This window comes from Phocoena sinus, chromosome 15 (assembly GCF_008692025.1).
Source record: "Phocoena sinus isolate mPhoSin1 chromosome 15, mPhoSin1.pri, whole genome shotgun sequence".
NCBI lineage: Eukaryota > Metazoa > Chordata > Mammalia > Artiodactyla > Phocoenidae > Phocoena > Phocoena sinus.
The window spans coordinates 50,113,227-50,224,430 of NC_045777.1; the positions used below are offsets into that span (position 1 = coordinate 50,113,227).

General features: G+C 59.7%; 14 protein-coding genes and 1 non-coding gene across 32 annotated transcripts; 6 read left to right on the plus strand and 9 right to left on the minus strand.

Annotated features, from left to right (window-relative positions):
- Positions 1-1,166: 1,166 nt before the first annotated feature.
- On the minus strand, positions 1,167-12,987 carry FBXL16 (F-box and leucine rich repeat protein 16). Its single transcript, XM_032605627.1, has 6 exons — positions 12,704-12,987; positions 5,290-5,945; positions 4,048-4,556; positions 3,589-3,673; positions 3,211-3,274; positions 1,167-2,936 (listed from the first exon to the last, which is right to left on the minus strand). The coding sequence occupies exons 2-6, from the start codon at positions 5,929-5,931 to the stop codon at positions 2,788-2,790; spliced, it is 1,449 nt and encodes a 482-aa protein (XP_032461518.1). The 5' UTR covers positions 5,932-5,945; positions 12,704-12,987; the 3' UTR covers positions 1,167-2,787.
- LOC116740446 (translation initiation factor IF-2-like) lies at positions 6,764-19,783 on the minus strand. Its single transcript, XM_032606093.1, has 6 exons — positions 19,345-19,783; positions 13,092-13,288; positions 12,704-12,936; positions 8,804-8,901; positions 7,808-8,074; positions 6,764-6,816 (listed from the first exon to the last, which is right to left on the minus strand). Exons 1-6 carry the CDS (start codon positions 19,781-19,783, stop codon positions 6,764-6,766), a joined length of 1,287 nt encoding a protein of 428 aa, XP_032461984.1.
- Positions 19,695-22,053, plus strand: METRN (meteorin, glial cell differentiation regulator). Its single transcript, XM_032606428.1, has 4 exons — positions 19,695-19,879; positions 20,170-20,570; positions 21,485-21,544; positions 21,621-22,053. The coding sequence occupies exons 1-4, from the start codon at positions 19,782-19,784 to the stop codon at positions 21,935-21,937; spliced, it is 876 nt and encodes a 291-aa protein (XP_032462319.1). The 5' UTR covers positions 19,695-19,781; the 3' UTR covers positions 21,938-22,053.
- Positions 22,054-22,205: 152 nt separating this feature from the next.
- ANTKMT (adenine nucleotide translocase lysine methyltransferase) lies at positions 22,206-26,979 on the plus strand. Of its 2 annotated transcripts, XM_032606430.1 has the most exons (6): positions 22,206-25,448; positions 25,599-25,762; positions 25,984-26,088; positions 26,188-26,328; positions 26,548-26,598; positions 26,728-26,979. In XM_032606430.1, the coding sequence occupies exons 2-6, from the start codon at positions 25,601-25,603 to the stop codon at positions 26,947-26,949; spliced, it is 681 nt and encodes a 226-aa protein (XP_032462321.1). In that variant the 5' UTR covers positions 22,206-25,448; positions 25,599-25,600; the 3' UTR covers positions 26,950-26,979. The 2 variants fall into 2 exon arrangements, with proteins under 2 accessions (XP_032462321.1, XP_032462320.1); XM_032606429.1 differs by having other exon boundaries at positions 22,206-25,762.
- Positions 26,980-27,157: 178 nt separating this feature from the next.
- On the minus strand, positions 27,158-30,289 carry LOC116740447 (coiled-coil domain-containing protein 78-like). The gene is made up of 9 exons (XM_032606094.1): positions 30,100-30,289; positions 29,973-29,999; positions 29,577-29,848; positions 29,364-29,489; positions 28,962-29,149; positions 28,724-28,895; positions 28,559-28,602; positions 27,534-27,776; positions 27,158-27,425 (listed from the first exon to the last, which is right to left on the minus strand). The coding sequence occupies exons 1-9, from the start codon at positions 30,287-30,289 to the stop codon at positions 27,314-27,316; spliced, it is 1,374 nt and encodes a 457-aa protein (XP_032461985.1). The 3' UTR covers positions 27,158-27,313.
- Positions 30,290-30,384: 95 nt separating this feature from the next.
- Positions 30,385-31,070, minus strand: LOC116739955 (coiled-coil domain-containing protein 78-like). The gene is made up of 3 exons (XM_032604924.1): positions 30,986-31,070; positions 30,632-30,751; positions 30,385-30,544 (listed from the first exon to the last, which is right to left on the minus strand). The coding sequence occupies exons 1-3, from the start codon at positions 31,043-31,045 to the stop codon at positions 30,422-30,424; spliced, it is 303 nt and encodes a 100-aa protein (XP_032460815.1). The 5' UTR covers positions 31,046-31,070; the 3' UTR covers positions 30,385-30,421.
- A 248-nt stretch (positions 31,071-31,318) lies between these two features.
- HAGHL (hydroxyacylglutathione hydrolase like) lies at positions 31,319-39,895 on the plus strand. 11 transcript variants are annotated; one of them, XM_032604912.1, is made up of 9 exons: positions 31,319-31,429; positions 32,338-32,521; positions 32,809-32,972; positions 33,061-33,178; positions 33,258-33,366; positions 33,443-33,546; positions 33,753-33,854; positions 34,151-34,230; positions 34,550-34,773. In XM_032604912.1, the coding sequence occupies exons 2-9, from the start codon at positions 32,417-32,419 to the stop codon at positions 34,716-34,718; spliced, it is 951 nt and encodes a 316-aa protein (XP_032460803.1). In that variant the 5' UTR covers positions 31,319-31,429; positions 32,338-32,416; the 3' UTR covers positions 34,719-34,773. The 11 variants fall into 11 exon arrangements, 9 of the variants coding, with proteins under 9 accessions (XP_032460803.1, XP_032460805.1, XP_032460807.1 ...); XM_032604914.1 differs by lacking the exon at positions 31,319-31,429 and adding an exon at positions 31,445-31,905; XR_004345746.1 differs by lacking the exon at positions 31,319-31,429 and adding an exon at positions 37,061-39,895 and having other exon boundaries at positions 32,103-32,521; positions 34,550-35,562.
- Positions 35,556-42,420, minus strand: CIAO3 (cytosolic iron-sulfur assembly component 3). Its single transcript, XM_032604909.1, is given in 12 exon segments — positions 35,556-36,002; positions 36,091-36,248; positions 36,656-36,793; positions 37,279-37,351; positions 37,787-37,916; positions 38,064-38,182; positions 38,452-38,586; positions 39,149-39,281; positions 39,578-39,592; positions 39,594-39,722; positions 41,201-41,296; positions 42,304-42,420. Coding segments are annotated over 12 exon segments (1,431 nt in total). The 5' UTR covers positions 42,370-42,420; the 3' UTR covers positions 35,556-35,763.
- MSLN (mesothelin) lies at positions 42,355-54,872 on the plus strand. Of its 2 annotated transcripts, XM_032604910.1 has the most exons (10): positions 51,618-51,840; positions 52,435-52,478; positions 52,583-52,673; positions 52,940-53,118; positions 53,210-53,365; positions 53,541-53,683; positions 53,762-53,889; positions 54,203-54,297; positions 54,495-54,681; positions 54,757-54,872. In XM_032604910.1, the coding sequence occupies exons 1-10, from the start codon at positions 51,705-51,707 to the stop codon at positions 54,849-54,851; spliced, it is 1,254 nt and encodes a 417-aa protein (XP_032460801.1). In that variant the 5' UTR covers positions 51,618-51,704; the 3' UTR covers positions 54,852-54,872. The 2 variants fall into 2 exon arrangements, with proteins under 2 accessions (XP_032460802.1, XP_032460801.1); XM_032604911.1 differs by lacking the exons at positions 51,618-51,840; positions 52,583-52,673; positions 52,940-53,118; positions 54,203-54,297; positions 54,495-54,681 and adding an exon at positions 42,355-42,964 and having other exon boundaries at positions 53,222-53,365.
- A 450-nt stretch (positions 54,873-55,322) lies between these two features.
- LOC116740448 (mesothelin-like protein) lies at positions 55,323-59,991 on the minus strand. Its single transcript, XM_032606095.1, is given in 15 exon segments — positions 55,323-55,735; positions 56,159-56,414; positions 56,624-56,748; positions 56,792-56,934; positions 57,548-57,675; positions 57,754-57,909; positions 57,987-58,073; positions 58,075-58,178; positions 58,512-58,612; positions 58,614-58,648; positions 58,857-58,947; positions 59,233-59,269; positions 59,272-59,425; positions 59,494-59,620; positions 59,921-59,991. Coding segments are annotated over 15 exon segments (1,809 nt in total). The 3' UTR covers positions 55,323-55,541.
- Positions 59,992-60,075: 84 nt separating this feature from the next.
- Positions 60,076-66,237, minus strand: LOC116739954 (mesothelin-like protein). Of its 2 annotated transcripts, XR_004345748.1 has the most exons (3): positions 62,862-66,237; positions 61,981-62,036; positions 60,076-60,961 (listed from the first exon to the last, which is right to left on the minus strand). XR_004345748.1 is itself a non-coding variant. In XM_032604923.1 (2 exons), the coding sequence occupies exons 1-2, from the start codon at positions 62,118-62,120 to the stop codon at positions 60,634-60,636; spliced, it is 468 nt and encodes a 155-aa protein (XP_032460814.1). In that variant the 5' UTR covers positions 62,121-66,237; the 3' UTR covers positions 60,076-60,633. The 2 variants fall into 2 exon arrangements, 1 of the variants encoding a protein (XP_032460814.1); XM_032604923.1 differs by having other exon boundaries at positions 61,981-66,237.
- Positions 66,238-67,062: 825 nt separating this feature from the next.
- RPUSD1 (RNA pseudouridine synthase domain containing 1) lies at positions 67,063-71,045 on the minus strand. 2 transcript variants are annotated; one of them, XM_032606349.1, is made up of 6 exons: positions 70,896-71,045; positions 70,176-70,362; positions 69,979-70,102; positions 69,745-69,847; positions 69,490-69,591; positions 67,063-69,056 (listed from the first exon to the last, which is right to left on the minus strand). In XM_032606349.1, the coding sequence occupies exons 2-6, from the start codon at positions 70,355-70,357 to the stop codon at positions 68,629-68,631; spliced, it is 939 nt and encodes a 312-aa protein (XP_032462240.1). In that variant the 5' UTR covers positions 70,358-70,362; positions 70,896-71,045; the 3' UTR covers positions 67,063-68,628. The 2 variants fall into 2 exon arrangements, with proteins under 2 accessions (XP_032462240.1, XP_032462239.1); XM_032606348.1 differs by lacking the exon at positions 70,896-71,045 and having other exon boundaries at positions 70,176-70,412.
- CHTF18 (chromosome transmission fidelity factor 18) lies at positions 70,096-79,788 on the plus strand. Of its 4 annotated transcripts, XM_032606344.1 has the most exons (22): positions 70,096-71,404; positions 71,623-71,817; positions 71,900-72,050; positions 72,216-72,384; positions 72,747-72,839; positions 72,934-72,986; positions 73,119-73,263; positions 73,590-73,799; positions 74,302-74,399; positions 74,677-74,800; positions 74,880-75,031; positions 75,156-75,249; positions 75,496-75,594; positions 75,743-75,873; positions 76,116-76,287; positions 77,117-77,341; positions 77,423-77,572; positions 77,665-77,795; positions 78,444-78,588; positions 78,692-78,805; positions 79,214-79,271; positions 79,347-79,788. In XM_032606344.1, exons 1-22 carry the CDS (start codon positions 71,209-71,211, stop codon positions 79,481-79,483), a joined length of 3,042 nt encoding a protein of 1,013 aa, XP_032462235.1. In that variant the 5' UTR covers positions 70,096-71,208; the 3' UTR covers positions 79,484-79,788. The 4 variants fall into 4 exon arrangements, with proteins under 4 accessions (XP_032462235.1, XP_032462236.1, XP_032462237.1 ...); XM_032606345.1 differs by lacking the exon at positions 78,692-78,805; XM_032606346.1 differs by lacking the exon at positions 72,216-72,384 and having other exon boundaries at positions 71,900-72,024.
- A 40-nt stretch (positions 79,789-79,828) lies between these two features.
- On the minus strand, positions 79,829-80,217 carry GNG13 (G protein subunit gamma 13). Its single transcript, XM_032607122.1, has 2 exons — positions 80,120-80,217; positions 79,829-79,934 (listed from the first exon to the last, which is right to left on the minus strand). The coding sequence occupies exons 1-2, from the start codon at positions 80,215-80,217 to the stop codon at positions 79,829-79,831; spliced, it is 204 nt and encodes a 67-aa protein (XP_032463013.1).
- Positions 80,218-96,111: 15,894 nt separating this feature from the next.
- Positions 96,112-96,215, plus strand: LOC116741074. Its single transcript, XR_004346048.1, has one exon. It is a non-coding gene; the product is annotated as a U6 spliceosomal RNA (small nuclear RNA).
- Positions 96,216-111,204: the final 14,989 nt, after the last annotated feature.

Below are 111,204 nucleotides of genomic sequence, written 5' to 3' on the forward strand. Positions count from 1 at the left end.
TCCATCGTCTCCGCCTCCTTTCTCGCCCTCCCCGGGACCCCAAGAGCAGCCTTCTAACGGCTCTCCCTGGGTTCCTCGTTTCCCCTGATCTGAACCCCGCACAGCAGTCAGGTACCACTCTTTGGCCTTAGGTCCCCCATAAGTCCCCACCGCGCTGTGAGTAAATCCCAAGCTACCGGCCTCTTCCTCTCTCCGCGCACCTCCAGCCTCGGCGGCTTCTAGCCCTTCTTCCAGCTGGGCAAGCTCTTCCCTGCCTCGTGGCCATCGCACGTTTTTGCCCGCTGTCCTTTCCAGAAGGCTTCTCCTTCTTCAGAGTTCAGCTTACATGTCACGTTCTTGGAGGCCTTCCCTGGCCACCCCATCTAACGTGGCCTCTCCACTGTCACCTCCACAGCGCTTGTCACAACCCATTCCTTTGTATACTGGTTGTCATCTGTTGCACACGAGTGTGAACTCAACCAGGCAGAGATCACATCTGTCTCTGTCTCCAAGAGCTCGAGTGCCTGACCCGACCTGTTCACACAAGCGGCTCGGCTCAATCAGTGACTCTGTGAGCCTGCCTTTCTCTCCTGGGTATGAGCCCTGGTCTGTCCGTGCTGCACTGTGTGGTCTTTTAGGACAGCGGTCCCCAACCTTTTTGGTACCGGGCACCGGTTTCGTGGAAGACAATTTTTCCACGGACGTGGGGCGGTAATGTGAGCGATGGTTCAGGTGGTAATGCAATCGATGGGGAGTGGCAGAGGAAGCTTCGCTTGCTCGCCTGCCGCTCGCCTTCTGCTGTGCAGCCAGGGGTTGGGGGGGGGTGTTGTGGACCCGTTTTAGGATATCCCTGACCCATTCCTATCCTTAGTTACCCTGTGCCTGAAACAGGCCTCATTTTTGCCCTTCTGGAAGGATGGGCTAGATCCTAGATAATTTTGGAGGGAATGTTATGTGTAATGATTTTAGTGTCTCTCCCCCTCTGAAACAGTGAGAGGTTAGGGACCTTCTGTTGGTCACTGCTGGGTTTCCAGTCTGGCACAGTGTTACCAGCCTCTGCACGTTTGTTGAAAGAACCAGTAAGTCGGATGAGTTGAGAGGTGCACAAAAATTCAGACTTGGGCCACTCAGGACAGATACACCTTCCCCCCACCATGGCGTCATGACCTAAAACCAATTCAGACATGTGTTTTTACAACTTTTTTAATATATATTTTTATAAACAGGTCACGTGATAAAATAGCACAAGAAACACTTACCAAATATAAGGTTATATCTTCCGCATATACAGGAGAATGAGGTCGTATGTACAATAAGAAAATGATTTTAGGGGTTGGTTGGTTTTGTTTTCCTCTCTCCCCCTAATTTTTCCTCCTACAGTCGTTGGAAATATCACAGCTTCAGTTGCATTAATACTTTGGACAAATGGACAGCTGCCCCTCCCCACTAGGGAGCTGTGGGGAGGAGGGGCTGAAGAAACTGGCTCCTGACCACCTCAGCCCTGGAGCCTCTGGCCAGCGCTCCAGGGGCAGGGAAATCTTTGGGCTGTTGAACTGTTTCTCTTCAACAGCATCTCTCGCTCGCTCTTTCTCTCTCTCTCTCTCTCACTCTCTGGCTCTCTGGAAACTGGTTACTCTCTTCCAACCGGATGGGGGGTGGGGGGAGTGTCCCAAGATTGGATGTGGGTGCTGTATATCCTGGGGCTCAAGGTTGGGATGGAAAGGGGTCCCAGCCCCCTCCTCAGTAATTGCCAAGATGTGCCAGCACCCCCGGGACCTCCCAATATCTTGGGATTGGACAGAACACGGTGAACCCATGTGGGCAAGTAGAAGTTTGGGAAGCTGGGGAGTGGTGTGAGGCTAGAAAGGAGCCCTCCCTCCTTTGGGTGTTGAGGGTGAGCTGGCCACTGGAAGATCGGAGCCGCTGGCTGGGGCCCCCTTTCCCAGCTTCCACCTGACGGATACCTGCCCTGGGTGAAGTGTGATGCTGAGGGGCCTGGGCCCAGCTGGCTACAGGGGCTGCGGGGCAGGGTCCAGCCAGGACTGCTCCCAAGGCCTGCAGGCCCAGATGGTCGCTCCAGCTTCAGGTCTCTCAAGGTAGCTCTACCACCCTTGGGTTGAGGTGGACTGGAGCCAGCTGGGCTAATGTTGATTATGCCAGGGTCACTGTCAGCCCAGCGGTCCCTCTCCTAATCCAATTCTGCCCTAGCCTGGCCAGGGCCCAAGGACCTTAGGCCTGTGTATGGGGGTGGGGCGAGCACGGCCTGTCTCACACAGCGGCAAAGAAGAGGGGAGGTCGCTGGGGTCAGGCTGGTATGAGGTGGGGGAAGGGTGGGTGGGACTTGGGCTCCTGGTCGGGCCATGGCTTTGGCGGCGGCCTGTTTCCCCTCCCACCCCTCGGAGGGCTCCAGGCGCGGTGCAGTGGAAAATGCGGGAAGCCCTGGGGTCTCTTCCGGGCCCCTGTGTCTTGAGGGGACCCAGCTCCCCTCAATCCCCCTGGGCCCTGCCAGGGGTTGCGGGGACAGCGGGGAGACAGAGCGGGGTGTGGCGGGGAAGGCGGTAGGGGCGGCCGTTTGGCGAGCTCAAAGCGCCCGCAGGACCGAGCCCCAGCCCCCCGCACCCAGCGGGCGGGAAAAGGATGGCTGCGGCTGTGGCGTGGTGGAGGGCGGGCGTGCAGTTGCGGGTGCGAGGGGCATGCACAAATTCCCCGAGCGTGCGTGCGTGCGCGGGGCTGGCCCGCCCACCGCCCTCCCTGCTCGAGGCGGGGCCGGGAGGAGAGCGAGGGGCCGAGAGGCGGGGAGGCCCTGCGCTACTCGACGACGAGGCAGCGGGGCAGGTGCTGCGAAAAGTACTTGAAGAGCTCGGGGGTAGCCCCAGGGCAGTTGGTCAGCTCCAGCTCCTCCAGCTCCTGCAGCTGCACCAGGCCCGACAGCCCGGTGGCGGTCAGCAGCGGGCAGCCTGCGTCGGGCGGGAGGCGGGGCGACGGCTCAGTGGGCGCGGCCCGAGGGCTCCGGAGGGCGGGGCTGGGGGAGGGAGCTCGGGGGCCGGGCAGGACCAGGCCGGGCTAAACTTTGCCCGGCGTCTCCGCCTTCTGACTGGGACTTGGGACGCAGCGAGTCAGCACCAGGTATGGGTCTGCACAGGGGACCCGGCAGGGCTGGCGGAGTCGGACTAATGGGGGTGGGTGGTCACTGCCCAGGAGGACGGCGTGTGTGTGTGGGGGGGGTCTCACCTGCCAGAGACAAGAGACGCAAACTCCTCATGGCCAGGAGGTGCTTCAGCCCGAAGTCCTGCACCTGGGCGGGAAGGCGGGGCGAGTTAACTATTTCCGTTCGCGCCCCGAGGGAGCCCCACTCCTGGGGTCAGGCCATAGGGGTCAGGGGGTGGGTCCAAAACGGGGGTTCTCAGTTCCCCACGGAGTCGGTGAGGCCCTGCGGACTCTTTGCGCTTCGCTTACGTCGGCCGCTTGGGTGTGGAGGGATCCCAGACTTCATTACAGGATCTGAGCGGGCTGGGTGCAGGCCAGCGGCTTGTCTGGGTGGAGGCTTTCCCCGTGCCCCCCACCTCCCCTGCCTACTCCCCCGTCTCTGGAGGCATGGAGGGCTGATACCTGGCAGCACCATCGCAGGTAGAGGCTGCGAAGGGACGACATGGTGGACAAATAGCTGAGGCCAGTGTCCGTAATGCGTACACACCTGTGGTCGCAACAGAAGGAGGCTGCCCACCTTCAAAACACCCGACCCCTTCCTCCTTTTCCCGAAGTGTCCCGGTCGTGAACTCCCCTCCTGCCCCAACATGCCCCGCCCTTTCCATAGCCCCGCCCCACCAGGCTCCGCCCCCACCTGACCCCTCGGTGGTATTCCCTACTGGCGGGACATAGCTCAGCCCTGCTCTCGTGTTATAGCCCACACTAGGCAGGCCTCTTATGAGGGCCCCGCCCCCCCCCCCTTGCTGCAGCCCTACTCTAGCTATAGGCCTGTCCACTAGTCCACTAGGCTCCCTGCTTAGAGGTTGGGCAGGCCTCGCCCAGCCCTGCCCTCCAAGGCCCCGGGGTGGGGGACGCGCACACCTGTCCAGCACGAGCTCCTCCAGGCGGTGCAGGTCGCAGGCCACGTACTCGAGCGCCATGTCGGTGATGCGTGGGCACCACGAGAGGTCGAGGCTGCGTAGCTTGCGCAGGTTCTCGGCCACGAGCTCGACACCATCGTCGGTGACCTTGGAGCAGCCAGAGAGGCTGAGTGCGGTGAGGTTGGGCAGGCTGTGCACCACGTTGACCACGCCGTGGTTGGTGATCTCCCAGCAGGAGAGCAGGCGCAGCGTGTGCGTGCTGTGGCCCTGGCGTGCCGTGAAGTAGGCCAGTGCTGTGTCCGTCACGTGGTATGCCTGCAAGCTCAGCTCAGCCAGGTTGGGCAGCAGCTGAGAGATAGCCGCGATGGCGTCGTCGGCCACGTTGATGCAGTCGCTCACACTCAGCGAGGTGATGCGCGCGCTCAGGCTGGACCACAGCCCAGCTTCGGTGAAGTCGTTGCAGCCTGACAGCTCGAGGCGCACCACACCCTGCATCTGCTCCAGCATCACCTGAGGGCGGGCAGGCGCGGGGTCAGGAGGCCCCGACCTCCCCCTCGCCAGGGTGCAACCCTACCACGTTTCCCCTAGAAACGCCCCTTCCCACAGGGCGTGGTGAGGATGGTAGGAGACAGAGCAGAAGGAGCCCACCGAGGGGCAGGAAGCTGTGTTTTTAAGCGTGTATATGGTGTAAACATGCATCAAGCTGTATTCTGACAAGTGCACTTTACAGTGTGTTCGTTACACTTGAACAACATCTAAAAGAGGAGGCAGGGCACAGGGGGCCTGGGAGTCCAGGGCCTGGCCAGAGCAGGTGCTCAGAGCCATAGGTGTTAATGATGTGATGTTAAGAGTCCAGGTCCCGGGGAAGGGGCTGCCTCCACAGCTGCTCCTCTGACCTTTGCCCCTGTTTCTCCCACCTCCTCCAGCATCCTCCCTACCCAATGGGAGCTTCTTGGGCATGCATGGCCTCGCATTTAATTGACTGCTTTGCTGTTGCTGTCTTGAAATTCTTAGTCATCATTGAACAAGGAACCCGAATTTTCCTTTTGGTCCCCCAAATTATGTAGCCAGTCCTGCTCCCCCCACCCCAGAGCTACAGTCCTCCTCAGGACACCGACCCCACCCTCGGCTGCTTTGCTGCTTGTGTGCCCAAGCTTCTTCCTACTCCCCCAACATGTGCCGAGTGGCTGCTGCCTGGCCCTGCCCCCCATCCCTGCCCTTCTGGGCCAGTGGTGGTGCGCACCTCCAGGCCGGCATCAGTGATGGTGGAGCGCTTGAGGCTCATGGCCTTGACACCCTTCTTGGAGAGGGCATAGTTGTCGATGAACTCACAGATGTCCAGGTCGGAGACACCGACCAGGCAGAAACCCTCAAAGCCACGTGCTGCGAAGCCCTGCAGGTTCACGAACTCCTTCTCACCTCCAGGCAGAACTGTGTAGAGCTCCTTGGCATGCAGCACAGGCGTGAGGCCCGCCCAGAACTTGGGCTGGTAGAGCACACGCCTCCAGGCCTTGCACACCTGGGCCAGCACGCACCTCTCGCAAGCTGAGAAGTACCAGAAGAGGCCATTGAGGATCTTCTCGTCTGTGGCCAGTGGCGGCCGCTCTACTGGGGGCCCGGGCACTGGGGCTAAGGCTGGTCCACCAAGGGGGAGCCCTGCCTGGGGGCACAGGCCCCCAGCCAGAGCAGCCCGGGGCGGTGGGGCAGCCAGGCTGGGTGGTGGGAGGGTGGGCGGGGGTGGCTGGCAGGGGCGGTTCTTGGCAGCCGGCGTGCCCTTGGTGATGCTGGCTGTGCCCAGGCCGTTCGGCTGGCCTGGCAGCTTCACCAGGCCATTGCGAGGCAAGCATGGAGGCTTGGGGTCGCCGTCGACGCCCGGGCTCGACATCTTCCTCGCTCGGTCTGCAGACAGGGTCCAGGAGAGAGGGTAGTGAGTCTGCTGCCAGGGCAGAACTGGACTCCTTTCCATCCATGGGCGTCCCCTCCCATGCCATTCCCAGAACCACCCAACAGAAAGGATCTGAGTGTAAGTCCCTCCCTCCCTGACTGAGCAGTTACAGGAAGGCAGGGCTGGTCATGACCACGACACTCCTTGAGCACCTACTGTATGCACTGAGCTCAACCTCCACCCACCCACAGAGCTTTTCGATACCTAGGTACTATGGCTCCCATTTTACAGATGACAGAACAGAGATGGAGGGACATTCGCCCATGACTGCTCCCTTTACCTTTGCTGCTCACCATCAATGTCTGCCAGGCCTGCCTCTGCTGGACAGGGGCTGGGGAACTGAGGGTTTGGGGCATTCTCTGGCCACTCCTCTATGGGGTGCCAGCGTAGCTGTCTGGAGTGGTTTGAGTAAGCCATCTGAGACTCACATACCAGCCTCTGAGAATCTCAGTGGCTACAGGAGGTTCTGTGGCTCAGAATCTACCCAGAGAAAGGGCAGGTGTCTTCCCAGGGTGCTTACCGTGATGCCAGCACAGTGAGCCCTGCACACATACTGTTTCTTTAATCCTCCACTCAACCCACTGAGGACGATGATGTGATGACTGTACCCACTGTACAGATGAGGAAATCATGGCTGAGGCAGCATGAGTTGCTTGCCTGAGGTCATAGTAAGTGGTGGAGCCAAGACATGGACACTGAGCTGGCTGTGGAAGGCTATGTGTAGGGAGCTTCCCACAGGGTGGGGGCTGAGACCAACCCCCAGCTCCCCTCCTCAGGCCTCCAAGGCTGTGAATGGGTGGCAGAGGGCACTGGGCACAGACGACCCTGGAGAGAAGGGGCAGCAGGACCCCCACAGCGCTACCATCTGTCCCACATTCCAGATCTCCTGCCCATCCCCACCTCAGACATTCAGCGAGGAGGTAGCGTACCCAGTGGCTCACCCCACTCTGGCTATGTGGCTTTGGGGAGCCACTTCCTTCCCCAAACCTCACTTTCCTCACTTCAAAGCCTGGGAAGTGACGATATTGCCCCACAGGACAGCATGTGACAAGGACTACGTGCAGTGCATGGCTCATAGTGAGCTTGCTGGCCAAAGGGTGAGCGGACAGGAGCCCCCAGGAGGGAGGGGAGCCAGTGGTCCTGCCCTGCTCTTCCCAGCACCACACCCTCCACTGGCGTCCAAGCCCTGGACAGGACAACACTTGCCAGTATTCCACACCTGGGGAGGGGGTGCATCCTGGGCTGGGTCCAAGGGTCTTACTGTAACATGTGGACCTCATGGCTGCCAACCAGCTTTGGGTCCAAAGGCCTTTCTGCCCTGGTAGCCATGAACTTTCAGGCTGGCAGTCCACCCCAGGGCCTCCCTCCCCCGAGGAGGCTCCCACACCTTGGCTGCCCCTTCACTACAGCTTATGACCGGGTAGTAGCAGCCTCACACTGGCTGATACACGACATCCCTGACAACATTTGCTGAATGCCCACTGGGATAATTGTGTATTTCAACCTTACAGCAGCCTGGGTGGGGGGCACAGAGGAAAGCACTACTGTTACCACCGTTTTCAGATTAGGAACCGGAGGTTTCCAGGAGGTACAGTTTGCCCACAGTGGCAGGGGTGGCCTGACATGAGGGCTGCCCGATATCGCTTAATGCCAGTACATAGGAGGGGACCATCCTGGGACAGCAGTGCCTCATGGAGGGACAGGATGAAGCCCACAATTGCCCCTGCCCCACTCCTGGGGCCCGTGGAGAGGCTATCCTGGCAACTCCCTCCTGCGGTTTGTGCTGGGTACAGAGGGGTAGCCCCAGCCTGAATACCTTCTGTGTCCCCAGAGCAGGGCACGCCGGCTGTCTGCAGAGCAGGCGCGGCCGGCCTGACGCCCGGAGGCAGCACCATGGACAGCGCCCCTCCAGCTGCCTCGCGCGGTCTAGGAGGCCAGGCCAGGCCAGTCCCGGCCCGCTCCACCACGGACAGCGGCGGGGTGGGGTAGGGAGGGGTACGGCCCGGCAAACCCAGTTCAGCTGGAGCTGGGAGGGGCCCTGGAGGCTTGGGGTGTGGGGCGGGGGGAGGAGACGCCCGCTCGGCTAAGATCCGGAGGAGGAGGCGGCGGAGGCGGCACCAGGGGAGAAATAACTCAAGAGCAGTGCCGATTTAGGTTGAAAATTCTCCCAGCCCTGGGTGTGCACGTGGAGCGCCTGAGTTGGGGGGATCACGTGTATGCCCCGGGCATCTGCGGGGCTCCCTTCCCGTCCCCCACAGGAGCTCACATTTGCATACACCCACAGTCCCATCCCCACCCTCCAGACCTCAGGGTGGAACTGGCCCAAGGAAAAGAGTCCACAGGAGGGAGGGGCCATGCCAAAGATGGCCCTCAGCAGCCTGTGGGGCGTGTCCAAGGCCTGACTGCCCCTCATCCCACACCCCATCCCCGGCCAGAAGGCACTGGTCAGCCTGTTGGTCAGCACCCCCCCTCCCCCCATATATGCCCTGGGTTGGAGCTGCCTTCCCACAGAGGTGGCCCTGCTGCTCCCCAGCCCTGTCCACGGTCTTCCTGTGCTCCAGCTGCTCCTCATCCTTAAGCCTCTCACCCAGCCTGAGCCCTGGCTCTTTAGCTCAAAACTAGAAACAGCCACACATTAGCCCAGGGGTCAGGGCTTTGGGAGAATGCTCACTGTTCACTTTGGAAATGGGTCTGCCTGCCAGTTAGGCAAGAGGTCCCTGGGGGGCTGGGATGAGGGCCCCTCTGCCTGGCCCTGACCCTGGCCCCACCCCCCCAGCCAGACGGGTTGCAGAGCCTCCCACCTTCTTGGTACCTGCCCCCGCTGCCCCCAGTGGGGCTAGGAGGACCTGCTTGGATTTTCCTGCCAGGATGGGGCAGGGGCAGCTGCCAGTCCTCTGGGGACTACTTCCCCTTTAGGGATAAGCACCAGAAGCTAACGCCAGGAAAAGAGGCTTTTAAAATAAGATGGTCAGGCTTGCACTATTCTTAGCCTCAGCCCCTGGTGTGTTGTGTCTCTGTGTGGAGTGGAGTTCTGGGGGAGGCCTCCTCCTGGGATAGGCTGCAGGGGCTCGAGGGTCCTGGGTTCACCCCAGAAGGAGGGAGGTGATGGTCACTACTTTAGTTGTCTTGTCCTCATCAGCCTGAGCCAGAGCTGGATCAGGGTGCCACTTGGGAGAGCTAACCATGCCTCTGTGTTTCCCCAGCAGACGAATGTGAAGCATGGGGGGTCCCAGGGGCTCACGGGAGGACTCCAGACCTTGGTGGCTTCCAGGCTAAGGGTCTGCAGATTGCCATGCTGGGGCTTCATAAGGAGCTTCCTCTCCTGCAAGTCAGGTCACTGGGCCCCGAGACTCAGCAAGTCCACCTCACAGCCTCACTTCTAGCCCCTTTTCGTCCTGACCCTACAGTTCAGCCAGACCCTCTGTCCTGCATTCCTCCTCCCCTCCCCTCTCTGCCTGGGCACGTGCTGGCCCCCCTGCTTGCTCAGTAGGCCTCCCTGCTCCGTAACCCTGCCAGCTCCTTCTCTTCCATCCTTCAGTGTGAGCACTGCCCCTGCCTCTCCCTGGGGGACCCCCAGCACTGAGAAAGCATAACGAGAGTCTCCGCCATCACATGGATTATCATCACTGTCTACCTGTCTGCCTCTCCTTGGCTGGGGACTCCTTGAGGACAGACAGCATGACTACTGAGTGGCCTCTGAGTGCTTGCTGAATGCAAAGAATGGCAGTCCATTTATCAGGGTCATGCGGAAAGGGGTGCAGCTGACAGAGGCCCAGGAGGCGGGACGGAAGGCAGTCAGTGGAAAAGCTGTAGCTCAGCTTGTCAGTCCTGGTGACAGAGGCCAGTGTCCATGGGGGAGGGAGGGGTTGGTGCCAGAGTCCCTGAGAAGGCTCCCAAGACCCTGGGGCTTGGGGTGGGCCTTGCCGTTATTCAGACCTTTGGGAAGAGGACGGCTCATGTTTCCTTTTTGACTGAGTCCCCCCCGCCCCTGCCTTGAGAGCTGCAGAGTTAAGGAAGCTGGCTGCCTGTTCCCCATAATCTGGCCAGACCCAGGGGGCAGGGGACAGGAAGCACCAGAAGGGAGGGAAGCCTGGTCCTGCTCTGCTCTTCCCAGCACCACGTGCCCCCCCTCCCGCCCACTGCTAGTCTGAGCCCATCAAACACTGCCTGACCACAAGTGGGGAGAGAGAGGCTCAGAGAGTGAATTTTCAGAAGTTGTACAAAGCTGGGATTTGACCCCAAGACTCAGGCTCGGCATGGTGGTCCAGAGGGCAGTCCTGGGCCCCCACCAGCCTGCTGCTGCCTCCTTTCTCTGCTCTGTTCTGCTTCAGTCCCTGTGCCCTCCCAGCCTGGGTCCCTCCGCTGGGGTCTCTCCCCGCGTGGCCCTGTCATGCCCCTGTGCCCCTTCCAGAGGCTGCAAGCTGATGTCAACCACTGGGACACGCTTCTTTTAGACTGCTCATGCCCAGGGAACCCCCCACTCCTCATGGCCCTAAGCTCAGAGGTCTCTTCCTCCATCCCTGATGCCCCCATGTAATGTAGTGTGCCCTGGATGCTGGAGGGCCCGGCCCCAGTAGAACCTGCACTGACCAGTTCTCCCTGCTAGCTGAAGACCATGGAGCTGGGCAGGGCATCGGTAGCCAGGAAAACTCACATCAGGTCGATCTGCAGTGCTGGCCTCAGGGGCTGGGGTGACAACTAGGGTAGTTTGGGAGTGGGGACACAGCGCAGGCTGACAAATTCCATGACGAGCCCTGCGACTCAGGCACATTCACATCCCTGCCACTTTGCACACGTCCTAGCAGCAGCGCTCCCCTCCCGCCCCCAGCTCGGAGATGCTTCTGGGGTGCGGGCTGCCCCACCCGTGCACTGGGGGCTCTGGGAAGGGAGCACGTGGGCCTCAGGAGAGACCTGAGTCGGTGCTCAGCAGACCAAGACCTGAGGCCGAACTCAGGGCAGCTCAGCCATGTGGGGCCGGGTGCCTCGGGGGTGGGTGTTGGGCTTCAGTCCTCATCTTGGCCTCTCTGCTCTGAAGGACCTGAGCCCCACAGGGCCTAGGCCTGGGGCATCTAGTGCCTCAAACACTGCCAAGGGAAGGAATGTGGCCTGAGCCCACCCTCTGCAGCTGGTCTGGCTAAGGCCCCTCCCGGGCCACTGGTAAGGAAGGTTCTGGGCCACCCACTTACCCCATAGTGCTTCCTTTGCTGCCACCGTCACTCTTCCCCTGAGCCAGCCCTCTGAGACACAGCAGCAAGCTCCCACATGTGACAAGATGGGGGCTGTGGAGAGCTGACAGTGCCAGCCAAGGAACCCCTTCCCCGACCTCTAGGTGAGGTGTCTCCCTGGCTGAGAAGGCCTGCCTGAGGCCCAGCTGTCTTGAGTGTCCCAGGTGCCCTGACCTCGGGGCCACTTGTTTCCTTTTGAGCAGTGGGCAACAGGACTCATGCAAGTGCCCTGGAAGCGGGTGTGAGCTGCAGGGTGGCATCTGTCCCATGAACCTCCCCAGCGTTAGAGGTGCCCATAGGCCTCCCAAGGCGAGGGGTGGTAGAGGTGGGGGAGCCAGGCCAGGCTGTGAACGTGGCAGGCACTGGGCCAGATGAATCCTGGGGTCCCTGAGAGCTGAACAGCCCTCCCTGCTCTGCCAGTGTTTATGACTGGGGCTTGAATTTCCCTCCTCTCCAGATAGCACTCGGTCCAGCCCTATGGCCACCTCCTGCCAAGCCAGTGGGTCTCCATCAGGCCTCTGCCCTGGCCTGGGGGACCCCAAACCTCTCAGGATCCTGAGCTAGCTCAGGCCTTCTGCTCCAAGGCTGCTGTCCAGGATCTCTCAAAGGAGTCTGCTGGAAGAAAGGGCCCCATGCCCCACGCGGCCCCAGGGAGGCCTGAGTGGACCCTGGCCAGTGGGCCCTCGGAGGCGGCAGGTGAAGCAGCATCCGCCATCTGCCCTCTTCGTGGAGGGAAGGCTTCCTGTGCAGAGGCCGGGAGGGGCTGGAGGAGTGGCCACTGGGCTCCAACAGCCAGGCCTTCTCTCCTTCTGGGGTCATGGGTGGGGACGCTCCCCACCCACTCAAACTCCCAGAAAGACAAGACCCTCCCCCAGCAGTCTCAGGGTGCCCAGTTCTCCTTCTGGGGCCCTTCAGCCTTGGACATCGCCCAACCCCTCCTCCAGAGCCAGGCACGTGGCCAGCCCCCTCCCTTCGCCTCATCTTCCCACTGTGGCAGCTCCAAACAGGGCCAGGTTCAGGTGTCCAGAGGCAGATCAGCCACCGGGCCACACGTTCACAAGCTCCTCCTGGAGTGTAATTGTATATAACACCTGTCTCACAGGGGCAGGGGCTAATGGTGCTGAGGTAGGGAGCCCAGAGTGCAGTGGGGTCCAGGACCTCACCCAGCCAACCCAACTGGGGTCCTGCAATTCGGCTTCCACAGGGGCACAGCACAGTGGCACCGACCCCCAGCCTTGGTCCAGTTGCCATGGGGATCGGGCCTCGACCAGGCCAGCCACTGGGGTGAAGGGCTGCGGGAAGGCCTGGCAGGGCTGGAGGCCCAGCTGCAGCAGCCAGGGAAGGGGCTGCGGTTACGTAAGCCCTCCGGGGGTGGCGGCGACGCTGTCCCAAGCCCCCTCCCCGCGTCGTCCTCATTGTGGCCTCCGCGGTGTTGTGGCCTGGCCCCCTACCCGCCCTGTAAGCCTGGCCCGGCACACACACCTTACCTGGGCCCGGGCTCCTGGCTCATGCCACGCTGTCCACCGGGCGTCCTCCAGTCATGGGGAGCCCGGCATGGGCACCGGCGAAGCGGGGAGGCGGCCGAGGTGCTGGTCTGGCAGGCAGGGCCCGGCCGCGCCCCGCGCCCGCCCTGGCCGGGCCCCCTCTGCCGCGCCTCGAAGAAGAGCTCCCGGGTGGGAGAGGATCGGCCGCCCCGAGCCTCCCACCAGGGAGGCTGAGGCTGTGCCCAGATAAATAAGGCCGCTTTGCAGGGAGCCGGGCGGTCCCCTCCTCCCTCCCCTCGCCCTCCTCCTCCCCGCCCTCCTCCTCTGCCCTCCTCCCCGCGCTCCTCCCCGGCCGCCGGCGGCGCCGCGCCCGCCCCCCGCCCGGCCTTACGCGCCGCTCCCTCGCGCGCCCCCGGCGCCGGTAGCCAATCCGGGTTGGCGAGCCCGGGCGGGGGCGCTGAGGATGCTGAGCCCCGCCGCGCCCTACCGCGCGCACAGCGCGCTCCCGCGGCGGCGCGCACGGGCACGCGCCAGCCCGGACCTCACCCCCGCTTCCCTTCGCCACGGGCGCCCGCACAATAACAAACCCTGGCGCACGGCGGGTCGGGGAGGGTAGAGGAGGGCGGGGGAGGGCGGGAGAGGGAGGAAGGCGAAGGAAGGGCTGGACGCGCAAAGGGAGAGCCGGGTGGAGCGAGCCCTGCCTTTTGCGGAGCTGTGGGGACCCCGAATCCTGAGGGGCGGAGAGGACTCGAGCTCTTGGGCGCCGGCCGTCCGACCCTACCCCTCCTGGCCCCTCTTGCGGAGCCGGTGGCCAGGCCCCCTGAGCGGCCCTCGCATCTCCCGCGCACCTGCGGGGTGCCAGGCCCAGGAACCTCCCTCAGTGAGGAGCGCAGTTGCACACCCGCAGAGCCGAGAAACAAGAGACCAGTAGATCATTTCAGAGAGTGACGAGTGCGGTGAACGTTCAAGAGGGTCACGTGATGGTGACCGCGCGAGGTTGGTGGTGGGAGTGGGGCTCCTGAGAACAAGACGCTTAAACTGAGTGCCCCAAGGGTGAGAGGGCAGATGAAGTTGTTCAGGAAGGGTTGTGCAAAGGTCCTGAGGCCTAAGGAGCCAGGCAAGTTCCCTCTGGAATGGGTTGGAGGCCTCGGTGGTGGCAGCTTTATAGGGCAGGCTGGGTGGGGGGCAGTGGGGTCTGGCGGGAGGGTGTGGAGGGCTCTGTCTGGGCCACTGGGGATGCCAGGCCTCCCAGCAGGCTCAGGGCAGAGGACAGAGGCTAATATTGCCCATCCTGGGACCTCCTGGGAGTGGAGAAGGCAGAAGGACCAGGTGCAGGGAGAGCAAAGCTGGGTTTTCACACCAGGGAAAGAGCCTCAGGGCAGAGAGGCAGCACCCCCCCCCCCCCCAGAGCCTTAACAGAAAATGAAACTAGCTGTCCTTTGCAACATTTTGACAGGAAGCGGGACCAGTGGGGCTGGTGCCAGGTGAGGGCAGTGTAGGGGGAGCAGCCTGGCCTGTCCCTGGCTGGTTTGGGGGGTGCCACTCTGGCTGTGTGTGGGACGCTGGTGGGGGTGAAGGCAGCTCTTCTGTGTGGCAGGGACTGAAGAGTCACCATCCTGCTGACACTGATCAAAGGGGGAGGCTTGGTGGGACAGGCAGGGGGTGCGTGAAGACTTCGGGGTGACCGGGAGAGTGCTGTCTGACCCATCGGGTAACGTCCAGTGTGTGCTCAGCCTCCACCCCATGAGAGCATGCGTGGGTCGGCATGGACTCCGATGTGGACAGTGCCCTGACTGGTAGGCAGGACTTCACTTTGCACTTTGAGGGGCTCTTGCCCCTCAGCAGTGCCAGGGCCCCAGGCAGAGAGCAAGTTATGCCCTCAAAGGGGCCCGAGAGGCCACCTGCCTTGGGAGAATCTGAGCAAAGAGCTCTTGCTCAGAGGGACATGCATACTCTGTGGGGGCCTCCTGAACACCTGTGCCCTGCTCGCCTCTGCCCCCACCTGTTCTCCCAGGTGCAGGGGGTCACTTTACAGTGCGGATGTGGTCCCCATGCTCCCAGGGCTCCCTCTGCTCTTTGCTGAAGCCTGCAAAGCCCTGAGTCTCTGGCACTGCCAGCCCACAGCCTTGCCCTGTACCTGGCCCCTTGCTCTTGGAGTCTCAGCTACACTGGCCTCCCTCCAGGGCCAGGAGGGCACCATGTCCCTCACCCAGATCATCCCCTCACCTGGAGCACCCCTCATCTGGAGCATCCCCTCACCTGGAGCATCCCCTCACTTGGAGTACCTTCACCCCTCAACTGGAGCACCCCTTGTCTTGATGCCTAGGCATGGAGGAGTCTCCCCAGTCCAGGCAGCTGGGGCTTTCCAGCTCTGGAGCATAAGGGGGTGAGGATCTGAGACCTTGGAAGGCTATGAGAGAGGGAGCCACTGTCACATCAGGGAATGGGGCTTCTTACCATGGAGGTCACCCTCATGGCTCTGGAGGCCTGGGGCAGTGGCTCTAAAACTCCCTGAAGCTCCTCACAGGAGGTCCTCAGGCCTTTCCTTGGGAGTTCTGGGGTGATATGTGTGCCCTGGAACCACATGCCTGGGCCCAAATCTTCCCGCTGTGGATGGGGCCTCAGGCAAGTAGTTCCCCGCCTGGGAAATGAGTCTGGGGTCCAAGGGGTTGCCCTGAAGATCCTAGTGCAGCACAGGTGGCGAGAGCCTCGTGCTCCCTAGTGATTAGGCCGGCTCTGAAGCTTCCTGCTCTGAAGCTGTGGGGCCACATGGACACTGGGCCCCTCACTGCCTCTGCTTCCCACCCAGAGGCAGGAGCCCCGAGAGTGCCTGGGGAGGGAACCATGTGGGGTGGGAAGGCCACAAGTGTGTTTGCCAGTCCTCACCACCGAAGCCAGATGGGCACCCACAGAAGTGAGAATCTCGCAGCGTGGGGTGGCCCTGGCAGCTGTGGGTGGCGGGCGGTGGGCAGCAGGCCTCTCTGCTGCTTCTAGCTTCTGCTTCCTGCCTTCCCTCCTCCTGGGACGCAGGCCCGACTCACCAGGGGCAGGGGGGTGGAGCAGCCGGGGCTGAGGATGACTCAGGGCCCAGCTGTCACCATGGCAACCCTGTTGCCTAGCAATGGCGGTCTCCCAGTAACGTCTCCTAGCAATGGGATATTTTCCCGGGCCCTGGCTGGAGCCTGGCAGTTATTTTTAGCTCAGCTGCAAATCAGTCTGCAGCTGCGTTTTTGGCTCCTAGAGAAGATGCAAGGTGTATGTGGGGCAGGGAGGGGGGTGGATTTCTCATCAAGGGAGGAAACTTGTCATGTGTCCCAAGGTACAGGCTCATAGGTGGGCAAGGCCCGATTCCACCTGGGAGTGGAGGTGGGGGTGTGTGCAGGTGAAGCGGAACCAGCTCAGGCTGCCCGGAAGAGTTGGCAGATATGACTGTCTCCCTGATGGGGTCTCTGGGAGGGCTGGTCACTCCAGCACCCTAGGGCTCCCTAGGTCAGGCTGGTCAGGAGCATTCCAGGCCAGTGTTCATGGTGGGCACCACTGGAGTGTGTCACTTGGTGGCAGCTTCCTGGCACCCCTTGGCTCTCAGTTGTGGGAACTGTCCCCGTTGTCCTTTGCTCCCATGCTCCCAGCCCCCGCAAGGGGTGCAGCGCCCTGCCCTGGGCCAACTAGAGCACACATTCAAGAGGTCCTGGCTGCAGGGGTCTGGGCGGCCACAGACTCAGCTCGGGGCAAGGCTGAGCTGGCCTCTGCTTAGCCCCCATCTTTCCCTCTCCCCCACTTCTGCTGAAATGGGAGCCCAAGTGGGAAGTCTTGGGCAATTGGGAGAACTTGACCCTTTTGGGCTTTCTCACCATTTCCTCAAGAGCTAGGCTCACTGTCCCCTCGAAGCCAAGTTCCACCTCCCACTGGCCAGCCTCCTGTCCCTGGTTGGCCCTAAGCTCCATCCAGACCTGGGGCACTCTTCCCATCCCTCCACCCCCATTGCCTCTGTCTGGCCTTTGTGTTGCTCCCACAGGCCCGGGACCAGCCCAGCGCCCCCCTCGGTCACATGTGCTCCTCACCTGGTGCCCCTTACCCTGTGGGGTTGCCTCCCCTGCTGGAGGGCAGGGCTCACTTGGACTGCTCCTTGTCCCAGCAACTGCTCCAGTCCTCTGCCAGGACTTGGGTTTTGAGTGGAAATGCAGAGAGGCCCATTTTGGAGGGTCAGGGCACCGAAGGGTCTGGAGCTGGGGGCACATGAAGGAGCCTCCAAACCGAGCACAGATGTTGAGGGAGTTACCTGAGATTTGGGGTATCATTCATCGATCCATGCACTCACTCTCCAGGTTATTTACTGAGCATGTCTGCTCCTGCACCAGCAGCAAGCAAGGCCAGGCGTGGCCTCCTGGGCGCCCTGTCTTGTGGGTGGCAGACCTCCGATGGCTTATGACACTGGGTGCTTCAGGGAAGCACCCACAGGGCGTGGGGCCAGGAGCTGTGAGGAGAGGCAGCCTTCTGTGGTCTTCTGTGGGTGACAGTCAGCATCACCACTGGGCCCCTTGAAGAATCAGCTGCGGCAGGAGGCGGGGGAAGCCTGGTGTTGAGGGGGCCACAGCTCAGTCCTTTCCAGACTAGGTCACCCTTTAGGAACCCCTTCCAGGCACCCACGGACACTAGCTCATTTTCCGGGGGAGGAGGAGGGTGGGGAGCCAGGGGCCCCAGACTGGTGGGAGGTGGGTCTGAGGCTGACTCCTCACACTGCCACAAGAGGGCGCCTGGAGCCCACTGTCCGCCTCCCAGGCCTGTGCAAGGGCAGTCAGGGCCCCAGTGACCGGCCAGAAGTGGAGCCACTGTCTCAGCAAGGGCAGCTGACGGGGGTGCCCGCCCCCTTCCTTCTAGTGGGGCCTCTTTTGCCTTCTGTGTGCCCAGTGCCAGGCCCTGTGTACCCCTTTTTTTTTTTTTTTTTTTTTGCAGTATGCGGGCCTCTCACTGCTGTGGCCTCTCCCGTTGCGGAGCACAGGCTCCTGGACGCGCAGGCTCAGCGGCCATGGCTCACGGGCCTAGCTGCTCCGTGGCATGTGGGATCCTCCCAGACCAGGGCACGAACCCATGTCTCCTGCCTCGGCAGGCGGACTCTCAACCACTGCGCCACCAGGGAAGCCCTGTACCCCTTTTTAAATTTGTAATTGGGTAAAGTACACATAAACCTTACCACCTTAACCATGTCTAAGCGTGCAGGAGTGTCGAGTACAGCCACAGTGATGTGCAGCCGTCACCACCATCCCCAGAACGTTTTCAGCCTCCCAGACTGAACACTCGGTCCCCATTAAACACCAACTCCCCGTCCCCCTGCCCCTGCAACCTTCATTCTAATTTTTCTCTATGAATTTGGCTATTTTAGGTACTTCAAAGGAATAGACTTATATTTGTCCTTTTGTGATTGGCTTATTTCACTGAACATAATGTCTTCTAGGTTCATCCATGTTGTAGCATGTGGCAGAATTTCCTTCCTTTTTAACCAGAATAATATTCCACGGTATGGATAGACCCCATTTTGTCTACCCATCATCTGTCAATGGATACTTGGCTTGTGTCCACCTTTGGGCTATCGTGATTGATGGCTGGTTCCCACCGCACCTTGCCCAGGGCAAGGGGCCAGCTGAGCCCTGAGGATGCCTTGCCCTTCTTTGGCCCTGAAGGGCCCTGAAGCCAGGGGAGGGGGCAGTGGTATGCTCAGTCTGGCAGCGGCTCCAATGCCCCCCTTCCCCTTGGCGCCATCTGCCTTCATCTGTCAGCCTGCACTTCTGGCCCAGGGCAGCAGGAGGGCTGGGGTGGGGGGACAGTGGGGTAAAGACTTCACACCCGGGCTTCCCTGGTGGCGCAGTGGTTAAGAATCCACCTACCAATGCAGGGGACACGGGTTTAAGCCCTGGTTAGGGAAGATCCCACGTGCCACGGAGCAACTAAGCCTGTGTGCCACAACTACTGAGCCTGCACTCTAGAGCCCGCGAGCCACAACTACTGAGCTCGTGTGCCACAACTGAAACCCACGTGCCTAGAGCCTGTGTTCTGCAACAAGAGAAGCCCGCCACCACAATGAAAAGTAGCTCCCGCTCGCTGCAACTAGAGAAAACCCGCGCACAGCAACAAAGACCCAAATACAGCCAAAACAAAAACAAAACCCTTCACACCCACAGGCGGCAGAGAGTCTATGTCAGCTAAAGCTTTCAGTGATCTCAAGGGTTCCAGTGTGAGGTTGGAGTCCTGGGTTTGTGCCTAAGGCCTCTGTAATCTGACCCCACGGTTTCACCAGGCTCTTGAGTCCCATCCACCGGGTCCACACCTCAGGGCCTTGGCCAAGGCTGTCTGCTCCTCCCCATTGTCTGGCATTCTCTCCAGTCCCCATCTGACAACCTACTCCCCACCTCCTCCCTAGCCTACACATTGGCATTGGGGGCGGGGTTTCCTCTGTGAGAGTGGGCCTCGTTTCAGCTTGTCCCGACCTACTAGGGGCTTGATTCTGGGGCTCAGGGCTGTCCTTGTTCCTGCTTTTCCACGGTGCCTGCAGCCCCAGTGCCTGGACTCTCATCGCTGGGTTACCGCGTGGCCTGTGGGAAGTCACCAGGGTCAGGTTAGGGAGAGATGGGGGATGGAAGCCTAGGTACCAGTCTTGGAGAGAGCCACCCAGATGAACTCCCCTCCCCCAGAGGTTCCAGTGGGCACCACCCCCACCCTGGCCAAGGGCTTGGAGGACAGTGGCCCGACCAGGACTGCAAACAAGGCGAGGCTGGAGGCGGGGGTTGGCGGGGGAATTAGCGGGGTATCTCGAGGAGGTGACACTGAACACGTCCGGCCGTAGAGCCCCCTCCCCAGCGCCTCCTGGGCCACGGGCTGGTCCGCCCACCCCCGAGAGCGCCGCTGCAATTGGTGGAAAGTTCGGGCACCGCGGCGCGATTGGCTGCTCGGCCCGCCCACTGCCTCCCGGCAGCTTCCAGGCTCCCGGCCGGCTGGGCGGCCGGCAGGCGCGGGCGGTGGGGGCTGCGCGGGGCCGGGGCCAACGCCCCGGCTGCTCCCGCCGCGCCCCCGCGCGTCCCCGCGCGCCATGCCGACCCCGGCGCTGTTCTGCGCCCTTTGCTTCGGCCTCTTGGCCACGGCCGCTCGCGCCGGCTACTCGGAGGACCGCTGCAGCTGGAGGGGCAGGTACGAGCCCCACTGGACCCCCGCGCGGGCCAACCCCCTGGGACTCTGCGCACCCCTTAGGAGGGGGCTGGAAGATGTGTCGCCAGCCCTTTGGGATGGGGGCGCTCCGTCCCGGCACCGGATCCTTGCCCTCCCCGCCCCCCGCCGAGTCCCAGAACGCTGGGCCTCAGTTTCCTTCTCCACAAAGTGGACGCAGCTGTTGATGGCTGCGGGGAGAGGGTGCAGCGGAAGCGGGCTGGCCGGGTGTGGACGCCGGCCGCCCGCCTCAGCACCGCCCCTCCGGTCCGCAGCGGCCTGACCCAGGAGCCCGGCAGCGTGGGACAGCTCGCCCTGGCCTGTGCGGAGGGCGGGATCGAGTGGCTGTACCCGGCCGGGGCGCTGCGCCTCACCCTGGGCAGCTCCGACCCCGGCGTGCGGCCCGGCATCGCCTGCCTGCGGCCGGCGCGGCCCTTCGCAGGCGCCCAAGTCTTCGCGGAACGGGCGGGTGGCGTGCTGGAGCTGCTGCTGGCCGAGGGCCCAGGCCCGGCCGGGGGCCGATGCGTGCGCTGGGGTCCCCGCGAACGCCGGGCCCTCTTCCTGCAGGCCACCCCGCATCCCGACATCAGCCGTCGCGTGGCCTCCTTCCGTTTCGAACTGCGGGAGGACGGGCGTCCAGAGCTGCCTCCGCAGGCCCACGGCCTCAGTGCGGATGGTGAGTGCAGGCCTGGGTGGGGACAGGTGGGAGTCGGGGAGTCGCTTCCTGGCCTCGCTGGGTGGGAACCTGCCTGTCCTCCCCACTGCATAGAGGGAGAAACCGAGGCAGCCTGTCAAAGGCACACAGCTAGTGAGTAGCAGCGCCAGGACAGGTGGGGGGGAGGGGCAATCCCTCACCTTGCGGGTTAGGGAAATTGCTGACAGAGGGCAGAATCCCGGAAGGGGAGGCCGGGCAGGGCAACCCGGGCCCCTGGTCCCTGAAGGGTTGGGGGAGGGGATGACGGCCAAAGCTGTCCAGGGCTCCCTGGCCCAGCGGTGACCTCCCTCCCCTCCCCCAGCCCAATACAACAGAAGTCCACTGTGAGCCCGGTCACCATGGAGATGCAGCCCCGCCTACCTGCAGGGCACCAGGCCCAGCATTTTGCTCTCCTGGAGCTTGGAGCCTAACCTCACAGGGGATGGGGGTCTCTGCTCTGTCTCCTGACCCTCGAATCCACCATAACCTCCTGCCACGTGGGCTGGGCCGGTGACTTTGGGCCCCAGGAAGCAGCTCTGGGAGACCAAGGGGTTACCGCCTGCTGGTGCTGCCTGTGAGATGGGTGTGCAAGAGCACGTGCCTCGTGCCCCCAGACCCTTGAGCTCCAGCTCGGCGGGTCTTTGTGCCTGCATGTTGGGCACAGCCCCCAGGCCCATGTCTGTGCGTGTGTGTGATGCATGCACGAGCCTGCAGCGTCACCCCAAGTACAGGGTGTCTTCAGGGTGTGTACACATGGTCCCTGAGACCCCCAGTTGCCATCAGGCCCTTAGGGGGGTCTGGTAGCTTGCCCTCTCTATCCTGTGTCCAGCTGGGGAAGGGCTCGGGTAGTCCTGGAGAGGTCAGGGCTGCCACTCATGACCTCCCCTGCATGCCAGGTGCCTGCAGACCCTGCAGTGATGCCGAGCTCCTCTTGGCCGTGTGCACCAGTGACTTTGGTGAGTGTCCCTGCTGTGGGGCGAGCCAGGGGCCTGCCTTCCCCTGAATGCCACTGTCCAACATGTGTCCCCACAGTGATCCATGGAACCATCCACGGGGTTGCCCACGACACAGAGCTGCAGGAGTCTGTTATCACCGTGGCCGCCGCCCGTGTCCTCCGCCAGACATTGCCACTGTTCCGGGTGGGGGGTCCTGGGGGCCAGGCGCAGGCCTCCATTCGCACCCCACTGCACTGTGGCGTCCACCCTGGCCCTGGCACCTTCCTCTTCATGGGCTGGAGCCGCTTCGGTGAGGCCTGGCTGGGCTGTGCACCCCGCTTCCAGGAATTCAGCCGTGCCTACACGGCTGCCCATGCTGACCACCTCCACCCCTGTGAGGTGGTGCTGGACTGAGGGGCCTGGGAGCAGGGTGCTGGGGAGGGGTGGGTAGGAGGGTGGGGGGGGTGACCTCCAGATGGCATCACAGTACCAACTGCTTCCGAGGTAATAGCAATAACCAATAAGAACGCAGCTTGCATTAGCCAATGCGCATCGGGTGCTCGTGCCTGAGCCCAGCCCTGGGCCTGCCTCACTTTCATTTTATTCTCCCACAGCCCCCGGCACTGCCCAGTTACCACTTCACAGAGCCAGAGACTGAGGCTCTGGGGCAGTGGTGCCATGTCTAAGGCCACCCAGCCCACGCCCTGGAGAGGCGCTGCTGCTGGGTGGGGGCATGCAGGGACCCCCACTCACGTCACCCTCAGCTCTCCTGCCCCCAATGCCAGGTGATTCCACTTCTCAGAGTGGGAGTGGAAAAGGGGCCATAACACCCAAGGTCTGAGGTGGGTGGAGGCCCTTGTAGGGGGAGGCAGGCGACACCACTCCCAACCTGAGGGAAGGGGCTGCAATCTGGCGGGCCACCGACTTCCCCGCGTGGTTCGCTGCAAGCCCAGCAGAGTCATCCTGGCCCCACTCTGCCCCTGGGGAAGAATGGGCCCCTCTGTCCACAGGCCCCTGCAACGTGCCCAGCATCCTGACGGCTGTGGGGTCTCTTCTGCAGGGTCCTGCTTGTTGCCCATTTCTAGTGGGCGGGGGCACACAATGGGGTCTCTAAGGGCCGTTTCCCGCCACTGGCCTCATTGTCGCTGCCCCCGCCTTCCTCTCCAGCCTCAGCCACATAAAGGGCCTGCGCGGTCTGGACAAAGCTGACGGCCCTGAGGCTGAAAGGCCCCAGGATGGGGGTGCACGTGGGACTACTGAGCCCAGAGGGAGCTGACTCTGCTGTCCCAGCCCCACAGCTCCTGGGAAAGAGGGCCACAGCTCAGGTCTGGTGGGGGTGCCTGGGCTGAGCCCCAGAAACAACTTCCCATCTCTGCCTGGCAGCCCTCACTGGAGAAGGGGCCCTGCCATCCTGCAGGCAGGAACTGAGGCTGGGAGAGGAACAAGGATACACAGGGCCACTTCTGCCAGATTTGGCTGATATAGGTACCTCATGTTGCCACGCCCTGTGTGAACACTGCATCACTCCAGTGGCTGCCCTGGAGTTTCCGTGGGGCAGGCTGTCTAAGGCTACACTCGTGTCGGGTACGCACTCCTTTCACTTGGACGGGCCATTTGCTGTGGGGACTGGTGAGAATTGTGGGTGGGAGCACAGTCATCCTGGATGGTAGGCTCCCCTGGGCTCCTCCCACCTTCTGCTGTTCCTGAGGCTCCTTGCTGTGCCCTTTCGCGTCCCCAAACTCAAACCGGCACCCATGGATTGTTCAGAGCTCAGGCACCAGACCTCTCCTCTCCACACACATTCCGACATTCCCTCATTGGAGAACTGGGCCAGCCTTCTGGCTTTAAATACGATCAACGTACTGATGACCCCACATTTGGATCTCCAGCCTGGACTGCAGACCCTTGTATCCCTGTTTCCCCCTCCCACCACCAGGGAGTATCTCAGTAAAGACCAGAGGAGGAGGAGGTGAGTGTGCTCTCCTGTCATCCTCCTCTTTTGCACTGCCCATGCAGACCCCGACCTGAGGAGGGTTTCGCCTCCAGCGCTGAGAAGCACCTCACCCTTGGCTCTTGCCCTAATTCTCTGGCCAGCTCCCCACAGCCTTGTTTGGACAGAGGCCCATGGCCACACCCAGTGTGGTCACTGTGGACTACCTCTGGGACCATCTGTCCAGAAAAATGTAGGGCATCTACTCAGGGCTGGGTCCTAGGATGGACATTGGCCTCTGCCCACCTGCCCCAGGAAGCGCCTCCTATGCACACACCCTCCTCCAGAGAAAGTGTTGGCTTTGCAACCAGCAAAAGGAGCAGAAAGGGCAGAAGTGGGTGTGGCTGACAGGGTCAGAGGAGCCCCAGGGTGCTCTGGGAGGAGCCTGGAAGGCTTGGGCCAGGGGCTTCATGCCTGCCCACAGGGGAGTGGCCAAGGGGAAACGGTGTGGGTGAGCATGAGGGCTGGGGCTATGGGAGCAGGTGCCTCTGGGGCACCTCTGGGCATGTGCATTCACACAGGTATGCACTCGAGTGCCCAGTACCCAAAGGTGAAGAGCAGGGTGCAGGTGTGAAGGTGAGGGACTTTTGGGTGTGCACACTGGGGAGTCGGGGTAGGTGCCTTCATTCAGTCGACCCGCTTCTATTGAGTTTCTTCTAGGTACCAGGTGCTGCTCTAGCACCAGGAATAATACAAGGAACAAAAGAGACAAGAATGGGATGCTGTGTAAGCCCAGTGCACATCCTCCTTTTATGGGGAGGGCCAGGTGACAGCCAGGAAGAAGACAGAAGGTTCTGAGATGGGGGTGGGGAGCAGCCCTCCTCCGCTCCAGTGCTCAGGTCTTGGGAGCATGGCACCGGGGTTTCCTGCCACAGGAACACCTGTCTTTCCCAAGTGGAGGCAGCTGGGGCCAAGTGTGCAGCAGTCTGCACTTGGGGATGGGGGCAGTGGTCTCCAGCATGCCTGCATTGTCTGAAGCAGCCTCCGTCCCTCCTGACCGATGCCGTGGATGGATGAGAAGCCAAGCCAGGGCCTGTGTGCAGACAAGTCTCTGCCACTCAAGGACGTTTGGCCTCAGGGTGCGGTGAGGAGGGGGTCCTGGCTCTGTCCCCGCACTTGCTTCTCTCATTCCCAGACTTCATCAGGTCACTTCCGGGAACTCAATCTTTCTTCGTGTGTGTTACATTTTATGGAGAAGGAAGGTGGTCTCCCCAGTTCCTGGGGCTCTTCCTCCCGTCCACCTGACTGGGCCAGCTGCCAGAGCGCCCAGCACCTCACATCCGGCTCCCCTCCCATGACGCTCAGAGAAAGCCAACATCTGTCTTCTCGGTTCTGCTAAATTTCTCCTTATCAACCCCCTCCGCCCTGCCTCTCAGCCAAGCTCAAAGTCCCACCGCCCCCGCCGAAGCCTGCGCATCCTGCGTTTCCTGCGCACTCGGGCTAACTGCCTTCAGCCGTGGGAGGGGCCCGGGTGGCCTCCCCGCGACTGCTCCTGGGCTTGGCTGGCTATCGGGGTGTGCGGGGCGGCATCTCCCCGGTGAGCCCTTCCCCCCGGGCTGACCGCCGCCCCTGGCCTCCAGCCACACCGCACGGACCTCCGCTGCCAGTCAACTGGATCCACGGCACCGCTTCCCTCGGGCGTCTCCCCGCGCTGGGATGTGCAGCCCCAGGGGTCCGCAGCGCCCAGGACAGGCCCGCAGCAACCATCTGCGGCATGGGCCAACGAGGCTGAGCGACGCGGGCTACAGGCAGGATGTTGTGCGGCTAGAACCCGCGAGGGTAGCCCCGGACCCCAGGGCTCCGCGGTCCGGAACCCGCGGGAGGGTCCCTGGACCCGGACGGAGCGGAACGCGAGCGGACCGGCTGCTCAGGCTCTCCCGGCCGCTTCCGGTGTCTCGCCGCGTCCGCCTCTTCCGGCGCGGCGCCGCGGGTCTGGTAGGCGCGGAGCGGGGAGTAGGGCCGCCGCGCAGGCCGGGGGCGGTGGGGCGGACGGCCCTCTCCAGGTCCGGGCCGGGGCATGAGGGTCTCGGACCTGAGCCGGGGAGGGGACTTGAGGTGGGGAAATACTGAGCCGCTCTCCCGCAGCCATGGAGCAGGACGACCCGGCCGAGGCGTTGACGGAGCTGCGCGAGCGGCGGCTAGGCGCGTTGGAGCTGCTGCAGGTGGCGGCGGGCTCGGGCCTGGTCGCCTACGCCGTGTGGGCGCTGCTGCTGCAGCCGGGCTTCCGCCGCGTGCCGCTGCGGCTGCAGGTGCTGGGCCAAGGCTTGTGGGGACCAGCTGCCTGCCGGGCGGGTCCGGGCTGGGGGCGGGGCCTGGAGTGTGGCGCTAAGGCGGAGGGTGCAGCTACTCCAGGGCCGATTCGGCTGTGGGTTGGGACCTCCTTCAGGTAGGACTGGACAGGCCACTCTAAGAATGGAAGCCCAGGAGGCAGGCCCCCCACCCTCTCACTCCCGCCTGCTTCCTTGTACAGGTGCCTTATGTTGGCGCGAGTGCCAGGCAGGTGGAGCACGTGTTGTCGTTGCTGCGAGGCCGTCCAGGAAAGATGGTGGACCTGGGCTCTGGCGACGGCAGGATTGTAAGGACCGTGTTCGTGTGTGTTGGGGAGCGTCTTTGTTGACCTCTCCCCTGAGCGCACCGCCCCATCTGTTGGTCCTGACGCTCGTTGTGCCCACAGGTGCTGGCTGCCCACAAGTGCGGTCTCCGCCCAGCTGTGGGCTATGAGCTAAACCCGTGGCTGGTGGGGCTGGCATGGCTGCATGCCTGGAGGGCAGGATGTGCAGGCAATGTCAGCTACCGCCGTGAGAACCTCTGGAAGGTAATCCAGGGAGTCCTGGGCCCTCTCAGACCCCACCCTTGATCTTCATGCTTCCAGTTCTAGCTTGGTAGCTTGGCCACCCTGCTGACAGTGCCAGGTATCTCTGCCACCTGGGCAGGCTGGAGCTGGGACTTGGAAGCTGCAGTTACCCAATGCCCACCAAACCTCCCTCCCTGCTGGGGCCCCAATCCCTGCTGGGGTAATTTCCTCTTCCTGCAGGTGAGCCTGAGGGACTGCCACAATGTGTCTGTGTTCCTGGCTCCTAGCGTGGTAGGTCTGGGGTTTGCTGACCCCATGGGAGGCCCAAGCCATCCCCAGTGTAGGTGCTGGGCCTGGAGGAGCTGGGTAGGGGGAGCTGTGTTCCGCCCTGCCCACCCCAACCTCCCCTCTCCCCCATAGCTCCCACTGCTGGAGGACAAGCTACAGGCAGAGTTGCCTGCAGGAGCCCGAGTGGTGTCTGGGCGCTTCCCCCTCCCCACCTGGCAACCTGTGGCTGTACTGGGTGAGGGCCTGGACCGCGTCTGGGCCTATGATGTCCACAGTGGTGGGCCAGCTGGGCAGGCTGTCCCAGGGCCTAGTTCTGCCTCCATACCTGGAGCCCCCAATTCTCAGGTTGGCTGAGTGGACACAATAAAGACTCAGTGGGTTCCAGCCTGATTTTTTTTTTTTTTTTTTTTGCGGTATGTGGGCCTCTCACTGTTGTGGCCTCTCCTGTTGCGGAGCACAGGCTCCGAACGCGTAGGCTCAGCGGCCATGGCTCACGGGCCCAGCTGCTCTGCAGCATGTGGGATCTTCCCGGACCGGGGCACGAACCTGTGTCCCCCGCATTGGCAGGCGGACTCTCAACCACTGCGCAACCAGGGAAGCCCCCAGCCTGATTTTTGTTGGGTGTTGAGCTGGGTGGAATGATCTCCCAAGGGGGTGCTGTGGAGAGGGCTCCATGCTGGCTGTGAAGAGTTCTGCTCCAAGTTTATCTGTTGACCAGCTAACGACTGCGAGTCCTTGGGTGCTGCGGCTTGGCTGGAGGTGTGGCCCCCGCTTTCCAGGGGTTCCCTGTACCCACCAGCTTCCTCAGCCTCAGGATCTCCTGCTTGTACCTGCTCAGAGAAACTAGGCATAGTCACCACCTGGCTGTGGACAAGCCCTGCTGCTAGTGCCTGGGACTGAGGTCCTTGGGTCTTACCCAGCCCACCTCTAGAGCCCACCTGCCCAGGTGCTGGTCCACATACTCTTGTAGCTCAGAAAGTTGCTCCTCAGCCATCGTGGCTCGGACTAGCAGCTGTGCTCTCTCCCTTTCCAGCTCTGCCTGGAATGGGGGAACATAAGCCATGAGCCCGGGCACAGTGTGAGGAAGGGCCTCTGGCCAGGTTTTGCCCACTACCTGGGTGCCACGGGAGAAGTCCTGTAGCTTCTGGCGGATCTGGGCCCAGGATGCAGCTTCCAGGCCCCTGTGAGGGGAGGAGGAGGGGTGGGCGTGAAAGCTGGCATGGACCCAGGTTTATGACCAATGACCCTGCTCAAGTCAGGGCCCCTAGGTCCTTGAGGTGCCTGCTGGGAGCGAGTTTGGGACAGTATAGGGCTGCCTTTCCACTGTGGGCGCTGTGAGGCTTGGAGCCATCTGTGCATGGGGGCAGCCACTGGCCACTCAGGGAAAGCTAAGCCACAAGGCCAGCTGGGACAGTGACCCCAGTGTCTGTAAGGATGCTTATGGGGGGCCTCCCCCCATGCTGGGGGGTTTCCCAAAACCCCAGGCAGGCGACTTGTCCTAGCTTCTGCCCACTGCACAGTTGAGAACATGAAGGTGGAGGCAAAGGCTGTGAAGGTCACCAGGTAGCCTGCTCCTGCCTTGTCCTGGGGTGAAGACTTCTATCGTCCATGCCACCACAGGTCTTCAGCTATGGGTCCTCCGAGTCTCAGCTGAAGTGCCCTTTCTTCGGGGTCTCTCCCTGACCCTCCCATTCAAGGGTAGCCCCCTCCCATCCAGGAGGGTAGTCCCTCCTCTCTCCAGGCAGGTTGGTTTTTCTGTAATTATTAGTGTCTCATAAGCAGACCGAGACTGGAGAATACAGATGGGCCACCTTGTCCACTGCAGCATCCAGAACCCCTCTAAGCAGTTAGTTCATAGGATGAATAAATGAATAAATTTTATTCATTCTATGAATAAAATCCAGTTATTCATAGGATGAATAAATGAATAAATGCCTCCCCAGCACCCACACCAGGTACTCACTGTGGCTCTAATGGGCCCCCCTGAGAGGCTTCACTGGGTTCTTTCTGTAGGAACAAGAACAGCGGTTGCTGAATGAGGCAGGCTGCTCAGAGGCCCTGGGCTTGGGGCTTTGCTGAGCCTGGGATGGGTCCTGGGGCGAGTTGTGGGGCAGCAGGGAGGGGTCACCTGGGCCTGGAGCTTCTGGAGCTGCTTCTCCAGCCTAGCCTGGTCCTCCCTCAGGTGGCCGAATTTGGTGACCATGTGCAGGGGCAGCGGCTCCATGTCTGAGGTGGCTGCACCAGAGGTAGCCTTGGGGATCCTGGGTGCCCCATTGGGATCCACCAGCACCTGTTGCACACTAAACCCCACACCAGGTCACCTAGGGCCATCCCACCCCAGGTGCCCAGCTCAGGGAGGGGCCCACCTGTGGGCAGCCATCAGCTCCTCGTGCCTCCGACTCAGATCTGCCAGGCGCTTGCGGTAGGTGCGAGCAGCCCGGGCCAGCTGTTGCTCACGGCTGTGATGTGCCCCCCGAATGTCCTCCAGAGTGGTTTCCAGGAATGTCCGAAGGGCTGTGGATGCAGGCTTTGGGCCTGCACCATCTGCATACTCCTGGAGGAGATAGGGCTGGGCTGGGGCGGGTCCACACCCTGCCCCCCCAATTCCCTCCATGGAGCTGGTCTGACGACAGTGTGCTGGGTGGGCCTGAAGTCTCCCACAAGGTCAGAGTCTCTCTGAAGTGGTCTAGCACACCCAGGCCAGACTCGGGCTCCCCAGGACCCAGAGGCCTCCCACTCAACACAGGGCCAGCTGGCCCAGTGCTCACAGCCACGGCTCGGGCGCAGTGCTGCAGTCGGATGGCGTACTCCTCGTTCAGCTTCTTGAGTTGCAGCTGCAGCCGGGCGTTCTCTGCTTCAGCCTGGTGGAGCTGGCCCCGGCAGGCAGACAATACCTGGGGGTGGAGATGGCCCTGAATTTATGTCCTGCAAGGTGGACCTTTGCTGAGCCAGACCTCAAAGCAGGTAGGGGTGGGCCTCACCAAGGCTTGTGCAGCCAGTTGCTGCCCAGCTGTCCTGGCCTCCTCCTGGGCTCCTTGCAGCTGCCAGCCCAGGGCTGCCCTGCAGACATGGGTACGAGGCTTAGCCGGGCCTAGGGCAGGTGACTCCTTCTGCCCCTTAAGAACAGCTCCTTTGCTCACTGTGCCCTGCTGGGCCCTCCTGTCCCAGGTGAGGCAGTCACTCACACACGCGTCTCCAGTGCCTGCTGCCGAGCCCTGTGCTGCTCTGGCGCCCGACTTACTTCTCCCTGCGGCTGCGGGGTACACAAGGGCTGGCTGGGTGAGAGCCCAAGCTCTGGGTCCCCTGCACTGCCCCACCTCCACCCTGGGCTGGGAGAAACTTCAACAGATTCCCGGGCTAGGTGGCTGCACACTCACACCATGCCCCAGCTTCTGCTGCTCGTTCTCAGCTGTCAGGAAGTCCTTGGGCTGTGCCTGCACAGAAAAGCCGGTCTCAGCCTCACTGTTCCCCTGCTGGACCCCTGTTTAGCTTCCACCCATGCGCTCATGGTGACCTGGAGTCTGTGGTGGTCGGAGTGTCCCTGCCCCCAGGCCTTGTGCCCAAGCTCCTGTGCCAGTGCCTGGCGGTGCCCCGGATTAGCTTCTGCTAGGGCTGCCTGCTCTCCGTGCAGTTCTAGCTCCAGCACCCGGCTCTCCAGCCACAGGACCTGCGGGGTGACCAGGTCATCATCCATTTGGGCATCCACAGGGACACAGCACACACAGGACAGGTGGGGACTCGCAGACACTGTGTGTGCACAGTCACATGGGGCACACCTGCACCCCTCACAGTTCTGGCACTAAGTGTGCACCCTCCCCCCATGCCCTCAGGCTGGCACACGTAGGCACACATCAGTGCCCACCTCACTCTTCAGCTCGAAGATTTCAGCTTCGTGTTGCTCCTTCAGGCGATGGGTTTTGATCTGCAGGTCCACCAGCTCCTTGCAGACCTGTGAATGGCCAGGATGAGAGGTGGGGCCTGTGGGGCCCTAGGGATGCCCTCCCTCCTGCCAGTGCCTGAGGGCCCCCACACCCACCTGCAGCCGCTGCTCCTCACTCAGCTCTAGATCTGAGGGAACCTCTGTCTCAAGGTTGGTGGCCCAGGTTGGGGTACCCCCAGGGACTCCTGGCAGCCAGGTCTCGGCCCGCGGCAGAACCTAGGGAGGCACCACCACTCATACCCCAGGTGTGTCTCAGACCTGGGCTGTGGCCTCCACTCTCATGAAGCCACCGGCCATCCACCCCCACACCCTCAGCCTGGCAGAGCTGGGGCAGGCCCTCCCACAGCCAGGATCAGGCCCAGGTCCTGGGAGGATCTACACCCCTCCTGGTCTCTGAGGGAACAGGGAGAACCCCCGAGCCCAGAAACGCAGCGTCCTGGGAGGACTCACATTCTTGGTGGCCCGAGGTGGGGCCCCTGGCCTGGGGCCTGGGGCTGCCACATACTCCATAGGCAAAAGGGACTCTGGGCTGCCCCAAGCCTGGTGCCACCTCGACTACTGGCCTGTTGCTGCAACACGGTGGTTTGTGTTGCCAAGGCCTCTGTTGTCCCCAGGAGACTCCCGGGGCCCCGCCCACGAGGGCAGGCAGGACAGTTCAGTGGTTGGGGAGGTGGGTGCAAACTCTCAACTTCTTCCGTATTTGGCGATCCATTCTTTCCGGTTTCCTTTTCCTCATCTGGGAAACGCAGATCGGCACCCCAGCATTTATCAGGGACGCGGATGGAACCACGAGTGCATACAAGGGCCCAGCCTGGGGAGGTGTGGGACAGCGCGCATGGTATGGAGATGCCGCTGCTGTTACTGTTGTCCTCACAGCGCGCTTTGCTCTACCAGGTGGGTTCGCACACTCATTAGGCCCCTACGCTGAGCACTGGACGGGCAGGCAAACAAACTGGACAGATCCCTGCAGAGCTCAGCCTGACGGAAGCGGGCTCAGACGTCCCAGTCCGGGCCCGGGGTACTCAGGAGGGCTGTCTCAGCCCGGTGCCCGGAGGGCTTCAAGGAGGAGGCGCCGCAGCGCCGGGCGCGACTGGCCAGACGTGCGCGCAGCTCCCTTCGGGCACGCACGCGCTCCCTCCCGCGCACGCGCGCGCTCCCTCCCGCGCACGCGTGTGCTCTGTGCACTGTGCGCCGGTTCCCGCGCGCGCAGGTTCCAGGCGGGCCCAGCGGGCCTCAGGGGCGCGGGCCGTTGGTGGCGGCCCGGGTGAGCGGCGCGCTCCGTCCAGGCCCCGTGACAGGCGCCCGAAGCCCGCCTCTGTCCGACTGTCCTTTAGGCAGTCCTTGAGACCAGCTGGCGCAGCCCAGCTGGGGTGAGTGGACGACCGGAAAAGGGGGCGGGCCGGGGTCGTACTTCGGAGGGAGGGGTCCTGGGGAGGGCGGGGCCTGCGGAAGGACGTTGAGGGGCGGGACCTGGAGAGGGGCTGGTCCAGGGTCGCGCTGCGGCGGGAGGGCACCTGGGGAGGGGGCGGAGCCTGGGAGGCAGGCGGGGCCTACCGGGGCAGCAGCGTGGCTGGGGGCGGAGCCGGAAGAGGGCGCGGTTACTCGGGGGTGTGGCCTGCTGAGCGGGGGCGGGGCCTGCGGCGGGCTGAGTCTTGGCGAGAGACTGGTCCCCGCAGCTGCAGGTCAACTTAAGCCAGGAGCTTGGGATTCCTCAAGGGCCCTCGGGAAAGTCCGGGAGCAGGGAGTGCGGTTCCTTTCCTGGCCCCCAGCGTGTCTGTGGAGCTGACCCCTCCCACGCACAGCTCTGCCTAGGGTCTGGAGAGGGTAGTCCCACCCTGAGGAAGGGGCTCAGGAGGCGCGGGGTGGCTGAGCTCTGCGACCATGAAGGTCAAAGTCATCCCTGTGCTTGAGGACAACTATATGTACCTGGTCATCGAGGAGCACACGCGGGAGGCTGTGGCCGTGGACGTGGCCGTGCCCAAAAGGGTGAGGGCAGCTTTCGGGCGGCGGGAGCACAGCTGTGGGCCCAGGCATCGTAGGCCGAGACCGTCAGTCCGCATTCCGAGAGGCTTTCCAGACTACGCTGCCGGGGCCAGATCCTTCCCCTATTGTCTCATCTCTGGTTATTTGGCGTTTAGGGTTTCTTGATTATCTTGGGTCTCCTCTGAGGTTAGAGCCGTCTCGGGTCTCCCCTCTTCCCTGCGTATGGTGCCTAACTGTACTGTGTGTGCTGGGCGCTCAGTAATTGTCCGCTGGATCTCCCCTACCCCCAGGCCCGTCCCCTGCCTGGGGCACTGTGCACCCGGGCCTGGCGCCCCAACACAGGCAGCCACCTGGACCACCTGCATCTCCCTAACTCCCATCCCTTTCAGCTGCTGGAGATCGTGGGCCGGGAGGGGGTATCACTGACAACTGTGCTGACCACCCATCACCACTGGTGAGTGCCATCAGGGTGGGCTGAGGCAGGAGGGTGTCACCCCTACCCTACCCTGACCGCATGTGATCATGCTTCGCCCCACCCGCAGGGACCACGCCCGGGGCAACACGGAGCTGGCGAGGCTGCTGCCTGGCCTGGTGGTGCTGGGTGCAGATGAGCGCATCTGTGCGCTGACCCGCAGGCTGGTACATGGCGAGGAGCTGCGGGTGAGCGTGCACTCAGGAGGGGTGGGGAGAGCGCCCTGGGCCCAACCACCTTACAGGCCCACCTGCTCCTCTGCCATAGTTTGGGGCCATCCACGTGCGCTGCCTCCTGACGCCCGGCCACACCTCAGGCCACATGAGCTACTTCTTGTGGGAAGATGAGTGTCTGGACCCGCCTGCCGTGTTCTCGGGTACTGGCTGCCCTGCGCCTACCCACCCCACCTCCCTCTGCCCCATCCACCTTCTCTGACCCACCCAACTCCCCAGGGGACGCATTGTCTGTGGCCGGCTGCGGCTCACGCCTGGAGACCACAGCTCAGCAGATGTACCACAGCTTGGTGGAGACCCTGGGCACCCTGCCCCCTGAGACAGTGAGCAGCCTGCCCCTTACCCTCTCACGGGGTCCAGCCTCCCTACATAACCGGTGCACTCTGCACCTGCCTTATGCCAGCGTTCAAGATGACTGCTTGCCAGCCGTGGGGACAGGTGGACCAGGCGAGGGGGGAGGGGCTGGGCCACTGGGGTGAGTGTCTCTGCCCATCTCTGCCTAAGCACCCCAAGTGCCTTCTTTCTTCAGAAGGTGTTCTGTGGTCACGAGCACACACTGGGCAACCTCGAGTTTGCACAAAAAGTGGAGCCTTGCAACAACCACGTGAAGGCCAAGCTATCGTGGGCCAAGGTGTGACCACTCCTCCCCTCTCAGTGGCAAGGTTGGAGGGTGGGGTAGGACTGGAACCAGGGAGGAACTGCAGGGGAGTCCACCATGACCGACCCAGGTGACCAGACATGGCTTGGCCCAGGGCATTCTGCCAGCCAAGGCTCCCACTGGTGAGGGAGGGGAGCTGGGCAGCCTGCAGGTCTGGCCCATGAGTGCCTGCCCTCAGGGTCTAGGCTCAAGCCCCCAGACTGGTGAGCTGAGCCAAGCTGCCTGGAGCTGCCAGACAAGGCTGTGACAAAGGCCTGTGGTCATTCCAGAAGAGGGATGAGGATGATGTGCCCATGGTGCCCTCAACCCTGGGCGAGGAGCTCCTTTACAACCCCTTCCTGAGGGTGGCGTGAGTATTGGCCAGCGTGTGGGCCCTCTTGTGGGGCAGGCTGGGGAGCACATGGCAGGGCCTGAGCCAGCGCATGTCGGGAGGACCTGTGTCCTTCCCAGGGGCCATGCTGCTGAACAGGCTGGCATGGGGCCGGACTGTTGTCCTTTGGGCCTCCCTGGCAGTCATTTGGATGCTGAGGGAGGTGTTGGGGGACTGGTTATTGGACTGTCTGGCACCAGGGAGAGGCTGCTCTTTAAATGCCCTCCAACAGTGGCTTCATTTCCACCGCCACGTCCAGCTTGCCCAGCGGTTCCCATCGAACCCCCTCTCCCCACAGAGAGGAGCCTGTGCGCAAGTTCACAGGGAAGGTCGCCCCAGCTGAAGTCCTGGAAGTGCTCTGCAGGGAGCGAGCGAGCTTTGAGCGGGCAGCTGAGCCGCTGCAGCCACAGGCCCAGGCACTCCTCGCGCTGCAGTGGGGGCTCCTGAGCATGCCCCGGCCGAAGTGAGCCCTACGTGGGCTGGGCCACACACCCCTCCTCCCTTGACCCACAGGAGGATCGAGCCTTCCTCAGCCCTGCCCAGCCTTAGAGGGTGGGCGCCCTGGCCTTTCCTGGTGTTGGACACCTGGGGCCCCTCTCTGGGCCACAGTGAGCCCCGAGACCTGGGTGTTTGTGAAGCAGCCTAGTGGGGTGCACAGGGCTCCTAAACTTGAATAAAGCTTTGAAAGGCCTCTTTTTTGATGCTGGTAAACACTCTTGAAGAGAAGCCGGTTTCAGAGAGTCCCCTTTACTAGAAGTGAGCTTTTCGGGGCCAGGCCTGGTGGGCTGAATGCAATCTGCCCTCCCCCTGCCCCTTAAGTGGGGGTCCAGCTGTGGACACAGGACTCAGCCAGAGAGACCACTGAGGCCTGATAGCAAGAGTCCTTCCCACCTGGACTCAGCCCCCAAGACACAGGTTCTCAAGCCCCAGAGACCGCAGCTTCGTCGAACACCTGGTTCTAGGTGGAGGGAGCACCCATCCCCAGCTGGGATCATGGACCAGGTGCCTGTCTCCTGCCAGTGTCCTCTGCTGCCCAGCGTGGCAGGGTTCCCCAAGCTCTGCTGTGAGCTTGACCAGCCTGGCAGGTCCAGCCTATCACCACCCTCCACATCGCAGCTTCAGGTGACTCTAGAAATGGGGGATGAGGAACCCCCCCTTTTCTCTCCCTTCAGTTCCCCACAGGATGAGCTGAAACCCTCACAGCTTAGGCCACCACAACCAGGAGGAGTCAGGGCACCTCTAGGGCTCTGGGCCCATGGAGAGGTTCCAGCAGGTGGTGGAACCTCTGGCCCCCTGCAGCGGGAAGTCCAGGTGAGCACAGGCTTGAAGTCACCTTTACTGGCTGGGGGTCCTGAGTCCCATCTCTATGTGGGTCCCAATGTCCCCACATCTCATCCAGCATTTTGGGGGTGTGCCCTGGGGTCTCGGGCGACTTCCCTGTTGGAGACTCCACATGCCTTCCTGGGAGTCCCGGTGCTGGCTGTGTTGGGCCGGGTGGATCCTTGAGGCCTCCTACCATCTGATGCTGAGGCTGGAGCCAGCCTTTTCCACCGCGTGGTAGCTTGTGTGCAGCAGGCGGCTGGCCTGCTCTGAGCCCTCGCCCTGCAGCCAGTGCCCATACAGCTCCTGGACTCCAGGCGCATCCTCTGGTGCCTCGGTCCTGACCATGCTGTATAGCCTCTCAACCTGCAGCAGAAGCTCCTTGCCAGGCATGTCGGGGGCCTTGAGCTGGCCTCCACCATTCAAGCAACCTGTGGCAGAGAAGGACGGGCAGAAGTGTGGTCAAGGGGAGGGTGTCAGCGCATGGGGTCCCAGAGGGCCCACTCTGTCTGCAGCTACCTGCAGGGCAGGCCATGACCTCCACATAGTGGTATGGGCAGCGCCCTCGCTTGAGCTTTTGTACCAGGTTCTGGATGTTGCGGAAGCCGTAGGCTGCAGCGAAGTGCAGCAGGACCTGGCCCTCCCTCTCCAGAGTCACCTCTTGGAGGTCCTTGTTCCTGAGGAGACACAGACCAGGCTGTCCTCCCGGGTGGGGGACAGTGATAGGGGAGGGTAGAAAGCTCCCTTCAATGAGTGGGGCAGGTGGCCTCAGCCCCAGCCTTGGTTTCCTGGTCTGTAGAATGGGAACCCCACCTTCCCAAGGTCTGACAAAGGCCCCAGCCTGCCCTCCCTGGAATGGGGACTCACGTTGGGACACACCCTGTGCCAGGAAATCCATCCTGCCACCATGGGCCTCTGGGGCCCTGGGTCACCGTGCTGTGGGTAGGGGACACTGAGCCCTATGATGAGGAGACCAAGGGCTGGAGAGCTCTGGCCCCTTCACATGAGCCAGAGGGGAGGGCCCAGCTCCTGCCTGGTGCCCCGAGAGGCTGCCCTGCCCCAAGCTCCAGCCCTTCCCACTGACCTCAGGGGTCTGTAGGTGACTTCAGTGACGTGGATTCCAAACAGCTCCTGGGCTGCATGCCGGAACACGTGCTCCAAGTAGCCCCCCGAGCCCCCACCCTGATGGCTGGTAGGCTCCTGGGCAGATACACTGCTGCACCTGGGGAGGAGGGCATGGCCTCAGGTGGTAGTGGGGCTGCTGTCCACCAAGGCTTCTGGGTAACCTCTGTAACTTCTGTCATGTTTGAGAGCACTTGCTTTCTAAGTGGAAGATGAGTCACAGACTCATCACAGGGCTTTGTGGGTGTGTCAGGAGGAGGCTCTGGGGGAAAAGGACTGTCCCCTCCGTCATGTCACCTGTTCTGGGGAGCTCAGACCTGTATGAAGTTGGGGTCAGCTCTGATAACCATCAGCCAATTGTCCACAGGCTGTCTCGTGAACTCAACCACCTCTGGACACCAACACATACCACGGGGCAGATGCAAAACCAACCAGAAGGAAGCTGAGGCAGAGAAGAGGGGCGAGGACAGTGCCTGCCCCCACCTCGTCCCTTCTGCTGCCCATCAGGACACCTCTGACCCCAAGGTCAAGAGCACCCCAATGCTGGACAAGCTTACTGCCCCTGACATGGCAGGCGCGACGTACAGACTGTCCAGGGGAGCCGACTCCAGCTCTGACAGCGAGACCCCTTCTTCTTCCAGCAGCTTGAAGACTTCTCCTACGATGAGACCACAGCACAGACAGACGCTCTTCAGTTGAATCTCAACAAAAACAGAGACCATGAAAGGTCCCCACCACCTGCATCCCTAGCAACCTGTGAGTGGCCAGACGTCCAGCCCCTGCTCGTGAGTGGGGGATGAACCCAGCCAGAGGCAACTCCACTTCTGAAGGGCCTCCCGGTGCTGCGGTGGGGCAGACGCACCTGACCCTGGGGTGCCTCACAATGCGCCTGGAGTGGGCAGGGCACTGCGTCCCTGGACAGCGACCCTTCCTGGATCGTCTGCCTCCCGGGTGGGCATTCATTTCTCTTTTAAGCATTTGGTAGCCTCTGCAAGGCTGCTCCACTCACAGACGGGGTGACCAACATGAGCCAGGGGGACTGTGCTGGGCCTTATGCTGGGGACACAGCACCAGCAGGCTCGGGGCCCCGCACCTGTTGTGATGACACAATCCACATCGCGTGTCTGGTGCTCTTGGCTGAAGAAGTCGGGTCTGGAGGCTTCCAGCTTTTTGTCGTAACAGGGCATCACCGTGACGTGGTAGATCTTGTCGGGGGTCAAATGCTGCGTGGAGAACACGGCAGTGGTGCAGCTGCCTGGCCCCAGCAGCAAAGGCTGAGGCGGGGGTGACAGCACAGGCACGGCTGGGAGCACCGCGTGTGGGTCCTGACCACTGCAGTCTTGGCTCATTTTGTAAGATGTCCCTGTTACCTGCTGCTGGGAGAAGAAGTCCTTGACCAGGGAGCCCATGACCTGCTGCGGGGACCGGGCGGTGCTGATGTGGGGGAGGAGGACGTTCCCGTGGGTCTTCTCGGCGTAGCAGATCCAGCCTGAGGCCGACACAGGGTGGGGGTGGTGGGGGAAGCGAGCAGGGCAGGGGTGTGACTTTCTGGGGTGGACCGACTTGTACAGGAGTTGGAGCCCACTAAGCCCCCACTGTGCTGTCGCCGATACGTATCTCAGGTGTCCCTATGATCACCCCTCTGGGAACTGAAGCGACTACAGGTGACCCTCAGGCAGTGCCTGCTGACGAGCCCCTCCCCCAGCACTCCCGTCACCCATGTCCAGCTGTTGACATCGGTCCGCAGCATCAGCATACCTGGGCAGGCGGAAGTCAGCATAGGCAAGGCCTGCTTGGAATCGGCTTGTGCTCGGAATCGCCGCACGAACTCCCGCTGGCTCTCGAGGAGGCTGAAGTTCCTCGAGAAGGTGGTATCAAACACGTAGTGTGCCCCTGCAAGGGAGCACCCACCTCACCCCAAGAAGGATGGCCACAGCCCCAGGCGCTGCCCACCTCGCCCCAGGAGCAGGGCTCTGCCTTCCCATGGGGCGTCACATGACACGCTGGTGTGCATGCAGACAGCCCGGTGTCCTTGGGCCTTCCTTCCTTTGAGCTCGGTGGCTGCCAGGGACCAGGCCAAACCCTGCATGCTGCCTAGGGCAGCCGCCGGCACCGGGGCTCACCCCACGTCCTCCCAGCCCTACTCCCAGCACGCAGAGGTCGACCAGCTGATCTGAGCCAGAACCCAACTCAGACCTGGGAGATGTGCCTTGATGGTGATAGTCTAAAAACAGTATTAGGAGTGGGTAAATTCCAGACTCGGGGAAGTGCAACATCAGAATTCAGACAGTTTTCTATTAAAAGGCACTGCTCTCTGTATCAAAACAGAACTTCAAGGTGAAGTCAACCTCACATAGAGTTCCTGATGCGTTTAAGCCCAGTCATAGTGGGGCATGACGAGCCCCCCGCCAGCTCTCGTGTCCAAGCTGGAGCTCACGCAAGGTTCAGCACCTACCTATTTGTTTAAAGAACGCAGTTAATTTCCTGGCGGTGTCTGTAGGATTCAGCTGGAATCTCACAGCCAGCGATGCTCTGGACTGGGGAGAGACCGAGATGACCACCAGCCTCTGCTGATCAGGTGCCACCATCTGCAAAGCAAGGCACCTGCCGCTCACTCTGTGTGTTTAACAGATTCCAAGCCTAACTCCATCAGGGAGTGTCATTTTTGCAAACACGTAGAACCTAAAGTTTAGGGTTAACACTTCAATGTCAAAATACAAGTAACTGACTGAGATCCCACCGATGAGACCTAAAAACGTCAGGAGTCACTAGGAGACACAGGACAAAGGGCACCAGAAGATGAGCTGCCCTGACAACACGAGTGAGGGATGCTGGGGTTGATGTCGGGTTAGAGAGGCATCCCAAAGACTGTCCCACCGCTCACCTTATTAGCACCTAGAAACCTTCCGCAGCTCCTCGTGGCTCTGCTGAGTTATGAGCACGGTCTCTGCCGAAGTGACGCAGCCACTGCACGCCAGGCAGTCGTCCAGCGAGATCTTGGCCCTCTCCAGCTTCTTTGTCCCTCCATCCTGGAAGCACAAGAACCTGGTACCCCAAGGGCCCTCCACATGAGGACGTGGAGCTCTCAGATGATGGGACCCACAGGAAACCTTCATTCTCCGTCTCACAACACTGACAACCAACTACTGGCTTTATGTGCTGTAAGTTCTTAGAAATTAAATATTTATTGCAGAAACACGTATACACGTTCTAGATTTTCATAGTGGCACCAAATTCTAACTTTGGTACAAACTTGGCTGGCACGTCAGATCATATTGAAGAGGCTTGCTGCCCGCCAGGGGTGGGAGACGGGCATTAAATCTGCAAAGGAGCAGCTGACTCATCACAGAGGCCCTGGACAGTCATTGGTCCCCAGGCTGCCCTCACGGGGCTGTGGGGACAGGAAAATGCCCAAGGCCAGGCTCTAAATGGAGGAGGAAGAGAAAGGCAAGGGCAAAGATTAAGGAAGAAAGGACAGAGGGACAAGGAAAGGGGCAGAGGGAGGAGGTGGCAGGAGCCTGTGCCCACCTGGGCTGTGCCTGCCCAGTGCCAACACATGGAAGAGTGGGTGAGGGACACAAGGGGCAGTCACACTGTCAGACTCGGCCGGACAGTTGCAGAACTTGGTGTTCAAGCCAGACTCCAGGCTGGGCAACTCTTCTTAGCTGCAAATGATCCCAGTAGAGCCCCTTCACTCCCTCTGCACACACAGGAGTGGTCTGAGCCAGGGGCAGGCGAGCTTCAGGGGCCCAGAGTGTGACCAGGGGGCTGATAAGACAAGAACTCCCTTCCAGCCCAGATCATTAGGCCTTACTTAGCACCAAAGCCACAATTTGAGCTCAGTGCATTTTCCCAGGTTGGACTGGTCTCAAGGCCAGGCTGTGATGCTGTGCTGAGCAGGGGGCTGATGTGCTTCCGACTTCCCTCCAGATCAACCACTGCTGCCCTGGAGCAGCGCCCACGTGGTCCCTAAAAAGGACCCAGTCTTCCGTGCTGTGCTGGGCTTAGGCGGGACCCGTGGTGTGCTGCTGCGTTACCCTCCTGGGCTGAGTGAACAGTGGCTCTCTCCTTGTGAACTCTGGATCCTGTTGTCTGGCCCTACCGTGAACCATCCTGTGGCTCCTCCCCTGCTTGGGCAGGATTCCCGGGCCAGCGTGCCTGGTGGTGCCTGCAGTCCCTGGGACAGCACAGATGTTCTTGAGAGTCCAAATGGCAAACAGTCGGGGTAAATTTTAATGCCATTGGATTAGGATCTCATCATTGCTAAATTACACAGGAAGTAGGTGTTCCCCAAGAACAAGTGGTCTGGACTAGAAAATCTTACACAATTACAACTCAGAGAGAGAAGGAGAGAGGGAGGGGATGCGGGAACTGCCATCTCTGCAAAGAGCTCTCTGCAGAACACATCTGAGAAAGGATTGGTGAGACGTGCAAGGTCCTGTGCCCCTGCATTTGTCACTCGACGGAGCAGTGAAACGTGCTTCAGGCCAACCAAGCTGGCACTTACCTGACTGACTTGGAAGTAACTCCCGTCATCTTCGACGTGGATCTTGGCCACGCCACTTCCCGGCCTCTTATCCACCCTCATGGGCTTGATGCAATCCTATACCGGTAAGAAACCCCAACGGGCACCTGAGTGCACAGAGGCGGAAGAAGAGGGGCAGCCTGATGGCCACACCACCACCTGGGATGAAAACTGTGCCCTGATTCCGGTCTTCCTGCACCAGAAGCACTCGTAGCGCTATGGATCTTGTCACTACTTTCCCTACTCACTCACGCTTGGCCAGACACTCTGTCCGACCAAGAGTCGCTCTGCAGGTCACAGTCAGATGGAGGCGGTGCTTACTGGGCCTGCACGCTAACCTGTCTGCAGACAGCACCAACCCCCACCCTCACCTTCCTCAGCGTAAACGTCTGGCGGGGCACCGTGGCCAGTTTTTCATTGACTGCTGGGAAGAAGCCAAGGGGTCGCTAGGAACGCTTGGCCCCGCCCAGTTCCTGGAAGAAAGTTCCTTTCTTTGCCCAACTCCTGGAGTTCTCGCGGTCTCTCTCAACAGGAGCACCTCACTGGCCATCGCATTCCCAAAGGGAACTAGTCCCAGAAAGCCTTGGTGGGAGGCCTGTCCGAGCTCCTCCTGCCGCTGTGACGGGACCAGTCCCACCCGTTCCTCCTCCTGGGACGGCTTAGCTATGGACCTCCGAGCCCCGGTCCTGCACGGCTGGTGGCAACCGATAAGCGGGGACACCAGATAAGGGCGGCCGGCTCTCAAGTGCAGCTGTCCTGTCCCCTTTGGGGGCAAGCTCTGTCTTCTCCCCCGGGGGCGACACCTACGACGACCACCGCGGTGACTCCAGCGGAGCACCTCCCAAGCCCTCGCAGCGGGGTGGGGCCGTCCCACTCTGTTCACACGCAAGGAATTGTCCAGGGAAGCTCGGCAGGGTCTCCCGGGCCCCAAGCTAGGTGAGTCCGGCTGCAATGGCCGCCCGGGACGGGGACGCGGAAGCTACGGGGCTGTGCGACCCAGCAGCCCCGCTTCTGAGCCCCTCTCTCAGGGGAGAGACTGCGCCGGAGGGGGCTCCCCGCGCACGGCCGCCGCCCTGCCCGCCCACCTGAGACGGCGCGATGAAGTCGTCCAGGTCCGTCAGCTGCAAGGCCCCGCTGAAGAGCGACGCCATGGTGCCACACTGCCGCCCGCCGCCGAGCGCAGGTGTCGCCAAATGCCGCGAAACGGCGAAGCGGTTCCGCCACGCTGCCGGAAAGCGTCCGCATAGCTCATGCGCGACTGGCTAAGCGGCCGGGTGTCTGGGAGGCGCGCGCCCCCTGCTGGCGGCCCCGGGCACCTCTCACTCTCCACCTGCCTGGGCGCCGGCCGGGAGGCAGAGGGGCGGCGGGGCGGCGGGGAGGCGAGGGCGCCTCGCTCGCGGTCCCGGGCTCACCTGCCAGCCAGGTGTGCGGCCCCCGCCGTCTCCTCCCCGGGAGAGATGCAGCCGACTTTCTTTACTTGGCTCCGGACGCAGCCCAAGAGCCCAGGAGGGCGCCGGGTACGCAGAGACGCCCAGTGTCTGTTGAAAAGAGAAGAAAATGAGAGTGACGGGGATGGGGAGCCGTTCCTCCCGAGGCTGCGGCTCAGTGCAGAGCCCTGGGGTTCTCGGAGAGAGTCCGCGGTTATTTCAAAGACCAGCCTGAGAAAACTCCATTTCCCTGTGAGATTTTATTACCTGAGACAGAACCGTTGCTGGCTGGACTCAGTTCTTGAGTCGTCATGTACAGGTAATGACTACTTTTTGTGGGGCTTTCCAGAAAACGCCAGTGATGGAGTCTGGCACATCCCCGGGACCCACGTGGGCCCAGCCCTGAAGGTGCCTTGGCAGGATCAGCCCCAGAATAACCCCGCGGGCACGGCATGATCTCACATGCTGGGGGCCCATTCCAGCCTGTGCTCTTCCTGGGGTTCTTGTTCTGATGTGGGCTCTACCGGGTGATACCTCATCTACCTGCGGGTTAACTGTGACGTCCAGGTGCCTGAGGCCCAGGTGTTGGTGCTGCCTCCTCCAGCACCTGCTGCCTCTCCTCTTGGCTCCCAGGATGGGAACTTCCTTCTCAGCAGTGAGAGGGACTTTCACCAGGGGCTGTACCTGGTGGGCTTCCAGGCCCCAGCACCCACCATCCTGGCAATATCTGACTAAAGTCTGGGTTCGATGCCTGAAATCTCAACATTCTCACTCATTATTAGAACCAGACAAATACAAAATAAACTTAGTTTCACTGCAGTGCCCCAGAGAACGTTTACAAAAAATGTGTGAGGATAATAAGTGCTGTTGGGATGGGGCCAGGATGAGGATCAGTTAGGCTGGGGCGATGGAGAGGGTTTATAGCATAGGGGGCTCTGGCTGAGGCTGGGGAACAAAGGAGGGCTCTTCTAATGCTGGAGGGGGACAGTTTGCGTGTAGATATGCAGGGCGATTTCCATCTCTCTCCCCCAGAACCAGTGGAGCAAAGGTGGGGGCTCGTCAAAAGATGGAAACTGGCCAAATGACCATCGGCAGATGCGGATAAAGGAATGTGGTCCATCCACATCGTGGACTGTCATTCAGCTATAGAAAGATGAAGCACTGACACACTGTAATGTAGACGAACCCTGAAAACACTGTGTCTAGTGAGAGAGCCAGACACAGATGCCACTACTGTGTGATTCCACTTATGTGAAATGTGCAGAACAGGCAGGTCCATAGATCCAGGAAGTAGATTAGAGTTACCAAGGCCTTGGGAAGGGGCTTCAGTTTGAGATGATGAAAAAGTTTTGGAAATAGATAGTGGCGATGATTGCACAACATTGTGAATGTAACTCCTCGCCACCGAATTGTACACTTAAAAAATGGTTACAATGCCCAATTTTGTTATATATATTTTAACACAGTTTTAAAATTAATAATGTAATATGTTAAAAACCATTGAATCGCACACTTTATTTATTTAATAATTTTATTTATTTATGGCTGCTTTGGGTTTTCACTGCTGCCTGTGGGCTTTCTCCAGTTGTGGCGAGCGGGGGCTACTCTTCGTTGCGGTGTGCGGGTTTCTCATTGGGGTGGCTTCTCTTGTTGCAGAGCACAGGCTCTAGGTGTGCGGGCTTCAGTAGTTGTGGCTCTCGGGCTCTAGAGCGCAGGCTCAGTAGTTGTGGCGCACGGGCTTAGTTGCTCTGCAGCATGTGGGATCTTCCCGGACCAGGGCTCAAACCCGTGTCTCCTGAATTGGCAGGGGCGGATTCTTAACCACTGCGCCACCAGGGAAGTCCCTGCTATTGATTTTTTTTTTTTTTTTTTTTACTTATTATTTTTGGTTGCATTGGGTCTTCGTTGCTGCTGCGGTGTGCGGGCTTCTCACAGCGGTGGCTTCTAGTTGTGGCACACAGGCTTAGTTGCTCCGCGGCATGTGGGAATCTTCCCGGACCAGGGCTTGAACCCGTGTCCCCCTACATTGGCAGGCGGATTCTTTGTTTTCGTTTTTGTTTTTTTTTGCGGTATGCGGGCTTCTCACTGTTGTGGCTCTTCCGTTGCGGAGCACAGGCTACGGACACTCAGGCTCAGCGGCCATGGCTCACGGGCCCAGCTGCTCCGCAAGCATGTGGGATCTTCCCGGACCGGGGGCTCGAACCTGTGTCCCCTGCATCGGCAGGCGGACTCTCAACCACTGTGACACCAGGGAAGCCCTTGCTATGATTTTTAAATCAATCTTATTGTGGTACAGTTTATGCACAGTAAAGGCATCCATTTAAAGGGTACAGTCCAAGAGCTTTGGTGGTTACACACATCCGTGAAATCTCCACCTCAGTCAAGACAGAACATTTCATCAGCCCAAAAGATTCCTCACTGTTACTCCTGCGAACAGGAATCCTGAGTTTTAGTGAAGTTTTCTGGCCCCCGGCAACCAGTGATGTGCTTTCTGTCATGAGGGATTCGTTTGCAATTTAACATTTTTATAGAAACAGAATCATACATTATGTACCCTTTGATATCTGCCCCTTTCGCTCAGCATAATGATGTTGAAGTTCATCCTTTTCCCCCAAGTATGAGTAGTCTGTTCCCTCTTATTGCTGACCAGTAGGTCAGCATATGAATAATACCATATTTCGTTTGTCCATTGGTCTACTGATGGAAATTTGTTTTTCCCCATTTTTGGCTATTGTGAATAGAGTTGCTATGAATATTCACGTATGAGACTTTGTGTGCACATCCAGGTTTATTTCTCTGGAGGGATTACTTAGGAGGGGAATGGCTAAGTTGTATGGTTAGGAGTATACCTAACTTCTTAAGAAAATGCCGGATCCAGGTGGAAAATGGTGGCAGCAGCTGGATCCTGGGTTTCTGGGCTGCGAGGTTCGTTCCCGGCTGCAGCTGGAGCAGCCTGTGTCGAGTGGCGCCGTGGTGAGGAGGGCTCAGCTCGCATGTGGAAGACCCTCACCTACTTTGTGGCGCTTCCCGGGGTGGGAGTGAGCACGCTGAACGTCTTCCTGAAGCACCACGGAGAGGAGGAGAGACCTGAGTTCATCACCTACCCGCATCTCCGCATCAGGTCTAAGCCCTTTCCCTGGGGAGATGGTAACCATACCCTATTCCATAATCCTCATGTGAATTCACTTCCAATTGGCCTTGAAGATGAATAAAGAGAACCTGGACCACTACCCAGTGGGGACCACAGCACTGGTTTGGACCATTACTCTGCACACATGGACCAGAAAAGTGTATAGGACCTTAAGCTCACCTTCTGGTATCCAGTGATGACCATTATACTGATCTTCTGTCCCTTTACTTATGGCAGGAGATGGCTTTAATAAATAACTTAGTTAAGGGACTTCCCTGGCGGTCCAGTGGTTAGGACTCTGCGCTTCCATTGCCAGGGGCCTGGGTTCGATCCCTGGTCGGGGGACTTAGACCCCACAAGCTGCATGGCGTGGCCAAAGAAAAACAAAAAATGCGCAGCAGAAATGCCCGCACTACCTTGTGCTCCCACCACCAGGTGTGAGTCCCACTGCCCCACACCCAAGACACACTTTCCTTGTCAGACCCTTTAAGTGTCCTCGTTCTGGCGGGTGTGTCTTGTGTGGGGTTTGATCTGCATCTCCCCAGTGAGTTGGGCATCTTTTCATGTGCTTATCGGCCATTCACACGTCTTCTTTTTGAACTGTCTGTTCAGATCTTTGGCCTGTCTTTTAAAAACAGCTTTCCTGGGGCTTCCCTGGTGGCGCAGTGGTTGAGAGTCCGCCTGCCGATGCAGGGGATGCGGGTTCGTGCCCCGGTCCGGAAGGATTCCACATGCTGCGGAGCGGCTGGGCCCGTGAGCCATGGCCGCTGAGCCTGTGCGTCCGGAGCCTGTGCTCCGCAGCGGGAGAGGCCACAGCAGTGAGAGGCCCACGTACTACAAAAAACAAAACAAAACAGCTTTCCTGAGAAAGAATTCCCACACCATGCAACTTACCCACTTAAAGCATACAATTCAACGTTGTTCCTTTAACCTGAATTATTGAACACCAAATGGCTTTGGAATTTAGCTTTTGCTTCTGACCTGATAGTGTTCCTTTTTTTAAAATAAATTTATTTATTTATTTGGCTGTGTTGGGTCTTTGTTGCTGTGCACGGCTTTCTCTAGTTGCGGCGAGCGGGGGCTATTCTTCGTTGTGGTGCACAGGCTTCTCATTGCGGTGGCTTCTCTTGTGGAGCACGGGCTCTAGGCGCGCAGGCTCAGTAGTTGTGGTGCACAAGTTTTGTTGCTCCGCGGCATGTGGGACCTTCCTGGACCAGGGATCAAACCTGTGTGCCCTTCATTGGCAGGCAGATTCTTAGCCACTGTACCACCAGGGAAGTCCCCTGATAGTGTTTCTTAACGAAGGCAACCTAAAATTACAAGGGAAAACAGAGCTTACACGCAAAACACGTACTGCGTGACCATCATTTTAGCAACAAAAGTAACGTGTTTCATACGCCTCCTGTGCCGTTAAAGTTAAAACAGGACGCGAACTGTTCATTCCCACCCACATTGCAGCCGCTGTGTCTTTTGGGCTTAAACTGCAGTTCCTGCAAGTGGGCACAGAGGAACCTTCCATCCACATCTCAAAATTCATTTAACTGTGCAATTGGGGGGCCCCACCTAACTCTCAGTTGGAAGTGATTGATCCTGGACACACCTGGCAGGTGTGTCCAGTCCATCTAGTGAATTTTTAAATTCCAGATTTTGTATTTTTCATTTCTAAAATTTTCTATTTGGTTCTTTTAAAAATATTTTCATTTTTTTTCCTACCTCTGCATTCATGAGAACCCATTTTTCCATGACCTCATTGTCTGGTAATTCTAATACTGTCTTACCGTGGCCTCAGCAGATTCTTTTCCCTGGAGAATGGGTCACAGTCTCCCAGCTCTCCCTGTGCCGAGCAGTTTTTGATTTCATCATGAACATTGTGACTGTTCTGTTGTGTAGACACTGCATTCTGTTATAGTCCTACAAAGACTGTTGCTGCTTCTGTTTGGGCAGGCAATGAACTTGGTCATACTTGAACTGTGACCTCTGCCACTCCCAAAGAGTGCAGAGCTCAGTCTTGGCCAGTTTGTCATTTGAGCTGTCTGCCTTGCACACACATGATTCAGGGGTCGGCAAGAGGCCTGGGTAGAGTTGGTACACAGAATTTGGGGTCCCCTCCTCTGGCTCTCTCCTTTTCAGAGTTCTCCACCGCTCTCTGCTGTCTGGTTATTCTGGGCTCCTTCCTTTGGCTCTTTCGGCCAGAAAGATGGTGGGATTTCTGCTGGTGTCTGAGCACCGCACACCACAAAGCCACACCCACAAAGGGAAATCCACTCTGGCATTTTCCATCAAGTATCAATTCCCGTCCAAAATCTGACTTCTTTCCTTCACTCCCCAGGGCCCTCAGGGAACTGTTTTTTTTATATTTTGTCCAGAATTTTTCAGTTGTTATCTATGTACAGGACTTTTTTTTTTTAAAGGCACTTACTCTTTCTGTGAGTTGGTTCTTGTACCTGGCAGCCTTCCTGAATTCTGTACTAATTAGCATTTGGTTTGACTGTACATAATAGAAAACCCAGCCCACGGAGAGAGGTCAGAGACGGGACAGATTCCACACAGGGAATTCCTATTCACAAAAGTATAGGAGGGCAGGGGGGCGGGGTGGGGGGATCGAGGGAGCCACCAAGGACTCTGGCTCCAGGGGCGCACACAAAGGCTGTGGTGCCAGGATCCGCATGCGGACACTGGCGTCTGGCCAGCACAAAGGTAGCCTCCACCTCCCATCTGGGAGACGGCCAGTGCCTGGGCAGGTGAGCTCCCGCAGCCCTCCACCTGACCACTGCACCACCACGCCAACCTGAGCCTGGAACTCACCCCCGGGAGTCAGGGAGTCACATCCTGCTGACTGGGGTGGAGACCCTCAGGGCACCAGCCGTGGGTGGGTGGAGACGGGGACCACGCCCTTGCCTTGCCCTGCAATTGTGGCCTCTCTTTGACACTGAACCTCTGTTGTACCACCTGAGAAGGGAGAGTAAGACCCCACGAGGTGAGGCCTTGGCTCCACACACATGCCTGGTACCTGACGGTCAGCCCGCCCGGAGCTCCCATGACTGCCCAGGGAGGGAGAGGCAGAGGTGGCTCCCCCCCACCCCCCACCCCTCCTCCTGCAGCCCCTCCCCAGGCCTCCACCCACGCATTCCTATGGCCTGAGTACTGCTGGCCCAAGCCTTGTTTGTTTCCCTTGACAGACCCCAGAGGCTCCCACCTCTTGCCTTCCTGCTTCCCAGTTGAGGAAACCGAATCAGAAGACGCGCAGAACCTTGGCCTCATCTGTGTGGGGTGGGGTCATGATGGAGGGCATGCTGGCGGAGGGGACACCTCCTTCAGTACCTCCAGCCAAGCAGCTCTGGGTGGGAGCAGGGGTTAGGCGGAGGCTGGTACTGGGACCCAAACAAGCAGGCTGGGGGAGGTAGGGCAGCCCCCATCCCTGCCCACCATATGGATTCCTCCACCCTAGTCCTCACTGCACTTGGGGAGCAGCGAGGACAAGCTCCCCTGGCCTCAGAGGGCTGTGCCCTCGGTCAGCTTTACCCTTGCCCCAGCTGCTCCTGACATGCTGTGTGACCCCAGGCTAGCCACACAGCATCTCTGTGCTTGGGGAAGACTAAATGACCCTGCATCGAAGACCCTAAACCTGTGATCCGTGCCTCTTCCCGCTCTCACCAGACAGGCCTGAGGCTGGCAGGGAATGTGGTTTGACTTCATTTGCCACCACTTGAGGGCCAGACCTTGGGGACCGAAGTTGGGCTGGGGTGGGTGAGACAGGTAGGGCAGGAGAGAGCTTCAGCCAGTGTCCTGCAGCTGCACACCTGCTGAAGGCTGTGAGCTCATGGTTCTTAGGCTCAGGGTTGGCGCTGGCCATTCCTCTGTCACTGACACAGCTGCCTCTACCTCACATGCCACTCTGATGAGCTTGTGGTCCACTCAGACCCCAGACCCCACATGCTAGCAGGCAGGCCCACCCGCATGTCCTGGGCAGGGCTTGAATCACCTGCTCCAGCATGTGCCAGCATCTCTGCAGGGCCCAGCATGCAGTAGGCACTCAGGGAGTGTGCAGGTGGTTAATGAGTGACAGATGACCAGGTAGACATTGGTCTTGAAGGACTCAGGGTTGGAGATGGGACCATCCCAGGTACCAGAAAGGGAAGCATCCGAGCAGCCTTGGATAGGGAGACAGAGCATGGTGAGGGGACTGTTTCCTTGTCACACAAATATGCGTGCCCTGGACTGCCTGAAACAGATGTGACTCTGGCAGGTCATACTTGGGCCACTCTGGAAGCTGCAGCCCTAAGACAGCTGAGGTGCCTTTGTGGCCCCAGCCTGGCCTATCTGGGGGTAGGAGGTGGGAAGGTTGCAGATTCTAGGGCCCACGGTGGGCTGCAGGGGTTCTGAGGGAGCCCCTACCTGGGGTGCAAGGGGTCCCTGGTTACACGGGGCTGGGGTGGGGGCTGAGAGGAGACAGCAGGGGGAGGCATAGCTCCTGCTTGGCCTTACCCACCCCGGGGGCAGGGGCCCCACTCAACTGCCTCTTTTCTGTTCTGGGGGCCTGGTAGGGGAGGGGAGCTCCCCAGGACACTCCCCGCAGGCTGGGCTCTTTGCCCTGCTGAAAGGGGTTGCTGAAGCATAAGCGTGCCCCCCCACCCCCGCCAATTTCTGTGCCCTCCCTCCCTCCCAATTTCTGAGCCAGGGGTGGGGCCAACACAGGCCTGGGTGGAGGTTTGGGGGAGGGGATGGTTCCATTCCACCAGCCCTAGGTGGCCTCTGGCTCCAGGCCTCCTTGGGAGGGGCAGGTGTGGAAGGCAGTTTGGTCTCCTGCAGGCCCCTATCTACTCGGGGACAATATTCTGTGGGGAGCGGCTCCCCACCCACCTGCCACCCACACTTGTCCACGGGCCCCAAACTCCACTTCAGAGAGCACACGGGGGTCTTCCCAGAATGCCCACCCCACTGCTCCACCCTAAGGGCTGGCAGGTGGGAAAGGGTATCACCCTTTGTTGTTTTGTTGTTTTTTTTTTGGCCATGGCACACAGCATATGGGATCTCAGTTCCCTGACCAGGGATTGAACCCGGCCACGGTAGTGAGAGCCTGCAGTCCTAACTGCTAGGCTACCAGGGAACTCCCTCTGGTACTGCCCAGGCCTCTGCTTTGGGAGTGACCTCAGAAGGGAAAGCAGTGGGCTGGTGGGCCCTGCCAGCCTTGTCCAACTGGCAGGGCCCTGGGTTTGTGCAGGACCCTGGGTTTGCACAAAGCCCAGCACCTGTGGCTGTGGGTGGGAGGGGAGGATGGCCACGCTACAGGGTGAGGGGTCACTCAGCCTGACCCCCAGCCCAGAACTGCTCAGCTCCCCTGTTTTTTTGGGTTTTTTTCCCGGTACGCGGGCCTCTCACTGTTGTGGCCTCTCCTGTTGCGGAGCACAGGCTCTGGACGCGCAGGCTCAGTGGCCATGGCTCACGGGCCCAGCCGCTCTGCGGCATGTGGGATCTTCCCAGACCGGGGCACGAACCCGTGTCCCCTGCATCGGCAGGTGGACTCTCAACCACTGCGCCACCAGGGAAGCCCAGCTCCCCTGTTTTGAGTGGGGGAAACAGACCAGCCAGAGCCAGAGGCGGTCCTGCCTCCTCGCACGAAACTCTCCTGCCCTGCCCCGCACTGCCCTGCCCTGCAGGGAGAGAAGACGGGCGCCAGCTGCTGGCTGCCCACTGGGGCCCTCACAGCTGGGGGCCAGGCTGACTCAGACCTGACACCCCTGGCTGAGGGGCCAGTTTCCCGGAGGGGGCGGGGCAGGCTTGCTTGTTGGTTCTTAGAGAAGGGCCAGCGGCAGCACAGACACTGCTGTGGAGGCCTGTGACGGTTCGACCTGGGAGCCCTCTGGGGCCTGAGGCCCCTGCAGCCCCCCGAGGCCCCGCACTGGCCCGGGGCAGTCATGGGTAGGGGTACATGGTGGGGGCAGGGAAGCAGGGGGGACATCAGAGTGGCTGTCCTCCACAGACTGTGGCCTTGCAGACTGCTCAACCCCGCCTGGGGTCCTGTGGGACTCCCACCCACCGCAGCCCCTTGCTTCTTCTCCGCCTCGGTGAGTCATGAGGGCGGGTTGCTGCAAAACGCTGGTGTGCAGAGAGCACAGAGGGCAGCCAAGGGTCCTCAGGGGGTCGGGGCCTTAGGAAAGGCTCTACCTGCTCTACACATCCTCTCTGGCTGTGGGCAGTGCCCCCCAGCCCCTTCCCGGGCAGGTGTCCCGAGTCCTGGGCAGGTGCCCCTGATTCCAGAGAAGTGTCCTGAATCTCGACAGGTGCCTTGAGTCCCAGGCAGGCTGTTAGCCTTGTCTCTGCCCCCAGAGATGACTGTGTCTGGCACCCCCGCTGCACCACAGTGCCCTATGGGGTTGGAGGCAGAGGCAGGGTGGTGATGGGGGCACAGGCCAAACTGAGGGTGCCCATGGGACAGGTTTCTGCCTGCCCTGAGCAGAGGGGCCCCAGGAGGAGGATGTGGGAGGCCTGTGCTCCCTGCTTCGGTGTCGTGGGCCGTGACACCATAGGGTGAGGGGCCTAACCCTCTGCTTCCACACCCATGGAGTGTGCACGGGGCTGGAAGGGGCCGGCTTTGCCTCCTTCCTACCCTGGGTGGAGCCCCTGCCATCCCTTCGAGCCTGGTGTCCCTTCCCCTGCAGGGTGGGTGCTACTTTCCAGGGCCCAGGCTGCATACACGGAACTGGTAAGGCCCCTCTGGGGAATCAGGGGAGGGTTTTCTGGCCCTGGGTGGGGGTCCTTGGAAGCCAGGACACTCGCGGCTCAGTCCCAGCCCTGCTCTGTTCTCAGGATGTCATGACCCCATGGCTGCAACGGGACCTGTCCTGGCAGCGGCCTGAGGTGACCGTCATCCTTCTGAGGGCCCAGCGGTACACAGAGAGTGAGCACGGTGCCCAGCTGCGTGGGGAGACTGGGATGGGGAGCTAGCATTGTGAGGTCTCACCTGTCCACACCTGCAGCCCTTCCTAGCCACTCAACTCATTCAATCATGACAATGCAGGAGAGTGAACAAAATTGCTCCATTTTGCTGATGGGTAAACTGAGGCCTGGAGAGTCATGTGGTGCCCAGGGTCTCAGCGTGGGTGCAGAAGGAAGAGGAGGTTGACAGGAGATGTCCAGTCCCCAACCCACTGCCTGACCCTGCAGAGAAGGCCTGCCCCCCGGGGCGGAAGGCCCAAGTGTTGGATGAAAACCTTGTCTTCTACGAGGAGTGGGAGCTGGAGGCTTGTGTAGACAGAGCCCTGCTCGCCGCTCAGATGGACCAGGTGAACCCGGTGCCCTTCACCTACCAGCAGCTGCACATTTTCAAGCACAAATTGGATGAGGTAGTTCAGGACTCCCGCCTGCCTGCTGTAGCACAGTTTTCCCAGCTGCCCGGGGAGTGGCGGCGGCCGTCACAGTCCCTTCACCCGGAAGTTCTACCCACAGGGGTACCCTGAGTCCCTGATCCAGCACCTGAGGTACTTCTTCCTTTGGGTGACCCCCGAGGACATCCACAAGTGGAATGTGACTTCCCTGGAGACCGTGAAATCTCTGCTCAAAGTCAGCAAAGGGCATGGGATGGATGCTCAGGTGACTGGCTGCGGAGGTGGGGAGGGGAAGGCACAGGGTTTGAGGTTGGGCAGGCCTGGGGGGCACAGAGTGTGAGGTGGTACAGGCCTGGGGGTTGCACAGGGTGTGAGGTTGTGCAGGCCCCAGGGGATATGTCTCTCCCTGCTCCACACCACTGAGTGGCCTCCTCCCACAGGTGGCCGCCCTCATTGCCCGCTATGTAGTGGGAGGGGGCCAGCTGGACAAGGCCACACTGGACACCCTGGCCACCTTCCCCACTACCTACCTGTGCCTCCTCAGCCCTGAGCAGCTGGGCTTCATGCAGCTCAACGTTGTTTGGTGAGTCCTGGGGTCTGTCAGGTGTGGTGGGTGTGCTGTGCTCCGAGCTCACTGCCCGGCCTTATGCTGCCTCCTCAGGGTGACCAGGCCCCAGGACCTGGACACATGCAGCCCATGGCAGATGGCTGTCCTCTACCCCAAGGCCCGCATCGCCTTCCAGAACATGAGCAGGTCTGAATACTTCACAAGGATCAAGACTTACCTGGGTGAGCCCGGGAGGACATGGCGGGCGTGATCCCTGAGGCTCCCCCTCTCATTGGGCAGCCCGCTGGTGGTGTGACTGGTGGTCAATGTGCCCTCCATCCCTCCAAGTGTGTCTAGGCTGAGACCCTGTGAGTTCTGGGCACCCCCAGCCTATCTTCCAACCCAGAGGGTCACCAGGCAAACCAGGGTCCCAGGAATTTCTTAGGAAAAGGGACTCTTGGTAAAGGAATTGGCTTCTGGTAGCCTGTTGTCAGAGGGTGAGACTGGGGGTTGCTGCAAGGTCTCACACTTGGGGGCCCCTCTCCCCGTGGGCAGGTGGGGCCCCCATGGAGGACCTGCGGGTTCTCAGTCAGCAGAACATAAACATGGATGTGGCCACATTCAAGAAGCTGCGGAGAGAGGCTGTGCTGGTAGGGCCATGGAGAAGGGCAGGGCCTCTGGTGTGGCGGGGTCTCAGGAGAGGCAGCCAAAGCCCCCTCCAAAGTCTGGAAGGGCCAAGGCAGGGTCTGTGGGTGGGGCAGCATGGGATGGTTTGGACACAGTAGAGGACAGCCGCCTTCTGGGGAAAGGCAGGCAGACCCTGAGCCCTGTCTGAGGGCTTTGGCAGCCGCTGACCATTGCTGAGGTGCAGAAACTTCTGGGTGCAAACCTGGTGGGCCTGAAGGCTAAGGAGGGGAACAGCCCACTGCGGGATTGGATCTCCCGGCAGTCGCAGGAGGACCTGGACAGGCTGGGGCTGGGGCTCCATGGTGGCACCCGCAACGGCTACCTGGTCCTGGACTTCAACGTCCGAGGTGGGCTGGGGTGGCCAGCTGGGTGGTGTCGGGCAGAGTGAGGGGCAGGGTCTGAGTCACCTCTTCTCTGTGCAGAGGACTCCTCCGGAGGCCCTCACCTCCTCAGACTAGGACCTGGACCTGTGCTCACTGTGACCCCAAGTCGGCTCCTGGCCTTGATCCTGAACTGAGCCCACTGCTATGCTCTGGGAACTGGGCCCTGCCATGGAGACACCACCTGGCTGGGAGTAGGCCTGGGTGGTCTCTGTCTGACCCCGAGGGCACCAGAGCTCAATAAAAGAAGCCCCATCCCCCCTTGAAGAGGTGCCCTGTGGTGTTCTGAGAACTGGGTGGGAGGGCCCTGATGGCTGTGGCCCAGTTGACAGGGTTCCCTGGGTTTCAACCCTCCTCTTTGCACTTGGAAAGGGGAGGGACTCCAGGCAGGGGGGCCCTCAGGGCCTTCCTGATGCTGTTTCCATTGTTGGGTCTCCCCCCAGGCCAGGCCAACACTCAGGGTGGCTTCTGGTGACACTGCTGCCCCAGGAGATGGCAGGCTGGAGTCCTGATCCTAGTTAAGAGGGTCTCTGTCCCTCCTCAGGCCCAGAGCAAAGGGACACAGGCAGGAAGATCACCTTGTCCTTTATTCAAATCAATCAGCAAAGTCAGTCCGCGGAAACCCCTCCTCAACCCCAGTTCTTCATCTGGAAGAAGCCAGAGGGCAGGGGCAGCATCTCCCTCACTGGCTGGGGCAGTGACCTTGGGCCCAGGTCCTCAGTCTGGCTCCAGGTCCTGGGAGCTGGGTGTGGGCAGGGACTGGCCCTGCAGGCCCCTGGGATGCGGGACGTGGCCAGGTCCCCTGGGCATGGGGCAGGCATCTTGGTCTAGGCAGGCATCCAGCTCCACCTACCAACCCCGGTTTTCCTGCAAGTGGTGCTGGGGCAGTGCTGTCTTTGGAGGCCATGGGGCAGGTGCCCTGTGAGTGGTTCCAGCTGGGCCCCAGGGTGCTCCAATACAGCAGCCACAGGAGGCCCGACGGCAGGGCCACAGCAAGTGGCAGATACCCCAGGTGGGCTGCCTGTAGGTGGAACATGGAAGGAGCACCCTTCAGTCCAGCTGGGATCCCCCAGGCTGTCCTGCCTCTCCCAGGCCTGGGCGGCCCCTGTGCCGGGCTCAGGGCTCACACCATCCCTGTGGGTGGGGAAGAGCAGTGAGGACCCCCATGTACAGCTGCTCTTCTGGGTCCCGATGGGGACCTCAAAACTTCCCCACTCTCCACTTTCTGCTGCTCAGCAGATTTTGGAGGAGGTGTCCCTCAGCAGGCAACGCAAGGTGAAGCCAGTGTCACCCAGATGTCACCCGAGGAGGCAGATGGAAAGAGTAGGCCAACGCTGAATGAGATTGGGCGCAAGACAAGAAGCTAGTAGCAGTTGGGGGAGGGGGGCACACAGGGCAGAGGGGGGATGGCCCGCTGGAGTGGGGAAGGTGGGTGCAGGCATACCTGAGCTGGGGTCAGTGCTCCAAGGCCGGTCTGAGGTGGTGACTAGATGGGGCATCCAGGGGATGGTGTTGGGGGTCCCAGTTGTCAAGTGGGTGAGGCCAGTGGGGCCGGTTGGGTCCGTGTCCAGGCCCAGCTCGCCCAGGGCTGACCGATTGAGGCTGCAGAGCCAGGAGCTGATGGTGGGGTGGCTGTGAGCCTTCTGCAGGTCCCCCATGTTCTGGCCCAGCAGCGTCGTCACGTTGCCCATGCTCAGGCTCTGCGAAGGGAGCGAGGGGTCGTGGGCGGGGTCAATGCTTGGCCGGAGCGCAGGGGTGAGACCCAGCAGAACACACCTGGAGAAGTGACCTGGGGCCCACACTGCCTGCACACCTCTGACTTTGGGGTGGGTGTTGGGGCCTGCAGACCGTAACCTAGGCATCCTCGTCTAGGCCAGCCCCACCCCCTGACGGGTAGCCCCCGGCCCACCTGCAGCACTCGGGTGTTCAGACTGGTGAAAGTGTCAGTGCCCACGGAGACGTTAGCCTGGGGCAGGTGCCGCAGCTCCTCCACGGGGGCACCGCCTAGGGGCGGGGCAGCGATGAGGGGCGAGGCTTCCTGGGGCGGGGCTTCCGGGAGGCGTGCCCTACGCAGGGCGAGGTCTCACCGAGGTGGGGGGAGGCGTGAAGCTGTAGTAGGCGTCTACGGTTCTGGCGGTGCCGAAGGCCTCTCGGGCCTTGTCATAGAGCACGTTCTTGCGGCTCTGAGGGCAGGAGGAGATGTCCAGGGCTCCGGCCAGCCTGGGTGGGGGGTGAGGCTGATGGGCAGGCCAGAGGCCCCTCCTCCTCTGGACGCTGGGCCTGGCTCCCGCTTTCTGAACCACAGCTTTCCTCTTGCTCTCCGTGCTAGGTTCAGTAGTGTCTCCTCCAAGTTCACGTCCACTCAGAACCTCAGAATGTGAGCTTATCTGGAAATAGGGTCTTTCCTAATTGTAGCTGTAATCAAATTAAGATGTGGTCATACTGATTTAGGGTGGGCCTTGAATCTAACGACTGGTGTCATAAGAAGAAGGAAACTTGGACATGGACACAGTGGGAAGCCAGCTGTGACAGAGGCAGAGATGGGGGTGATGCAGCCCCGAAGCTGGAAGAGGCAGGAAGGAGCCTCCCCTACGGGTTTCAGAGGGAGGCCAGCCCTGCTGACACCTTAACTTCAGACTTCTGGCCTCCAGACTGTGAGAGGACACATTTCTGTTGTTTTTAGCCACTCTGTTTGTAATCTATTGTTACGGAGGCCATAGGAAGGAAGCTAATCACCTACGATGGCCTGGCCTGGGCCCCCACCAGATCCTTCCTTGGCCGAGGAATGGAGGTGGCTCCGAGGTGTGGGGGGTGGGTTGCTGGGTGGGCTCACCAAAACTCCAAGGGCTGGATGGCCTGGATCTGGCGGGGGCTCATCCAACAGAGGCGGGAGCCCCCATTGGCCACAAGCAGGGCACTGGTGATGGTGCCGTTGTGGTCCAGGAACTTCTGCAGGATGACCTGTGGGCAGGGTTCGGGTCTGCAAGGCCAGGGTCAGCGGGGTCCCCTGCCCACCCCCACCCCCACCCCCACCCTCACCTCTGTCTGGTTCTCCAGGGCCCCGTCTGGGGCCAGCAGGGCCACGACCGTGTCCTTGGACGTGATGTGCCACTGGCCAATCTCCGCATGGGAGTAGAGGTAGGCCAGCGAGGGGATGAGCTGCAGCTGCTCCTCGGGGACGCTGCCTGGGTAGACCTGCAGTGGGAGGCAGGTTGTGGTCAGGCCACACGGCCGGCCCACCACCTGCCTCCCACTGCCGGTCACTGGCGCACCTAAGCCAGCTTGGCCTTGACGACTTTCTGGCACTGGGTGGGCAGTGGGTGCTGCAGCAGGGGGTCCAGGTTGGCCCTGAGCACACGCACGGCTGCCCGGGCAGGACTTGAGCTGCACGCAGTCATAGCACACCAGGAAGAGGCCATCGTGCAGCGTGGCTGCAGTGATGTTGCCAGGGATACAGGGTCTCCCTGTGGCAAGGTGGAATACAGGTGTTGAGGACCCAGCTGGTTAGCACTGCTGCTGACTTTGGGCCCCACCTCACTCCTGACCTTGACCCTTCCCAAGCTTGACTCCTAGCCAATAACTTGGCCTGGACCAGACTGACTCAACCCTGACCTTGGTCTCAACTCCCAGTCCAGCCCCACCAGACTCTGACCACTCCCCTCAACCTGGACAGAGACCCTGGGCCAAGCTCAGGAGGTCCAGGCAGAGGGTGCCATGCCTCTAGTGCCCCCACTCCGGGATGAGGAGCCCGAGCAGGGGGAGATGCAAAATCCCCAGGCCATGGTGGCCACACTGACCTGTGTCCCACTTGGGCTGTGAGGGTACCAACTTGGCCTTGGCCTCGAGGAAGCCAGTGCCAAAGCGCCTGGCATCATGCTGGCTGAGCTGCCCTGCCCGTGGCCACTATGCTGCCAAAGAAGTCTAGGCCCACGGCCTGGCGGGCGGGCCTGGAGAGTCCACACCCTGGGGAGGGCCACCAGGGCTACCTGTTCCCTCCTTCCTCCCCACAGACAGAAACTCTGTGACGGGGAGCGACTGGGGACAGCAGTTGGGCATCAGAGTGGCAGCCGGCCGACCATCAGGCCTGGGCAGGCTGGTGGAAGGTTGGCTGGATCCCCACCCACCCCGGGGTGCTGCCCGACCTCCTGTAGCTGCATCCACAGGCTGGGGCTGATGTCGGTGGCTACGGGTCCCAGAGCCTGCAGCCCCTCCAGGTTCCAGGAGCCAGAGGGCCTGGTGTGCGAAGGGGGCTCTGTGTCGGGCCCTGAGCAGCACCCAGACCCCTCAGACCGCCTACCCTCCCTGAGTGCCATTCCCAGGGCCTGCCCAGCAGAGACTCTCCCACCCCAGGCCTCTGGGCACCTCAAACCCATACCCCATAGGCTGCAGGGTCAGAGTGGGGTGGGAGCGGGGTCAGAGGTTAGAGGTCAGTGGGGCTGTGGACATTGATCTCCAGGCTGCCTCCTCTATCAGGTGGAGGAGGGGAAGCCTGGGCAGATGGCATGGGCCCCCACTCACCCGAGCCTGGTCCTGCCGCTGGCCAGCAGCCTGTGAGGGCGGCCATCAGCTGGGGACAGCGCCGCAGGTTCTGCAGCACGTGGGGGTCTGCAGCCATGATGCTGGATGCATCTGTGTCACACACCAGGACCCCGAGGAGCAGCAGGTCAGAGGTGCTGAGGCGCGGGCGGGGCCCTCCCTGCAGGACAGCAGGTCAGCGTAAGCCTGGTCCCACTGCCCGTCACCTGTCCTGTCCTGGCCTGGCCGGCCCACGGTGCCTACCAGGCAGGCCAGGGCCCTGTGCCGCAGGGTGGCCCTCTGGTCGGGCAGGTTGGCCAGCAGCCCTGTGTTGCCCTGGGCTGTGCGGTGGACGAAGGCCTGGCAGTCGGCTTCCCTCACCTGTGTCAGTCTGTGGGAAGGTTGGGGGGCTGTCAGGAGAGGGGGCAACTGGGGGGCCTCCGAGTGACTGAGGTGTCCCTGGGGAGCATGCTCAGCCCATGCGGCTGGGCGCTGGGCGGGGAGGGGCACTCATTCGTAGAGGAGCAGCAGGTTGGTGGGGTGGAGCTCCAAGTTGCCCTGGAGGCCTTGCCGGGTGGCCAGGTTGGCCAGACAGCTGAGCTGGGCAGGGCAGGCAGCGTGTCACTTCCTTGCCCGGCCGGGGGCTTGCCCAGCCCCTTTCCCTCTGCCCATCTTAGGGCCCCCCACCTACCTCTCAGCCCCCGTCCCCACGTCCACCCGTCCCCTCCTTCTGCCTGCTGGCTCTCTGTCCCTGGACTTCATGTTTTCCTCTTCCTGCCTCAACCTCCACAACGAGAACTGGCCTCAGAACGGGTCAAACCCAGCTTGAGAGCCCCCTCCCCTCTCAAACCCAGCTTGAGAGCCCCCTCCCCTCTGGCATCAGGCCCGTGCCCACCCCAGCCCCCACTGCACCACATTGGCTCACTGAGGATCTGCTTATCCGATGCGCCCCTGCCTGGACGTCTTGTCCCACTTACTTGGCCTACTTTGGGGTTGTTTCAGATTTATTACTAATTTTATATTAATTTTATAATAAGACAAAATAATAGCTTTCTTTCCTTCCTTCCTTTTATTAAACTCAGGGACTGGTGACGCTTGGGTCAGCTGTGGGTCCAGGTGAGCTCAGCTGGCCCCTCTCACAGCCCAGGTGGAGGAGAGGCCAGCAGGCTGGAAGATTACTCGCCCTCGGGGAGCCCGGAGGACCTGCCACAGGTGCCAGATGGAGGCCAGGTAGGCAAGCCCTCACCAAACCAAGAACAAGAGGCAGGAGTCTGTGGGTGATTGGTGAGAAGTCCTGGAAACAGTCCAAAGTGGGCCACACTGGAACATCATCCAGGGGAGGGAGAAGCCCACCTCAGAGGCTAACTTCCCGTCTGCTGGGTGACCTGAGGGGTGCATCTTGTGTCAGCTAGAGACAATCTTGCAGCTCTCCAGCACAGGGCCCTTGTGCTCAGGAGAGCTACTCCGTGTCCTGGCACCACATTCCTGGCCCTTGCTGCCTGGGTCCTTTGCCAGGGATGCCTCCCTTCCTGCCCGTCCCTGGGGCCCTTCTCCAGGGAGTCTGCCCTTGCCCTCGACACCCAGGCAGTCTCGGCAGGGGCCGCCGCTGACCTGCCAGGCTCCGAGGAGGACATGCTGCGTCTCCATCCTCCTGATCAGAGCAGCAAGCTGGTCCCGGGCTAGCTGACTGGCCGGCTGGCACCAGAAGCCTTGCAGGAGGGAGGTGTTGGCACTGGGCAGAAAGGAGATAGACAGTGAGGGGCAGAGGGAGTAGGGGCCCCAGACTGCAGCATTTGGGGTGGAGGTCAGACTCCTCAACACAGGGTCGGGGTGAGAGACCCAGGAGGTGTGGACAGCAAGGCTCTGGCTGTCAGCATATGCATACCACACATTTCCCCTGAGGGCGCCCTGTTGGTGCTGGACTCTGAGCTATGAGCAGGGCTTAAAAGTGGCCCCTGTCCAGACTCAGGGTCTGGTTGAGGCCCAGTTCCAGAGCTTGGGGCTCTGAGGTCCCAGCGATGGCTGAGGTTTTGAAGGGCACCTGTTGGGTGACTGCAGCCAGGCCTTCCTCGTGATGTGAATCTAGTAAGATCCGTGCACAGGGGAGGGTCAGGTCTCATGAGACCTTAGCCTGGGCCCGGCTGGTCCAGCTTGGCCTCCAGCCCTGCCTGATCAGTCAACTGACGGATCAATTGATTGATGGCAGATCAGTGGCCTCCAACCCCCACCAGGACAGAGTCTCAGTTTGGGACCTGAGAGGGCAGCAAAGCTTGGGGCGGAAAGAAGAAAGCTGAGAGGCCTCAGGACAAGAAGTGATTGTCGGGACTTCCCTGGCAGTCCAGTGGTTAAGACTCCGTGCTTCCAGTGCAAGGGGTGTGGGTTTGATCCCTGGTCGGGGAACTAAGATCCCACATGCCGCATGACGCGGCACCCCCCAGAAAAAAAAAAGTGATTGTCTGCCGGGCTGAGGTGGGGGACCCGGGCCCCAGCCAGCCGCGATGGCCTGGGGTCCTGTCCCAGCCATGTGGGTGTGACTGATGAAGGACACCAGCTGCCCTGAGCCATCTCCAGCGAGTGACCTGGGCAGGCAGGGCCAGGCCCCCCATATAGGAGCCGGGAGTCAGTCCTGCCCCGGCCATGCCTGGGCCGTCAAATGCAGACCCTGGAGATGGTCCCTCCTTCTCACCCCCACCCAAGCCTGCCAGGGAATCTGCTGGGGAAACTTGATTGTGACTCCGAACCTGCACTCACCTGGCCCACAGGTTGGCCCTGCTGACATCCAGCCCTCCCTGGGTGGCACCCTCGGCCTGGGGATGAGAGCAGTGGGCAGTGAGTGACACCAGGAAGGCGAGGCCTGGGCTCACCAGGGCACTTGGAACAGAATAGGCCATAAACGTCTGTGTGGGAGTGTCCAGGGTCGGTCTCCCCAGGGCTCCCTGTGTCCCGGGTGGGCCTGTGACAGCCCCAATACGGAGTCCTTGGGAGCTCCACGGTGCTGGTCACCTGTGTGCCAGCCTGGGTCTGAGCGTGCTGTGTGACCAGGTGAACACGTGTGGCAGTGTGTCTACCTGTATACACGACTGTCTGATGCTGTATGCCTGTGCCCCTAATGGTACGTACAGTGGTGGTGGTGTATACACAAGTATGGTGGGGTGTACATGTGTGGGATGGCATGCATGACTACACAGTAGACCTGTGTGCCTGCTGGTGTGGCAGTGTATACATTCTGTGACGATGTGTAGCTGGTGGCATGTGACTGTGTGTCTGGAAGCATGTACACACCTATGTGATGGCCTGTATGCATGCCTACCAGTGTCCACGTGTGTGCACCTTCTCCCTCCACCCCCTGTGTCTCTGTCTTCACAGTCTGAGCCCTGAAACCCCCGAGCAGAGGGACAGTGGTCAGCTACCACCTTCTCCTGCTCCCCGGTTGCTCAGTCCCTTCTAGCCATGGCCCGCTTTGTCCCTGCCTTGTCCCCAACAGGACCCCCACCCGCAGTGCCCCATCTGTGCCACCCCCTTCCCTTCCCAGACCCCCAGTAGAGGCTCAGGAGGAAAAAGGGTGATCCTGCCACCCCGAGGAGCCGGCCATGGGAGCTGCCCCCCAAGGGGGGGAGGGAGAGTCATCTCACCTGCTCTGGGGCCCATGGCTGTGTGGTGCCCACTGGTCATCCTGGCAGGAAGGCACCGGGGTCACAGGCAGCGGGTCTGGGTCAAGCTGGAGAGGAGACAGGAGGTGGTGAGGCCGGGGCAGGGTACAGAGGGGAGGTCACCACCCAGGGTCACACAGGACAGGTGCCATGCAGGGCAGGTGACCGCGAACCTTGGGCTGCAGCCGTGTCTCTTGGTCTTTCAGGAGGGCACAACCCACAAGCAATGTGTCTCTGGAACAAAAGGGAGTAGCAGAGGGGGAGCCAGGCCAAATCCCGGCTTTCTTATCACAGGTCAGGGCTCAGGGGATCTGCAGCTGGGCTGCTGTGTCTCCAGTGGACAGCTCTCTCAACAGCTTGGAGGTGGGGGTGAGCGGCGGTCCCAGTGAGTCCCTGCAGCAGCTGGGGTGAGAGGCCTGCTGGCCCCCAACCTGCCCTGGTGCAGCCCCAGCTTCACCCCCACACCAGGTGGCCCAGGCAGCCCCCTTCCCTTCTCAGGGCCTCGGATGCCCAGTGAGACCTGGCCCCGGGCACAGCCCATGCTGCAGCCTGCTGGCAGCTCTGGCCATGGTGGAGACTGAAACTGAGGCCTGGGGAGGGGTTGTGCCAGGGAGCCTGGTCCACACTGCTGGCTCTTGGACCATGGCCTTGCATGGGCTGCTGGCTTGGGGCACCTGTGGGCCTCTGGACTCTGCATGGCCCAGGAGGAAGATGGGGAGGTAACCGCCCCAAGTGGAGGCCAAGATGGAGGCTCAGAGGGGCTCAGCTACCTGCCCAGGGCCACACAGAGGCCAGACTCACAGCTGGGACCCTGTGCGTCCAGTTGGTCATGGTTCCCGTCCCACCCCCGCCCCTCACCTGAGCACCAAGAACTCTGTCTGTCCTAGAAGGAGGCTGCTCCAGGTCCAGGCGGCAGATATCAGAAGCGGGGATATTGTAGACGTGGCGCCAGGAGCTCCAGACACCAGTGGTCCCACCCCACTGTGTGTCAGCCCCTGCAACTGAGCTTCGGGGCGCAGGGATGGTGCAGGGTGGGGGCACCACGGTCTCCGCTCACCTCCATGGCTCGCTCAGCACCCTGCCCTGCCAGCCACCCACTCCTGCAGTGATGCCTGCCAGGCAGACTTGTAGGGGAGGGGCTGGGGCTATACCAGGTGATGCAGCCTTGTCAGCCCCTGGAGGCCCCAAGGGCAGTGGGCACCTGCTCCCCAGCCTCACAGGAGCAGGAGGCTTAGCTCCCAGTTGGCGGCTGCCCAGCACACACCCCTCCCCGGGGGGCCTGGCTCAGCCATGACCTTGCCGTGAGGGTCGCACCTGCGTTTGTACACGTGTACACCTGCACTTGACATGTGCGCTGGCATCCGTGTGTGAGCACACACATCTGTGTGCACACGTGGTGCATGTGGTTCATGTGTCCCCTGCAGGGATCTTAGGCACACGTGGCCCCACTGTGGGGCCTGGGTTGAGTGACATGTGGCGTGTTTCTGTACTGTGGATACTGGAGCAGAGCCGGCTATGCATGTCCACACGTGTGTGCACTGTGGGGCAGGGAGGGTGTGCAGGCAGCCTCAATGGGAGAGCTGTGCCTGCCACACATGTGGCCCTGGTGCCCAGCACCCTGGGGCCCAGGACAGGGACGGCTCCACAGGGCAGGTCTCCAAGGCAGAGCAGGAGGTGTGGCCGCGGGAGGGTTGGGAATGAAGGTGCCCACAGACACTTCTTCCCCAGCTGAGGTGGGGCGGGCTGGCTGCCCCAGGCTGGCCCTTGGCCCCAGCTTTCACCACATCTGCCCCTGCTTGGCAGGGCCAAGAGGGCTCTGGGGCCTTGAGCCCCCATGACATGGGTTCAGCCACTGAACAACTACCACCTGCATCAAGGGCCACACATGCCCATCGAGCCAACCCCGCAGACAAGCAGAGGTGCTGACCCTGGGGGACCGACAGCTGGAGGGACCAGCTGAGGATCGCTCCCCGGCCCCTGGATAGGCCCCATGGGAGTCCAGCTGCAGCATCTAGAGCTGGAGGGCACCCAGAGCTTGTGGTGACAGCCCCTCTCCCCTGAAAACTGTCCAGTGACTCCCCGTCCAGCTGGCCCAGGATGGGCTTCCAAGGGCCCCTTGGCCACCAGGAGGACCAGCTCAGCTCCATCTGGCAGGGTGTGTGGCAGTGAGGCCAGTGACCCCCAGGGTCTGGAGGGGGGCGGGGTCCAGGGAGCAGGTCCCACTGGAGGTGGGCAGGCTCACCCTGGGCTCTAGCACTGACCCCCTGAGGCTGGCTGGTCAGCTCTGGAGCAGTCAGTTTTGGCTGAGGGCTTGCTGGAGCTCTGGGTGCTGAGGGGTCTGTGGGGGTGGGATGTCACTTGGTGGTGGGGTCTCCACCCACCCCAGGGTCCAGGCCTGGCTGAAGGACACTCCCCATAGGCCAGTGAGTGCAGGAGGCCAGATGCTGGCTGCCCCTTTTGGGTTTGGCCTCTAGGGAGCCCAAGGCCCCGGGTGGACAAATGACCACAGCAACAGAGCAAGTGCTGGGCTGTAGAGAGTCACACCCATCCCCAGCTCTGTCCCGTACTGCTCTTGGAATCCGGCCCCCGCCAGCAGCACGGCACAATGCTCGCCGTACACACGAGGAGACTGAGGCCCACGCTGGCTGACGGCTTGTCCCTGTCCACACAGAGTGAGCAGGGGCAGGGTTGGGCACTTGGGTGTGCTCCTGACCTGACGACATTGTGCCCGCTGGAGCATGACTGCTCATGGGCTGCCCCACAGTAGGCTGTGGAGGGTAGATGGACTGGGTGGACCCCATGTCCTGGGGCCAACGGGAGAGGCAGCATACCTGTAGGCAGCAAGGTCGGGATCTGTGGTCCTGGGGGTTCTCAGAGGGGCTGACAGGGCTCTTCAGGGGGAGGAGCCAGGCTGTGGGGAGAGGGGAAATATACATGGAACATCCCCAGGGCAGTTCCTACCCATGGGCCCCTGTTGCCCTTCCATCCTGCCTTCCCTCCCTCCGTGGCTGCCTGTCTGTCCAGTCTACCCCTCTTCCTGTCTGTCTTGTCGCTTGCTCTGCAGCCTCAGCCCATGGGCCCTGAGCCAGGCTGTCATGCCCAGGTCAGTGCTCTGCGGCAGGTCACGCCTGCCCTCCGCTCTCCCCTAGGCCCCTCCTCAGCCAACTGGTCCTACCCTGCAGACCATCAGTCAGGGTTGTCCCAAGGCCCCAACCTGGCTGACCTCCTCAGGCCATTTGGCAGTAAGCAGGGGCTGGAGCCCCAGGGCCACGTGGTGGCGGCAGCTGTGTGCTCCCGTCCCTGTGGCTGGGGTCGGGGGTGGGGGCCCTGGAGGCTGGGTCCTGGCCCAGCCGAGACTCCTGGCTACAGAAGGGTGGGGATGGGGGTGACCCTTGGCTCCCTGGCCTCACCAGCAGCTTCCTGGGACCTGAGCGGGGGGACAGCAATTATGCCAGCCAGCTGAAGAAAAATGATTCTCTCTGTCCTGGCATGAGAAACGCCCTCCAGAGTTCAGGACCTGTGCCCTAGGGAGGGCCCCAACATGTGGCCAGTCGCTGGGGCACAGGGAGGAAGACCTGGCCACCCTTTGGGGTGTTGGGGGGTAGCCCTGCCTGAGCTGGGTGGGGAGGGGCCCCTGGGGGCACCTGGAAGGAAGGGCTGTCAGGGTGGTCCTGGCTTGGCCACAGCCCCCGTAGGTCCAGACCCTCTGGCAGGTGCCAGCAGTTGGGAAGCACCTGGGTGTGTCCATGGGAAATGGAACTTCCAAAGGTCACCGCAGTCTCAAGAGGACAGGGCTATGAGGGGCCGGGGTCAGCAGTGACCCCGTGTGGCAACAGCAGGCATGACAGTGGCTGAGCACAGCCCAGAGGTGTAGGGGGTGGGGCCGTGAGGAGGGGGCGTGGGGAGAGGCGGAAAGCCTGCACAAAGTGGGCTCACGGCCCTGAGTCCTTTGGGGACCATTCTTTCATTCTCTATACACACTCACTGAGCAGGGTCTGTGGGCCGGGCCACGCTGGGGGTGAGGGGCTGATGCTCCACAGGGACCTAAGGAGGACACAGTGGTGAAATGCTGAGAAGGGGGCGAAACAGGTAAGAGTTGATGGCAGAGGAGGGCATTCGGGTGTGGGGGGGCAGATGGTGGCGGGGAGAGGAGGGCAGAGGGTGAAGGTAGTGGGAAGGTGGAGCAGAGCGTGGTGGGGGGAGAGGTGGGGCAGTCCTCAGCAAGGAGGTGAGGTGCTGGGAGTGCCAGGAAGGTGATGCTCTCCCACCCCGCCCCCATCTGACGAGAAAGGGTTGTGCTGGGCACATCACAGTAGCCATCCATCTGTCCGGGCTGCTGCCCGGTGGGTCCCTCCGATCCTGTTACAGATGAGGAGACGGGGGAGCAGAGGCTGGGACCTGGGTCTCTGCAGAGGCCCCATGCGGGGTGGGGGGGCTGCCTCTGGCTCCACCCGGGCTGAGAGCTTGCTGTGGTTACAGGTGGGGTGAGCCCAGGAGCCCCACAATAGGGCCTGTCTGCCTTGGCCGGCCAAGAGGAGGGGCCTGGCCTAGTTGGGCACAGGGACATGGTGTGTGACCTCAAGCTGGCTGGAGGCCTAGGCGCCAGCCCTCCCGTGGCATTCTGAGATGTTGGAGGGCCCCAAGGTTTGCACTGTGAGGGCAGCAGCTCTACGGAGAACCCTGGTGGGACCAGGTGGATGCTCTGATGTTTTGGCTGTGGGTCTTGGGGTCCTCCAGGGATGCAGCTGACCCAGCTCTGTCCCCTACTCAGAGCCCAGCCCCCACACCAGGGCTGCAGGGTGTTCACTGTATGGGGGGTGGGCAGGTCAGCAGCTAGGATTATAAGGTCTGTCCTGGCTCCTGCTGGGGTCTAGGGCAAAGGTCTGTCCAGTGAAGGGATGGGGTGGGGGTGTGAGCCCCCCTGAAATCCCCACATCAGGCACATTCATGGTCACTTGCAGGGTCAGTCATTGAGCGTTTATTCCCAGTTCTCAGAGTTCAGCTATGGCTGGGGAGGCGTGGCCGTGTTGTGGGGATGGAGGAGGCGGGGGCTGGCGGGCTGCCCTTGCTCCCAGCTGAGGTCCTGCCTGGAAATTGCCAGGCAGGTGATGGAGGCAGCAGCCGCAATTAGGGGCCCGGAAGACCCCATGGAGCAGCGCTCAGGGCAGGCCTGGAGGGATGGCACGTGAGGTGGGGGCTGAGGAGTGTGGCCCACACCCACCTCCATGTGAGACACTCAGGATGCAGGTGGAGGGGGCAGAGTCTAGCAGAAGCAAAGGCACAAGGTCAGACGGGCCTAGCAAGGAGGGTTGAGGTCTGCAGATGGAGAACCCAGCCAGGCTGGGGTGATGGCCACAGAGGGTCCAAGCAAAGCAGCGTGGAGCACGGTGTTCTGGGGTGTTGTCTGGGGGCCCAGGAGGAGCCCACCTTGAGGGTGGCCCAGGTCCTGGCTCTGCCTCTTCCAGGGTGACCCCGATCAAGTCTACAAATAAGTTCCTGGGGTTGAGGCTCTAGAACCAGGGAGGTGCTCTGGGGCAGTTTGTGGGGGTTGGGGTTTTGGGAGGGAGGCCCATGTGGGTCCCACAGCCCAAGAGCTTAATCCTCTGGAATTGCAGCTGCCTGGCTCCCCCTGCTGGCCCTGCCGGCCCCGCTCCAGGCCTGGCCATTGCAGGGATGTGTCCAGGACTCTGACCTGCAGCCCCCAACCCTTGGAGTCCCAGCCTGCCATCCCCACCCCAGCACGATGCTCTCAGTTGTCCGGCTCCAGCGTCCACTCCGACAGCCACTTCAGGCAGGAGGCCCGCTGTGCTTCTGTCTCAGGGAGCTTGGCAGGGGGCGGTGGGGGCCGGCCCGGCCCGGGCAGGGGCGTGGAGGGGCTGCAGGGCCTGGGGCCCCCTTCTGTGGGGTCAGGGTCTGGGGCAGCCCGCAGGACCTGGACGAGCTCGTCCAGTGGCTGCACCAGGGTGTGGGGGCTCCAGCAGGCATCGAGGGTGGGCACGAAGGGGTCGGGCGTGCAGGCCTCCACGCACTCGGTGCATGTGGGGATGCGCAGGTAGAAGGCGTGGAGCATCATGCGGAAGGGCTGGTCCTCCTGGTTCGAGGCCTGGCCATAGGTCTGGTCCCCCACGATGGGGTGGCCCAGGGCGCTGCAGTGCACGCGCAGCTGGTGCGTCCGTCCTTTGGGGAGGAGACGGGGCCAGTCAGGCGGGGGCGCCACCCCATGCCCACCCCCTACCCATTCACGTCATGCCCAGCACCGTCCTTGAAGCCTCACACAACCCCTGGGGGCAGCAGACCTCCCTGTTTCATGCCACAAAGACGTCAGAACTCAGAACAGAAGCGACTTCTGGGGTTGCCCCTGGTGAGGCCAGGGCGATGCTCGATCAACTAGAGAACCCAGGCCAGAGCGACCTCGTACAGGGCAAGAGGCTGCAGGCTGTGAGGCTGAGTGTGGGGAAGGAGTCAGCCTGGCCAGCAATGCTGGGAGACCCTGGGCAGGTTCCTTTCCTGTGTGATGGGGACACTTCGGTGCCCTGTGCCAGGAGATGCCCAAGGCAGGACACCATCAGCAGATAGCAAGGAGACCTGGGCACACGCGCCCTGGACACACCCGTGAGAGGCTGCAGCAGCACTTTGGAGACAGGATCACCTGCATACAGTCCGTGTTCCAGGACCACCAGCTCAGTGAGGCTTGGTTTTGGGTTCTCACAGCCTGAAGGGAGCAAGGAAAGCCCAGAGAGTTGGCTGGGCCAGCTCTATGGCTGAGTCCACCCCAATCCCAGGTCGCCTGCCCGGGTTGCCCCAGCCTACCCAGGGTCCCCACTGGACGACTGTGCCCCTGGCTCCCACCCCGTGCCCTCCGTACCCTGTGTGCCCTCAATGCACATGGTGTGGGTCCGGCCTTCTGTGCTGTTCTTGCCAATAGCATAGCTGATGGTCATTCGGCTTTCCTGGACGTGCCCCCGCACCTGCCAGGAAGGGGGTCACACGCTGCTCACGGGGTCACCCACCACTGCTGGGAAACCCATCTGACAGCCAGAGGCTATCAAAGTGGATTGAGAGTTGGAGTCTCCTGCTCCAAGGACCAGCTGGGCCTTACCAGAGCCAGATAAGCCTTGGTGACTCTCCGGTCCTTGAAGCACCTGTAGGCACTGCCTGCGGCTGCCTTGTTCAGGGCCACACAGAGTGCCCCGCTGGTGGAGAAGTCCAGTTGGTGGCAGAACCTAGCATGGGGCAGAGGATCAGTGGTGGCTGGGCTGTGGGCCGCTTCCCACCGACGGAGGCTGCTGTGGGTACCTGAACCCGTAGCAGGTGTCAGGGTCGGCCAGCTCTGGGAAGCGGTGCCGCAGCTGCTTCTGGAGGGTCAGCGTCTCCCACCAGGACTTGCTGTCGATGCGCACATCCCAGTGCTTGTTCACCACCAGGAAGTCACGGCTCCGGTACACGACACACAGGTTCTCCACGCTGCCTGGCTCCATGGTGGCTGCAATGCAGGGCAAGTGCATGGAGCAGGGTCATGGGGTGTCCAGCCCACATCAGGGTCCTGCCCACCTGGCGTGGACACCCCTGCTCCCCAGGGCCCTGGGTCTGAAGCCACCGAGGCTGTGTCAGGCAAGCTTGCAGACCTACTGTGTGCCTGCACTCCCACCTCTGAGTCAAGTAGCAGGGTGTCAAATAGCAGGGGTCTGGCCAATATCAGGGGAGATAGTGTTGCCCTAGGCTCTGGCTGTGGGGCAGTCCTGCCAGACCTGGGCCTGGGGAGAAGCAGTCTTGCCCTACAGCCTGCTCCCACGGACCCTTCCCGGACGGGCCACGGACGCGCGATAGGGGCCTTTTCCTGAGTGGGGTGGGGTGCAGGGCAGGGGATGGGGCTCTCCCTCTCCCACGTATACGTCCCCTGCCCTGCCTCCCCTCCGAGGAACCCTCGCCTCCCGCGTCTGATGGGCACAGGCGGAGAGGTGCCCGGCGGACTCCACTGCGAATACTTCCCGCGCCCCTGCCCATTCCGAGATCGACCTGCAGCTGAGCTGCGCCGTCTGGGCCCCCGATGCTGCTGCCCGGCCCTGGCTCCTGCCCTCGCGTCTCCCTGCCTCGTGGCCCAGCAGCCCCGGAGCAGTCACTTGGACCACAGAGGTGCGCCTCGCCGGGCCCAGCCTGGGCGCTCAGTCCCGCCTACGTCCCGCCCACGTCCCGCCCACGGCGCAGACGGGCGGCCGTGCTGACCAATGGAGAGCGCCCGCATCCCGCCGCTCCAGCTCCAACGTAGGACTCGGCCCCGCCCGGCCTGCGCGCGCAGCCACGCCCACGCCCACGCCCCTCCCGCTGACCAATGGCGAGCGTCCGGATACGCCGGCCGTTGATTGGCGGCGCCGGGTCGCTTTGGGCAGGAGCTGCGCGCTGGGCGCGGGAGGTTCGCAGCCGGCGGCGGGCGGCCATGGAGGACTACGAGCAGGAGCTGTACGGCGTCGAGGATGACTTCCACAGCCAGTTCGCGGCCGAGCTCGAGGTGCTGGCCGAGCTGGAAGGTAGGCGTGGGCACTGCCGTGGCCTCGTCCCCCATAGCTCGACAGGGGTCTGGCCCACCCGGGGATTTCGGGAGGGCTGCTCGGAGGGGAGGCGCGAAGGCCGGGAGGCAGCAACAACCTGAGAGAGAGCAGGGCCCTGCAGCGCCGCCGACCTCGGGGGCTGTGACTGTGTGCAGACGAGCTGCTCTGCATGACTGCTGTGAGTTTTCTCTCCGCAGGGACAACCGCCATGTCACCTTCCAGGGACCCCTGGCCCACCGTGGGCCGGCCCCGCCTGACGTTCGAGGAGACCATTGCTGAAGGGAACGCTGCCACTCACTGCTCTCCAGGCGGACCTCCAAGGAACAGCAAGGGCGGTGCCAGGAAGAGGCAGCTGGCCGCTGACATCCACGGGGAGAGACCCCTGCCCCCTAGTATGTTTTCCGGGGGCCCAGAGCATAGGGGTGGGGTTCGAGGCTGGAGAAGGACCTCTGTTCCTTCCATGTGTCTCCCCAGCCCCCAAAGTCAAACGGTCCAGGCTGGAGGCTGCCAGGAGACTGAACTTCAGGTCCGATGAGATGGAAGAGCCGCTGCCTCCTGACTCCCCGACTCAGGACATCACCCCCCCACCGAGTCCTGAGGTCCCTGCTGAACTATGGGGCAAGGGGTGTGTAGCTTGGGGTACAGGTATTTCAGTATCTTGGAAGGATCTGGTTTCTTCAACAACGTCTTGAGGGCTGGGGATTGGGGGCCTGTGGGAGGGCTGGGTAGCCAGCAGTGGATCCAAGTACCTTCCCCAGGAATCCCCAAGATGGTCATGGTCCCTTCCCAGGCCCTTGGACACCGGGGCTGATGTGGGTCTCACTAAGGCCTCGCCAGCCGCCCGCAATCCTGTCCTGAGGCGGCCCCCTGTCTTGGAGGACTACATCAATGTGACCTCCACGGGCGGCGACCGGGCCTTTCTAGTGCTTCGGGCTGACCCAGTGGGCACTGGGGTCCAGGTGGGTGCTGTGCAGACACGAGCGGGGGCCTGGACATCACATCCCCTACCCTGACCCTGGGAACCCCTCTAGAGGTCCATCTGGCCTCTAGTCTTCCACTCGGGAGAGCCATCTTTCTCCTTCACTTTCCTCCTCTTTCTTTTTTTTTTTCTTCTCCTTCTCCTTTTTACTTCTTTTCTCTTCTCCTCCACCTTAGATCTGCTGCCATTCCAATGATCCCTTGGGGTTCCTGGTGAGAAGGGGCTCCTTGTGGCCCGTTGATGCTAGGAAATGCCATCTAGGTCCCTGAGCACTGTTGGGAGGGGGGTTGTAGAAATCCCATAACCTAGAGGAGGGTGACTGATGCTCTCCCTTCCCTGCAGAGCCCTCTTCTTGACATCCGGTGGCGTGGCCGTGGCCAGCTGGACTTGCTGGGTGTGTCCTTTGCCTCCCTGAAGGAGAAGATTGACAGCGAGGTAGGGTCTGCTGGGGTTTGCTGGGAAGGGAGAGGTAGCTCAGGGGTGACTGGCTGGCTGAGCCATCCTGATTCCAACCCCATTGTCTGCACAGCGGCGGCAGCGACTGCTGGAAGAGGCCCAGCGGCTCTCGGACACACTGTGCAGGTGACACAGTGGGCCCCTCCACCTCTGAGGTCCTCACCGGTCCTTGGACTGCTGACCACCAGCATGTATTCTGGGGGATGTGATCCCTGCATGGGGTTAAGGCCCAGTGGCTCAGGGCACAATGCTCTCCAGTCTTAGGTCAGAGGAGGTGGAGGAGGGGCCCCAGCCCTCGGGGGCCTCTGAGGAGGAGCCGGCTGACAGCCAAGATGCTTCCCAGCATTGCCTCTGGGTGGATGAGTTCGCACCCCAACGCTATACGGAGCTGCTCAGTGACGATGTGAGGTCCTGTTTTTGCTTAAGTGAAGTGTGACTGGCTTCTTTGTTGCCGAGAGAAAAGTACTTAGGGCCTAGCAAGTCTTCATTTTGCCAGCCCACAGAGGTGTCAGGATTTGGAGAAGGGATTTGACCAGCCTCGTTGAATTGTAGGTGGGGAAACTGAGGCCAGTACAGAGCCTTTCACCGGTCATCACTTCACCGGTCATTCAGCCTCAGCATCACTGTGTGTGTCTTTGGGCTCATGACAGTAGGGTGACATGAGGGGCAGGCACTAGGAGTCCTTGGTGCTGGTGGCCGCCCCTCCAGGCCGGGCCTCTCTTCTTGCAGTTCACCAACCGCTGCCTCCTCAAGTGGCTGAAGCTGTGGGACTTGGTGGTGTTTGGCCGAGAGCAGCCCACCCGGAAGCCCAGACCCAGTGTGGAACCGGCCCGTGGTGGCAAGGAGGCCACAGCCTCCAGCAAGTGGAAAAGCCACGGACAGGTGCTAGAGGAGATGCTGGAGGCTGAGCTGGATCCAAGCGGGCGGCCCCGGCAGAAGGTGAGCCCACCTGGCTGTGGGCTGTTCTCTGGATGGCTGGCACCTTTGCAGCCTCTAGGGGCCATGAGGCACATTTACTGCCCCCGAGGGTGTAGGTGGAATGATGTCAGAGTCTAGGTGAGGAGTGTCAGCAAGGTGAGCTGGGATTTGTGTCCTTTCTTCTAATGACTTAGATAAGACTAGCACTCCTTGCAGGGCCCTGCACCTCCCCACAGTGATTATGCTGGACTGTGGGTGGGTTCTGGGTGTTAGTCACGTCAGTAACAGCTGTGTCTTTGTCAGGTACAAACGTCACCCACTTCAGGCAAGGCTTTATTCTCGCTCTGCACGACCAGCAGGCAGGGGCTTGTTCTCCTTTGGTGACTGGGGCAGGGCAGGAGAACATCTCTTAGCACTGAGCTTCATGGGATAGGATTTTCAGTCTCTGGGGGTTGGGCCAGGGTCTCCCAGAGTCCGTGAGGTGGTGTGGGTTACAGCATGTTTTCTCCTGCCTTGGCTGCAGGTGGCGCTGCTGTGTGGGCCTCCAGGGCTGGGCAAGACTACCCTGGCCCATGTGATTGCGCGGCACGCTGGGTACTCTGTGGTGGAAATGAACGCGAGGTGAGTTGGGGGAGGGCCAGGTCTCCTTTTGTCCTGATGTGTCTGGTCGAGCCTGGGATACAACCCTGAAAGCCTGGGGGTGGTGGGCTGTGGAATTGTCCATCCTCAGGGCTCACTGGGATTTGGCCGCAGTGTCATGGGGTGGCCTTGTGTAGTATCCGTGAGTTGTACACGTGGTGGCTCTGCCCTGGGAAATTGTCCTGCTGGGGACACTGGCTGCTGCCCTGGCTGAGGCCATGGCTGCCCTGACAGCCCCTCCCTGGCCTCTTGGTTCCAGTGATGACCGCAGCCCTGAGGCCTTCCGAACGCGCATCGAGGCAGCCACGCAGATGGAGTCGGTGTTGGGCACTGGTGGGAGGCCCAACTGCCTGGTTATCGATGAGATCGACGGGGCCCCCACGGTGGGCCTCCTGGGTGTGCTGCGGCCGGGTGGGCAGGCAGTGGGGGCTGTGACTCACCTCCGTCTGCATGTCCCCCCAGGCCGCCATCAATGTTCTCCTGAGCGTCTTGGACCGCCAGGGCCGACAGGAGGCAGAGCCAGGGGGCCCCGCTGTGCCCACGGGCGGGGGGCGGCGGCGCCGGGCGGAAGGGGGGATCCTGATGAGGCCCATCATCTGCATCTGCAATGACCAGTGAGTGGGGCGGGGTGGGGCGGGGTCTCCGCTGGGTGGGCGTGCCCCACGCCTGCTGGGCTGTGGCACGCACCCTGGCGGCCCTGGCCAGGTGGGCTCGCTGTGCAAACCGCTCATCCCACAGGTTCGTGCCCTCCCTTCGGCAGCTGAAGCAGCAGGCACTCCTGCTCCACTTCCCGCCCACGCTGCCCTCCAGGCTCACACAGCGGCTCCAGGAGGTCCGTGAGAGCTGCCCTCCCTCTGCCATCAGGCCCCTAGCCTCCCAGCTGGTCCCAGGATATGGGGTGGAGGTGCTGGGACAGTTTGGTCTCTGGTGGTGGGTGGTTCCAAGCAGCGACTGAGGTCCTTCCTCAGGGATTTTTGGCCTTTGCTCCCCATAGGACAGAAGCTGACCCCTGTTTCTAGGGAGGAGGTGGCTTTAGGGTGGGGGTCGGGGGAACACTCACCCTCTCACTTCCCTGCAGATCTCCCTGCGGCGGGGCATGCGGCCTGACCCTGGCGCGCTGGCGGCCCTCTGCGAGAAGACAGACAACGACATCCGCGCCTGCATCAATGCCCTACAGGTGGGCAGGTGGCCGTGGCGGGGGTGGGGCAGGGGCAGCCAGCAGCCAGCACTCCCCCATCCCCGCACCACCACCGTGTCTAGTTTCTACACGGGTGGGGGTCAGCCACCCTCACCGCCCCCCCCCCCACCCCCCACCCCATGTCCAGTTCCTGCATGGGCGGGGCCAGCGGGAGCTGAGCGTTCAGGCTGTGCAGACCACACGCATTGGCCTCAAGGACCAGCGCAAGGGGCTCTTCTCCGTGTGGCAGGAGGTCTTCCAGCTGCCCCAGGCCCGGAGGTAGGTAGGCCAGCCCCAGTCTGGGATGCCAGCCATCTCTGCCTTTGCTGACGGGGTGTGAGGCTGTACGGCCCTGGGGGCTGCTTGGCTCTGCCTCGGCCTCCCTCACTGTCCCTTCTCGGGGACCTCAGGGTATCGTAAATGTATACAAGCTGGTGCCGCCGGGAGGGAAAGGGTGGGCAGGGCTGGGTCCAGTGTGATGGGGCGGGGGCTCCACTCCAGCCTCAGGGCCCTCTCTGTAGGCACCGCGTGGGTCAGGACCCGACCCTGCCCACCCACACACTCCTGCTCGGTGATGGACACGTGGGTTCAGGGCCCCTCGCTACCAAGGTGCCCCTGACCGCGGCCTCTCAGCGGTTCTACCACATCTTGCATGTGGCCGCTTCTGCGGGTGAGCACGAAAAGGTGGTCCAGGTAACCATGCTCTACCTCAAACCTTTGCGGGGGGCTGAGGGGCAGGAGGCCAGCATCCGGCAGTGTTTCTCATCCCCAGACAGTGAGTGGGACACGCTTCAGATGGTGCTGAGCCCGAGGAGAAACAGGCGGGTGGGAGGGTGGGGAGTGGACATGGGGCATCAGGAGGCTTCTGAGAAGGGGTGGGAGCAGGGACAGGCTGGGAGGAAGGACTGACCCTGGCAGGAGGGGGATGGCCAGCGTGGGGTCGTATGATGGGGTCACTCTGGCTGCTCTTGGGGAACTATCTGAAGGGCCCCGGCAGTAGCTGGATTCTGGATGTGAGCTGTGGGAACAGGGACGTGGGTGCACGTGGGGTGGAGAGCAGGTGGTGGATGCCCCCCATCCCCTGGGAAGCCTGGTGTAAGTTGCCTCCCTGGCTAAACAGCTTTGGATTAGCAGCTGGAGATCCTTGCAAATCTGGAAATCCACTGTGTGGAGGGCAGTGTGGTGGCTGGAGGCGAGGGATTCCCACATGGAACAAGGGTGGGGGCTCTGTGTCCTTGATTCTGGTGAACAGAACTTCCTTTAGGGAGGGCTTGGGGGCTTCTTTCTCACATGTCTCAGGGTCTTGGTCAAACCAGGGTTGGGGTGGCAGGGTGGGCCTTCCTGGCCACCCCCATCCCCAGGGCCCTGTGGCTACTTGCTGGTGTCTGCAGCTGTGCCTGAGACCCTGGGCCTTGCAGGCAGGTGGGAGGGGAAGGGTCCCACTGGGTGGTGCTTGTGCTGTGGGCTGGGGGGGCGTGAGGCTGGAGGGGCTCAGGGAACTGGCCCGTCCACCCGCCTGCAGGGCCTATTCGACAACTTCTTGCGGCTGAGGCTGCGGGACTCCAGCTTGGCAGCCGTGTGCATAGCACTTGACTGGCTGGCCTTCGATGACCTGCTGAGCCGGGCCGCCCACCACGGCCAGAGCTTCCAGCTGCTGCGCTACCTGCCCTTCCTGCCCCCAGCGTTCCACCTGCTCTTTGCCTCCAGCCACGTGCCGAGGATCACCTTTCCCAGCAGCCAGCAGGAGGTGCGCCCCACACCCTGCCCACACCCAGGGTCTAACACCGGGGCCCTGGGTGACTTGGTCCTCGTCTGCCCTCCACCCCAGGCCCAGAATCGGATGAGCCGGACACACAACCTGATGCAGACGCTGGTGTCGGGCATCACGCCAGCCACCCGCAGCCGGGCTACACCGCAGGCGCTCATCCTGGACACCCTTTGCCTGCTCCTGGACATCCTCGCACCCAAGCTGCGCCCTGTGAGTGCCTTGCCTGGAAGGGCTGTGGCTCCTGGTGGGGGCAGGCCCCTGGCCACGCTTAGCACCCCTGCCTGCTGCCCACTATCCCACAGGTGAGCACACAGCTGTACAGCGCCCGAGAGAAACAGCAGCTGGCCAGCCTCGTGGGCACCATGCTCGCCTATAGCCTCACCTACTGCCAGGAGCGCACGCCCGATGGGCAGTATGTCTACAGGCTGGAGCCGTGAGTCTGTGCAGCACCTGGGGTGGGGGTGCCTGGGGGCAGGAGGCTGGGGGGCTGGGCTCCAAGTGCCATGGTGATTGCTCGGCACGAGTCTAAATGCATGGCTTTGGAGGTGTGAGTCTGTTTCCCCATTGGAGGGTGGGAGAGTCAGTCCTAGCTCACTCCTTGCCCAGATGTGACTGGGGGATGGGCACAGCCCTGGGACCTGAGGTTTACTGCAGAGCCTCTCAGTGCCCCCAGGAGCTACCCCCAGAGGGCCCTTGAGCTCCCCAGGGCCCCGTTTCTCTGTCCTGAGAGGGTCGTGGGGATGGAGGACCGGCAGCAGTGGTGTCCAGATGCAGATCCTTGAGGCAGTAATGATGCTGGTTCCCAAGCACCCAGCCCCAGGCCTGAATCCAGGCCATGCCACGTTGTGTCAGTTCCTCCCTTGCAGCCCTCTTCAAGCCCACATACAGCTGGGGAAACAGAGGCTCAGAGTGGATAACACCCCTGCTGCCACAGAGCTGGGTGCGGCAGGGACAGGACTGGACCCGGTCCTGCATTGTTGCATTCCGGCAGTTGGGGTCGGTGCTAGTGAGTAGCTCCTGCCCCGTCTCTGCTGACTGAGTGCCCTGGTGTCCTGCCCTGCCCTCCTCACCCCGAGAGCAGGAACGTGGAGGATGTCTGCCGCTTTCCCGAGCTGCCCACCCGCAAGCCCCTCACCTACCAGGCCAAGCAGCTCATTGCCCGTGAGATTGAAGTGGAGAAGATGCGGCGGGTGGAGGCCTTGGCCCGGGCTAGGGTCGGCCCCCAGGTGAGCCCACCCCAGGCTCTGAGCAGAGCAGGGCCCTCAGAGTGGACACCGTCCTTGGTATGATCCTGCCCAGTCAGCTCTCACTGTACGTGACTTCCTGTAGGTGGACGGGGGTCCCCTGGGGGGCACTGGGGAGAAAGGGGCGCAGCCATCTGCCCCATGCAGCCACGAGCAGCGGCTGGAGTGCATCCTGAAGAGAGCTGCCCTGGAGGAGCAGGTGTGGTAACCTTAACCCTAATGGGGGGGGGGGGCTTGGTGGCCTGCGGGGGGGGCCGCGTGGGCCTGGGTGGGCGACCTTGGAGTGCTATGGTTCTAAGTCCTGGAGGTCCAGCTCCCTGCTGTTCAGCGTGATGGTTCCACCTGGCTTCAGTTTCTCATCTGGGCAGGATGCTGGCACCTCCCACCCTGGACCTGACCTTGGCAGGAAGCAGGCGACTGTGAGGGTGGTGAAGGGTGGAGGGAACACTTGCAGAGGGTCCGCGCTGGGGTGAGGGTAGGGGGCCATTGCCCAGAGGTGCCACGAGACCCCTCCTCCCTGGGAGATGGCCTCTGGGCCCTCCCACCAGGTAGGGGACTGTCCGCTGTGGGTCAGCCCCCGTGAACCTGACTGGCCTATCTCCTTTAGCCCGAGAGGGACTTCTTCGGTCGTGTGGTTGTCAAGAGAGCAGCAGCCCCGAGCACAGGTGTGTGGGGAGGTGGGGGCGGTTGAGGGACTGGGGTCAGGGTCGGGTGGAGGAACGACTGTGTGGCCCCTGCAGAGCACGCAGCCCCTGAGACTGACACGACCGAGCAGCGCATGGGCACCGCGGTGGGCAGGAGCGATGTCTGGTTCCGCTTCAAGGAGGGCGTCTCCAACGCCGTGCGGCGCAGCCTGTACATCAGGGACCTGCTGTAGCCTGGGCCACACCAAGCCCCCAGGATCCATGCTGCCACCTTGGCTGTGCTAGATACTCTGACCCACACTTGACGTCCCCAGGATCTATGCTGGACACTGTGGGGGCCGTGCCAGATCCCCCTGTCCATGCCGGACACTCTGGGGTTGTGCCAGACACCCTGGATCCACACCGGACACCCTGGAGCCACACCAGATGTCCCCAGATACACACTGGATGCCTGGGTGTTGCTTTCTCTCCTAGAAAATGTACAAAAGCATGTACATGCTTGAAAACTCTTTATAAAAGTCACACTTTTACAGAGTCATTCTTTTTACAGGGAGGCGTGAGTCTGGGGTGTGGGGGCCTCACAGGATGGCACACTTGCCCTTCTCCACCCACGGGTTGTTCTTCATCAGGTCGGGGTTCAGGAAGGGGTCCTTGGGGATCCCGTCCTCAATCCACTTGAGGAGCCTGTGGGTGGGGAGGGTAGGGTGAGCACGAGGGCACCTGCCCTCCCTCAAGTGCTGCCTGATGGCAGTGTGTGGGGGTGTGGTCTTGGCTCATACAAATGAGCACAGAGCAGGGAAACGAGACGCAGATCATGGCTGGCCTTGGGTGGGGTGTGGCCGGGGCTCCATGGGGTCCTGGGGACTCACTCAGGGATAGTCTTGGATGACATCTCCCTCTTGAAGGCCAGCTGGTACTTGAGGCTCTCCACCTCTTTCTTCATCTGGGGCACGTCCCACTCCTCCATGGCATCCGGGGCTTCGGAAGTGGCCAGCCTGGGGCTAGAAGGTATGGGAGGAATCAACAGACCCTCCAGATGCTCCATCCCCACTGGTGAGCCCCCTCCCACCCCCCCAACAAAGGGAGGGAGGGAGCCCCCACCCTATCACACTGACACCAGCTCACTGCCTAGGGAGGCCCCCACAGCCCATGCCACTCACCAGGGTACAGGGCTGGAGCTGAGGCCCCACTAATGAGGCCCTGTGTGCCTGCCCTCCCATGGGGCTAATTAACTGCAGAGAAAACTTTCCACCCCTACCCACCAGCAAAGCCTCACCAAGGCTGGGCCTGTGGGTTGGAGAAGGTGGGGTAATGTCCCGGTGCTGGGGGATAGCAGAAAAGGACAGGTCCCCTGACCCTCCACCTGCAAGACCCACTTTCCACTCCCGGTAGCAGAAACCTATCATGTCAGGGATGGGACTCTGACACACACACCCATACCCATACCCACACGTGCCTCCCCCTGCTTTGCATGGGCAAAGCCCACCCCGAGGGCAGGTTAATCCAGGGGCCAGGAGAGTGAGGCTGCTATTTGCATCTCTGGCCAGGGGGCTGGGGGCAAATGCTGGGGATTTTGGGGTCCCAGGCTGAGCAGCTGGTCCAAGACTTGGAACCCCTGCAGCCTCCCACTGCCCAGTGTCTCCTCTGACCTGCCTACAAGCCCCTGGCCCCGTCTCTGAGGGTGGGCCCGCCCATCACAGCCACAGGTTCAGACCTCTCAGGAAACCCGGCCAGCTGCGGCCGAGTGAGGGCAGGTCGCTCCTGTCTCCCTTGATGCAGCCCACTCAAGGGGTCCAGGGAGCCCCTTGCTGTCCTCCATCCCCTGCCCTCATCACTGAGGCTGGGAGCCAGAGAACCGACTTCCTTGACCTGGGAAGTGTGGGCAGGTCCGGCCAGGAGTGTGACCTCGCCTGCCTCAGGCCGTGGAGGGAGCTCCTGGGAGGGTCAGCCAGGAGCGAGGGTGAGAGCCGGGGGAGTAGGGGGACTTTTCAGGGGCAGCCAGGGGGGCGAGCAGGGGCTCCCTCCTAGAGACCCCGAGTTCCAGCACCCCACCCGGCGGCTCAGGTTCTCTGAGAGTCACGTGGGCGGGGGCTTCCCAGGCTGGGGGCGGTGGCAGCCCGGTCCGCAGCCCCCTCCCCCTTCTCCGCCAGCCTTACCTGCGCGCAGCCGCCGCAGCCGCAGCCGCCGCCGCCCGCCCTGCGCGCCCCCGGCTTCGGCGCACGGCGCTGGCTCGGCGGGCACTGCGGGCGGCGCGCACGGCGCACGGACGCGGCTCCCCACGCAGTCAGCCCGCGGACGGAGGGGTCCTCTCCACCGGTCAGGCCGGCCCGTTGCGACACGCAGGGCGGCTGCCCTCGCCCGCAGACGGACAGGCAAGGGTGCCTCGGGGGTTAGGGTAGTCCAGGTCAGCCCAATGGGACCTGGGCAAGCCCCAGAGCCCCAGGCCTCGGTTTCCTGCTCAGCGCAAGGAGCCAGTTCACCAGACCTACCTTGGACGGTGACCGCTAGGGCAAAGATGACAAGGGCCAAGTGATGGCGAGGGCGAAGTGATGGACGAGTGAGCCGGGCACACAGGCGGGCAGAGCCCAGGCAGGTGCCCCGCCCACTCCTGCCACCTGGGCCAGGCCCTAGCACCGCCCCCACTCTCTGCTCTCCTTCCTCAGGGCTGGGTTGCCCCTGGGAATCTGGCTTCATCAGGCACACTCTGCTAGCCCCAGGCAGGGCACTCCATTGCTGGGGCACCAGCTGGGGGTGGCAGATGCATCCGGGAGCAGTGTGGGGTCAGCTCTGGCCCTGGGTGACGTGTCCTCCCACCGGGCTGGATGGGCTGGGCTGTCACGTTGTACAGCACCAAAGACCATCAGCTGTTAGGTTGTATCTCAGCCGCTGCTGCCTCTCGTGGGCTGGAGTCACCAGGCCAGGTGGGAATAGCAAGGATGGGGTCAAGATGCTACATCCCCCTGGGGCTTCAGCAGTGTCCACTGATAGGCCCAGAGCTGACCCACCACAGTGTGAGCCTGTTCTGGCCAGGCCACCTGGGCCTGGGTGGAGTTGCTTCCTGCTCCGGCCCCTGCCCTGCATTCCCAGGCCAGAGGCAGGCAGACTGGGCAGCTATGGTGGGTGGCAGGGCCCAGCTCACCGACCAATCCCTTCAGAGGCCAGACCCCACAGCTCCCCAGGGCAGCCGGGGCCAGACCCTTGGCAGGTGCTCCTGCAGCCTCCCCTGGCTGACTCTGCGCCCACTCAGAAGGCAGGACAGGGTAGGGGGTGTTCCCTGCCTGCCTTGGGCTCCTGGGCCCTCCCTGTTGTGACCGCATAAAACAAGGTCAGCTGCGCCTCCCCGGCCCGTCTGGCACATCAGTGTGATGACAGATCAGGAGGCACTTCGGGAACTGGGCCATGTTAGGAAAAGTAGGGATTATTTTTATTATGGATTTATGGGGGTTGGGGAGCTTAGAGCCAAGGGTGCCAGCATCCTCCTCAGGGCAGATGGCTGGCAATGCTGGCCTCACTCCACCCCCCTGCCTGGCCCCTTGGGTGCCCTGTGACTGGGCGTGTTGCTTGGGCTACCTGGGGCTCTCCTGTGGCTGTGGGCCCAGCTCACGAGGGGTGGGGGCTCGGGGCAGGGTGTTGAGTCAGCCCCCAGAACTGGCTCAAGATTTAGACTGAGACCCAGGCCAGCCAGGGCCTGCCACCACCCATGCCTTTCCCTTGAGGGTGTGGGCAGGACAGGGAACCCAGGACCAGGTTCTGGCACAACAGAGAGTCCTCTGGAAGATGCCCTGGTGTGACGCGGCAGGGCATGGCCCCTGTGGTCTGCTCCGGGGCCTGCATTGCAGGCGCTGTTTAATCTCTCCTCCGTGGATCAGAGAGCTCCACTGTAACCACAGCTGAAATCAGCCTTAGAGCTGCACACAGGCCTTAGTGATGACACTTGAACATACCTGGGCATCGTCACGTCATCAGGATGGCGGGAGCTTGGCCTGCAGGAGGGAGCTGTGTGGGGTGCAGGGTCTGCACTCCTGCTCTGAGGTACTGTTTCCTGTCTATGAGTGCTGGTCACACCCGCTGCCCTGTGGACCCTCAGGGTTCAGAAGTGGTCCCTGTGCTGACCCTGGTGGCCCCATGTGGCAGAGGCCAAAACTCCACGCGGTGGTCGAGCTGACACATGCCTGCTCATGTGAGCCTGTGAAGCTCCCGTCCTTGGTGAGAGTTGGGGGACCCAGCAACTCCTATTTCTCACTTTCCTGGGAGGCTGGACTTGTGAACCCTAGACACCCCAGGGGTACTGGGTGGGTCTGGAATGAGCAAAGGCCCAGTGATTTGCGGTGGGAGGAGGACGCTCCAGAAGCAGTGATGGCTTGTGCTCCAGCTGACGCCACCTTACAGTTGCCCAGAGCAGATCCCAGGAGACCAGCAGCCTTTCTGAAATTATCTCCACTAACTGGGCTGCTGGTGAGAACCAACAGGGCTCCTGACTGGCCTAGAAACGGCTGCTCCAGGCCCCACACCTGCAGGGCTCCTGACTGGGGCGGGGGTGTGGGCTGGGCTCCTGGGGACAGGGTGGGCATGGGGGGAGGTGCAGTGAGACCCTGAGGCAGGGTCCCCCTTGTGCTAGGTTTAGTGCTCAGGAAGAATCAGACAGTGGTGTGTATGGGGTGCTCTGACCCATTCTGGGCAGGGTCCCCAAGGAGGGCTCAGGGAGCAGGGGCAGGAAACACCCCCACCAGATGGGACCTGCAGCCTGGTGCTGTCCCAATGCCACTCCAACCTGTGGCCTTGCTGGGCGGGGCCAGAGCTGAGGCCGGCCTCTCACCTGGTCCCTTCTGGGCATGCTGGCGACCCAGTGCCACCCAGGCTGTTGTCAGCTCCCTGCTCAGGGTCCTCCTGAGACCAGGGCTCTCTTCCACATGGTGCCCCAGCAATGGAGTGCCCTGCCTGGGCAGATCCAGCCCCACATGCAGGCGTGATGAGGCCTGAGTGAGACCACCTCCCCCGTGTCTGCAGCTTTGCTTCAGACCTTGGGGAGGTCAGACCCTACATACAACCGGCCTCCAGTGAGGAAACTAAAAGACAAGTGTTCCATGCTGCAGGACCCAGGCCTGGCGGGCGCCCAGCCTGACAGCACTCCATCCCAGGGTGGGCGTGGAACCCTTGGTGTTACAACAGGCTGACACGCTCCTGAGGCACAGTGACAGTGGCCCCGGGGGATGTGCCTACTTGTTTCCTGTCCCTGGAAACAAAACCAGCAGAGGCGAACACGGGGACTGGAAGATACCAAAGAAGCTTTATTTCACCCAGTTAAACAGAGCTCACAAAAAACTAGGTAGTTCTTGGATAATCTTTGAATGTTTGAAAACGATTTTCAAAAATAATTTAAGCTGTTAGACTCATGTGTGCAAAATATACAACAAATGATTCCAGGGAACCATGGGCTCTAGTCAGCACAAGCTCTGAATCATAAAGTCTCAGGGAAGTGACTCTGGTTAAGTGGTTTATTTTAACGGCTCTGCGGTCCACAGGTGACTCCATCTCCTTCCTCGCCCGCTCCAGTCCTCCTGTGATGCTGGCTCCTGCCAGCATGTGGAACAGGAAGACGCACATGGTCTGTATCTCGGGACTCTGAGGCTCAGGAACAGGCCCAGGGCCTGCACCCACCTAAGCCCCGAACACTCCAGTGCCCACAGGCCATGGGGGTCCCCTCCTGATGAGGCCGATGCCACTCAGTGGTCCTGTGCATTGCTGGTGAGTCTACCGGTCTGCACCCCCAAAGGGCCATGCACCACGAAGGTGGGTGAGTGGGGCAGATGCACACATCGGGCCACCAGTGCGTCCTTACAAAGGCCTGGGCGTGGCTCTCAGCCTTCCCTCTTGACTCGCACCCCCCAGGTCTGTGCAGCACTGCAGAGAATTCTACCTGAGCATGGGGCAGCGGCAGCGTGCAGCTACGCGAGTGGGGCTGGGGGCGTGTGGAGGGCCCCCCGCACTCTGTCTCACAGCTGACCCCACACATGCACCCCCTGACGAGGTGGAGCAAGGCTGGCCCAGCGCAGTGGGCCACTTCCAGGAGCACTTCACCTCTGCTGCCTCACAGAGGAAACAGGTGCGGACCAGCCTGTCAGCCACCCTCCCCCACCCCCCCCCCACCCCCCGCTGCCCTTGGGCCAGTGGCCAAGCACAGTGGGACTTGCACCTTCAGCACGTGTGCTTCCAGTCCCAAGCAATACGACCACCACGTGGGGGTGGATGAAAGAGGCCTCCTAGAAACAATTTCAGTGCCCAGAGGTTTTCCACAAAAGCAAAGGGAGGAGACACCTCTGTCAGGCAGGGGCCGCCTCCCAAGGCAAGGACAATGTCCAGCAGTACTCGCCGTCTAGGGTAGTCGGATGAACTGGCCCCTGTGCTGAGCAGGAAACTGAGGCTCTGGGGCTTGCCCAGGTCCCACCCTCTTCTGTGGGTGTTGTGTCCTTCATTTAGTGACTTCCCTCAAACACCTGGAATCCCTGGCCATCTGCTTATTTCATCAGAAGCTGCAGAAGCTCTGGTGACTGCACAGTGCAAGTGACTGAATGGGCACCCTCAACTATCACAAAGCTCTCTTCCCAGAAAGGACCCCCGTCCTGTGCCAGGGGATGAGGTCTCCATGGGGACTGTGGACGTTCACCCCTCCCAGGTCCAGCGTGGGGCTCCCTCCCCTGGGCCGTGTCTACCACTCGGAGATGCAGTCTGTGCAGACTGCTCTGGCCAGATGGGGTGCAGAACTTGAAGCCTCACAGGCAGACACTAGAGTTGCAGGGATCTAGACACCCCTCCCACCCCCGGAATTAAATCTCCCGGGGAGGGGGGGGGGGCGGAGCGTCTGTCATGTGACCCGGGAGAGGACGAAGCCAACGGGAGTCCACGCAAGGAGCGCGCCCTGGGCAGCGGAGCTCGCGGGGTGGAGACGGGCGGGAGCGGCACCGAGGGCACACCCGCCGGGCCCTCCCCACGCTCACGGCCCCAGGATGTGCCAGGCTCGCTGCTCAGGTTCACCCAGGACAAATCTGCTCTTGGGACTCGGCTTCGGGAGGAGCCCACGCACCGCGGGGCCCTGGCCGCTCAGCCGCCGGGACCGTAGAGCAGGGTCAGTGGGCTTCCACTCAAGGCCAGGATTTCGGCAGGAAACCCCGCGCGACAGATGTCGTCATCAAAAGTCCTTACTGGACGAGGACTCCTAGCACGGAGGCTGACGGCCCATTTATCTAGAAAGCTTGAGCCAAACTAAGGTTTCCGGCGGTCTTACTGGTGTTAACGTGGGGTGTTTATCATGAAGAAAGTACTGTACGGCTCCGCGAGGGAAGGCCCTGCAGGAGGTTCCAGGCCGCCAAACCCTGGGTAGGTCCACGATCCCCGCCGCTGCCCTTTTTTCAACTGCCTGTGGCACTGGAAGCTCGCTGCCAGCTTGGGAGATCCCTTCCGGGTCGAAGCGCGGAGGGGGCGGAGCGCTCAGAGGGCCCGACCCCCGGCTGAGGGGCGGGGCCTCTGTGGTACGCCGTCGTGCGTGGCGCAGCCATCTTGGAGCCGGGCGGTGGCGTCCTCAGGGCGGAAGTGTGGCGTGGAGGGAGCCGGTGTTGTCACGTCTGTGACTCTCAGGTGTTCCCTTGATCTGGCTTCCCAGGCTCCTGTCAAGTTATGGTAGGTGACCTTTGAGGGGGCCGGATACCCCCACGGCGGCATTGGTGAGCGTGACCGGCCGCGGGACTCCGTGAAAAAAGGGGAGATGTTAGAGTTAGGCGACAGAGCCGGCAGGGTGCCTCTGCCTGACCCATGTCCCCCCTCTCAGGTCCCGTCTCAGGTCCTCCCTCTCAGGTCCCCCCACCCATGTCCCCCCTCGCAGGTCCCCCCCTCTCAGGACCCTTCCTCAGGTCCTCCCTCTCAAGTCTCCCCTCCCCACGTTGCCCCTTTCGAGGGACACCCTCCCTCCCTCCTAAAGGGCTGTTCTGGAAACCTGAGCTAGCCACTTAATTATTGTTCCAGGTGCGTTTTGAGGTGTGTCATGGAGTGGACACCGGGCAGTTTTGTGTAAAACTTACAGGCTGGAAAGATAGGTGACAGTGGACAAAGCTTGTATTCCAGCATGAGTCAGTTAAGGACTTGGGGCGCTGTCCCGGTGGCCTGTGGCTTGGACAGCAAGTACAGCAGGCTTGCAGGGAGGGGGAGGGACGTGTTGAAGACAAAATTTGGTGAATCAAGGCACAGCAAAGAAGCCGTGACCTTTTGCACACCTGTGAAGCTGGTCTCCTGGGATCCACATCCAATCTTGTCCCTCCACCGTCTGCTAGGGTGTAGATGGCGGCTCCCACTGGGAGTAGTTGTGGCGTCTGGGGGGTGGAGGCTAGGGGTGCTGCTCAACACCCACAGGGGGCCCCACTGCCACCCTATCTTGGTGAGTCCCTGAGTTCTAACTTGGAGGCCGCCTCTCCTTGTTCCTCCACAGCCCCTCCCTCCTTAAGCCCCCTGGCCTGGTCCTGGGCAGGGCCTGGGTTGTGCAGGTAGCCAAGTCCCACCTTCTGGGGGGCCCATGTCTAACGGGCAAATGCGTCAATGGCATGGTGAGAGTGCTCCCCGTGGTGTCTGGAGGCTCTGAGCCGGTCTTATGCCGAGGTCTGTGGAGCTGCATCTCGGAGGAGGGTCCCAGCAGCCCTGCCAGGACAGAGTTTCATGTTACATTCACCCGAATCCCAAAAAGATACCTCCTGAATCTCCACGACTTTGTATGGTGGTGTCAGGCGGCTCCATCCTCGGCTGGCTGGGCCACCCGTGTCCCCTGCCTGGCACTAGGTGGAGCCACAGGCCCATGCAATCACCTCCCTACGTTGCAAACGCTGGACCTAGCTTTCAAATTCGGTCTCAGGACCCCTTAACTCTCCTTAATAAATCCACTACATGTAAACATCAGGTTTTAAAGAAAAACAGCATTATTTTCCCATCGTTTTATGTTTGTGCAGATCTCTTAAACGAGCTGCATTCTTGGCTCTGCTTCTGCTGAGTCGGTTCCGACTTTGCCTGTCAGGTATAGAGCCTCTGGAATATCCCACTGTACCCTTTCAAGAGGTCAGGGCTGAGAACATATAGTTCTTCGCAGCCCTATGACCCTGGACCCACCTCGTGAACCACGTATGGTTGACTCACGCCCTTTCTGGTGTTCTGTCCCCATTGACTTGCTGCTTTTTGATTCCTTTTGTTGAAGATAAGGAGGGTCAATCATAAAATATTTAGTATAATTTTATGAGGAGAAATGAGCTTGTGGAAATCTGATTTGTAATCAAGGTTACTCTGCCTGTTGGTCTTGCTGAGGCCCAGATATTTGAGATTCCCAGAGGACACCGTCTGTGTCAGAGACTGGGTGATTGTGAGGGTCCTGGTCCTTTCACCTTTTGGGGTCTATGGAGAGACTGGGCTGCTGTGATTGTGGGGACATCTTGCTACTTAAAAAAATTAAGTATAGACTTAATTAAAACTTTTTTAGAGCAGATTTAGGTTTACAGAAAAACTGAGCAGGAAGGACAGAGTCCCTGTATGTCCCCTGCCCTGCGCTCCCCCCATCACTAACCTCTGCGCTTGTGAGGCGCGCTCATCACGGTTATGAACCAATGCCAACACAGTGTTAAGTAGCATCCTCTTCCTGTGCTAGGCCCCCGTGATGTGTGGTCCTCACGTCTCGTGGGCTCCTCTGGGATAGGGTCTCTGGCTTAGTTTTGATGGCCTTGACCATTCTGAGGTGTGCTAGTCAGGGATTTCGTAGGGTGCCCCTCAACTGGGGTTTGTCAGATGTTTTTCTCATGGTTAGGCAGAGAGATGGTGACTGCTCCTCGGACCACGACCTTTCTGTATGTCCTGCTTCCCTCCCCTAAGATTGAGAGAGGCTAGAGGCACTGAACAGGGTCCTTCCTGTCCTCCTCAAAGGGAGAAAGAGAGAGGGAAGGGGCGAGAGCCTGAGGGGACGGCAGCTCGGGGCCAGGAGAGCATGTGGTGTCATAGAAGCAGCAACAGCAAAGCAGGGCTGAGGGAGATGGAGGCCCAATACCCTTGAGCATCTGGTGGAGCATCTGGTGGGAGCACCTGGTGAGGAGCCCTGCAGCCCCTCCGGTCTGAGGCCTCATCTCAGGGGGAGCCGAGGCTTTGCTTTGGTGAGGGACTCCTTGGTCCTGGTGGCTGAGCTCTGTCCGGGAGCACATGTCCTCCCAGCTCAGCCCATGTTCCCTGGATCCAGTGGGCAACCAGCCTGCTGTCTCCCCGCTGGGCTTGCTCTCAGGTGAGCTAATGGGATTGTGAGTTCAGGCTGTCGTCTCCTCAGACTCCCCCTTTGGCTTTTCTGGGAGGCCTCACTCTGGCCTCAGGGCCTTGAACCACTGCTTTCACCTGCTTTGCCCCTCAGGATCCCCATGAGGCTCTGAGGCCCCCGATGGTGCTAGTCATGGGTGACCAGCTCCTGCTGAGGGCCAGGCTCCACAGGGAGCAGGCCGGAGGGGTGATGGGGAGCATGGGTGTGTGCACTGACGAGGTGGTGACTGTAGGGGCTGGTGGATACTCTGGGCTGAGTGGATTGGGCTGGATTGGGAGGTGGGGGCCCCACTCCAGGCTGTCCCTGTCACCTTCCCAGCACTTGGGGTGGGAGCAGCCTGGAACTGTATGGCAGTCTGGGCCTTACCCCTCATTGTCCTGATGACAACTGGTTTGTGGAAAAGCCTGTTTCCTTCCTAGAAAAAGAATGTTTGGCTCCATTCTCCACTGACATGTCCTTAATGAGTGAGGATGCTGAGTGAGGATCGAGGCTCCTGGCTTTTCATAAATGTTCTTAATGAGCCTCTGTTTCTTGTTGTCTCTCAGGCACAGCTGATGGGCAGCCTTCCCATCTGCAGGACCCGCCGAGGCAGCCCCCCCACCCCCTGGGCAGCAGGATGTGGTCGCAGAGGTTCTTGCTGCCTTTGAGAGACGGTCTCCGGACCCTTCTTTTCTGTTGGCTCACGGCTTCTTCCAGACCCTCCACCTGTGTGCATCTCTTCGCCCCGTGGCCTCCCCAGCCGAGGAATCTGCTTAGCATTTAAAGCAGAAGCAGAACCAGCCCTGCCCCCCAGAAATTGAACTTTTTGTTGTTTGTCTTCAGAAAAGCAAGCCAGGTGTTGAGTTGGGCTCATCTGGATTGCTTCAGCCATGGGTGAACAGCCAGACCTTCCCCTTTCAATATCCACATGCCTCATTTCTCCCTCCCTAGTGAGGGTCGGAGGTGCTTTGGTTGTGCATGACACAGGCTACCCCATTTCACTGCTGGAGAGCTCAGAGCTCGCTGTGTAAGAAACAGAGGGAGGTAAGAGAAAGGAAAGCAGGATGGCCCCTGCTGACCATGCTCCCAGGAGCCTTCTGTGCCCTGGGAGCTGGGCTCACAAATGGTCTGGTGTTTCAGGTATGGACCTTATTTTGGAGCCAGACTGCTGGGGTTCACATTCTGGTATTGTCCCCTCCTGGCTGTGTGGCTTCAACTTCTCTGTGCCCTCGTTTCCTCACTTGTGAACTGGGGTTAACCCCACAGGGTGTGAGGATTAGATAAATTAAATCATAGAAGGGGCTAATGGTCAGTGCTGTGTAAGTGTCACCCCAAGGTGATTTTTTTTTTCTTTTTGCGGTACGCGGGCCTCTCACTGTTGTGGCCTCTCCCGTTGCGGAGCACAGGCTCCGGACGTGCAGGCTCAGCGGCCATGGCTCACGGGCCCAGCCGCTCCGCGGCATGTGGGATCTTCCCGGACCGGGGCACGAATACATGTCCCCTGCATCGGCAGGCGGACTCTCAACCACTGCGCCACCAGGGAGGCCCCCAAGGTGATTTTGATGATGGTGGTGATGACGATGATGATGATGGTGGTGATGATGATGATGGACCTTTCAGCCTTGACTGAACCAGGTCCTGGAGCTACTGCTAACTGCCGGGACTCATCTAGAGGATGCCAGACCGCCATCCCATAGACCCAGTTCTAGCTCCATTGTTTCCAACCACCTGACTTTGACTGTGGAAACATGTGGGACTGTAATGTAATAACATTCCATTTCATCTCCTTAGTTTTTCTCATATTAGAAAAGAAACACATATGAAGGAATATAATGGGTCCCGTGTAAAAACAAACAAAATGTGTATAAACCCAAAAGTCAAAACATAATTTAGAGGATCATAAAAGGACTCGCTGCTTAGTCTTTTTTGGTGCCCCAGTACATACTGAATTGACAAAATATTTGGGTCTCAGGCATTTCCAAGCACAGGTCTTGTGTAGGAATTTAAGAATGCTTGTGTCTTTATTTATTTTGGAAGGGGAGGGGAATTTATTCATCTTATTCCAAGTGGAAGAATATCTGATGTATCAGGACAGAAATCTTGTCTTTTGTTATTGTCGCAAAACTTTATCAGAGGCTCTAAACACAACCATGGTTTCACTGGAAGAGTAAACCCTGGAGAGACGGGTTGCTGGAGGCGACGGGAGGCAGCGCATGTGAGCAGGATGCTTATCCAAGCCGCTCAGCAGCATCGGTATAGCCAGGGTTCCAGGAAGCAGCCAGCTGAAGGGTCTCTGTCAGAGGGTGTTCTTGTGACCAGTACTTAGGGTATCGTGGACCGTGGGCCACCGGCTCGGCCTGGGTTGGGGGAGGCTCTGGCATGTCCGGCCACCCGCTTCCTCACCTCTGTCACCGGCTTCCTGGAGTGAGGACCTGACACAGTTCCTCTCCTCTGCTCCACAATGGGCTCCCAGGCTGCCATGGGGGCCACACTCCCTTGTTGATTCCTTCTTCACTGGGTGTTCTAATCACCCTCATGTGGGAGATTGAGTGGCCCTTAAAAGATCTGCTGGGCCTGGTCTTGGAGGAAAGAGCAGATGGAGCCTGTGCAGCAGCGAGTCCTGCAGACCCCGGGGACTTGGCCAGTGCTGGGTGACAGGGCAAACGTGTGGTTAAGGGCCGTGAAGGGGATCAGGATATGCCGAGCCAAAATATAGCACCTTGACGTGAGGTTTATTTTGAGCTGAAGGCATCCGAGAATCAATAGATGCAGAAAGAGGCCTTTTTGGAGCGTCCCTCATCTGAATAAGAGCAACTTCTGGGAAATAAGGCTGCTGTAAATTCCTTCTGTCGGGCCTGTCTGCTTCCAGGGGGGATACTGTGAATAAATCCTATCCCAAGTTCCTTCTCAGGGACATTATCCCATACCTTCTTGTGTTTCAATTGTTCTCTTAAAACTCGTTTGTCTTTCCTAAAGAGACTTGTTTTTCCTGTAGGAAGGCTTTTCTCCCGGCTCCCTTTCCCCCATTAAATTAGGTATATAAGCATCTAATTGAAACCATTTACTGAGCCAGCTACTTTTCTTGGCTCCCATGTGCATACGAATGAACTTTTTTCTTCTGTTAAATCTGTTGTCAGTTTAGTCCACACACGTCAGTTACTGAACGTGAGAGGGTAAAGGAAAAGGTATTTCCTACCCTACAGCTTCCTTCACCACAGAGGCTCCGTAACTTGGCCAGACATGGAGGTGGGGTGAGGCGATGCGGATGGAGGGGGCATGGGGATTTGAGGGCAGGAGCCGGGACTGCCCCTCCTCCCCTTATGTGTGACATCACGCTCAAAAACTCACCAGAATGAGTGGGAAGATGGAGATTGATCCCCTAGGCAGACAAAAGATGGCTTTTCATCAGAAACAAAACATTGTCAGGCAGGAAGGTGAGTGAGAAGAGAGGTCCCAGCAAAGGCAGGCAAGGGTTGTAGAGAAGGGAGGGGCATGCCTTCTACAGGGCAGGCGATGTGTCATCGTCTTGGGGGCTACACGTGTCAGAAAACTGAAAAAAATTTTAGCTTTTTCCTGTGTTTGGTTTAAATTCGGTTCAAAATGTCCCACATGGGAAACAAGGGGGATTTGCTGTGTGCTCCCACCATACCCTGAACTTGTCATCTCCTTGGCGCTCAGAGAGAACAGCGAGTCCATTGGCTCCATCACCTGAGCCAACAGGAGCCACTGGGCCTCAGCCAGCTCTGGTGACCTCTGCCCTCAGGAGGAGCTGGGAGCAACCTGCGTGCAGGACGTCTGCCCCTCCTTCTGGAAGCCACACCCTAACCAGGTGCAGATGTGCTGGGCGGAGGTTTGCTGAGATGATTTAGAATGTTTATCATTGGCAACTTAATGTTCAGGTTGCAAGTGTGAGAGGTCATACCCGTATTTTCACGTAGATACAGAAGAACATATTTTCTGAATTTTGGGGAGCTCCCTTAAATCATGCTGGTTTTTCAGGGCGAGACACTCCAGAACGTAAGAGAGTTAAGATGCAAAATGCTTTAACACGGCTCTCTAGCATCGTGTGTGCTTGGAGTACATCTGTTGAGAATTTTGCGTGGGCTCTGCTTTTGTGGAAACAAATCCGAATTGCCTGTTTATCAAAGGCGGAAAATTAAGGGGATTCTGAGCTCGTGGTGCAGGGAATGGACGTGGTGACACAACTTTGAAGTGGTAGAAAAATTATTTGTCACTATTGTAAGCTTAATGGTGACATCTGGTATCACTACGTGTTTTCTGGCTTTTTCAGTTGAATTTTGGTTCTTCAAACCCTCTCCGGGATTGGAGGTGGCAGTGGGCTCGGGTTTCAATGGTGTGGAAGCCCTGGCTGCTGTCTTACATTACTCGGCTTGAGGTGTCAACCTGACCTCTGGGTCATTCCTTATGCTCTGGGATAACTGGGGTCCATTTCTTCCCAGGAGAAAATAAAATATAAAATATACTGGATGATAATGTCCTTTGATCAAAGATCCTTAACAAGGGAACACCCAGGAGATCATTGAAAGGCTGAGATCACCCCTCCCCCTGTTTCCAAACATTGACCAAAGGTCACAGCCTGTGTACTGGAGGGCATGCTGGACGACCCTGCGAGCCTCACGTGAGCATCGGGACCCTGCACGCCCAAGCCTCCTACATACAGGGCTACAGAAAGGCGAGTGGAAACAGGAGAAAGACTTCAAATGCACTTCCCCAGAGAAGATAGGTAGATGGCCAATAAGCACCTGAAAAGATACTTGGCAAAATGCAAATCAGAACCACCACGAGATACCATTTGCCCCCTCTCTGGTGGTTATAATAAAAATGCAAAATGACAAGTGCTGGCGTAGATGTGGAGAAATTGGAACCCTCGTGCATGGCGGGTGGGGATGTAAATCAGTGTAGCCGCTGTGGGAAACAGTCTGGAGGTTCCTCAGAAGGTTAAGCACAGAGCTATCAGGTGACCCAGCAACTCCACTCCTGGGTGCACACCCAAGAGAATTGAAAAGAGGCATCTGAGCACATACCTGCCTGCCCATGGTCATTCCTGCACAGTCACTGCAGCCGTAAGGTGGAAAGAGCCCGTGTCCATTGACGAATGATGGATAAACAGAACGTGGTCATCCGTACAAGGGGGCATCATCCCGCTGTAAAAAGGAATGAAGTGCTGACACACTACAATGTGGATGAACCTTGAAACCGTTATTCTAAGTGAAAGAGCCCAGACAGAAAGGGCCACATACATGACATGAGTTCACTTGTGTGTGAAACATCCAGAACAGGTAAATCGAGAGACAGAAAACAGATCAGCGGGTGCCAGGGGCTGGGGGAGGGGGTGGGGAGTGACTGCTAATGGGTGTGGGGTTTCATTTTGAGTGATGGAAAAGTCCGGAACTAGACAGGTGTGATGGTTGCACGAGGGAGACAAGCGAGACTCCTTCCCCATCCGTCCGAGTGAGGACAGGGGATGGTGTCAAGGGTGCAAGTGTGTGGTGCTGAGAGGCCGCCTCTCTCCATCCGGCCCTTCCCACAGGGTTTCACAAGCTGAGAGCTGTAAGCTGGGGTCTTGGAGGAGCCACCCCCTCCTCCCCGGCAGGAGGAGGATGTTTCCTGTGGTGGCAAGGGGCACGGAGGTCCGGGAGCCACGGTACAGCCCCACGGCTTCCCACGTGGTCTGTTCTCTTGACAGGTTTGGCTGCGGTGAGTTTTGTGTGGCTGTTAGATATCTTCCCAGCAGAATCCCCAGAGAATTCTAAATTTCAGTTGCACTCTCTAAATTTTCATTAAGAGCTTTCACCCAGAGAAAATGATGGATTAGATTTTACCGTTGGAAAGAAGCCAGATAAAATTAGATGACTTTTAGTCCCCATGGCCCGCGCCTCACTCCCTGCTTTTTTCTAAAGTCTTTGCTCTTCTCTCTTGGTTCCCAGCAAACAGGTGCCTGCGGATGTTTATTCGTTGAAAATACTGATGTGTGCAGCTCCCTTCGAGCCTCTCTGCTTTTGTTTCACGAGTGCCTTTGCTTTTGCTCCAATCTCTTCAAGTCGAAGACAGCTTTGGGCCTTGGGCTCCATGTTGGCCAGTGTGTGGTTTCTTTCTTCTCTTCAGTAAAGCTTGTTAGTTGTTAGAACTTTATAGCCGTAAGCTGATAGAATATTTTGCTGCACAAAAGAAATTAATCTGATTCCTTGTCTATATCTTCTTTTCCCTTCCAAACTCTCCTTCTTGGCAAAGTTAACCCACTGTCCCATCCAAGTACAATTAGGAGTTTGCCTCCCAACCAGCCACTTTTAGCAAAGCTGTGTTCTGATAGGCGACTATCTTCTGTTACCCGTGTATGGATGGTGAATTGTGAAAACAACTATTATTTCTTCCCACATCAATACAAGGAAGAAAGATTATTCTGCACAAAAACTAAGACTTAGATTGGTCTGGAGGAGCTGATGAAACACATTGGGGAAGCCCCCTAAGGCGGTTGTTGGTTACAGGGGGCGCGGACATCGGCGTTATTCATGCGAGTCTCGGTTTAAATTCCACATGGTGTTGGCTTCAGCACCACATGCACTAAAACTGGAACGATACAGAGATTAGCACGGCCCCTGTGCAAGGATGACACGCAAGTGTGTGAAGCAGTCCATATCTTTTCATGATCATTAAGTCAGTTTTCCCAGAAGAGTGATTTTCAGATGGGTACCCGGCCCCCACCTCTAGGAGGCTCTGTCAGGATTTTGAGACAATATGGCCTGAAAGAAAAATCACATTAAATTTTATGTTATGGTTTGCATTTGGAAAATTTTCTAAAAATAAAACTCATTTTTATTTCACGGTACTAACGTGGATCAGAAAGTATGACAAAGTCTTCCTGGCTGATAAGGCTGCGTGGAATATACATTCTAAGAGAGTGATCTTCAGGGTAGGGAGAGACAAGTACAGGTGGGAATTTTGTGATGAGCACAAGACTGCTTCTGAAGCTGCCAGATTCTCCTTTTCACCTGTGTTCCTGCAGTTCTGTTACTTGCCACTAGATGTGTGTGAGTGCTGTTAAGGCCTGCAGTCGTTAGTATGATAGATCTATTCCTGGCGATCCGTAGATACGCATAAATTCTACGTGGAATTCAGCAGAGATCTGGAGCAGGTTTCAGATGCCTCGCCCCCACGTGTCCCGGCATCTTAAATTAATCGTGTGGGAAAGCTCTCCACTTGCAACAAGGGAGATTTTTGTGCTGTATTCAGACGTGGGCGGATCCCAGTATGTGTTACCTGGCGCCTGGGAGGAACCTGTGGTCCAGGACGCGGTCAGAAGGACCTGGTCATAAACGACAGGCTTTCCAGGTGAAAACCTCCCAATTATCCTTCTGTGGTGCCAGTTTTGGCAGACTAACAGCACCCACCAAAAAGCATCCTTTCCGTCCTCCTGCCCCCAAATTTTAATGTCGTCCCAAAGGTGCTCTCATGGCAGCTGAAAGGAAAGTTTAATGGACAGTTTTATTGGTTTCTCAAGGCTGTTTCAAGATGATGCCGAAATCCCTTGGAATGTTTCTGGGACCGCAGATTCAGGGAACAACAAATCACCACCAACTGGGGGCCCGAGACAACACTGGTTCTCTTGCAGTCTGGAGCCTGAATCAGAGATTCAGGTGTCTCAAGGCTGTGCTGCCTGTGGAGGCTCTCGGGGGCTGGAAGGGGGAGGGTCCTTCCGGGCTTGTCCAGCCTCTGGGGCACCAGGTGTCCCTGGGCTGTGGCCGCGTCACTCCAGCCTCTACCTTCATCTTTGCGTGGTTTCTCCTCTGTCAGGACTCCAGTCGTTGGATTGAGGGCCGCCCTGATCCAGGATGATCTCATCTTAAAGATCCTTCACTTTATTACGCCTGCAAGGACCCCGTTTCCAAATAATGTCATAACCTGATATTCAGGTTGTATTCATCATGTTTTGCCATTTTCTGTACCTTGTGATGTCTTGACATCTTAAGAAACTTTTTGCTTCCAGACCCCACACCACCTCTTTATCCACCTCTCACACACGGTGCCAACATTCCCCCTTGCCCTTAATCACCCAGGAAGAGGGACCAGACAGCTGGGGACAACCCCAGCACTCCCGGAACTGATAAAGGCTCTCCTAGGCCTCCCCCTGACTTCTGCTTCCACTAGGGTGCTTCCCCATGGCCCTGCATGTGTGGCCTCATCTCTAGGACCCCTGAGTCTAATAAACTTTGTCTTCCCGAGCTATTCTTCTGTGCCCACACGTGTCCGACCGTCTCGTAAGAGAACACAGAACAGTCTGGGCACAGATCAGGGTGGATGTGGATATTTGGGGACACTCGTCAGCCCCCACGTGGACTGCACACACGTGTATATTGGCGTTAGGCCAGCAGGTCTGGCCACCGTCCCCCTCCCGTGATGCACAACGGGACAGGGTGGCCAGTCACCTGCTGGGATGACCCCATCCCAAGGCTGAGGCCCCGGGAACCTCCATCCGGGCTCCGAGGTGCTGCTGACTCTGTGCATTTCAGATAAGCAGGAAGTTCCTGAAAGGAAAACCACAAGCTTTATTTTTATTTAATTCCAGCCATTCTGTGGTTTTTGGAGATGGTCTTTAAAGATTTGTTTTTGATTTTTATCTCAAAGAGAATGCAGAAAAGCCCATGGGTCGGGCTCCAGAGAAAATACACACAGAGAAGAGAAGCAGCAAGCTTGCCCCAGGCAGCTGTGGGGAGCAGGCAGGATGGGCCTGGGGGGCACACTCTGGAGGAGGAGCTGCGGCTCCACCAGCTGGTGCTGCTGCCTGGAGCCCCAGCCTGGGCCACGCGGGGTGAGTCCCCACAGGCAGAGGGGCCGAGCGGGCTGTTGGGTTTAGGGGAAGTCTGCTTTCATTGTCACCGGCCCGGAAAGCACACCAGGTTCCTTGTCCCCCCGCCCCCCCCCCCCGCCCCCGCCCTGGCCATAGTGAGGGTGACAGTGCCTCAGGGGTCCCATTCGATGCCGCAGGGGACCAGAAGATGGAGAAATGGCTTCCTAGAAAACACTGTGAGGGGTGCCCATTTGGGGTAGGTCAGATGGCTGGGAAGAAAGGAAGGGCCTTCTCTCTGAGAGCTGACCCTGGCCCTGGCCCAGAGCTGACCCTGGCCCTGACCCAGAGCTGACCCTGGCCCTGGCCCAGAGCTGTGGCTCTGCCTGCACCCCTGGGAAGGAGGAACTTGCTCCGAAGGCAGACCTCCCGCGCCCGCCCTCTGAGAGCAGAGGTCTTGCCTGGAGCAAAAAATCCTTGAGGTCTTCCCTCTGGGTCCTGCCCCCTGGATTCTGGGAGGTCTCTGTGCCGAGGGAGGGTCACCAAGTTCTTAGGGAAAAGCCAAAGCAAATTCAACATAAAAGCTAATCTGTGCTGTAGGGTCTTTTGGGAAGGGAAGACGCAATGACAAGTCAGCATGTCCCAAGCCCACCTGGGTGGACCCTGTGTCAGTCTTGATGCATGGTGGGCCTGGAGGACAGGCCAGCATGCGAACATCTCCGTCCCCTCTGTCTGGACTTGGTGACCTTCAGCTTTTGAAGAGCGGGGACCATGGCCTCGTGGGGACCTCAGTTTGGGTGTGTCTAATGTTGCTTCAGGACAGGGGTTTCACACGTGTTCACCTAAGCAGGATTGGGAGGGCGTGATTTCCATGTGGCTTGTTTCTGGCAGTGTTCACTGTGATGGTCCATCAGCACCGTGTCCGCCATGCCTCTTTCCCCCGCCGTAACCTTAGAACTCCAAAGGTCTTGCTCCTTGTTGGACTCTCCGTTCATTCATTCATTCATTCATTCATTCAATGTCCTATTTCATGCTCCTGCCCCAGAGTCTGGGCCTTGGCCGGTGGGAGCCCCTCTTTGTGGGTCTATCCTTACTCTCTGGACTGAAGGTGTTCAGGCTCTTCTGTCCCCGCCCAGCCCTGGACGTGGCCACTCTGCAGAGCCTGGTGCCTTCAGTGAGAGGTAGGATTTGGAAAGTACTCTAGGTGCTCTTGGACGGAGCTAAGGAACACGTGAACGTGCACACACACGTTTGTGCACTTTGGTCTGTAGCCACTTGGATTGAAACTGAGTTCACACCCATATGCCTCCCGATTCCACCCAACTCCACAGCCTCCCTCGAATTTCTGCCTGTGTGTGTGAGTGACTCGCTACCTCGACAGCAGAACCCCAGTCCTGCTGGTCAGAGCACTTGTCTCTGTTCTTGGTCCTCCGGCGTAACCACTCCCAGCCCTGCGGCTGTGGACGCCTGCTCTGTGGCTCCTGTCCCTGGTAAGGATGCCTGCCTTGTTCCGACCCATCTAGAAAGGGCAAAGCTGGTCTGGGAGTAAGTGAATAAGGAGGCAGAAGGGCTCCTCAAAGCTGGGGTGTGCCTGTGCACACGTGTGTATGTGTGTGAGCATGTTGGCACAGCTAAGACACTAATGTGTGGAACCAGGGTGAGGCGTGTTGGCCGCGGCACCTGCTCCTGCGTCTGCGTGTGAAGCGGGGCCCTGCCTGGCTCCTCCGGTGAGTGGACGACCCCAGTGACACCCGGGGCTGACAAAGTCCTCTCTTGGTGGACACAACTGTTTAGCAGGGCTGGTCACCTGGGGTCGCCCTGCAAACGTCGGTGCGGCTGAGTTCCTACCTGTGCTGGACACTGCCGTCACTAGACTTTCTGCTGGGCTCTTTGTTGCCGTCCCCGCCGCTCTCTGGTCTGGACCCCACCCCCTCGGGCAGCGCACAGACGTGGCATAGTGTGTGCAGACCCCCTGTCTTCCGTGTCCTTGCTTCCTGTCTGCCTCCCGTCCCTTCTCTCCCCTCACATCTCCTTTAGGGCCCTGCTTTGCCCATTATTTCTTTTCCTTTGGGGGGCCCCCTCTGCATCCCAATTAGCATTTGAAAGAGCCCACGTTTGGACTTGACAAACCGGAGGTGGTTTCTGGCTACAGCAGTGGGGCCAAGTCTACATCCTGTGACAGGGACCGACCAGGGAGGGGGTGTCCTTGCTCCTGGGCCGGAGCTTGCAGGCTGGCTGATGGGCTGATGTTTGCACCTTGGGCTCAGGCCTGTTTGCTTTCAGGGTCTGTGTTACTTTTCCCAGGGCTGCCTAACACACAGGCTTGGGGCTTCAAACCACAAAAGTGCATCCCCTAACTGTCTGGAGGCCAGAAGTCAGATCAGGCCGCTCCCTCTGAGGCTCCAGGGGAGGCTTCTCCTGCCTCTTCCAGCTTCTATTGCTGCCTGCAACCCTTGGCGTCCTGGCCTTTGGACGTATCCCCCATCCGTCTCCATCTTCATACGGCTGTGTCTTGCCTCTTCCTCCTAGAAGGCCACCAGTCTTAGCGGATGAGGGCCGCCCTGCTCCAGTAAGACCTCATCTTAACTAACTACATCTGCAAAGACCCTGTTTCCAGACAAGGTCCCATTCTGAGATGTTGTGGGTCAGGATGTCAACATCTATTTTGGGGGACACAATTCAGCCCATAGCAGGGTTCCGGCTGTACCATCTTGTATTTGACAGTATCAAAATTATTTAAGTTTTAAAATATTTAATTTTTAGGGATATGTACTGAAACATGAATTTTTTCCCCACCCCAGTGCTCCGAGTTCCTCCCCGAGAGATGGCCACCCCGCGTTTCTCGGTGTCCTGGGGACATTCTGTGTGAACAGAGCCCTCCACATACACACCCTTCTGCACCTTCTGTGGTCTGTGTGTGGGGGGTTGTCTCCATCTGCCCGGCCCTTCTTTGGTGGATGTAAGGAGCCGCTGTGTTAGGACGCACATAATTTAGTGATGTTAGAAGGTAGTAGAAAGTATGGATATAACAGAGAAGCTCTTTGTAGAAGCTGTTCTCACAGGCACAAGTGTGACCCAAGTTCCTGCAAGGCAGTGCCAGGTCATAGAGCGTGGCATTTATAATTCAGTTCTTTAACTTTTTATTGTGAAATGATCTCGCATTTAGAGAAAAGTTGCAAAAATAGGTCAGTGAATCCTGCATTCCTTTCTCCCAGATCACCCAAAAGTCAATGTTTCCTATGTTTGTCTTCAGAGATTAAGTTGCATAATGGTGCCCCCCTCAACCCTAAATATTCGAGGGGTGTGTTTCCTAAACATGGGCGTTCATTCTCCTATGACCGAAGCATAAGTCAAAATCGGGATGTTAACCTCGATACAATACTAGGTGTTCTCTAATCTGCAATTTGTACTCACATTTCTTTAATTGTCCCAATAATGACTTTTGCACACTTGTTAGGTTAATTCCAAAGTGTTTCATCTTCTTGGTGTCTGATGTTGATGGGAGTTATTTTGTGTGGACGTGAAGCTCTGGATTTCTGTGTGATAATTTCATGCCTTTGTGAACTCGCTTATTGTTTGAGTCAATTTTCCCCATTGATTCTCTATGGCCAGACCTGCTGTCCAATGTGATATTCACTTGTAGCTGTTGAATACTGATGCAAAAGCACTAACCAAAACGTTGGCCATCAGAATACAACCCTATATAAGGAAAATAAAGCACCACAACCAAGGGGGGTTTATCCCAAGACTCCGAAATTGCTTCACTATCAGAAATTCTATACATAAAATTCACTATATAGACAGATTTCAGGAGAAAAATCACGATTCTCTCCATAGGTGCAAAAAAAGCCCTGACAAAATTTAATGCCCATTGCTGATAAAAATATATGTGCAGGGACTTCCCTGGTGGCACAGTGGTTAAGAATCCACCTGCCAATGCAGGGGACACGGGTTTGAGCCCTGGTCCGGGAAGATCCCACATGCTGTGGAGCAACTAAGGCCATGCGCCACAACTACTGAGCCTGTGCTCCAGAGCCCGTGAGCCACAACTACTGAGCCCACATGCCACAACTACTGAAGCCCACGTGCCTAGAGCCCATGCTCCACAACAAGAGAAACCACTGCAGTGAGAAGCCCACGCACCACAGTGAAGAGTAGCCCCCGCTCGCTGCAACTAGAGGAAGCCCGCGAACAGCAACGAAGACCCAACGCAACCAAGATAAATAAATACATAAAATAAATAAATAAATAAATGTATGTATGCACATAAAATGAAATGAAACCAAACACTCGGTTCCTCAGTCACAGGAGCCCTATTTCAAAGCTCAATAGCTGCATGTGGCTGGTGGGTCCTGTTTTGGACATGGAGGATGTGGAACATTCCATCATCACAAGAAGTTTAATTGCACAGCATTGCTCTAAGGTTTTCCAGGTAGATGATCATAGCCTCTGCAAATAGAGAAAGTTTCATTTCTTTTCCAGTTCTTATGATCCTCACTGATTTTTCTTGTCTGATTACAATGGCTAATGCCTCTGTACAGTGCTGACAGTAGCATCTCTTGTTCAGGGGGGTGATGGGTTTAGGAAATGGTATATATATTTTGTTTTGTGAAGAAAGTATCTATCTATCAATATCTATTTTCCTTACTGTTTATATTTTTATCAGGAATGGGCATTAAATTTTGTCAGGGCTTTTTTTGCACCTATGGAGAGAATCATGATTTTTCTCTTGAAATCTGTCAATATAGTGAATTTTATGTCTGGAATGTCTGATAGTGAAGCAACTTTGGAGTCTTGGGATAAATTCCCCTTGGCTGTGTTGTCTTATTTTCCTTGTATGGGGTTGTATTCTGATAGGCAATGTTTTAGTTGGTGCTTTTGCATCAATATTCATAAGTGATATTGGCTTGTAAATGTCTTCTTTCATACTGTCTTTATTATAGTTAGGTTACCAATGTTCTTCTTGCTTTAGAAAAAGAGTATAAAAAAAAAAAAGAGTATAAAAGTTTTCCCCTCATCTTCAATGCTGTGGGATAATTTGTAAAGCTTTAAGACCATCTGGTCCCTTGCTCTGTGGTGACCTAAATAGGAAGGAAATCCAAAAAAGGGGATATATGTATATGTATAGCTGATTCACTTTGCTGTACAGCAGAAACTAACACAACATTGTAAAGCAACTGTACTCCAAAAAATAAAGAAAGACCATCTGGTCCTTAAAGATTTGGTAGAATTTATCTGTGAAATTACCTGTGCCTATTGCCTTTTTGGGGGGAGAGGGGGCTGAGTGTTTCCTGGTAACTTTATTTCTTCCATGGAAATGGGTCTAAGTTTTCCATCTCTAACAGGGCCAGTTTTTAAAAAATTAATCAATTAATTTATTTTTTAATTAATTAATTAATTAATTAATTAATTAATTTTTATTTTTATTTTTGGCTGCGTTGGGTCTTCATTGCTGTGTGCAGGCTTTCTCTAGTTGCGGTGAGCGGGGGCTACTCTTCATTGCGGTGTGTGGGCTTTTCATTGTGGTGGCTTCTCTTGCTATGGAGCATGAGCTCTAGGTGCGTGGGCTTCAGTAGTTGTGGCATGTGGGCTCAGTAGTTGTGGCTTGTGGGCTCTAGAGTGCAGGCTCAGTAGTTGTGGCACACAGGCTTAGTTGCTCCACGGCAGGTGGGATCTTCCTGGACCAGGGCTTGAACCTGTGTCCCCTGCATTGGCAGGTGGATTCTTTTTTTTTTTTTTTTTTGCGGTATGCGGGCCTCTCACTGTTGCGGCCTCTCCCGTTGTGGAGCACAGGCTCCGGACATGCAGGCTCAGCGGCCATGGCTCACGGGCCCAGCCGCTCTGCGGCATGTGGGATCTTCCCGGACCGGGGCACGAACCTGTGTCCCCTGCATTGGCAGGTGGACTCTCAACCACTTCGCCACCAAGGAAGTCCTCCTCTTATTATTTCTTTTTTTTTTTTTTTTGGTTTTCTTCTATTTTCTCAATTAACTTAACTAATGGATGACCTATTCTGTTAATTTAAAAATTAGGATTTTGGTTTACTAATCATAATTGTGTTTGTTCTGTTCTTTACCCTGTAATGCCTCTTCTCATTTTTATTATTTCCTCTCTTATGCTCTCTATTGATTTACTTAGTTCTTTTTCTAAGCTTTGTTTGGGTTGGGAATTTAACTTGTTTTCATCTTTTTAAATAAAAATGTTTAATATTGTGAATTGCTCTATGATTAGTGCTTTAAATGTATTTCATAGATTCTGATGTGTAGTGTTTTCACGTCATTTTTTTTAGAAATTCTATACTTTCGGTTGTATTTCCCCACTCATCCAAGAGTTAATAGTTTAAAAAAAATTTTCCACATGAAAGTCTTTTTCTGTCTGCTTTTTGACACTGTTAACAACTTGTGGTCTTATTGCATTATGATCAGTTCTATAACACTTCTACTTCATGGAACTCGCTGATGCTTCCTTTGTGACTGAATTAGATTTCTGTGGCTGTGTAACAGATTTCCACAATTCCACGGCTTGAGCTACACCTGTTTACCATCATCTCTCAGGTCCGTGGGTGTGAGGCCCCGCCCAGCTAGCCCCACTAGGGCAGTACAGGTGGAGGCTGCAGTCTTTGTGTGTGGGCGTCTCAACGAGGCTCAGGTGGGTGGCGTGAAGCCCTTGGCGAGGGTAATCACAGGAGTCCCAGCACCTTTTTCAAGTCCTGTGGCAGGCCCCACCCGCATTCAGGGCCCTGGTCACAGTAGGGTCTGGGCCCCACTTGGGCCTGGGCTGTGGTCAGTGGGGCTCGTCCTCTCTCCCGTGGGACCCCCACCCCGCGCCCCCTCCCCACCTGCGTGCACCCTGAGCAGAAAGGTGAGCGGTTCGGAGGCGGAGGCCTGAGTATGATTGTCCGCAGGTGGTGGGCTTGCTTTCCTGCTGATTGCGCATGAGGTCTCCAGCGTCCGTTCAGAGATGAGGGAAGAGAAATCGAGTGAGCTGGTGGGTACGTTCAAGGGACGGGGTCCAGGTTGATTTGCGCTGCGGTGACCCGCTGTCGGGCTGGTCCCCCGGGGATGGCAGCGTATGTGGGGCCATGGGGAGGTGGGGGCTTGTGAGTGGATGGGGGAGGGGCTCAGGCTGGGCAGGTGGAGCTGAGGTGGGGAGCGCGCTTTGGGTGGGGTGGAGGCAACGGCGGGGAGGGGGGCTGTGGGGGGAAGGAGTGGGGCTGGGGTAGGGGGCAGGGGGCAGGGAAGCAGGGTGAGGGTCAGGTGTTGGACGTGGCGTGCGGGGGTCGCTGCCAGCTGGATGTGCCCAGGTAGGGGGCCTGGATGTGTCTGGGGTCTCCTCGGTCGTTTGTGTGGGGTCAGGCTGGGGCCAGGTGCAGACTCCGAGCAGGCCGGGTCACCTGCAGGGGCCGAATCCTGGCCGCGGGACCGTCAGGGGATTCGCCGCTTTCCTGTTTGGAGGCGTCTCCACGGGACAGAGACCTGGAGACAAGGGTCCCCGCTGCCACATCTGTCAGGAATGGCGTCATCAGGAGAGGTGATGTTTAAATCACATTTGGTCGGGAAACAGCCAGGAAGGAGGCGGGTTCCTTCTCTCCTGTGTGAGGAAGACCAGGAGACTCACATCTGTGTGCTTTTCGTTATTTTTCCCTTTGCCTTTTCTCACTGTCAGAAGCTAAGACCTGTAAGAAATAGATTAGGTTAGTGGTTTAAAAACCTCCCTGGAGGAACGCCCCAGCCGCTTCACTGCGATTCTACCAAATGTTTACACTACGTTGGGCTGTGAGCTGGGAGGCCAGCGTCCCTCGGCCCAGCTCTGTGCTTGAGCGCTGCCCGCGGGCACTGGACGTCAGTCTGAGTGAGGCCAGGGTCCGAAGCCACAGGCCAGTCAAGGCCCTTCTTGGAGGGGCTGGCTCTGGGGGATGCCCTGCGGCCGATACACAGGCCTTGTCAAGCTCTCACCTCAGGAGGATGAAAATCCCCGTGAAGTTATTGACATGTTGGAATGATGCGTGGGGAGGCTGCCTGGCCTAGATGCTGTGAGCTGTGAACCTGCAAGTTCGAGGCCTAGCTCCAGCCTCTCACCTCCAGCTGTCGCCTATGACAGTCCCTAGGGGTCCTGCTGACGTGTTGACGCCCCTTCAGGGTCCCCCACCTGAGAGCTGCTGGGAGGGCACACCCGGGCTGAGCCTGGACCTGAGGGCGACCACACCAGGGGTGCAGCCCCTTCAGACCCAGCCTCTGAGGACCCCAGGGGGCGGGGGCGTCTGCAGGCCCACCCTGGGCCTGACCATGGTTCAGCACTAGACCCTGGGACACACGGGCGGCTCCTGGGCCGGGGCCCCTGCCCTGGGGGAGGTGGCCTTTCTGTGATGCTCTGGCTGGGACATGGAGCTTGTCTGCCAGCTTCTCCCATCTGACAGTGGTGGCCATCCTGCCTTTTCTGGACTGTCTGCCCCCTCCCCGCTCTTGCCCAGCTCCTCAGAACAGAGGGGTCGGTTCCCAGCCAGACCGCTGTATGGTTTTCTCCACTGAGGAGGGGGCACGGGGGAGAGGGGCAGCTGTGGGTGTGTAGATGCCCTTTGTCAGGTTCAGGAAGTTCTTGTTCCAATTTGCTGAGAGGTGGTGGTTGTTGTTTATCATGAATAGATATTGAATTTTGTCTAATGTTTTTTCTTCATCTGTTGATATGATTATGTGGTGTTTCTTATTTGGTCTTTTGATTTTCAAATTTTGAACCTGAGCCCACTTGGTTGCTGGCTCATTTTCTATTTCATGAGTGATGTTGGTCTGTGGTTTTCTTGTCTGTCCTTTCTGGCTTTGATTTGGGTAATGCTGACCTCGGAAGTGTTCCCTCCTTTTCTACTTTCTGGAAGGGATCGGGTAGGATTGGTGTTACTTTTTCTTTAAATGTTTGGTAGAATTCACCAGTAAAACCACCTGGGTCTGGACATTTCTCTTCCATAGTTTTAACTGAAAATTCAACGTCTTTGACAATTATAGTACTATTCAGTATCTATTACATTTTGGGTGAGTTTGGTTGTTTGTGATTTTGGGGGAATTGGTCCATTTCATCTAAGTTATCAAAGGAGGGGTGTTTCTGCTTCTGACTTGGGTGTGTCCATTGAAGCCAGGGCCAAGGGTGTGCCCCCAGGGCTGACCAGAGAAGTCGGAAGAAGCCTGGGGAAGGGGCCGCCCCCATCACACCCACACTAGAGCGGGATGGTGGGTGTGCTAGTGTCCTGGGGCTGCCAGATCAGATCACCACAACCTGGGTGGTAAGAACAGGAGACCCTCATCCTCTCACAGTCTGGAGGCCAGAAGTCAGACCAAGACAGAGGCTCCATGGGAGGATCCTTCCAGCCTCTTCCAGCTTCTGGGGGCTCCCATCTCCATCTTCACGTGACTTCTTCTCAGTCTGTGTCTGTCCTCTTCTGTCTCCTGTAAGGACACTATCATTGGATTTGGGGCCTATCCCGGTAAGGCAGGATGATGGGGCCCTGGCAGCAGCCTCCCCTGCTGCCTGACCCTGTGGGCTGCTCTCTGGTGTGGCTCCAGGTGTGGGGTGTGCCCTGCTCCTGTCGGTGGAGGGGTGCCTTCCTTTCCTGGCCCCAGCTTGGACCCACTGGTCCTGAGAAGGCTGCGAGAGACTCACCGGTTTCAGCTCAGAGGCTGGGGCTGCGGGATCATCAGGGTGGGCAAGTCTTTCCACAAAGCCCTTCGGCTTCTGTCCCTGAGCTGTGAGGTGCATGTGGGTTCCCACCTTGCAGGCTGGTAAGGATAGCTCAGCACTGGCCCTGGGCGCCCGTCCAGGAAGGGATGGGCCACTGTACCCTGTGCTGCTTGCAGGGACCTGGGCTCAGCACCCCACCTTGTTTAGGGACCTGTGGGCACCCTGACCAAGGGTGGACGATGCCAGCCCCAACCCCCCCCCCCCCTGCCGTGAGCTGCCTCTGGCCCTTGCCAGCTGCGCGGCACAGATAGAAGTTCCGGGCAGTGTGCGCTCTGCTTCCTGGGTCTGAGTGGGGTTCGGCTGCCTGTGCAGCTGTGGTGCCTGAGCCCCAACAGTGGCAGGCCAGCTGTCCCCCCAGCCTCGGGTGGGGCATTGCCCCTCTCACCCTGTGAAGAGGCGGCTGCGTGCCAGGTTTTCCTGGCTCTGCCATCTCCCTGCTAACCTGACCCGGGGAAGAGAGATGCCTCTGCGTCCAGGGATCCTGGCGTCTTCCTTTTTGAGGCAGAGGAGGTGCTTGTGGTCTCAGGTGTCGTCCCCTCCTCTCCAGGCAGCTGTCCCCCTGACCCTTAGGGCATGGCCTGGCTGGCAGCCCCTCCAGGGCATCCTCTGCCAGCCCTGGGACGGGAGCAGGAGTAATTAGGTGCTGAGTCTCGGTGGGGTCAGCGGGCAGAGCCGCGTCAGGGCCTCTAGCTTCTGCCTCCACCTGGAAGCCCCCCAGGGGCTTTGCAGCCATTCCTGCCCCAGCACTCAGGGATGATAGAAGGGAACCCCCTTGATAACTGTGTCCCACCAGCCAAGACCCTGTGACACCAGCAAACGTGGAAGGAGCTGGTTGGCTGTGTGCACTGGGGGCTCGTACCCTGGCTCATTGCTGCCACAGCTACCCTGGGTGGGTCAGTCAGTGCAGCCCCAGACTGGGCTGGGGGCTCCGGCAGGACCCGCCACAGCTCTGGGCAGGGGGCTGGGGGTCCTGCAGCCAGATGGTGTCCTCCTGGTGCCATCTTGGCTCCTCAGAGCAGCTGTGCTGCTGGGTGTCCTCGGGGAGGGGGTGGGGACAGGCAAGCGAGACCACACGTGTGGGCGCCAGACAGCCGAGGTGCCCCCACCCCCGGGATGCTGGACCTTCCTTTGGAAGAGGCATCTGAACCCGTGTGTTCTGCGCTTGCCAGGAGCTTATTTCCACCTGCTTGGAGGTCAGTCCAGGCAGGCCCAGCGTGGCCGCCTCCGCTGTGGCCCACAGGGTGGAGGGTCAGGTCTGGTGGTCACTCCTATTTCCAAAATATCTAGCTAGTCACACAGTTTACGTAACTGTGATATTAGTATGAAATGTCATATACACAACTGTGTACTTAAGATACACCCCTGTGCCTGTGTGCCTGCATGTGTGCACACGTGTGTGCGGGGGCTCCACACATCTGAGGTAGGCCTTGCCGACTCTGCTGGCCCCTCTTTCTCTCTTAGGGTGCGAGTCTCTCCTCCCCAGAAAAGTCTATGGAATAGGATGCCACCCACAGCCCTGATCTGCGATTCCAAACCCCAAATGTCTCTTAGATGTTTGGCAAGAACCTGCGGTCGGTCCGCCTGCCCTGTTTCTGTCTGGTTCTCCCGGTCCCTGTGGAAACCTGGAGTGTTGATGTTGATGCCTAGACTGTTCAGGCCCTGTGGCCGCACCTGATTCCCTCTGAACCCCTAAGCTGGCCCCGAGGGTCACAGATGAGGGACCAGGTGACCTGTGTCCTCGGCTCCTCATGGGGTTGGCCCATCCAGCACGCCAGGGGAGGGTGACAGACAAGGTTGGCACCCTTAGGGAAGGGCAGAGCGTTGGGGTGGGTCCCCTCCCAGGTGGGGCTCTTCCCCTTGAGAGCAGAAGGGAGCCTCTTGGTCTGTTTCCCCCTGGCCTGTCCTTATGATTCTTCCTCCCAGCAAGGGGCCTGTGGTTCCATGGTGCCTGTTATGTCAGTTCCCAGTGTATTCCTGCCTGGAGCTGCTAGTGATGGAAAGTGGGTGCCACCCACAGCGCCTCCCCTCTGCGTTGGGCAGGAGGAGCTCAAAGAGCCCTGCCCTGGGCTGCGGGCCTGCTGGTACCTCCCGGCATGGCCACCTGGGCACCTGCCTCACCATCTAGGGAGGAATTTGGCCCCTGTCCTACCTAGGTGTCGCCCGTGAATGCCCAGTGTCCCACTCCCCTAGGGACTCATACCAAAATTTGCCTGTATCCAGGGCAGTGTGCCCCCTGGGCAGGGGCGAGGGGTCCCAGTGGCTCCTGGCTGGGTGCGAAGGGCTCAGAGGGGCAGGTGGGGTCAAGGGCACAGATGCGTGGGGGCCCCTGCATGAGCTGATGGGGTGGAGCCAGTCCCCAGAGCAGAACTGTCCGTCTCACTGCCCTGCATCCCAGACCCTTTTGGGTGGGGCTGCTGCCCCGGGAGGTGGTTGCCCACCTGCCCCCAGGTCATCGAGGAGGGTGGTTGTGGGGGCCACCCTGGGCCCCATGCTCTGCACGGCCAGATCTGGGCATGCGAGGCTCTCCTGAGTCCAGAGGTGCTGCCTCCTCCTCCAGTGTCTGGGTCTCTGGGGGTCCTCGCAGCACAGGGGCATAACCTGGGGGGTTTAGGAAGAAAGGAATGTCCCATCTCCCGGTCTGAGGCCAGAAGTCCGAGGCTCCAGGGGAAGATCCTTCCTGCCTCGTCCTGCTTCTGGGGGCTCTGGCATCCCTGGGTTGTGGCCGCATCACTGTCTCTGCCTCTGTGGTCACATGGCCTCCCCTGTGTCTGTGTCTCTTCCTGGTGTGAGGACGCTGGACATTGGTTTAGTCCCAGCCTAACCCAGCATCACCTCCTCTTAACTGATCACATCTGTAAAGACCCTATTTCTAAGGTCATGTTCTGCGGTTCTGGGTGGATGTGAACTTTGGGGGACACTATTTAACCCACCACCGCTGACCTGCAGGCTCTCACTGGTGGAGGTGATGCCCTTGTGTGGGGACTGAGGAGTATGGAACACCAGGCCCAGGGACACCTGTTTCGAGACTCCTAGTGAGGGACGCGTTGGGGTGGGCCAGGGAAGGCCTCTGGGGCAGACCTGTGTGCCGAGACCCTGGGTCAGTGAGCAGCCAGGGGCATTGG

Bases quoted from the DNA above. Each gene is read 5' to 3' on its own strand.
- FBXL16 (XM_032605627.1), bottom strand. From the start codon at position 5,931: ATGTCGAGCCCGGGCGTCGACGGCGACCCCAAGCCTCCATGCTTGCCT. The intron at 3,674-4,047 runs GTGTGCGCGTCC...TTGCGACCACAG, and splicing joins GAGGAGCTCGTGCTGGACAG to GTGTGTACGCATTACGGACA. The intron at 3,275-3,588 runs GTATCAGCCCTC...CTTCCCGCCCAG, and splicing joins ACCTGCGATGGTGCTGCCAG to GTGCAGGACTTCGGGCTGAA.
- METRN (XM_032606428.1), top strand. From the start codon at position 19,782: ATGCCGACCCCGGCGCTGTTCTGCGCCCTTTGCTTCGGCCTCTTGGCC. The intron at 19,880-20,169 runs GTACGAGCCCCA...TCCGGTCCGCAG, and splicing joins CGCTGCAGCTGGAGGGGCAG to CGGCCTGACCCAGGAGCCCG. The intron at 21,545-21,620 runs GTGAGTGTCCCT...GTGTCCCCACAG, and splicing joins CGTGTGCACCAGTGACTTTG to TGATCCATGGAACCATCCAC.
- LOC116740446 (XM_032606093.1), bottom strand. From the start codon at position 19,783: ATGGCGCGCGGGGACGCGCGGGGGCGCGGCGGGAGCAGCCGGGGCGTT. The intron at 13,289-19,344 runs GTACCTAGGCTT...GCCGTGCGCCAG, and splicing joins GGTGGCTCTCTCCAAGACTG to GGTTTGTTATTGTGCGGGCG. The intron at 8,902-12,703 runs GTAAGGTGTGTG...TTATCCCTAAAG, and splicing joins AGCCAGGAGCCCGGGCCCAG to GGGAAGTAGTCCCCAGAGGA.
- ANTKMT (XM_032606429.1), top strand. From the start codon at position 25,601: ATGGAGCAGGACGACCCGGCCGAGGCGTTGACGGAGCTGCGCGAGCGG. The intron at 25,763-25,983 runs GTGCTGGGCCAA...TTCCTTGTACAG, and splicing joins GCGTGCCGCTGCGGCTGCAG to GTGCCTTATGTTGGCGCGAG. The intron at 26,329-26,547 runs GTAATCCAGGGA...CTCTTCCTGCAG, and splicing joins GCCGTGAGAACCTCTGGAAG to GTGAGCCTGAGGGACTGCCA.
- LOC116740447 (XM_032606094.1), bottom strand. From the start codon at position 30,289: ATGGATGATGACCTGGTCACCCCGCAGGTCCTGTGGCTGGAGAGCCGG. The intron at 28,896-28,961 runs GTGGGCCCCTCC...TGTGGGGTTTAG, and splicing joins GAGCTGATGGCTGCCCACAG to TGTGCAACAGGTGCTGGTGG. The intron at 27,426-27,533 runs GTGGGCTCTAGA...TTCTCTGAGCAG, and splicing joins GTGGACCAGCACCTGGGCAG to GTACAAGCAGGAGATCCTGA.
- LOC116739955 (XM_032604924.1), bottom strand. From the start codon at position 31,045: ATGGAGTATGTGGCAGCCCCAGGCCCCAGGCCAGGGGCCCCACCTCGG. The intron at 30,752-30,985 runs GTGAGTCCTCCC...GTGCCTCCCTAG, and splicing joins CACCTCGGGCCACCAAGAAT to GTTCTGCCGCGGGCCGAGAC. The intron at 30,545-30,631 runs GTGGGTGTGGGG...GGCCATTCACAG, and splicing joins GTGAGGAGCAGCGGCTGCAG to GTCTGCAAGGAGCTGGTGGA.
- HAGHL (XM_032604912.1), top strand. From the start codon at position 32,417: ATGAAGGTCAAAGTCATCCCTGTGCTTGAGGACAACTATATGTACCTG. The intron at 32,973-33,060 runs GTGAGTGCCATC...CCCCACCCGCAG, and splicing joins CTGACCACCCATCACCACTG to GGACCACGCCCGGGGCAACA. The intron at 33,367-33,442 runs GTACTGGCTGCC...CCAACTCCCCAG, and splicing joins CCCGCCTGCCGTGTTCTCGG to GGGACGCATTGTCTGTGGCC.
- MSLN (XM_032604910.1), top strand. From the start codon at position 51,705: ATGGTGGGGGCAGGGAAGCAGGGGGGACATCAGAGTGGCTGTCCTCCA. The intron at 52,479-52,582 runs GTAAGGCCCCTC...CTCTGTTCTCAG, and splicing joins AGGCTGCATACACGGAACTG to GATGTCATGACCCCATGGCT. The intron at 54,298-54,494 runs GTAGGGCCATGG...GGGCTTTGGCAG, and splicing joins TGCGGAGAGAGGCTGTGCTG to CCGCTGACCATTGCTGAGGT.
- LOC116739954 (XM_032604923.1), bottom strand. From the start codon at position 62,120: ATGGCCTATTCTGTTCCAAGTGCCCTGGTGAGCCCAGGCCTCGCCTTC. The intron at 60,962-61,980 runs GTGAGTGCAGGT...CTTTCTGCCCAG, and splicing joins AGGGCCAACCTGTGGGCCAG to TGCCAACACCTCCCTCCTGC.
- RPUSD1 (XM_032606348.1), bottom strand. From the start codon at position 70,384: ATGCACTTGCCCTGCATTGCAGCCACCATGGAGCCAGGCAGCGTGGAG. The intron at 69,592-69,744 runs GTACGGAGGGCA...TGCTCCCTTCAG, and splicing joins GTGCATTGAGGGCACACAGG to GCTGTGAGAACCCAAAACCA. The intron at 69,057-69,489 runs GTGTGTCCAGGG...TCCTCCCCAAAG, and splicing joins GCTGCTGCAGCCTCTCACGG to GACGGACGCACCAGCTGCGC.
- CHTF18 (XM_032606344.1), top strand. From the start codon at position 71,209: ATGGCGAGCGTCCGGATACGCCGGCCGTTGATTGGCGGCGCCGGGTCG. The intron at 75,250-75,495 runs GTCCGTGAGAGC...ACTTCCCTGCAG, and splicing joins TCACACAGCGGCTCCAGGAG to ATCTCCCTGCGGCGGGGCAT. The intron at 78,589-78,691 runs GTGAGCCCACCC...GACTTCCTGTAG, and splicing joins GGGCTAGGGTCGGCCCCCAG to GTGGACGGGGGTCCCCTGGG.
- GNG13 (XM_032607122.1), bottom strand. From the start codon at position 80,217: ATGGAGGAGTGGGACGTGCCCCAGATGAAGAAAGAGGTGGAGAGCCTC. The intron at 79,935-80,119 runs GTGAGTCCCCAG...CCCCACCCACAG, and splicing joins TCATCCAAGACTATCCCTGA to GCTCCTCAAGTGGATTGAGG.